The sequence below is a fragment of the Sciurus vulgaris genome (genome assembly GCF_902686455.1).
Source record: "Sciurus vulgaris genome assembly, chromosome: 2".
NCBI classification, from domain to species: domain Eukaryota; kingdom Metazoa; phylum Chordata; class Mammalia; order Rodentia; family Sciuridae; genus Sciurus; species Sciurus vulgaris.
The window spans coordinates 120,306,049-120,407,469 of NC_136462.1; the positions used below are offsets into that span (position 1 = coordinate 120,306,049).

At 47.7% G+C, this 101,421-nt stretch overlaps 3 protein-coding genes across 16 annotated transcripts; 2 read left to right on the top strand and 1 right to left on the bottom strand.

The window, feature by feature from the left end:
- Nucleotides 1-27,296: 27,296 nt before the first annotated feature.
- Nucleotides 27,297-36,057, bottom strand: STOML1 (stomatin like 1). Of its 4 annotated transcripts, none has more exons than XM_079129363.1 (7): nucleotides 35,820-36,057; nucleotides 34,187-34,293; nucleotides 33,013-33,162; nucleotides 32,503-32,706; nucleotides 29,102-29,297; nucleotides 28,467-28,682; nucleotides 27,297-27,851 (listed from the first exon to the last, which is right to left on the bottom strand). In XM_079129363.1, the coding sequence occupies exons 1-7, from the start codon at nucleotides 35,950-35,952 to the stop codon at nucleotides 27,658-27,660; spliced, it is 1,200 nt and encodes a 399-aa protein (XP_078985489.1). In that variant the 5' UTR covers nucleotides 35,953-36,057; the 3' UTR covers nucleotides 27,297-27,657. The 4 variants fall into 4 exon arrangements, with proteins under 4 accessions (XP_078985489.1, XP_078985487.1, XP_078985486.1 ...); XM_079129361.1 differs by having other exon boundaries at nucleotides 35,942-36,054; XM_079129360.1 differs by lacking the exon at nucleotides 35,820-36,057 and adding an exon at nucleotides 34,660-34,680.
- Nucleotides 36,058-37,928: 1,871 nt separating this feature from the next.
- Nucleotides 37,929-79,818, top strand: PML (PML nuclear body scaffold). 9 transcript variants are annotated; one of them, XM_079126616.1, is made up of 9 exons: nucleotides 37,929-38,150; nucleotides 39,878-40,344; nucleotides 58,624-59,204; nucleotides 60,499-60,569; nucleotides 64,339-64,470; nucleotides 64,899-65,157; nucleotides 66,244-66,296; nucleotides 74,576-74,726; nucleotides 75,749-79,818. In XM_079126616.1, the coding sequence occupies exons 1-9, from the start codon at nucleotides 38,022-38,024 to the stop codon at nucleotides 76,531-76,533; spliced, it is 2,628 nt and encodes an 875-aa protein (XP_078982742.1). In that variant the 5' UTR covers nucleotides 37,929-38,021; the 3' UTR covers nucleotides 76,534-79,818. The 9 variants fall into 9 exon arrangements, with proteins under 9 accessions (XP_078982742.1, XP_078982743.1, XP_078982747.1 ...); XM_079126617.1 differs by having other exon boundaries at nucleotides 39,881-40,344; XM_079126621.1 differs by having other exon boundaries at nucleotides 75,754-75,896.
- A 2,115-nt stretch (nucleotides 79,819-81,933) lies between these two features.
- Nucleotides 81,934-95,501, top strand: ISLR2 (immunoglobulin superfamily containing leucine rich repeat 2). Of its 3 annotated transcripts, none has more exons than XM_079126625.1 (3): nucleotides 81,934-89,474; nucleotides 90,612-90,725; nucleotides 92,046-95,501. In XM_079126625.1, exons 1-3 carry the CDS (start codon nucleotides 89,387-89,389, stop codon nucleotides 94,286-94,288), a joined length of 2,445 nt encoding a protein of 814 aa, XP_078982751.1. In that variant the 5' UTR covers nucleotides 81,934-89,386; the 3' UTR covers nucleotides 94,289-95,501. The 3 variants fall into 3 exon arrangements, with proteins under 3 accessions (XP_078982751.1, XP_078982752.1, XP_078982753.1); XM_079126626.1 differs by lacking the exon at nucleotides 81,934-89,474 and adding an exon at nucleotides 89,799-89,918; XM_079126627.1 differs by lacking the exon at nucleotides 81,934-89,474 and adding an exon at nucleotides 90,020-90,039.
- The last annotated feature ends 5,920 nt before the right edge of the window (nucleotides 95,502-101,421 follow it).

Here is a 101,421-nt window from a genome sequence, read left to right on the forward strand (position 1 = left end):
ATGTCACGCCTAGGGAGATGGCACCTGAGGAGGCTGGGGGAGCCATCACATGAAAGGGGGCCTCCTTCCAGGAAGGAGGCAGAGGGTGTTCTTGGTAGAGGGTGTAACATTGAGCAAAGGCAGTGAGGAGGTCCTAGAGTCAAAGGTGGGATTGGGAGATGGAGTCACAGTTACCTCTTCTGCTCCAGCTATGACATCCCAGGGGTCCTGAACACTGGGCTGGGCCAGGAAGAAGCAGAAGGGCAGAAGGAGGTACAGCCCCTCTTCCTTCCTCTCCTGCCAGCCCTCAGAATTCCTCTGCACCCCCTGCCTCCTTCCAGCACCCTCCCTTCCCACCAGAGGAACCCTAGTGAGAAAGGGAAAGAGACTTGATCTAAGAACAAGTCTCTGGAATCCAGACCAATTCTGGCTGTGATTCTGGCCAGATATGCTATACCTCTGGACTTCAGTTTTCCAATCAATAAAATGGGAATGTTCTCCTGTCTGGCTCAAATGCTGCCACGGAGAGCCAATTGCTGCTGCTGAAGGGGACCCTGGGTGAGCTCCGGGTGCTGGCTCCCGCACCTCAGTCAGCCCCTTTGGACTTAGATCCTCTAAGGAGATTCTATTTCTGGCTCTGACACTATCCTTGCCTCAGGGGCCCTGGCAGTAGGTCCTCTGATGGCATGGGAAGGAGGGCTTCCAGAGGGGCTCTGGCCCCAACCCACTGCAGGCATTGGGCCCCTCTCCAGCCCAGGCATTGGCATGGAGAGGGGCATGGCTACAGCCCCTCTTCCCCCCAAACCAAGTCTTGCTAGGATTTGACTCTCCTGGCACAGGATGGTTGCCTGCCACTTTTCCTCTGAGGCCCAGGAGACTGAGCAGGGGCTCGGTTATTCAGTGGCCCCGTGTTTGCTGCTCCTCTGCACTCCCCACCATGTGTGCCTCTGAGGGGCTGTCCTGTTGCAGCCCTGCCCCCTCACCTTTCTAGTTGCACCCAGGGGTGAGCAGGGAAGGGTCAGACAAGGTCACTCAATTGCAGACAGTGAGAAGGCCGCTATGAGGTGGAGTTAATCGTCCTCAATTCCCAGGGCAGAAAACAAACCCAAGTTGGGAACCTATGAGGGGTCCCTGAGTCCTGGGCCAGGGCCAAATGCCAGGCGTATGAAGTTTTCTAGGGGAAGATCTGTAATCTAGCAGGTGCTCAAAGGGGATCAGGCCCAGAAAACAAGACCGAGTGGAAGGGAAGCAGAGCAGGGGCTTTTCCTGAAAGAAGCTCATTACATCCAACCATGGGGAGGTGGGGGACACTCAAACATGGAGACTTCCTGACATGTTGTTCCCATGTGCGTACAAACCCTCCGCCTGGAGGTCAGGCCCTCAGGGGTAGGGACACGTGGGCCAGTCTCCACATGCTGGCAGGACACCCTGAGACAGATCTCTGGGGTGGGGGCTGAAAAGGACAGAGGGAAAGGAAGACAGCCATGATGCACCAGGACCCGGGTGCCCCCTGCCCCTCCAGGACGGTCTGAGTTCCCTTTTGGTGCAGCCTCACAGCCCTGCCTCAGGGCAGGGCTCACGAGGTATTCTGCCTCCCTACAGGATGGAGGGTCCATGCCCTGGGAGTGGGGAGAGAAGGGTTGTAAAGGTGGCAGTGGGCTTGGCAGGTGGGTGGCAGTCAGGAGGCCCACAGCCAAGTGGGAGGCAGGTGTCTCCTTACCTCTGTCACTGCAGAGAGGAACAGCATGCTCTGCTCTGGTCCTGCTTTTTACCTGGTTTTGGCCCCTCCTTAGTGCTCGCTTGGGAAGAAGTGGATCCCCTGGACCCCTCCCCAACCCAGGCCCAGGGAGAGATATCCCACAGGAGGCCAGGAAGCAGGCCTGCCTGCCCGCTTACTCTTCCATCTGTCCTTCAAGGACCAGTTAAAGCCCCAACTCCGGGAAGCCTTCCTTAGCCTCCCGTTCTCCCTTCCTAAGCTGGGGTGCACCATGTAGGCTCACCCAGGGTTTTCCCACCCCCACCACTGTCATGGACACACATGGATTGGGAGGAGGCTTCCAGACTTTCTCAGGCCAGATGCACGAAGTGCACATAACTATGGTCTCCATTTCTGACCCAGCACCTCCCTCTGGCCTTCAGAGACCATCAGCACATCTGGGCACTGGTGTGCAGGACTCGACCTGGGCTGTAAAGGGCCTCGAGTTCATTTGCCCAGAATGACCGGGTTCTCTCCTTACTCTGTCCCAGTGTCAAGGGGCTTGCCACCACTCCTGACACTGCCTGTGGGAAACCCTTGAGGGGCAGTAAGCCTCCTGCGGTGTGAACCACAGAATCCCTTAAGTGATAACCATTACCAAGGACATGCATGGAGATTGGAAAGCACAGAAAGAGAAGAGGAAATGCCAGTGGCAGGGACCTAGCTGTAGCCCTAACTCTCCCTTCCAAGGGGCCTCAGTGTCCCCACCTGCATCCTGAAGGGGCTGAAATCCTTGGCCCCCAGTACTAAGCCTAGTCTGGCAAAGAAGAGGGGACGGGAAAGAATAAGAGAGGCAAGGGGAGAGAAGGAAAGGGAGGGAGAAAAGGAGAGCGAGAGGGAAGGTCCAACCCGGACAGGAGGCAGGCAGAGGGGCTTGCGGGCAGCCAGGCAGAAAGATTGCTGAGGCTGAGGCCTGGTTCCAGCTGGGGCATCACCCAGCTTGTGGGATGCCAAGATTGGGGTCTGAAGCAGGAACATTAGACCTCAAACCAGAAGCTGAGCCTGGAACCTTCAGAAAGGCTCACTGGAGGAGACGGAGACAGACAGTGCCCAGCTGCCCCGGCAGGGTAGGAGGTCTGCAAAACAGCGTGATGGGACGCCTTAGAACCAGATGCTGGCCAGGCCACTGTTTTACCTTCTTGGCTGTCCCATACCCCAGACACAGCTCCAGGCTGTGTACCCTCTACTCAGGGCAGAGGCACCCCTCTTTTAGGGCCCTATCCTGTCTCTTCTTGATCCGCAGATAGTTGGGTCAGTGTTCAGGAGACATCTGTAGCTAAGATGTGAATGGCAGGGATGCTAGACTAAGAGCCTGATAATCCTCAAAATGACTCTGAGGAAAGACTTTCACAGGCTGCTTAGTTCAGGGCGAGGGGCCCACAGATGTTCACAGACTCCATGACAAAAGAGCCTTCAAAGTTTGACTCTGGAGAAACAGGTCCCCAACAGCTCCTTATCCCGAGGCTCTCCTCTGCACTGGAGATCTCTGCTTGATTTCATGACATCCTGTGCTGGCCCAATTTGTGGCCTACTCTGATACCTGGCCCCTGGGCCTGCTGGTGTTAGCTGTGATTCCCTTGGCACCTCCTAAAGGATCTTGGTGACACCCCTCCAGCCTTGGTAGGAGACTACTTCCCAGCTCTGCCAGCAATCTCCTTCCCTTTGGGATCAAAACAAGAGAGATCAAGTTCCTCTTGGACTCTCACATGCAGCCTCCAAGCCCCTGCTGATCACTCTCAGGGATGGACCCTACACAGCGGCTCTCTGTCAGGGCTGCATCCAGGTGCACCACAGCCATAGAGTGTGTTGGAAAGTGGCCACACACCTCCTTACAAACTCCAGACTGAATCATGTAGGCAGTGCTGTGGGCAGACCTGGCCAGGGTTGGCACCAGCTGGCAGAGAGAATGGGAGGCACTGCCTGAATCCCAGGAGGCTCACTGGAGCCTGTGCTTGAGGACCTGGAGAGCAGCCTGATCCTGTACCTAAGGGTGCGCATAACACATGTCACCCTGAAAGTTGCAGCAGGCTCTGAGAAGAATGAGAAAGTCCTGGAAGAATGGTAACAATAAATGCTACACACAGAAAATGGAGAAAGCAGGGATGGACTTGGGTCCCCCTTGACCCTGGCTATAAGAAATAGCTTTTCTTACAAAACTTTTCAAAATCAAATTTAATCTGTTTGGAGCCCCCCTGGATACCAAGTGGGAAATTTAATGTCCTGAGTCATTTTATTCCTACACTTGAGGCCATAACATCAGAGAGTGACCCTATGATCCAGAACATCAGAAGGGGGCTCTGTGGTCCACAGTTCCCCATCACTGTACACAGGCTGGTTGGCTGAATGAACCTCCAAGGGCTGCGTCTCTTCTTCCTGCAAAGCTTGGGAGCAAGGATACACAGAGCTATATTCCTCGAGTCTCATTCCTCCCCAGAGCACTGCCAGGAGCAACACTGTCCTTGCGGCTGGCAGAGCCATGAGGCCACTGCCCGAGTCTGGGGAAGCTCTCCAGCCTCTTTCCTCAGCTTCCACCCCACCCGCTGCCTAATGACTCACTCCTTTCCCCTTCCCTTTTGGGTCACCATTCCATTGTCCCTCATGTGCCTTAGATCACAGAAGTCACCTTGGATTCTGGTCCTTGGGGTGGGGAAGCACAAGGACCTCCTATGGATGGGGAAGAGAAGAAGACACAGCAGAGAAACACTAAGAATCATAATGATGATAGCTAACTTCTCACACACTTGCCACGTGCCAGGCTCTGCTCTAAAAGGTATAAGCAAAGGTTAACCACGTAATCCTCACAGTGACTTTATAAGGGAAGCACTATTTCCCCCCATTTTCAGATAGGGAAAACAAGGAACAGAGAGGTGATGTGACTTGCCCTGGTTCCCTCAACTAGTGAATGGGAGCCAGGATTTGAACACAGGCACATTTCTGGAGAGAAAGGCATGGCTTCCTCAGATCCTCAAAGGAATCTTGGGACCCAAATAAAGACAGATATCTATGCTTGGGAACAGCCAGACTACTGTCCAAATTCTCATCCCCTTCCTCTCAGAAACAGCTGCTTGAGGGCTGGAGTTGTGGTTCAGTGATAGAATTCTTGCCTGGCATGTGTGAGGCCCTGGGTTCGATACTCACCACCACATATAAATAAATAAAATAAAATATCCATTGACAACTAAAAAATATTAAAAAAAAAAGAAAGAAAAAGAAAAAGAAACAGTTGCTCAAAAAGAGGTTGGGCGGTGGCACACACCTGGAATCCCGGCAGCTTGGGAGGCTGAGGCAAGAGTATTGCAAGTTCAAGGCCAGCCTCAGCAATTCAGTGAGGCCCTAAGCAACTTAGTGAGACTCTGCCTAAAAAAAAAAAAAAAAAAAAAAAAAAAGGGGGGGGGTGGCTGGGAATGTGGCTCAGTGGTTAAGCACTCCTGGGTTCAATCCCTAGTACAAAAGGGGGAAAAAAAAGAGGCTGTGTAAGAAGAATAAGCATAATTTCTCCTGGATGTAGTAGAATTAAGATTTAGAATGTTCTCAGTAGATGGGGGAGGGTCAAATTAAATAGTCAACTAGTCATAAATGTGGTAATAATACAAAAAGTGGGATTTGAAAGGAGTGTTAGTACAGTCATGAGATAACTTTTGAAATGCAAGAGAACTCATACCTGCTTGCAAGTTGGAGTGTTTCAACATTAAATAATTCTTTTCTAGGAATATATAAATTGCCAAATTTGACTTGAGGAGTGAACAACACTCAAAAACGAATTGAAGAGAAGAATGTGTAAAAGTTGTCATCTCTAAAAAAGACATCAGACCTAGAAGGTTTTAGCATGAGTTCTTTCAAACCGGAAGAAGAGGTCATTTTTCTGCTCTTTAAACACTTCCAGAGCATATAGGGAAAATAAAGAATTGATTTTCATGCGTCTTCACTGATTTTATGAAGCTAACATAATCCTGACACCAAATTTGACAAAGAAGCCATGCTAGCCCACCCACCCTCATGTTGACAACCACAGACCAATCTTACTTCTGACTGTGGATTTGAAAGTGCTGGATAAGAGGCCAGCAACCTGAGCCCACACCACTGCACTGCCTGGTACAGATGGCATTTGGATCTCCTGTACCTTGGATCTGTGCTAGGGCAACTGGGAGCTGAGATCTGGGTCCAAGTAATTTGGACATCACATCCATTTTGTGTGGTCCTAAGTGCCTAGGACCTAAGTGCCTAAGAAGCAGAGATGGGCTGAGGAGGTAGCTCAAGGCCCTGGGTTCATCCCCAACACCAAAAAAAAAAAAAAAAAAAAAAAAAAAAAAAAGAAAAAGCAAACAGAGAGAGTAAGAAGCAGGCAATCTGCAAAGCTAGCAAAAATACTGTACAAGAAGGCTATCAGGTGGATGACCGCTGCTTGCTGACTACTGTGGTTAGCTGGAATATCCTGTGAGCATGATAATTTGACATTTCTCTTCTTTTGGAGAAGTACTTAAGTGGGGATTTTCCTTGTTCGTTTGTTTGCTTGCTTTTCTTTTTAATAGTTTGCTTTCTTCCTGTGCAGGGCTGGATAACATCTGATTTAGAAAATCAAGTTCTTGGGCTGGAGATATGACTCAGTTGTAGAGTGTTTGTCTAGCATGCACAAGGCTCTGAGTCTCAAAAAAAAAAAAAAAAAAGAATAAATTAAAAAAAAAAAAAAGATCAAGTCTGTTTAGTCAGACATGGTGGTGCCTATAGTCCCAGCTACTCAGGAAGGCTGAAGCAGGAGGATCACTTAAGCCTAGGAGATTGGGATCAGCCTGGGCAATATGGGGAGACCCTGTCCTCACTGCCCCCTCACTGCAAAATAAAATCCTAATAGAAGCCCTCTTTGATGTATCAGTATTCATACCCACGAAAAGCTTGGGGACAGAACCTGCAGTGCCCTGGGCAACCAAACCCTGGGCCCAGAGGACCTGATCAGCTGTCTGTGCACTCATGCCTTACAAGGATGAAGCCCTTGGCCTCTGCCTGGGCCCCAGCAGCCTGGGAGCTTCTCAGCCTGAAGCAGACTGTCGCTGCTCCTGGAAGGCCACCAGGGGGAGCAGGTCTCTGGTTCCCCTGGACTATTTCAGGGATACATGACTATTTCCAGGGTATGTGACTTCAGAGGCCATCTGGCATCTGATTCACAGTAATTGTCCCTTTCACTTTTTCAATATAATTCAGATATATGAAGGAAGAATTTTCATACAGCAAAATTCACCCTTTTAGGTGTACAGTGTGATGTTTTGAGAAATATATACAAAGCTAGAAATATATAAATAGCCCCACAATCAAGATGTAGAGAAAAATCCCACCATCCTGAGAAACCCCTTCATGCCTCTTCATAGAAAATGTCCCACCCACCACCTCTGGCTCTTGGCAACCACAAAGCTATTTTCTGTCCCTGTAGTTTTGCCTTTTCCATAATTTCATATAAATGGAATCACACAGGGTGTAGTCTTTTGTATCTGGCTTCTTTCACTTAACACAACACTTTTTTAAATTTAAACTTTTAATTTTTAAAAAGTAAATTGACAAATTATAGTTGTATATATTTATGGGGTACAAAGTGACGTTATGATGTAGAAGGTGGAACAATTAAACCAAGCTAATTAACATAACCCTGACCTCAAATATTTATCATGTTTTTGTGGTAAGAACTTTTGAAATTTACTCCTTTGGGACTTTGAAATGTACCATACATCATTTATTATATTCATTATGCTGCGCTATCTCGAGAAAAAAACTTAAGAGACATAATGTGTTGTTGTTTGGATTTGAGGTGTCCCCCCAAAACTCCTATGTTATTGCAGGAATGTTCAGGAGTGAAATGATTGGATTTTGAGAGCTGTAACCTGGTGAGTCCATCCTAGTTTGAAAGGACTGTTCGACTGGGTGATAACTGAAGGCAGGTGAGGTGTGACTAGAGGAAATGGGTCACTGATGGCATGCCTTTGGGGTTTACATTTTGTCCTTGGCACTGCGCTTCTTCTCTGCTGCCATGTGCTGAGCAACCTTCCTCTCCCATGCCCTTTTGCCATGATGTTCTGACTCACCTGGGGCCTAGAGCAAAGGAGCCTACTGATCATGGACTGAACCTCAGATACTGTGATCCAAAATGAGCTTTTCCTCCTCTAAGTTGTTGTCACGTATTTTGGTCACAGCAACACAAAGCTAACACATAATGCTTTTGCACACATCTCCTGCCTGACATAATGCTTTCAAGATTCATTCATGTTGCCATATCAGTACTTTGTGACTTTATCCCACTACCTTGGACATACCACAGTTTGTTTTCCTATTTACCAGTAGATGAATATTTGGGTTGTTTCTAGTTTGAGGCCATCATAGAAAAAACAAAACAAAACACTCTAAACATTCACACTCAGGTGTCTGGATGGTGGACATATATGTTTTTATTTTTCCTGAATAAATAGCAGGAATGAGGTCACTGAGTCACACAATATGCATATGTTTAACTGCATAAGAAACTGCCAAACTGCTTTCCAAAGTACTATGACTATGCTCTCCAGCACCACTGTCTCACTTTTTCTAAGTTTTCTAGCTGGTGTGTAGTGGTATCTCATTGTGGTTTTAATTTTTATTTTCTTAGTGAATAATAACATTGAACATCTGTTTGTGTGCTTATTGGCTATCACATCTGTTCTTCAGTAAGGTTTCTGTTCAAAATCTCCCAATCCTTTGCCCATTTTTAATTGGCTTGTCTTATTATTGAATTGGAAGAGTATTCCAATTCTATTCTGTATATGTTCTTTATCAGTTATGTATTTTGCAAATATTTTCTCCCAATCTATGATTTGTTTTTTCATTTTCTAGTACTTACTTTTTGAGCAGAAGTTTTTAATTTTGGTGAGAACTGATTTATCAGTTTTTTTCTTTTGTGAGTTGTGTTTTTCATCTCACCAAAGACATCCTTACCTAAACGAGATCACAAGATTTTCTCTTAGCACTGCTTTAAATTGTGTCCCACTAATTTTGATGCACCGTATTTGTTTTCTAAATACTTGGAGACTTTTCCAGGAAATTTACTGTTACTGATTTACTGTTTAATTTCATTAGGATGATAGAATGTATTTTGTATGATTTCAATTATTTTTAATTTGTCAAGCTTTGATTTATGGAGCAGAATGTGATCTGTCTTGGTGAAGTTCCACGTGTACTTAAAAAGAATGTAGATTCTGCTGTTGTTGGGTGGAACATCCTATAAATGTCAATAGGATTACATTGGTTAATGGTCTTGTACAATTTACCCATATAAGGCCTGATTTTTTCTTTTCTCTTTTCCTCCCCTGTCCCCCACTCTTGAGTCCTGGGGATAGAACCCAAGGCCAAATGCAGGCTAGCAAGCACTCTACCACTGAGTTATATCCCCAATGCTCCTGGTGGATTTTATGTGCTTGTTCTGTGTGACTTTGAGAGAAGAGTGGATTTGTCTCTTTCTTCTGTTTGTTTTATCAGACTTATTTGTGTGTATCCTGAGACTCTGTTCTCCTGAACACACCCATTGAGAGTTGTTATATTCCCCTTGATGAACTAACCCCTTTATGTGTTGTTCTTTACTTCTGGGAATATTCTGTGCTCCTAAGTCTACTTTGGCTGAAATTAATATAGACACTCAAGCTTGCTTGCTTGCTTTTTATTTTTTTCTTTTGGATCAGGGATTGAATCCAGGGGTTGAATCCAGGGGTGCTAACCACCGAGCCACATCCCCAGGCATTTTTAAAAAATATTTTATTAGAGACAGGGTCTCACTGAGTTGCTTAGGGCCTTGCTAAGTTGCCGAGACTGGGTTTGAACTCGCAATCCTCCTGCCTCAGCCTCTGGAATAGCTGGGATTACAGGCCTGTGCCACCATGCCCAGCTTCGAGCATGGCATGTTTTTTCCCCCATCCCTTTTCTTTTAGCCTGCTTAGGTTTTTATATTTAAGATGAGTTTGTCATAAGCCTGGGTTACAGCTCCATCCCTTTTTTAATGCCCAGCCTACCTCTTCTATGGAGGGACCCTCTCTGCGCTCTTGCTCGCCCCCTAGTGGTAAGAGATGCTGCCGATGGAGGCAGTTGGCACTGTGTGTGGGTGGAGTTTGGATTGGTGGGAAGTTGAGGGATTCTCCTGGTTCTAGTTCTGCACAGCTTATGTTCTGGGGTATTCACAGCGTTCCTACCCCTGTTGCTGGTGCCTTCCATCTCTGGTGGATCCAGGACAGGGAGTTTTCTGGCCACTCCCACAGGGCGGTGGTATATACTGTTAATCCAGTTTCTGCCTCTCCCCCTGCAGCCCTGGGGCTAGCCAGGGTGCTGTGTCTCTGCTTGAGAGGACTGTGCTGAGGAAGCTGGTGGGTTGTGGAGCTTGTCCTTCTGCGACCATCACAGGGGCTTGCCTGTCTCCCAGACTTTCTCCTTTACATTCAGTGAAAACCTGTGGAAAAGAGCTCACCAGGGAGGCACACTCCTGCCTCACATGCCCTGCCATGGCAAAACAGCTGGTCCTGCCAGTCTTTCTTGGGAGGGGCTTGTCACTCTGGAGTTGAGTTCTCTAGTTGTCTGGATCTCAGCTCTCTGACAGCTTTAAGAGATCATGGTTCTTTGCAAATTATCTTATTGTTAGAATGGGAGTGACATCCTTCTGTGGCTTTCTACATATTAAGAAGCAGCCAACTCCTCTCTCTCACTTTAAGCATATGCAAATAATCAAAGGGTTTTCCATGCACTAATTGTCCTTTGAGTGACCCCTAACACTCTCCAGGACAATGTCCACAGCTTACAGTGTCTTTGTGGCTTTTCTCATTCTTCCTCGTTGAGTCATATTTGCTTCCTCTGGTGTGGCTGATGTTCCCCAAGTCTTTACTGTTCTCCTGCATGGTTCCAAGTATGTTTGCTCATCTACTGTCGATTCCCTGCCCCCCCCCACTTCTTCTTTTTCCACCCACATCCAATTTTTCAGGTAATCATGTTAGATTCTACCTTTAAAATAGAACCAGTTCGTTTCAAAACAAAAAATGGACTTGCCATAGGACCCAGTCATTGCACTATTGTGCATTTATTCAGGAGAAATGAACACTTATTCTCCTGCAATTTATGAAACACTTATGTTCATAGCAACTTTGTTTGTAACAGCCCCAAATCAGAGAATACTCAGATGCCCTTCAAAGGGTGAATGGTTAAACAATGTGAGGCATACCATAGGCTGCTTCTTGGCAATGAAAACAAGTGAACGGTTGATACAAGCAACAAGGATGCTGTATCCACAAAAGCCAATTTCAAAAGGATGCACGTTGTATGATTCCATTTATGTATCAGTTGTGAGATGATGTAATGATAGAAGAGAGAACAGGTGAGTGGTTTTCAAGGGCAAAGGCTAGGAGGGGAGAGGATGGCTTTAAAGGGGTAGCACAAGGGAGTTTTGTGGTGATGGTTCAGGTGAACATCTGGATTGTGGTGGAGGCATCTCCAGGCTGCATACGTGACAAAGCCCACATAGACCTACTCTGTGCTGTTTGCCTCACATTGCGCAAGTGGTATCATTTCCAACTCCAATCGATTTTCTGCTTCTCAGACCCTAACTGGGCATTGGATGATTCATCTCTATTCTGATACTAGCTACCTAGAGCTAGTGTACGTCCCACAAGACTGCCCCCATTTTTATTTTTTTTTTTTTATTTTTTTTTCCTTTTATTTTATTTTATTTTATTTTTTATTTTTTTTATTGTAAACAAATGGGATACATGTTGTTTCTCTGTTTGTACATGGCACAAAGGCATACCATTTGTGTAATCATAAATTTACATAGAGTAATGTTGTTTGATTCATTCTGTTATTTTTTCCCTTCCCCCCACCCCTCCCACCCCTCTTTACCCTCTATACAGTCCTTCCTTCCTCCATACTTGCCCCCCTCCCTAACCCTAACTCTAACCCTAACACTAACCCTTCCCTCCCCCCCATTATGTGTCATCCTCCACTTATTAGCGATATCATTCGTCCCTTGGCTTTTTGAGATTGGCTTATCTCACTTAGCATGATATTCTCCAATTTCATCCATTTGCCGGCAAATGCCATAATTTTATCATTCTTTATGACTGAGTAATATTCCATTGTATATATATACCACAGTTTCTTTATCCACTCATCAATTGAAGGGCATCTAGGTTGGATCCACAGTCTGGCTATTGTGAATTGAGCAGCTATGAACATTGATGTGGCTGTATCTCTGTAGTATGCTGATTTTAAGTCCTTTGGGTATAGGCCAAGGAGTGGGATAGCTGGGTCAAATGGAGGGTCCATTCCGAGTTTTCTAAGGAATCTCCACACTGCTTTCCAGAGTGGCTGCACTAATTTGCAGCCCCACCAGCAATGTAAGAGTGTACCTTTCTCCCCACATCCTCGCCAACACCTGTTGTTGCTTGTATTCTTGATAATCGCCATTCTAATTGGGGTGAGATGGAATCTTAAGGTAGTTTTGATTTGCATTTCTCTTATTACTAGAGATGTTGAACATTTTTCCATATGTTTGTTGATTGCTTGTAGATCTTCTTCTGTGAAGTGTCTATTCATTTCCTTAGCCCATTTGTTGATTGGGTTATTTGTATTCTTCGTGTAGAGTTTTTTGAGTTCTTTATAGATTCTGGAGATTAGTGCTCTATCTGAAGTATGATTGGCAAAGATATTCTCCCACTCTGTAGGCTCTTTCTTCGCATTGCTGATAGTTTCCTTTGCTGAGAGAAAGCTTTTTAGTTTGAATCTATCCCAGTGGTTGATTCTAGCTTTTATTTCTTGTGCTACGGGAGTCCTGTTAAGGAAGTCTGATCCTAGACCAATAAGGTGAAGATTTGGACCTACTTTTTCTTCTATAAGATGCAGGGTCTCTGGTCTGATTCCGAGGTCCTTAATCCATTTTGAGTTTAGTTTCGTGCATGGTGAGAGATATGGGTTTAGTTTCATTCTGTTGCATATGGATTTCCAATTCTCCCAGCACCATTTGTTGAAGAGGCTATCTTTTCTCCATTGCATATTTTTGGCACCTTTGTCTAGTATGAGAAAATTGTATTTATTTGGGTTTGTGTCCGTGTCCTCTATTCTGTACCATTGATCTACCTTTCTGTTTTGGTACCAATACCATGCCGTTTTGGTTACTATTGCTTTGTAGTAGAGTTGAAGATCTGGTATTGCAATACCCCCTGTTTCACTCTTCCTGCTAAGGATTGCTTTAGCTATTCTGGGTTTCTTATTCTTCCAGATGAATTTCATGATTGCTTGCTCTATTTCTGTAAGGTACGTCATTGGGATTTTAATTGGAATTGCATTGAATTTGTATAGCACTTTAGGTAGTATGGCCATTTTGACAATATTAATTCTTCCTATCCAAGAACATGGAAGATCTTTCCATCTTCTAAGGTGTTCTTTAATTTCTTTCTTTAGTGTTGTATAGTTCTCATTGTAGAGGTCTTTCACTTCTTTTGTGAGATTGATTCCCAAGTATTTTATTTTTTTCGAGGCTATAGTGAATGGGGTAGTTTTCCTAATTTCTCTTTCTGAAGATTCATCACTTATGTATAAAAATGCGTTGGATTTATGGGCATTGATCTTGTAACCTGCTACTTTACTGAATTCACTTATGAGTTCTAAGAGTTCTCTGGTGGAATTTCCAGGTTCCTCTAAATATATAATCATGTCATCAGCGAACAGGGATAGTTTGAGTTCTTCTTTTCCAATTCGTATCCCTTTAATTTCTTTGGTTTGTCTAATTGCTCTGGCCAGAGTCTCAAGAACGATGTTGAATAGAAGTGGTGAAAGAGGGCATCCCTGCCTTGTTCCAGTTTTTAGGGGGAATGCTTTCAGTTTTTCACCATTTAGAATGATATTAGCCATGGGCTTAGCATAAATGGCCTTTACAATGTTAAGGAATGTTCCCACTATCCCTATTTTTTCTAGTGTTTTGAGCATGAAGGGGTGCTGTATTTTATCAAATGCTTTTTCTGCATCTATTGAAATAATCATGTGATTCTTGACTTTAAGTCTATTAATATGGTGAATTACGTTTATTGATTTCCTGATGTTGAACCAACCTTGCATACCTGGGATGAAGCCCACTTGATCATGGTGCACTATCTTTTTAATATGTTTTTGTATGCGATTTGCTAAAATTTTGTTGAGAATTTTTGCGTCGATGTTCATTAAGGATATTGGTCTGAAATTTTCTTTCCTTGATGAGTCTCTGTCTCGTTTAGGTATCAGGGTGATATTGGCTTCATAGAATGAGTTTGGGAGGGTTCCCTCCTCTTCTATTTTATGAAATACTTTGAGAAGTATTGGAATGAGCTCTTCTTTAAAGGTTTTGTAGAACTCGGCTGAGAACCCATCTGGTCCCGGACTTTTCTTTGTTGGAAGGCTTTTGATGACTTCTTCTATTTCAGTACTTGAAATTGGCCTATTTAAATTGTTTATGTCCTCCTCGTTCAGTTTAGGCAATTCATATGTCTCTAGAAACCTGTTGATGTCTTCAAAATTTTCTATTTTGTTGGAGTATAGATTTTCAAAATAGCTTCTAATTATGTTTTGTATTTCAATCCTGTCTGTTGTGATATTTCCTTGTTCATTCCGAATTTTAGTGATTTGGGTTTTCTCTCGTCTTCTCTTTGTTAGTGTGGCTAAAGGTTTATCAATTTTGTTTATTTTTTCGAAGAACCAACTATTTATTTTGTCAATTTTTTGTATTGTTTCTTTTGTTTCAATTTCATTGATTTCGGCTCTGAGTTTAACTATTTCCTGTCTTCTACTACTTTTGGTGTTGGTCTGTTCTTCTTTTTCTAGGGCTTTGAGCTGTAGCGTTAGGTCGTTTATTTGTTGAGTTTTACTTCTTTTATTAAATGCGCTCCATGAAATAAATTTCCCTCTAAGTACTGCTTTAATAGTGTCCCAGAGATTTTGATATGATGTTTCTTTGTTCTCATTTACCTCTAAGAATTTTTTAATTTCCTTCCTAATATCTTCTGTTATCCATTCATCATATAATAGCATATTGTTTAATCTCCAGATGTTGGAATAGTTTCTGTGTTTTACTCTTTCATTTATTTCTAACTTCAATCCATTATGATCTGATAGAATACATGCTAGTGTCTCTATCTTCTTGTATTTGCTAACATTAGCTTTGTGGCATAATATATGGTCTATTTTAGAGAAGGATCCATGTGCTGCTGAGAAGAAAGTGTATTCGCTCTTGGTTGGATGGTATAATCTATAAATGTCCGTTAAGTCTAAATTATTGATTGTGTTATTGAGATCTATGGTTTCTTTGTTCAATTTTTGTCTGGAAGATCTGTCCAGTGGTGAGAGAGGCGTGTTAAAATCACCTAGTATTATTGTGTTATGGTCTATTTGGTTTCTGAAATTGAGAAGGATTTGTTTGACATACATGGATGAGCCACTGTTTGGGGCATAGATGTTTATGATTGTTATATCTTGCTGATTTATGCTTCCCTTAAGCAGTATGAAATGACCTTCTTTATCCTTTCTGACTAACTTTGGCTTGAAGTCCACATTATCGGAAATGAGGATGGATACTCCAGCTTTTTTGCTGAGTCCATGCGCATGGTATGTTTTTCCCCATCCTTTCACCTTTAGTCTATGGGTATCTTTTTCTATGAGGTGAGTCTCTTGCAGGCAACATATTGTTGGATCTTTCTTTTTAATCCAATCTGCCAGTCTATGTCTTTTGATTGATGAATTCAGGCCATTAACATTCAGGGTTATTATAGAGATATGATTTGGTTTCCCGGTCATTTGGTTCATTTTTTAAATTCTATTTATTTATTTCTTTGACACAACTTGTTTCCTCCTTTATTTGACAATTCCTTTAGGATAATTCCTCCCTTTGCTGATTTGCTGCTTTGTTTTTCATCTCTTCCTCATGGAATATTTTGCTGAGAATGTTTTGTAATGCTGGCTTTCTTTTTGTAAATTCTTTTAGCTTTTGTTTATCATGGAAGGATTTTATTTCATCGTCAAATTTGAAGGTAAGTTTTGCTGGGTATAAGATTCTTGGTTGGCATCCATTTTCTTTCAGGGCTTGAAAAATGGTGTTCCAGGCCCTTCTAGCTTTTAGGGTCTGGATTGAAAAGTCTGCTGATATCCGTATTGGTTTCCCCCTGAATGTAATTTGGTTCTTTTCTCTCACAGCTTTTAAAATTCTGTCTTTATTTTGTATGTTAGGTATTTTCATTATAATGTGCCTTGGTGTGGGTCTGTTGTAATTTTGTGTATTTGGAGTCCTATAAGCCTCTTGAACTTGATTTTCCATTTCATTCTTCAGATTTGGGAAATTTTCTGATATTATTTCATTGAATAAATTGTTCATTCCTTTGGCTTGTTTCTCTAGGCCTTCCTCAATCCCAATAATTCTTAAATTTGGCCTTTTCATGATATCCCATAGTTCTTGTAGATTCTGTTCATGATTTCTTACCATCTTCTCTGTTTGTTCAACTTTGTTTTCAAGGTTAAATATTTTGTCTTCAATGTCTGAGGTTCTGTCTTCCAGGTGTTCTATCCTATTGGATATGCTTTCTATGGAGTTCTTAATTTGGTTTATTGTTTCTTTCATGTCAAGGATTTCTGTTTGGTTTTTTTTCAATATCTCTAACTCTTTATTGAAATGATCTTTTGCTTCCTGTATTTGCTCTTTTAACTGTCGATTGGTGCGATCATTCAATGCTTGCATTTGCTCTTTCATCTCATCGTTTGCTTCCCTGATCATTTTAATTATGTACATTCTGAACTCCTTTTCTGTCATTTCTTCTGCCATGCTGTCATTGGGTTTTATTGATGTAACATCTAGATTTGTTTGCAGCATTTTCTTTCCTTGTTTTCTCATATTGTTCAGGTATCAGTTGACCGCTGAGATATTGCAGATTTCCTCTATTGACTTACAATGTCCCTGAAGATTTCTATATATATCCCCCCTTAGCCTTCAGTAGGCTGAAGTCTTGGAGGAAGTTGATAATGCGGAGCTCCACAAGGAAGCTGCCTCTCTAGGAGTGGTGGCCTTCAGGAGGGGTATAATCCCTGCTAGTGGGCAGAGGTGCCTCCACTTGTTGACCAATGGTCATCCAAAGGGGACCTAGGCTGCGGGCTGAGGCAAGGCCTGTTTGGGCCTGAGTCTCTCGTTTTACCGTCCTTGTGGGGAAACCTCACCCGGCAGGGAAGACTCACCCGGTGGGGAGGTCTCGCTGGTCAGTACCCTCCTAGAGGTTCCCCTCAATTACAGCTACCACCTGGGCTGGGCTGCCTTCCTCTGCAAAGTTCTCAGGGGCCCGGCCCTACCTCCTGGGCCTGGGAGCCTCACCCTTCGCAGATGAATCTCCTTAGGCTGCCCCTCCTCAGAGAATATGCCCTCAGGCCTGGAACCTTTGCTCCGCCCTAAGCCTGTCTCTGTGCGGCTCTTCCACCCAGAAGCCTCCTAGATCCTGGGACCCTGCTCTGCCCCTAATTGCCTGGCTATGCGGCCCCTCCTCTGAGCAGCCACCTGGGGCCCCGTACAATCTCTCTGAGTCCCAGAGACCCGCCACACGCCTCTTCCTCCAGACAGCTGCCCAGTATTCCGGTGCGGTCACTAGGAGTCCAAGAAACTCACTGCGTGCCTCCACCTCCCACCAACCACCCGTAACCCTGGGCAATCAATCACTCCGAGTCGAAGTGACCCTCCCCGTTCCTCCTCCTCCTCCAGATAACCCCCCGAGTGTTCAGGAGTGGTCGCTCTGGGTGGCTCTGAATCCACGTGACCCGCTGCACGGGTCCTATGGGCAACCGCCTGGAGCTCTTGGTGCGGCCACTCAAGACCAAGCGACCCACCACGCTTCCTCTCCAGGCAGCCCCCCTGTGTTCAGGCGCTGTCCCTTTAAGTCCAAACAACTCACCACTCGCCTTCTCCTCTGAGCAGCCGCCTGGAGCGCCAATGCAGTCACTGCGAGTCCAAAGGACCCGCCGCGCTTCTCCTCCTCCTCCGAGCAGTCCCCGGGGTTCAGAAGTGGTCCGAGTCCAAACAGCCCGCCACGCAGCCTCTCCTCTGGCAACCGCCTGAAGCTCTGGTGTAGTCACCCCGAATCCAAGCGGCCGCGTTCCTCTTCCTCCTCCTCGTCCTCAGGGCAGGCCCCGGGGTTCAGAAGCGTCGTTCTGAGTCCAAACAGCTCGCCGCAGAGTTTCTCTTCTGGCAACCGCCTGTAGCTCTGGTGCAGTCTCTCCGAATCCAAGTGGCCACGCTCCTCCTCCTCCTCCTCAGGGCAGGCCCCGGTGTCCTGAGTCCACACAGCTCTCCTCGCCACTCCTCCCCCGGGCAGCCGCCGGAGCCCCAGTGGTTGCTCCGAGTCCCAGCGCTGTGCCGAGTGGCCTCCTTTTCGGCGCTCCTAGTTGTCCGAGTTCACTGCTCCAGCGGGGGGAGGGGCGTCTCACTGGCAGCTCTACTTCACTGCCCCCATTTTTAGAAGTCAGTCACAAGTACCATGCCCCCAGATTACCTATGCTTCTGCCTGGCCAACCACATATTTGGATAAGGGATCATATCCATGATCCCTTTTCCTCAGATTTGATTATTGGCCAGAATTGTTCTCAGAACTCAGAAAAACATTAAACTTGTTATCACCAACTTGTTATAAAAGGCACCACTCAGAAGTATCCCATGGCAGAGATACAGAGGGCCTACTCCAACCATGACCCTGCCCAGCATCTCCATGTGCTCACCAATCCAGAAGCACTCCAAAACCCGTCGTTTAGGGTATTATGGAAGTTCCTTTAGGTAGGTTTGATTAATTAAAGCATTAGTCATTGGTTAATGAACTCAGCTCCAGCTCCTCTCTCCTCTCCGGAGGCCACAGAACGGGGCTGAAAGCTCAAGATCTAATCATTAAGACTTGGTCTTCCTAGTGGCCTGCCTGCCTCCTGATGCCATCTAGGGTTCTGCAAATAGCCACCATTAGCATAAACTCAGAGAGTTTGAGAGGGGCCTGTTGTCAAGAACTAAAGACTCTCCTATCACTCAGGAAACTTAAGGAGGGGTTTTGGAGCTTTCTGCCAGGAACCAGAATAAAGACCAACTATATTCAGACACTTCTCCATTAAAAAGAGGTTTCATTCTGATAAGTTAAAAAAAGAGATTAAGTTGAAAATCCTATTATCCCTAATCTATTGAATATCCTAGGTTAAACACAGAGTACACTGTAGGGGATCAGTTGTTGTCCCCTCAGGATGCGGTGGCTGACTGGGCTGCAGTTTGCTGCCATTGTCCAGCATTATAAGACTATCAGGCAGCATATCAATAGCTCAGGAAAAGATCAAAATCCAAAAATCCAAGGTCTGGTTTCTATTGCACGCTTATCACTTTTGCACCACCAGTTGAAAAATCATAAGTCCAGACATCTTGGGGACCATCTGTATTTCCCAGTATAGATACAATTTCAAATTTCCTGGAGTTGCACCCAAACAACACACACAAATGGGTGCACATACAACTGATGAGTCTGAATAAACTCTGTGGATCATGCCAATGTTAATTCCATGATTTTGCTATTGTACCGTGGTTGTATGGAATGTTGGCATGAGCTGGTGCATGGGACTCCTCTGTACATTCCTTTGCAAACTTCATGGAGCTATAATTACTTCAAAGAAAGAAATTTAAAATATGTATAATGAGTCAGGCGCAGCGACACATGCCTGTAATGCCAGCCAATTGGGAGGCTGAGGTGGGAGGATCACAAATTCAAGGCCAGCCTCAGCAACTTAACAAGGCCCTAAGCAACTCAGTGAGACCATCAACAACAACAAAAAAGTGTAACCAGAATACAACTCCTGTCCTGTTATCAGCCTGGCCCAGGACATTATTGTCTCTTGTTTAAATTATTGCAACAGATTCTCAATGGGTCTTTCTGTTTTTACATGCAGTCTGTTCTCAATAGAGCAGCTTTTTAAAATGTAAGACAGAATTTGTCATTTGCAGAAATAACTAAAGACCAATCAAATGAGAAACCCAAAATCTATTTATTCAGAAATTGCCATAACAAGGGAGTTGACCACCAAAGCTTGCATTGTAACAGAGACTCAAAGGCAGACAGAAGGGTGGGAAATCTTACAGTAGGAAAAACAGGAGGGTTTCGAGTGTGAAGGAGACTGTTGGCATTGGGAAGCTGAAGGGGGATAATTGTGAGCAGTACCCTATGGGATAGGGGGTGCAAATTTAGCATTCTCTGGTTGGTCCTAACTTGGAAGTTGGGACAAAAATTAGGGAAACTGACAGTTACTAATCAAGTCCTGACCATTTGGGGCTGCATGCTACAGAAGTTGTTTTGCTCTCTATATCATTACTAGAGACAGCATCTGGCTTCCTATAAGTCTGACTTGTGGCACTCTGGCTTCCTGGGCTGTTTTTGTAGATAAAGGGATTGGTTTCCTGGGCAGGTGGCTGCAGGTTGTGGGTCAGAATTCTGTTTTATGTATTTTCCCTTCATACGTTCAGCCTCTGACATTCCTCTGCTCAGGACCCTGCACAAAGTCCACATAATGGCCTATAAGGCCTCACATGAAGGAGCCCCATTTCCCCTCTGGCCTTACTCTCTACCTCTTGCTGCTCCAGCCACACTGGATTCCCGGCTATTCTGGAACATGCCAGACCCTTTCCCAAGGCACTGATGGCCTCTTAACATACTGTATGAGCTCTCTTATTTTTGATACTTATTGTTTATGTCTAGCTCTCCCAACTAGAATGTAAAGTCCACAAGGACAGGCATTGTCTAGGTTGAACTTGTTCACTGCTATAGAACTACCACCTACATCATTGCCTTGTCTGGCGCATAGTGAGTATCCAATATTTTTATTTTTTTCCAGTGCTGGGGATTGAATCCAAGGTTTTGCACATGCTAGGCAAGTGCTCTGCCACTGAGCTATGTCCCCAGCCTGATAAATTTTTTAAATGTATAAATAAATGAATATGTGAGTATATGTGTTCAGATATGTTTAATAGCATCAACATCTCTTTATTGGATGCTTAGAGTATACCAGGCTCTGTGCCAAGTACTTTTCATCTAGTGTCCCACTTTTATTCTTTATAGTTCTCTGGGCAGGTGTCATTAGGAACACTTATTTTTCAATGGTGATAAGTCTCCAAGGGGCATGGCCAAAGTTCTTGAGTTTTTCAGAGACCTAAATAAATGTTAAAAATCTGAAAAATCTTGGCTCCAAAGTTTAAAAACTGCAGAATAATTAAAATTAATAAATGCTTGATTAAATTTCTATAAAGCATACATTGTCTATAAATTATCTATTGCTAATGTATATCGTTAATTCTATGTCACCTTATTTAATTATTAAGTATATTATTCATGACAATTTCATCATACTTGAAAAGAATTTGTAGAATAAATAGCTTTTAATTCTGTTAGCACATCAAGAATGTGAATGAGTGGTCATGGAGAGCTGAGGAATGGTGGAGAATTGTGCTGTAAGTGAATTACTCCTGGTCAAATAATTCCCAAGGAAAACTTACAAAATCACTTTGCACTTATAATAATGGGTTATATTTAATATAGAAATGCTGTGCTTTTTCATGTTTGAGAAGCTGTGGGAAGGAACTAGTTCAGCACCTCCCATTTTCTCCTAGTCACACCCCCAACTTTCTTCCCTACCCTCACCCCTACCAAGTCCACCTGGGCCCAGGTACAACAGGGATGTTTGTGTTCTTGTGAAAGTAGATAGCAATGTTTAGCAAAGTTCCCCCACTTGGTTCTCACTCCACCACCCCTCAGGACCCTTCTTGACCCCTGAAGCTACTGGAAAGGAAACCAGCTATGTCCTACAGTGCCACAAGATGGCGCCACAAGCTCAGACTGGGCTTCTTGGGCTCTTTAACAGGAGGCTCAGGCCCAAGAGCCTAAGGCTGCCCCTGGAAGCCTCTGGGTGCCTCTCCCAGGGATTCTTCTCTTCAGGGGTGACTCTGGCCCCTCCAGTGTGACCTGCAGGCTTTTTCTTACCCCTGTGGCAGGCCTCATAGTTTGGGTGCCCATGGGATCCAGAAGCCAGTGGGGAGCCTCAGAACCCCTTTTAAAGAGCCAGTTTCTCTCATCCTCAGCTCCAAGGCCAAAGTTGGAATGGAAATTGAATGAACGGGACCAGAGTCCTGTGGCCCCAGAACAACTCAGAGAGCACCTTGCCATCTTTCCCGCCCGCAGGCCAGGCCTTCCTCTCCAGTTCTATCTGGACCCATCTCTACTACAACTTTCTCCTTGTGCAGTCCATGCTTCCTCTCTTCCTCTCCTCTTTCCCTTTTCCCCTCTCTCTCTCTCCTTGTCTTTTGCAGCAAATCTAAGATTTCTTCATCTTATTCAGCAAGTTAATTTTAAAAACCACTTGCCAGTGCCCATTATATGGCAGATGGAAATCTAACAAAAGCATGCTGGAGTCCCAGCTCTCTGCAGAGGTATCAGGGACTGTGATGGGCAAGACTTCAGGGCCTGGAGAGTATCACCTTCAACCTCCCTCTCTTCTCTCTGTCCACTTACCTCTTTTCTGAGTGGGGTAGTATTTGGAGCTGCAGGGGTGGGACCCCACCCCCAGAGTCTTCACCCAGCCCCATTCAATGGAGTCAGACTTGGAGAGCAACTCAAGGATCTTGAGACCCTTTTTATTCTAAGCCAATCCTGCCTCTCCATGGTCATTCCTAGGAGCCATGAGATAGCTCAAGAACCAGCCACAAATCCTTCTGGGAGGATTCTCTCTGGGTCTGCTGGGCCTCAGTCTTCTGATCTGTGAAGTGAGCTATTAGATCAATTCTCTTCTGCTTCTTTCCTGTTCTGTTCTCAAAGGTTCTCCCAGACCGTCACCCACCCCTGCCTCATGGCCTCAATTAGCACCAACTGCCCCCTCACCAGTCTTGATAATGTTGGCCTTTGGTCATTGCTGAAAGATTTGCTGTCCTGGCTGGGTTTCTCTTGGCCCAGGAAAAGAATCAAGAACCACCCACTAGAAAGAGACAGACATTGACTCCTCCCAGCCTCCATACCTCCAATAAATAAATAAATTTCCTCAGCCCCTTCATCTTTCTCACTTTATGAAATTTGGTTGGGAGGATCTGCAGAGAGGCTGACCCAGGTTGGGCCCTGTCAGTGACCAAGATTTTACCATTAGCCCTTCTTTTCCTTGAAATTGTTCCAATTAATAAACATTCCAGAGCTTGGGAAATGGAACTGAACTACCAAGATTTTCCATCTGCACCCAAATATTACCCACCCCCATATTTCCTCCCTTCTTTCTCCAAGACAAGACATCACTTCTTTGTCCCTTTGCTAAGGCTCAGACCCCAGTTCCTTCTCTTCCTCTAGAAAGTCACTCTCTTTCTCTTTCCTTCCCTCCCTCCCTCCCAAGGGCCTGGCTTTTTCCTCTCACTAGGTTATGTCTCACACCCCATCCATCTGAAAAATACCTCCCCCCACTAGCCAATGTGATGAGAAAAGACAAGGCATTTTAAAGATCAGAAAAAGCTGGCAAAGTTTCACCATTTACAGATGATATGACTACACCAAAGATGAAATACTAGAAATAAAATTTTAAAATAGTAAGTTACTAAGATACAAAATTACTTCAGTCAATTGCATTTTGATCAGATAATACAATGGAAGAGAAGATCTAATTCATAGCTGCATCGGAGAAGATAAAGTATCTAGGAATAAACTTAATAAGAAATGTTCAAAACCAATAGAAACAGTATTTTCAATTTTCTAAAGGATACAAAAGAAGAAATAAAAACACATCATGTTCATAAATAGGAAAACTTAATGTCATAAAGATTGCAATTTTCTGAGTTATTCTACACATTTCATGTGATCCAAATAAACATGCCAACATTATTTATTTATTTATTTATTTAACTAGACTGGGGTTATGGCTCAGTGGTAGAGCACTTGCGTAGCACTTTTAAGGCACTGGGTTCAATCCTCAGCACCACAAAAATAAATAAAAATAAAGTGTTGTGTCCATCTACAACTAAAAAACAGAAAAGTAAACTGGGTAATTCTGAATTTCAATTAAAAGAAAAAGAGAGACAGGAAGACCTTCTTTAAAAGCATTAAAAAGAATTAATCCCACAGATATTTTAAAAAGTAGTCCTAGAACATGGATAAACATTAGCCCAATGGAACAGACAGAAAATCCAGCCATAGACCCATAAACAGAAATGCATGGTGCTGAAAAAAAAAATGTAGATCCAGCAGGGCGCATGTATCTTAGTAATCCCAGGGGCTTGGGCAGCTGAGGCAAGAGGATCATAAATTCAAAGCCAGCCTCAGCAACTGAGTAAGGACCTAAGTAACTCAGCGAGATCCTGTCTCTCAATAAAATGCAAAAAAAGGGCTGGGGATGTGGCTCAGTGGTTAAGTGCCCTGGGGTTCAATCCCTGGTACAAAAAATAAATAAATAAATAAATAAAATTTTTAAAATGTAGGCCCATACTTTATACTTTGTGCTTATTTAAATTCTATGTGGGTCAAAAATCAGAAAGAAGTACATATAATTATTTAATGGTCTCAAAATGGAACTGTTTTATTTCCTTCCTCCCCCCCGCCCCTTGGCAGGGCCTCCAGATTGCTAGGCAAGTGTTCTACCAGTGAGCTATACCTCCAGCCCCGTCTTTCTGTTATGTCTCCAAATTCAGAAGTCATTTAATTTCATGGAAATATACCATAAGCAAAGTCAAAATACAAACCAACAATTTTTTTTCTTGAGGTGAGGTCAGTACCAGGCTCGATGGGCACACACCTATAATCCCGATGACTCTCAACTCCCAAGGCTAAGGCAGGAGAATAGCCTAAAGCAATTTAGCATGACCCTGTCTCAAAATAAAAAATAAGACGGGCGTGGTGATGTACACCTGTAATCCCAGAGATCAGGAGGCTGAGACAGGGCCATGGCAGATTCAAAGCCAGTCTCAGAAATTTAGCAATGCCCTAGGTAACTTAGCCAGACCCTGTCTCAAAATTTAAAAAATATAAAAAGGCCTCAGGATGGGGCTCAGTGGCTGAGCACCCCTGGTTTCAATCCCCTGTACACAACACACACACACACACACACACACAACACACACACACATCCCAACCTGAAAGAACAACCAAGAAACTAAACTAACAGCAGGGGAAAACTGTATGGAGAAATTTGTGGGGAAGGGTGTAGTGGAGTCGTGTGTGAGGGACGATTTTCATAGTATGTCCTTTAAGATTCTTTTAATTTTTTAGAAGAATTTCATTTATTTTTATGTGGTACCAAGGATTGAACTCAGTGCCTCACACATGCCAGACAAGCGCTCTGACATAGAGTCACAACCCCAGCCTCCAAAATTCTTTTAATTTTTGAACCATGTGAATGTATTACCTATTCAAAATGAAAATACTTATTTAAAAATTACATCAAACCTGGGCCTGTTAATCCCAGCTATTGGGGAGACTGATGTAGGAGGTCCGAGAGTTCAAGGTCAGCCAAGGCAACTTAGCAAGACGCTGTCTCAAAATAAAAAATAAAAAGGGCTGGGGATGTAGCTTAGTGGTAAAGCATCCCTGGGTCTATCCTTGGATGATAGTAGATCATCATCTAAATTATTTGGATGTCTAGATCAGTACAGGGACAATTCAGCATGCCCTCACCACAGTCCCTGCACAACCCCCCTCGTGCTTTTGGTTTCAGTCCCCCAGAGGTGCCAGCCTGCTTCTTCCATCTGGGCTCTGGCAGGGACTTCCCCTCTGCAGGGTGACTGTCCCATCTATTCTGAAGGCCCATGCAGCAGCAGCCTCAGGCCTGGCTTCCTCAGGGAAGCCTTCTGGGGTTGACCCATGTCCTCCCCTTCACCCAGCCATTCCTGGTGGCCTTTGAACCTAAGGTTGCTCTTCCTACTGGGCTGGCCTTGCCTCCTTTCACAGGGTGGGGACTTAGTGGCCATGTGAGGCCTTACTCTCCACCCAGACATCTAGAAGTTTCAGTTTCCCCTAAAAGTTATGTTCATCTTCCCACACCCATGAAGAAAACCTGAGAAGTTTCGGTTTCTCTCAAGTTGTGATCTCATTTTCCTCACTACTCCCCCTGATCCCCACCAAGAGACAGAGCCAGCTTCCGTGGTGGAGACGCTTGGTACTCCCAGGGCACTTGCCACTTAGCGTGGAGCAGCCACGGAGGGCATCTGCAGGTGAATCGTGCTTGCTTGGAGCTCACACCCCAGCAGGGAGGTGCAGCAGCAGACAGTGGGGAAGAGGCACAGTGACAGCTGCAAGAGGGGAGGTCAGGCAGGGGCAAAGAGGAGCAGCCCTGCTGGGCCTCAGGGGCAGCAGTGTGGCCAGTGGGGACTGATGGGGAGGCTCTGGAACAAAGTCCCAGCTGGAAAGCCCTGAGCAGGCTGAGGAGGGGCCTGTAGGTGAGCAGAGAGGGGCAGCAGCAGGGGTGGCAGGCTGGGGCTGAGGAGGGCCCCACAGTTGACAACCAAGCCCCAAGACTGCAGCAGTGGGGTACATGCTGGGCTTGAAGAAGGCACCCCAGGCCAGGCAGAAGGCTTATCAAGGCAGTGTGGTACCAGCAGGGAGAGAGGGGCAAACTGGAGGGGCCCTGGTGTCAAAGAAGAGAAAAGGGCCCCAGAGGAAAGGCCTAGTACCAGGGGACAAGCTGGAGGCTGTTCCTCAAGGAGGTAGTTCTGGTTTTTGTCATTTGGTTCTGGATTTTCCCCTATAAGTCTGTCCAGGAAGTGAGATTCATTTCTTAGCACTGGAGAGTCAGAGGCCGCTTCCCTGTGAGCTGGAGCATTGGAGCAGAGAGCCTGTTCTGCTCCCCTCAGCAGAGGTGCTGGGACAGCAGTTAGCAGTGCCCCAGCTCCTCTCTTGAATGTGATACGAGACCCTCACCCTGTCCTACATCAAGTTAATGATTGCAGAACCACACCCCTCTTCCTTGGCAACCTGTGCCCCCAACCATAAAGAACAGAAAGCACGCGTGGGCCCTGCATACTGGGGCTTTGAGACCCAGGAAGAACTACAGGTATCCACAGGCTCCAGGTCAGCCTCCAGGGCCTCAGTCCCTCCTGGGCTGGTAGCAGGGGCAGAGGGGGGGTGTTGGGGGATCACCTTGGCCCCTCCTGGCCCACCCTACTTGCCCATAGCCGCGCTTCACTTCTCTGCTCCACGTTGGAAACACCACATTTATTCGTTGGAGGCTTTTAAGCCTCTGATAAGGCGTACAGGAAGAGCAGGGCTTTCCTGCATGCTGCCCTGGCCCAGCTCGTCAGGCATGCAGGACGGAGCTGGCAGATGAGGCAAGGTGTCTTCAGGAGCGGGGCCATAGAAGCAGCAGGCCCTGCTGTCCCATGCCCTCCCCCACTAGCCTGGTCTGAACTGCAATCAGGTGGGTGGGCCCAGCCCAGTCCTGTTGCAGGGGCCTTTTGCTGGGAGCCACCTTCCCTCTCCCTCCCCCACCCTCTTCAATGCCCTCTGAAGCTTGTAGCCCAAGCCATGCACTTTGGTCCTTCACACAAGCCACGCACTTTGGTCTTTCACACAAGCCACACCAGCTGCCATCAGGCTGGTTCTGTGTGTCCTGCCTCTCCATTCAGGTAGTCAGCTGGGCAGGGCAGGCCTGGTCCTCCTGTCCTCACTCTGTGTAGCCAGGTCACAGCTGGGCACTCGGTGGGAGCAAAGGCCTATTCAGTTAATTGCCGCAGGCAGGAACTTCCAGCTACTGCTAGCCCTCAGCCTACATCCGTGGGCTCCTGGCTGGGCCTGGAACTTTTCAGGGTCTCAACTTTCTGCAGTGCAGATCAACACCTCCTCCTTCAAAAAGAAGCCCCCCTGGCTTGGTGCCAGGCTTGAGGCTGGGCAATGGATGGTCAGCCAGGGCTGCTACTTCAGGGCCCTTAGGACTGCCTCCAGCTTCATGGCCACTGCCAGATCACCCTTCACTTTCAGTCTCCCACTCATGTAGGCCCCCAGGGGCCGCAGCTCCCTGCACAACAGAGCTCGCAGGTCTACTTCAGCCATCTCCACCACCACATCGGGGACACCTTCAGGCACACCATGTCCCACCCTGCCTTGCCCTGTGGAAGGAAAGAAAACTGAGCATTAGTAGGGACATGGGACATAGACAGCTATGGAGGGAAGGAGAAGTCAGCATGTCCCACTGGAAGGAGCAGAGAATACTGGTTAGGAGTTTAGGTTCAAGGGCTGGAGCATAGCTCAGTGGAAGAGCACCCGGTTAGCATGCACGAGGCCCTGGGCTCCATTCCCAGCACACACACACACACCATTCAGGTTCTAATACCCTGGGTTCAAGTCCTATAGGCCCCTTGGTGCCTCAGAGTGCAAATCTGTGAAGGGGACCTAAATCAAAGCTCATGGTAAGAAACAGGTGATAGAATGCACAAAAGTGCTCAGCACAGAGCCTGGCATGTGGCAGGCCTGCTATATGTGCAGGGCTCTTGGTATCAGTAGCCTGGCCATCTCAAATGTCCTCCCACAGCAGGGAGAGCAAGGCCCAGATAATTATTGTCTAGAAATGGTGTCAGAGCCCTGGACTGCCATGGGTTCACCCCAAATTATTGGCAGGAGTAGGAAGCCTTGCTCCTACTGGGTATGGGGGCAGTCTAAAAAATAGCCATGGGGGGCAGGTGTACAAGCAACTGCGTGTGAGGGAGAGGCAGGGGCAGCTGCACCTGTGGTGAGATCCAGGAAGTAGATGCTCTGGGTGCCACTGGGAAGGATGACGTTGAACTGGTAGCAGGCCCCAACCTGGCTGACCAGGGCTTCAGACAGGAAGGGCTCCAGAGCAGTCAGCAGCCCCTCGGCCACAGGCTGCTTCAGGCTGTGAGGTGCAGGTGGCTCCACTTCGCTCACCATCTCTAGGGTGTCTGCCGGGGTGGCCAATAATGCTGGGCAGGAAGGCAGAGAGGCAGGCAGGTCAGTGTGTTCCCAGGGACAGGTGGCTTCTGCCCCTTTTTGGCCTCTGTTCAACTTCCTTCTCTGTCAGGAGACTGCCCCTAAGTTTCTACTTTAAACACCTGAATCCTGTTTCTCAGTCGCTCGTGCTGAGATCAGATGTGGAACACTCTTTACAGCTACAGGAAGAGGTACTGCTGTCTCCTCTCACCGTAGCTGCCACATGCCTCTCCATACTCGTACAACCTGGGCTCTTCTCACAGACCTAGCTTAGGTTGTCCCTAGAATCAGCATGGGCCAGACAGACAGGCAGAGAGTGCACTGTGCAGAGGTGCTTGATTAAGGGAGCAAGTAGCGAAGTCAGCTCCAGGCCAAGCCGAGAGCACCTCCCCCTTGTCCCCAAGTTCCTCACCTGGTCCGGCACAAGGGGTACCTCCTGCCACTGAGTTCATGCCCCCTCCCAGCAAGTGCAAGGCCAACTGCTGGAGGGTGCTGTCCAGGCTGGACCCTGCTGGGCTGTCCTGGGGCTGCTGCAGCACGGCCTCCACTGCCAGCTCCACTCGGTCCACCTCCAGCCCCCAGGCCCTGGTCACATCGTTGATCTCCAGCTGGAGGACAGTGTGGGAGAAATGGAATTCATGCAATAAACCTTTCCCGAGCACCTTCTTGAGTGGGCCACTATGGCCACAGGTACACCTGGAGGTCCCATACCTGCCCTTGAGGAGCACAGGCAGGGGACACTGACAGTCCAGCTGTGTGAGTGCTCAAACAAGAGGCAGGGAGACACTGTCAGTCAGGGACTCTCCAGGTGGAGAACCTTTCAGGCAAAGGGAACAGCCTGAGCAAAGCCCAGAGAGGAGAACCTGGAGGTCTGGGCACTTCAAGCAGCCACAGTTCCATTTAGTCAGTCCCTAAAGTGTAGGCTGGGGGACTGAAGATGGCTGAGGTGTCAGAGGTGAACTCTTCGTACTTACTTGGATTTCTTGAGGCAACAAGGGCATCAGAGAGGAGTTTACACAGGTGACAGAGCAGACTTACTTTTTGGAAACACCCTCCTGGCTGCTGTGTGGACACTGGATTGGATAGGGCTGATGATGGAGGCTTGGGGACCAAGTAAGGCACTGTTTCAAATTGCAGGGAGAAAGGAGACAGATTTGGTGGAAGGCAGGAGGGTCCAGTGAAGCAAATACACTGAGGGGGTACAACTCTGCCAACTGCACCAAGCTGCAGCAGGCACAAGAGGAGTGCCACTCAGCTCATGGCTGTCTGGATGTGCCATGGCACAGAGGACAGGGGTGGGGGAGGCAGGCTTCTGGTGTGATTTTTCTGGGCTCAAGAGTATGGTATTCACTTAGAGAATACGCACACAGGATGAGGTAGGGCGGGGGATAACTGGGTTTTCGTTTGTTTGTAAGCTCTGGGTGTCTGTGGGACAGCAAGTGTCCTGCAGGCAGCTGGATAAATGGGAGCAAGATTCAGGAGAGTCAGACTGGAGCAGCGTGCTGTGACAACCAGTACCCAGAGGAAACAAGTCCTGGGTGGCTCAGCTCTCTCAGAGAGGTGACTGATGAGAAGGGGATAGAGTTCAGGAACCTGAACAATGAAAGGCAGGAGAACCAGCAAGGTCAAGGGGAGCAGAGGAGGAGGAGTCACACAGACGAACACTGCCAGCAGGTGAAATAAGGGAAGGCTGAGAAGTGTCTGCTGGGCTGGGAAGAGGGAGGTCACCACAACGTCCACTAGAGCTATCTCAGGAGCTTGGGGGAAGCCTAGGTTGAGGATGGGATGGGAGAAATGGGAGCCTTCCAGAGGGAAGGGGAGAGGGTGGGTAGGGGGTAGAAGGGGAGCAGAGCAAAAGGAGAACATGTTTCTGTGCAGAAAAGAGAGAAGAAAGAATAAAGAGATAGTGAACCTAAATGGAGGGAGAGGGGTAGAGGTAGGGAAAGAGAGGGGAGTGCTGGAAGAGGTAGGGACCAGAGTACTGTCCCATGCAGGGATGAGCTTCAGGAAGAACAAGTGGCAGGAAATGAGTAAGGAAAAGCAGCACAGGTGCAGAGGGTGGGAAGTGAAGGCTGAAGCTGGAAGAAGCTGAAAGATTCCTGTCCTGGAGTTTTGTTGTTGTTGTTGTTTTTGTTTTTGTTTTTTCTCCTGTGTGTAAAGAGGCAGGACCTGTTGCAAAGAGCGATGGGGTGGGCCAGGTTGCAGGAAGGCAGCAGAGGGGCGAAGCTGTCTGGGAGCACTAGTGGGTGAGTCACTGAGCAGGGGCCAGCAAGTGAGGGGGCAGCCTGCAATCCCTTCAGAGGAAAAGTGGGCAAAAGAGGAAGTGAGAATGAAAACACACGCCTTAACCAGGGTGGGGAGATTTGGCTTCAACCTCAGGCACTGCCCATACTCTGCCAGGTGCCCACTCAGTCTGGGCAATGACCCTGAGTGACTTTCACATCACAGGATGGAATGCCCCTTTCACACCAAAGCAATGTGCAACAGGGCGGAGATCCACTTTTCTTTTCCTAAAGGTGAATTATAATGGGGTATAGGGTTTTACGAATAAAAAATTATTGTCTGAGTTGTATTAGATCAAGTACTTTTTTGAGGGTGGGGAACCAAGGGGTCTGGTTCAGGTTCAGTTCTGCCCTTGATCATGACTCTGTGTTTAGGTGAGAGGGGAAGTACTGGGGATTAAGCTACATGTCAGTCTATTGAGATGCAGATTGGTGCTCCCCTACCAAGCTATATCCCAGTTCTTTTTATTTTTTGAACAGTCTTACTAAGTTGCCCAGGCTGGTCTCAAACTTGCCGTCATCCTGCCTCAGCCTCCCTGGCTGCTGGGATTACAGGTGCCATCATGCCCAGCCACCTGTGGCTCTTAGAGGCAAGCTGAGACATTTCTGAGCCTGGGTTTCCACCCTCCAGTAATACTGGCCCTCTTGCTGCAAAAAATGTGAAGCTGAGATACTCTGGGGCGGGCACAGGACTCTGTGAACCATGACAGACAGCATATGTGAGGGCAGTTGTTGCAATCAGGACTAAGGGTCCGAGGAATTTCACCCAGCTGGCTGCTTGCTGACTTTCTTGATGAAGGGACTGGGAAGCTCCAGGACTGGCATTATCCCACTTCTTCCCTGTCCTCTAACCCCATCTCCTCTGGGGTTAGATCAGAGTGGCAGGGAAAGAGGGAAAAGTTCTCTCACCTTCCTCCATGAGGACAAGCAAAAGTGGGGGAGCAGGAGTGGAGCGTAGCTGTGAGGCACATGCCACTGCCCCTGCCTTTACATCGACCCTATCTTTTAGTACAAGGATTTAAGGTGAATTCCATGTAGATCATTTTTCGTACACATGGAGAGAAGCCAGGAAGAAGATTCAAATGTCTTCATATTTCTTTGTTCTGTTCTAAACAAGAAAAACCAACCCACAAAAATCCATGTGCTGCCTCATGAGTACAGAACTCCCTAGGGACCCCCACCTACCACCCACCACACACACTGAGAGTCAGGTCCTGAACCCAACCAGGACTGCAGAGGCCCCTGAGACCTCATGTTGATATCAGAGCAAAGAAAGGCAGAACCTCAGCAGTCTGCCTGCCTACAGAGGTAGGGCCCCAGGAATTCCCACTAGGGTAGTTCCCCTTCTTAGGATCACGTGTGCCCAGCATGGTTATGGTCTAAGCTATCTTCTGTTCCTCAACTCAGATCACTGGCTCAGCAGAGGTGGTTATACTCTCGGCACATAAGATAAACTGAGGTTAGAGCAATCTGTTTGCTCAAAGTGACCAGGTGCCAGCCTCTGAGCTCCACCTTGCAAGGAGCTGCCTACCAGGAGCTGGTCGCTGATCTTGAGCTTCTCCATCTGGATCTCCCGCAGTGGCCTCCTGAGCAGGGCCTTGGTCATGGCATTCTGGGCCGTCAGGCGCGTGGCTGTGTTCAGGTCCTTCACAGTCATCACCGACAGCACCGGGTCCCAGATACGGAACTGGACATCAGCCCCCACAGACAGCACAGCCCCATCCTTAGAGGCCAGCTGTTAGGAGAGGCCATGAAAGAGAAAGGACACTCAGGAGGCCTGGGCTACAAGGTCAGGCCCACTGTGACCACCCAATTTGACCCACCCACTTGACAGCTAGCTCCTTAAAGGCAAAATGGTGTCTCCAAGTACATAGGGTCAGATGTAAAGAGTGAGGATGCCCTCCAAGCTTTTATCCTTGACTTTCTGTTCTCTTCTCCCACTTTCCCAGAAGGTTACTTTTAGGCCAATGCCCTGGCACCCATAGAACACTCTCTACAAGCCCCCATTCTGTCTGTCCAGAGCAGCTGAGAAGACCCTCACCTTGCAAGGAGGGACATTGAAGGCTCGTGTTCTCAGATCCACCCTCTGAAAGGAGTCAATGAAGGGCAGGAGCAGAACCATGCCAGGTCCCTGGGGCGTGCGGATCCGGCCTAGACGGAACACTATCATCCGCTCATAGGTAGGCACAATCTGTTCACAATGGCAAAGGGAAGAGTTGGAAGCGGTTTGCCTAAGCTGACCAATGACATTTCCCCAGATCCCTTCCTCTCCTCCTTCCCCTTTGCCTTGGTCATAATCAGGTATCCTTAGCTGTTTTTAGATAAGAAAACCAAGACGCAGAGAGGTCAAGTTCAGAAAGGTACTCAGAAGTCACACAGCACCTAAGTGAAATGGGCACAATTCTGAATGACTCCAAAGGCCATGTGTCTTAATCACCACATTGTACTAACTTGATTTATAGAGAAACTTCATCTTTCTTTAAAGATAAACATGATTCATACCAGGAAACTGTCTGCCCTTGGATTAGTTGGGGGAAAAGGCTGGGCTGTTCTAACAGCACCCCAAACAAAGGGGTTCCAACTTAAGATCCATGGAGTCCTAAAGAAGTTGAAGAAATTGAGAACTGAAAGCCCAGAAGTGCACAGTAACTTGTCCAAGGTCACACAGTATTTGTTTAGTAGCATTTCAGAATTATGATCTAGAACCATCTAAGAACTCCCTTTCAGATCACAGAAACCTAGAGGCTTTCTAGAGAAGCTAACCGTTTCCTTAGGCCATACAAAGGGGAGGGCTTGACTGAGCTTCCACCTTGATCACAGCATGAAGGTGTGATTTACAACTACAGCTCTATTATTTCATCCTTTTTCCATCTGTACCAAATCTTGTTGAAAATGAAGTCTGACTTCCTATTGCAAATTGCCTGCTGGGCCAAGTTGGGTGTTTTTATTTCTAATTTGGCCTAACCCAATATATCTGACCAGATCCCAGGACTTAGAAGTTTGGGAAGACTTGTTTCTACTTCTTACTGGTTCCCATGATGACAAGTCTGGGCCTCAGTTTCCTCATCTGAAATACGGAAAGAGACAATTCTTGCATTACCCTTTTCTTAGAGGTGTGATAAAGGCAGGAGATATAGAATATGAGGAATTCATTCATCAATGCCAAACCCTTCAATATGACCCACCCACCCTAGAGCTGACCCAGCCAGTCTTACCTTCAGGGCAAACCAGCCCGAAATGGGGAAAGTTACCATCAGCAGCAAGAACCCAAGGAAACTGATGAGGCCATGACAGAGGCAGGAAGGCCAGCTTTGGGGTACATCTGGGGGTGAGAGAGCACAGGTGGTTAAGGAACACCAGATGGCTTGGCAGGACAGCTATTAAGTACAATGAGCTCGGTCAGGTGTACTTTGCCCACCTTCCCCTTCATACACTTTGGTCTCACTGTTCTCAATCATATCTTTGGACACGTGCTCATTAGGTACTGTTCTCTCCCCCTATACATCAAGACTAATCTGTTCTAAGTACAGCCCTCATGAGTCTTTATTCTTTGCTAGGCAAATCACTGAATCTGAGAGTACAACTCATATGATGCTGTCCTTACTGGACTGAACAGGAATCAATCCCTTGTCAATTTATGCCGATTGGTCATGCGATTTATACTGATTAGTCATGGAGCCAGGAGTACCTGGGCATCTGTAAACATGTGCTGGCTTGAGTTGAATGCTGCTGGCATAACACATTCCTCCTCTACCAACAGTCCCAGAAAGTGTGCTTTCAAGGGGTCATTATGGAAACAATGCCTTAGCCTATGGGGATGCAGCATTAATTGCTCATTAATAAGAGAGTGCAGTATTAACTGCTCATTAATAGGAGCATGAGATGCAGACAAAATTTTCTTTTCTACTCCTCACCCCATTCCAATGCCCTAAGAACCAACAAAATTGCATATTTCAATTCAAGCAGCATGGTGGTGGTGGTGGTAGTTGGGGTAGGGAGGAGGTAGGAAGATGAGTTACATCCAAACCAGAGAGCCAGGAGTACAGGATGGAAGTGGAACAGAGAAAGCCCCAGAATCTGGGATGAGCTTATTCTCTGCTCCTCTTTTTCCAATCCTGGACAGGAAGTAGACTGGTGCCTTGCTTCCATCCTTCATGAAGTTCATGTCTGGTGGGCTTTCCAAGGCCCAGGACACCAAGGTTTCACTTCCTGCCTGGCTCTGACCCACTGTGACCTCTGCAGGAAAGAAATTCTTGAACAGGAGCAGCTGTCGGTATAGAAGGGTCAGGGAGGGTCCAAATCCTCCAAGGTACTTCTCCAGGCTGAGAAGTACGGGAGCCAACCTGTGGCCCAAAGGAGCCACAGACAGCTTTGGAGCAAGACAGAGAGAGGACAGACAATGGGTAGCTGAAGGTCTGCCTTTTTGTTCTGTGCATCTTCTCCAGGTACTAAGTAGATGGCAGGTCCCTGCTTTTCTACCCTGGGGTGAATATTCTTCCATTTCTCTTCAGGTACCTGTAGGGTGCTGATGAACTATGCATAATGGGAACCTGACACCTCTGCCTGATAAAAGCCAAGGAGAAATGTGATGTGGTTCATTTCGGTAAGATGGAAGCTACGCTAGCTCTGAGGCTGCAGTGCCATGCCCCTAGGGAGGGCAGATCAGCAAAAGCAGCCCAGCAACGGGCCCAGCCCCCTCTCCACAACGCACGTCGTTCCCCTTCTCGGTCCTTCCTTTTAGGGTGCGAGGCCGCAAGGCCGGTCGACTCCTTAGAGGCAGAGGGTTCCGGCTTGTGGGTACCGTCCAGTCTTCCCCTCCCCCGGTCCGCCTGTTGGGCGACCACTCACCGGCCCCAGTCCCTACGCCGCCCCGCTCCGGGGACAAGCAGCCCTTCTGCGAGCCCAGAAAGCCGAAGCTCGACTGCTGGAAGCGGTCAAAATCCCCCAAAGGCAGGGCCCGGTACCCGGACCTGCCAAGCATGATTCCTAACGGGGACACGCCCCCGCGCTTCGGCCGGCCCCAACCCCTGCCGGCCGCCGCTTCCGGCTTCACCTGCGTCGCCACAGGCGGCGGCCGGGCACAGGAGCTGGAGGCCGACCCGGGTCTGCGCCCGCGGGGACACGGCGCCCCCTGCGCTGGGAGGACCGAACTGCGCGCAGGCGTGGGGGCGTGGCCCGATTTCTTGGCAGCCCGGGGGTCATTGCCACCTTCTCCCAGATCTTTTCTTTTTGTACCGGGAATTGAACTCAGGGGCACTTGACCACTGAGCCACATCCCAGCCCTATTTTGCATTTTATTTAGAGACAGGGTCTCACTGAGTTGCTTAGGGCCTCACTTTCGCTGAGGCCGACTGAGGAACTCAAGATCCTCCTGCCTCAGTCTGCTGAGCTGCTGGGATTACAGGTATGTGCCACAGCGCCCAGCCCTCTCCCAGATCTTACCCGAACTTAGAAATGGAGGAGGGAAGGTGGGCTTCATAAGAGGAGATTCAGGAGCCAAATTTCCAGAATCAAGGAAATGCTGTTTTCAGCCTTCTCAACCCTCTCTATTCAATCTCACAAACGAAGGGAGGCCTTATGTAGATTTAGAGTTTCTCTAGGGCATAGAGTGTAAAATAATTGCTTTGTGTCCCCACAGCTCTGCAAGCAGGGCCTGTCCCAAAGCAGATCTCAGTACATTGTTGAATGATGGTCCAGGTCACTATGGACAGAGCAGAGCGGGAAGGGCTGAACTTTGGCACCAAAAGAACATTTCCATGTGCAGACCTTAGGGAGCACAGCAGAAGGAAAGGACAGCCTAAAGCTAACAGGGCAGGATCACCAGAACATCGCAGCACACCCCTTGATCCAGGCACTAAAGGCACTTGCCTCTTCATGTCTTTAGAAAACCCAAATGCAAATAGCAAATTTATTCTGAAAAATGTTAACTTTCAATAAGATGTTGGGGCAGGCTAGGAGCAGGTTACCTTCCAAAGTTAGCAAATAAAGTTTTCTCAGTTCTGTCTCCTTGGGCTTCTCATCACTCCCTGCCCCCGACACCCAGCACAGCCCACTTCCAAATTCCTTCTACATATGGCTACCCACCGTATTTGACTTCTCCTAATTTGGTGGCCTGATTGTGAAGGCCTGGGGGCACTGACCAGGCTGGAGGGTATGGCACTCTTCTGAAGCCTTTCACAGTTCTTGGTGTTGGATCTCCTTCCAGTCCCTGACTCACACATGTACCTCAGACTCTACTCTTTAGAAGAGCAAGGCCCTGTCACATCCCTTCTACTCTATTCCATGTTGGAACTTAGTACTGGATGTGCGTGCAGGGACTAGTGCAGTGCCTGGGATGGTTTGAAGTTTGAAGCCAGAGCCATTGACCCAGGGAAGCTGCCTGGTGGTCCAGTCTCCTTAGCACATTCCTCATGAGTTCCCTCTTAAATCTGAAAGTGGCCCAAACTACCTCCCAGACAGGCTCTCCTGTTTCAAGTCTCCATACCTTCTGCCCGGCTGTCGTTTAAGGTGCCCCCCTCCCCCTGCCGTCAGTCCCTGTATCTCTGGTGAATTCCCGCTGCTCCCTCAAATCCCAGATGAGTGATCTCCTTTCCTGCCAGTCCCAATACTGCGCGTTTGGAGGCTGGCTCTTCTACTAGATCTGGGGTTCTTTGAAGTACTGGCCGTGTGTGGTTTATGTCTGGTTCCCAGGGCCCCAGGTGCTAGCTAGGGTGGGCACAAAGCTATGTCAGAGGTGAGACCGTGAATGACTCAAAGCCTCCCTGGCGGAGTGCTCAGCCTCGCTCCCCCTCCCGAGCTCAGCCGCGCCTCCGCTGCTCTTCTGGGGCTCCCTCCTCCCAGCTCTGCGCGAGTCTTCAAAACCCACAGCCCGCCTGTCGGCGCCTAGACCCGCCCCAGCTCCGTCTCACTTCCTCTCCGGAGGCGGGCCTTCAACCGGTACCTCCCCTTTGGGGACAGTTCGGGAGACCGCCTTCTGACTGACGCCACGGGTTGGGTTTCTTCTCCCGCCCTCCAAGATCCAAACCGAGAATCGAAACTGCGCTGGGCTCCATGCAGCAGGAGCCTGCATCCGCCCGATCTCCTGGCCTCCAGCAGGACCCTGTCCTGCCTCACACACCCACAATGCCTCCCCCGGACTCTCCCTCCGGAGGCCACCAGCCCAGCCACAGCCCGGCAGAGGTATAAATGGGTTTGGGGATGAAGGGGTTTTAGGCTTTGTTGGTTTGCTGTGGAGGGAGAGTTGGGAAGAGTAATGTAGATCAGGCCAAGTACCTTAAAGAGTGACACGAAGAGCGAAGGCCAGACACCAGAGTCCTGACTCTCTTGGCTGGGGTAGTCGAAAGGCCTGGATAGATAGGAAGGGGAAACAAGATGAGCTGGTGGGACCACTATGAACTGTCGTTCTCCACTGAGCAGTTTGGGAAACATGCGGAGGGCCCGTGGCAGCAGACCGCTTTTCCTCCTTTCCACCCAGCCTGGAGCCTTGGCTTTTCCCAGATGAAGGACCTCAGGTTAGAGACAGTGGAGGTAGTAGCCCTATTGCACTACCTGGGGCTAGCGGGATGTCCCAAGCATGGCAAACCACACACCCAAGTTCCCAGATCAGAAGTGAAGAACTGTGTCCCAGATGGGAGAAATTACCTTGGCCAAGGCCTAGCTGCAGCTCATGTGGTTTCTTCTCAAGGAAGTCCCAGTCCTTCTCTTGGAACACCCTTCCTGGCCACCTCTCACCCACAAGGGAGTTTGTTAAGTCCTCCTCTTGCAAGTTTTGCCTTAGCCTTCTCCTGGGGACCCTTGTCTCCACCCCCAAAACAACTACTTGGCACCTTGTTCTATGTTTTTTCCAGGCCCTTTTGCTCCCTTTCATGAGAACATGTTGCTGTAACTTATATTATTAGCATTTTAAAACTAAGAATAATATTACTTAACAGTACTAGTTAAAATTTATGAGTAGTTCTCATGTGCCAACTACTGTATTGAGCACTTTGGCGGAACATTTTTTTTGTTATGGTGAAATACACATAACATAAAAGTTACCATATTAGCCATTTCTAACTGTATAATTCAGTGGCATTAAGTTCATTCATAATGTTGTATAACCAACACTACCATCGATTTCCAGAACTTTTTCATCACCACGTATACCTGTACCCTTTAAGCAATAACTCCTTGTTCCCTGATAACTTCTAATTTACCTTTTTCTCTATGAACTTGATTATTCTGGATATTTTATATAAGTGGAATCTCTCAGTGTTTCTCCTTTTGTGTCTGGCTTATTTCACTTAATGTAATGCCCTCAAGGTTCATCCATGTTGTTGCAGATATCAGAATTTCATTTCTTTTTAAGGCTGAATAATATTCCATTGTATTGTAGACCACACAGTTTATTCATTCATCTATTAATGAACACTTGGGTTGTTCCCTTTTGGTATTGTGACTAATGCTATTCTGTACATTAGTGTACAAATATGTATTTGAATCTTTGTTTCCAGGTCTTTTTCAGGCATATATCTAGGAGTGGAATTGCTGGGTCATATAATAATTCTGTGATTAACTTTTTGAGCCTCCCCCCAAACTGTGTTAAGTATTTTACAAAGAGGTTGGTGCTTAGTATATTTACCATCTAAACTGAGTTCACTGAAGGCAAGGCAAGGATGTATTCTATGCATTCTTATATGCCAGGGTCTAATACTATGTATGATGGGAAAGTAGATTGTATGATGAGATTTGGAAAGCTTGAGTAAATGGGGGAGTTGGGGTGCTGATAAGCCAGGATTTTGTATCATTAAATGACTGCCTGGTATGGAATGTGAGGTCCCACTCTGACTTCCAACAGAATGGGCTGGTGGCCAGCGGGTGGGGACTCCTGGGACTTCTGGCCTCACCTTCCTTCTTTGGTTCTCCAGCAGTCCATGGAAGAGGAGTTCCAGTTCCTGCACTGCCAGGGATGCCAGACACAAGCCAAGTGCCCCAAGCTGCTGCCTTGCTTGCATACACTGTGCTCAGGATGCTTGGAGGCGCCGGGCCTGCAGTGCCCTATCTGCCAGGCACCCCAGCCCCAGGGCGCTGACTCCCTGGCCCTGGATAACGTATTCTTTGAGAGCTTGCAGCGGCGCCTGTCCATGTACCGGCAGATCCTGGATGCACAGGCGGCTTGCACCCGCTGCAGAGAGCCAGCTGACTTCTGGTGCTTCGAGTGTGAGCAGCTCCTCTGCGCCAAATGCTTTGAGGCACATCAGTGGTTCCTCAAGCACGAGGCTCGACCCCTGGCCGAGCTCCGCAGCCAGTCGGCTCGTGAGTTCCTGGATGGCACGCGCAAGTCCAATAACATCTTCTGCTCCAATCCCAACCACCGCACCCCTGCGCTGACTAGGTGAGTGTACAGCGCTGGGTGGGTGGCCCCGTGGGTAGAGCAAAGATGAAAAGAGTCACACCAAGGCAGACAAGGAGCTTTTAGGGTTTCGCAGTTCAAAATGTGGTCCCAGGACCTGCAGGCTCTGTGGCAATGACACCAGTTTTTACAATAAGTTGCCACGTGGGTGGATAATGTAGTTTCCAACCCCACGCCCAAGCGTCATTGCACCCTTATCCGTCGTTTTTTAGGATAAATATTTAGAAGGACCACTGATAGGTGGAGTATAAAAATTTTACGTTTTTACACTAAAAAATATACTACCAAACTACCCTTTAGAAAGAATTATAATGGAATTTTCCGAAAGTGCCAAAGGGAATCTCAATAAGGCTGGGTTCTAGGATCAGACACAGTTATTTGTTTCTATCTGAAAAGTCCAAATCCTAACGCTGGGCTGTGCTTTCTGTGAATGTATACATGAAAAAAAAAAAAAAAAAAAAAAAAAAAAAACCAAATCCACATATAATTATTTTTATTAAATAGCAGGTGCTCATTTCATTTTTGAAGAGGTAATACATTTATATGGTTCACAAATAATTTGCACCATCTCCATTCTATTCCTGTCTGCCTAATTTCCATCTCTTCTCCCTCCCTCCATCTGTGATCGTTCTTGTTACTAGTTTTGAATGTTTCTTTGCAGTTTCTATGTGAACATATATGCAGGTAGAGTAGTCTTTTTTTTTTTTTTTTTTTTGGTACTAGGGATTGAACCCAGGGCCTTGTGCTTGCGAGGCAAGAACTCTACCAACTGAGCTATATCCCCAGCCCAGGTAGTCTTATAAGGTATTGTTTCCCTCTCTTTTAACCAATAAGATAGCATACATTAAATGAACTTTTGACCACTCAAATAGATAGTTTATATAGGGTTCTTCCTAGTATGTACTGTATTAGTTTTTGGGGAGCACGTGCAATGGGAAGTTATTCTTTGTTCATTCTGACACATTGAAAACTACTGTACTTTGCTGATAATCTGCAATATCGGCTGAATTTATGGCAGAGCCCTACCTGTCCCCCTTTCCTGAACAGCTTATAATATTAATTTGCATTTCTTTGCTGATCGTTTTGGTTGAGTGGTTCCCCCCACCTCTGTTTATTAGCCCTGTGGGTTTCCTCTGTTTATTTCCTAAGTAAGCAACATTGTGAGTTGTTTATTTAGCTCCTTTGCCTGTCCCCACCACCCCTTGGAGGAATTAGTCCCTTTATTTGTGCAAGAGGCTGTTATACTGCAAATATATTTTCCTATCATTCACCTTTGTCATTTCACTTAGTACACAGTATAGTGTTTCAGATAAGCCTTTAGTATTAAGTAGTCAAATTTGTCCATTTCTTTCTTCATGATATCTGGCTTTTATGCATCTCAGGAAAGATCTCCCCCCACCACCATGCCAATGTTAAAAATGTTCTCCTATATTCTATTTCAGTAATTTCATGGTTTAGGTGCTGGGGGGGTGTACTTCAGTGCCCCAGCACCACAAAAATAAATAAATAATAATTTCATGGTTTTGTTTTTATAATTCAGTCTTTAATTTATATGGAATTTATTTTTGTGCATGGTATCATTACTTTGTTTTTCTCTCCAAATGGATTTTTTTCATTCTTTCTTTCTTTTTTTTTTAATCAGGGATTGAACCCAGGGGTGCTTAACCACTGAACCACATCCCTAGCCCCTTTTTATATTTTATTTTGAGATAGGGTCTTGTTAAGTTGCTGAGGCTGACTTTGAACTTGCGATCCTCTACCGTAGTCTCCCAAGCTGCTGGGATTAGAGGCATGCACCACCATGCCCAGCTCCAAATGGAAAACCAGTTCTCCCCACTGCATTTATCAGATAGTCACTGTGCCCATTGATCTCAAATGCCCTTTTAAATCTTATACTAAATGCCCATGTAGTCATGAGTTTGTCTATAAATCTGTCCTGTGCCAATGTGACTATCCATGCTTTTTCTGTGCTTTTTCCCATTCTTCAAAACTTTCAATTGAAATTGCAATAAATCTGGGGATAATTTACCTCGTCTCTGGTTATTTCTTTTGGATTTTATAGTTTTAGTTACATAGGTCTTGAACTTATAATTGTAATACTCAATAGTGAGATCATTTTATATTATAATTTATAACTGATTATGATTAGTCCTAACTAATCCTAACTTATGTATATTAATATTCAGCCATCAATGAGTTCTTTTATTTGCTCTATTAAGTTTTTCAATTGATTTGCTTGGATAGTCTAGATAAACAATGATATCATCTGAAAGTTGTAGGGTTTTTCATTTTCTGGGTACTTATACATGTTGCCACTTTTTATAGCTTTGTTTCATTGTCCAGAACCATCAGAACAATATTGCATAATAGTAATTAGAAAAGGCAACTTAATCTTGTTCCTATCTTTAATGAGAAAGTTTCTAATGTTTTCTTGTTAAGTATGATGTTTATTGTTGATGTCCTTAGATAATTTCTTAAAATCACATTAAGAAATTTATTTTTGGGAGGCTGAGGCAGGAGGATTAAGAGTTCAAAGCTGGCCTTGCAAAAGCAAGGCACTAAGCAACTCAGTGAGACCCTCTCACTAAATAAAATACAAAATAGGGCTAGGGATGTGACTTAGTGGTTGAGTGCCCCTGAGTTTAATTCCCCGATACTCCCCGCCCAAAAAAAAGAAATTTATTTTTTGTTCCTTGTTTATTAAGAATTTTGTTATTACTATTCTTTTGTTTTTGTTATTGTTTTTTGCAGGTTGAGGATCAAACCCAGGCCTGGCTCTTGCTAGGCAAATGTTCTATCACTGAGACACATCCTGAACCCCAGTAGTTTTCATTTTTACCTTAGGAATAGATGTCATTTGGGATTCTGCGAGGGTGTCCTTTCACTTTTTACTATGAAAATTAAAATCGATGTATTTCTTTATGTTGACCATTTTTTAGTTACCAAAAGGAAAAACCCTACTTGATCATGATATTCTATTATTTTAATTCACAGCTAGTTCCTATTTAGTAATATTTTATTTAGGCTATTATCTATATTCATAAATGTAATCATAAAGATTTTTGTGGTATTGGGAATGGAACCTAAGATCTTGCATTTATTAGGCAAGTGCTCTAACAAGACTTTCTTAAATTTTTATTCTGAGACAGGGTCTCATTAAGTTGCCCAGGCTGACCTACTAGCAATCCTCCTGCCTCAGCCCTCAAATAGCTAGAATTACAAGCATGTACCACTGTGCTAGGCTGTAAATGTAATCAATTTTGAATGAAATGTGTGTGATTTGTCAGGTTTTCTTGTACATTTTATACTAATATCTTTTAATGAATTTGTAAGTTTTCATATTTTTGGATATGATAATATGTTTCCTCTTTGGCATTTCAAGGGAAATTGGTCACAGGACTCCTCCGTCCCTGCCCTCACACCCCCAAAGACACTACCTGCCATGTACTTTAAGTCACCTCTAGGTCACTTATACTACCTATATATTCTTATACAGTGTGAGTGTTATTTAAATAGTTGTTATACTATATTATTTAGGGGATATTTTTTTTAAAGTCTGTTTATGTTCAGTGCAGATGTAATTTTTAAAAATATTTTTGATCTGTGGTTGGTTGAATCCACAGATATAAAACCTGTGGATACAGAAGGCTGACTGAATGTGTGCACATGATATGTATGTGTAGAAGTAGGTTTTTTGTGTGTGTGGTACCAGAATTGAACCCAGTGGTGCTTTACCACTGAGCTACATCTTCAGCCCTATTTATTTATTTTTAATTTTAAGACAGGGTCTAGCTAAATTGCTGAAGCTGGTCTTGAACTTGCCATCCTCCTGCCTCAGCCTCCCAAGTTGCTGGGATTACAGGCATGTGTCACTGCACCTGGTTTACAAGTAGATTCTATATATTCACACATATATATTCACATACACATACATGTATAGGTACACACACATTAGAACCTATTTTGTCTATCACTATGAAGAGTAAAATATGACTTTTCTTCCAGCCAAGATAAAACCTTTAGCATACTTTTTCTTTCCCTATCTTTCCCTTCCTACTTTCATACTGAGTTGAAATAATGTTAACTTGTGGTTTCAGATTATTGCCTTTTCTATTTTAAATATCTATTTTAACAATTATTAAGCTTCATAATCACAATACAATTAGTCATAACCTTAGATTTAATTGGTTTCATTGCTCACATTTTTTTCTCTAGTATATCTGTCTCTTTCTCTTTCTTTCCCCGCCCCTTTCTCTCTCTCTCTTTCTTTGTCTTTCCCTTTATTGAAATATTTAATGTGATTGGCTGGAATACTATAACATCAAGTAATTTAGTTATTTTATTTTTGGACCTTAAGTGTCTTAATTTGCATGTCCTTATTTTGCTGTCACACATAAAGGAAATTTTAGTTTGCTGTAAAATTCTGGGGTTGCAATCACAATTCTTACATCTTGGAAAATGTAAACATTTCTTCATAAATTTCTAGCCTCTGGTATTTCAAATGAGTAATTCTAATTATTTTTCCTCTATCAGTAGTCTGGTTTTTTGCTTGCTAAGAATCCTTATATAATTGTTTCTTCTTGGAAATCATTGAAAAGGTGTATTGGGTACAGGTCTTTCTCTTCTTCCAGTAATCCTCCATGACCATTGTTGATTTGAACACTCAAGTCTTCAGCTCAGTAAATTTGTCTTCTACTGTTTTATATATTAATTCCCTATTTGTTTTGATTTTTACTGCTATCATTATATGGATGGATATTACCATACATCATTATATTTGGAACTCCAAATCCATCCTGTATATCATCTTCCTTTTTTCTTCCTATAGATTCTATCACTTTGCCTTTTTCCGCACAGATTCTCAGAGAGCTCCTTGAACTGATTTTCTAATTCATCAACTCCTTTTTTTTCCTGTAGACATTTTTCAGTGTTTTATTACCTGGGTGGGGTTGTTTTTATTCCCCAGCAATCATGTTTTGTTTTGTTTTTTAATTGCCAGAAGAGCTTAGTGTTCTCAGGATGCTTTTCCTTGACAGCCTCTTCTTGTTTGCTCAGTGTACTATGTTCTTAAATATCTCTGGGAAAAAAAAAAAAGTCAGCATGTACCAAAGTTTTGTTTCCTATGTCATCCCTTTCTCACTGGGGGCTGAGAGACTTACTGTCAGGTCTTCCATTTTGACTGCTGATTTCTGTGTAGGTCCTGTGGTTCTGGGTCATGACTATGTACATAAAGATTGACATTCAGATTGTTCAGTATTGGCAGCTGATGTGGGCTGGCAGCAATTGCAAATAGCACAGTTTACTCTTCCTTCTCCTGCAGTGAGGACAGAGCTGTTCCCAGAGCCCCAGATGGACTCGGCTTATAAGTAGTCCCATGTCCACTGGAGGAGTAGGTGTATTTGTCCCCAGTCTTGATCCATTTTAGGTTCTCCTGCTGAGGCCCTGAAATTAGATCAACAAAAGACAGATAATCAAGAAAACGCCAAGTTTATTAGCTTGTATATTGTTCTTATACATGGGAGTATCCAGGAATAAGAGTCGGTTAGAATTCGACTTATATAGCATCTTAACAAAAGAAAAACAAAGTTTTAAAGAAGTGATAAGATGAAAGAAAAGGGCCAGTGCAGTGTAATCCTAGTGGCTCAGGAGTTTGAGGCAGGAGGATCAAAAATTCAAAGCCAGCCTCAGCAATTTAGCGAGGTTCTGAAGCAACTTAGTGAGACCCTGTCTCTAAATAAAATATAAAAAAAGGGCTGGGAATGTGCTGAGTAGTTAAGCACCACGGGGCTCAATCCCTGGTACCAAAAAAACAAAAAACCAAACAACAACAAAAAAAAAGAAAAAATAAGAAAGAAAGAAAAGATTTCCAAGGTGGCAACTGCAGGAAGGTAAACATAGAGGGAAACTAAAGGAGTGCGGGTTGTTTGTGCGGCCCGTCTTGGTGCCAACTTTTTATCTTCGTCATGACCATAAATCTTCCCTGAGAGAGGAGATTTATAGCAGCCTTCATGTCCCAGAAGTTTCTGCTTTTTTCATATAAAGGAAGCTTTGGGAAGGCTGTTTTCTGTATCTGTTGTTTCTCATTTGCCTCCAGCTCAGAATAATAGTGGGCCAAAGTGTCATGTTTTGACCCACTACACTGGGCAAGGCTGGTCCAGCCAGCAAGAAGGCAGGATTCTTGTCCCTTGAGCAAGGAGGATGGTTATAAAAAAACCTGGCCATGTTGTTTACAGACCATACACCTATACTCCCAGCTCACTGTTTGACTATTTACCAGTACTTATAGGGAAAACTCACTATTTCTTTGCAAAACCTCAGTTCCATGAATAACCCACAACTACCTTCTGATCTTAAGTCAGTAATAAACCACCCCATCATTTGCTACTGAGCTGACTTGGGGCTCATACTGGGGAGCAGTTCAAGAGGTGGCTTTAAACCCAGGACTGGTGTGGGTGTGGGGGTACCCTCTGGCTACTGGCATTTGATCAACATGCTTGTGGAGCCTATTCTCTTAGCACATGTTCGTGTCACACCTACTTTGTGGCATGTTGTCTGCTAGGTGATAAATGGGGTATAAATATGAACAGCTAGAGTGAAACTTGGCTCTCTGTGAGGTTACCATGTGGTAGAAGAACCAAATTGGCAATGAATAATCAAGACTTCAGAGTGGCATGAGGAAGCCTGTGTCACTTGCTGTCCGTTGTGCCTGTGTTTTCATAGAGGGGTTATGTGGCAGTAGCCCTTGACCAGCATATGCTGACATCCAGTGTGTGTTCAGGCAACTGTGGGAGCACAGCGGAAGAAGGCAGGCAGGCACAACAGCCAGTGATCCCAGAAAAGACATGTGCCTAGCCTGGATTGGCAGGGGGAGGTCCCTTTCAAGAAGATGTCACACTCAGCATGCTGTGTAAGGATGACAGAGAAGAGGGGCTATGTGTGCAAGGCAGAGGCACTGGTGAGTCTGCATCTCTGGAACTGTGATAATGGGGTTTACATGGGAACAGGGACAAAAACAGTGAGCTGGGATCAGACAGGGCTTGGAAGAAGTTAGGACTCTAACCTGCAATTTCCAGAACACTGGACGTACTCAGCTTACCCCTTTCTCATGCACGTGCCCTTGTCTTACCAGTGGATATCCAGTAGATTACTGTGTGAATCCCACTGATGGGTGTTGAGGAGGGAGTGCATGGTTAAATTCTCTCCCTATACTCTGCTACTTTGACTCAATGGGGCAACTTTAGGAGCAGAGAGATCAGTATTTATTTATTTAATTGCATACTTATTTATATTTCACCCCATTCCACCAAGATTTTGATGGGATTTACACCATATTTTGAATATATTCAGAAACTGAAGCTGAAGAATCTGAACAGGAGAAAAGGAGCCCCATTCGGAGTCTGAGGCCATGCAGTAGGAATGAGGCCTGTAAGATGGCAGAGATGGAAGGGTGGAGGGGAGGTTGGCATCTCGCATTACCAGGGCATGCAGGACCACAGGGAGCCCTGGGAAGCACTGGCTGGGAGTGAGGGGGCTTTCACTCCCTGTGCCTAGGACTGCAGGTGGAGCTGAGGTCCCTATATGTCTAAAACTTGGTCTGTTGGGATAGGGGAATTAATCCAGGGGCATCAAAGCCTAGAACTTGGATTGTATTTCAATGGAGAAAACAAAAGATCTATTAATTGAGTTTAAGAACTGTGCCAGATCATAAGTGGGAGAAAGTTCCCAAGACCAGAAGCTACAGTGATTGGCAACAGGTGATTAAAAAGCATCCAGACAGCCCCAGGCAGGGTCAGGGCAGAGCATTCAGTGACAAAACTGCTGACAGAGCAGGGAAGGGCCAAGCTGCTGGCTGAAGAGGAGTTGGAAGAGACAGATGCTGGCTGGGCGTGGTGATGTGTGCCTGTAAGCCCAGTGTCTTGGGAGGCTGAGGCAGGAGCATTTCTAGTTCAAGGCCAGCATAGGCAACTTAAGGAGACCCTGTCTCAAAATGAAAAGGTCGAGTGTGGAGAAAAAGAAAGGAGAGATGAAAAGGGCTGGGGATGTAGCTCAGTAGCTCCTGAGTTCAATCCCCAGTATGGCAGAGAAAGAAGGAAAGAAAGGACAGATGCCAATGGGGTAGGACTGATGAAGCCAGCCTACTGTTGAAGGTGCGAGCTCTAAGGAGGCCCTCACCTGCCTTGCCCTCATGAACCTACAGTGAGCATTGCCCTAAAGTTTGTACCCTGGGCATCTTGCTGCCCTTCCTCAGTCCCAGCCCTGCCTGATGCCCCACATGCAGTGCTGAGTAAATTTCATCTTACTGGAGATGGTGATACCAGGACTGCTTCTTGATCCATGAGAAACACCACATGGTAGAAGAAGGGCTGCTGGGAGAAGCTGGGCAGCAAGACAGAAGAACAATAAATGACTCTTTTCCAAATTTTTCTGTGAACTTACTTGGGGGACTTGGTTTTAGAGCAAGAGCAACTATTTTCCTTTTCATAAAGGAACCTCAAAGTTCCATTTGGTAGAATAATATGTGGATAAAAGGGGCTCCCTCCACCAGTCCCTTTGGATATTTTAGAGAAAGAAGCAATGAATTTAAGCCAAGATCAGGGTTAGGGCTAGTGGCCCTGTCTCAGTTCTCATGGAGACTGATCTCTCCTTTTCCAGCTGTGGGAATGGGCTCCACTGCTTAGGTGTGGAGGCCTTGGACATTTTAGAAGGGCGTTGAACACAAGATTGAAGTTAGCAGTTGATGCTGAACTGATAAAATTAAGCTAACTGGAATTACATCAGTCCATTTGCCCAGCCAGCCATTAAGCAATCATGTATGAGGTATCTCTCCATGCCTGGTGTTGGGATGGCTGTTGCTGGATGAATGGGAATTGGTGTCCTTGGAGTCTGAATCTACAGAGAGCTTCAGTCGTGGATAAGTTGTATATGCACAGTTCTGTGCCCCATGGCAAGGACCCACAGGTGCAGATAAAGTGCCACAGCAATTTTAAGAAGCAAGACTTTGCATTTAATTAGGTGGAGAATTAGGAAAACCTTGGTAAAAGAGTCAGTATTGAGCTATATGTTGAAGAGGTTTTCTAGTCCTTGAGCTGTATGTTGAAGAGGTTTGTTAGTTTCTGTGAGTTTTGATGATAATAAATCATTTAAATTACTGAGAAACATTTTAAGTTAGTGGCTTAAGCAAAAACATGAATGGTGGATGACATACAAGTGAATAAGGATGAGCTGGTCTCTTACCTGACCCAATTGGATATTCTGATCATGTCCCAGGGTGAAGTTCTCTGAATTTCTTGTGACTTAGCTTTCTGCCAGAAGCTATACACCCTCAATCTCAAATCTAGGGGAAGACAGTGAGAATCTCTCCTTGAATTTCAAGTTTCAATGTGTCTGCAATTGGATCAGGTTCTCTCCTTGAAAGACTGCTCAGGCTGCTGGGGGACACTCAGGTTGGCTTATACCCAAGTCATATGCTCCCAAAATGTTCTTGGACCAAGAATTAGGAGTGTGTGTCTCCCTGAAGGGAAGTCCAATTCCATAATGATGGCAGAATATAGAATGCACCTTTAATATGTCTTAAGAAAATGACTACTGCAAAGGAAAAGTACTCCAGGTATGTAGATTACAGGGGATATATTTGAAGCCAGTCTCAAGCAAAGCACCCTGACTCCTCCTGGGGACCTGGGCAGCCCCTTTCCAGTGGGGCCAGGGAATGGACTGTTCTGGTTGGATTACACCTTCCTTCTTCACACAGTAGAGCAAGATCCTGCCTTTTGAGATGTTTTCCGTGTGCTATCTTAATTTCAGCACCCTCCTACAGGATTGTAGGGGAAGAGAATTATTTCCATTGTACAAAGGAGGTGAGAGGTCAAGGAGCTACCCCACAAGGAGAGCTTGCAGAGAACAGGCTGCAAGGTGCACCTGTTTTGCTCATGCTGGCCTCTACCTTCAGGCTCCTGCAACAAGCAATAGGGGCTGAATTGCAGAAAGAATTCTGCTCCTAATTCTTTAGAACTCAAGACTGTGTTTTCCCTTTAGCTTGTATTATTAAAAGTAAGCTTTCTGTTTAAGCACTGTGAAACTTAATTTTCTTTGAATTTAACAGAAGAAAAAGAACTAACGTAAAATTAGACTTACTCCTGTAACCCAGTGGCCCTGGAAGCTGAGGCAGGAGGATCACAAGTTCAAAGTCAGCCTCAGCAACTTAGTGAGCCTAGGTAACTTAGTGAGACCCCCATCTCAAAATAAAAAATAAAAAGGGCTGAAGATGTGACTCAGTGGTTATATGCCCCTGGGTTCAATCCTCCCCCCAAAAAAAGAAAAGAAAAGAAAAATAGACTTGCCAAGCTTCAAAGATATATCTTCTTAAATATCTTTCTAGGGGCTCAGTGGTAGAGCCCTTGCCTAGCATGTGTGAGTCCCTAGCATCTCAAAACAAATCTTAAAAGATCCCTCTAAGATTAATAACAAAAAATACTAAGACATTAAGTATGTTAGTTTGTTTTCAATGAAATGCTTCCATATTAAACAGTAGTAACTGAATCTTGGCTATGAAAGATCAGGAATATTCAGTTCCCACTCTTCTAGTTTTGGGTCCATGTAAAAAGGGCTATAACGGTTGGCACTGGTTCTTTCACCTTAACCTTGCTTTTTCTAAATTTTGTATATATATTTATTTATTTATTTTATTATTACTATTTTTAAAATTTTTCAGTGCTGGGGATCAAACTCAGGGCCTCACCCATTCTAGGCAGGTAGTCCACAATTGAGCTACATCCCTGACCCCCAAGTTCTGTATTTCAGTTGAGCTCCTCTTTGAATGGATGCTATCAACAAGCAGTTTCTTCAAGAAGGTCTTCTGTGTTTTGAGTTCCTTGAGTCTCTTGGTGCTGAGAATGTCTCTGCTTACTCTTACACTTGAATGGCACCTTGGCTGGGTATAATAGTCGTGGGTCACAGTCTTTTCTTTGTAGACACTGATACACTGTCTTCGATCATCTAATGTTCATGAACAGAGGGCTGAGGCCAAACTGATTTGCTTTTTCTGTCTTGAAATCTAATAAATTCTTGAAATTTATTAATTAACTAAGTTGTCTTGGTGTTAAGCATTTCATATCAAATTATTCTGGAATACAGAATGCTCCTTCAATCTAAAAATTCTGTTCCTTCAATGAAATTTTTTGTTACTCCTCCTCCTCTGACTTTGTTTTCTTCCTTCTCATTGCTTTCTTTTTCTTGGATTATTACCACTAGGATTACAATTGTTTTGTTGATTTAAGTGTTTTCAGATTAGTGAACTAACATTTATATTACTACAATTTGAGGGAACTTATTTATTTAATGACTATTGAATGAGTAACCAATATCAGAACCACCATATACAATCAAAGCTATATAAGAATAATTTTCTACACATTTTTCTAAAAGTACTTGAGAATATCAGAATTATTTATGTCACATACAGTTACTGCCTATTTTCTACATTACTGGATTCAATTAACATTTATGATTAACTTAGTAATCGAATTTTGTAACAAATTCCTGCTATCCAGATTTTACACTAGGGATATGTTCTGCCAAAGCTTTTAGGGTTGGTGAGGTATTTCAAGATTGGCACAACTAAATGGAACTGTTTTTAACCATATGTTACTTGTCTACTGTAGTGTTGTGTTATTGTTACCTTAAACATGAAACATCTTTTTACTTGTGCTTACCTTTAATTGACTGATTATTTTAGCTATTCCCATCTCTTTGGACATTTCACTTACTGAAAGCAAATCAGATTTAAGTAAAAATAACAGTAATCATTGTATTTTCTAGGTAATAAGCTTTGTTTTATTTCTTGCAATGTTTACTGGCCGGCAAATCCATATTATGTTAATGTTTGCCAGCATTTAATACTATATAATTGTGGTATATTGTTAGGAAAGTCAATGAATTTCCCCAGGTGATCTAACTTTCCTCCAAAAATTGAATTTCCTTTCTTAGCATATAACAGATATGACAGACACAATTTTGATTGTAAGGGGTGATATTGCTATCACCTCTACTTCTGATGGTAATAATCATGCTTTTAAAATTCCATGTTGAGCTGGGCACAGTGGTGCATGCCTGTAATCCCAGCGATTTGGGAGGCTTAAGCAGGAGGATCAGGAGTTCAAAGCTAACCTCAGCAAAAGCAAGGTGCTAAGCAACTGAGTGAGACCCTGTCTCTAAATAAAATGCAAAATAGGGCTGGAATGTGGCTCAGAGGTCGAGTACCCTTGACTTCAATCCCTGGTACTCCCCCTGCCAAAAAAAATTCCATGTTGATGACACTAAGGAAAGTAGATTGGGATTGGAGAGACCAAGGCAAAAAGGCCAAGTACAAGATGGTGCCCTGGGAGATGAGCAATAATCAAGGCAAGAACAAAGGCAGCAATAATGGGAACTGATGTGACAGGTTGAGGAGCCAGAATTCTGACTTTACCATCTTTGCACCCCAGGCTCATGCCTTCACGAAGTGGTTATTCATCATTTAAAAAAATTTTTTTCTGGGTAAGGATTGAACCCAGGGCCTTATGCATGCAAGACAAGTGCTGTACACTGTGCTATATTCTCATTCCCATAGTTTTTTAAAGTTTTCACCCAGGACACTGAATGATGAATTATTTTTTGAAGTGATCCAGCATCCATTGGGATGACCCTGTGGTCCCTGGCTTGAGTGGCTGTCAAGTGGCAGTGCCACTCACTGCCCTACTGAAGGGAAGAGGAGCAGGAATGCGTGCAGCAACATACCTGCTACTTACAGAATAAGTGAACTTTCTCTTCCTCATTCTTGTGTGCAGGGCCAGCATAAGATATGCGAAAGAGAAAGTGCTTCCTTCTCTCACTTATTTCCTTGTTGCTTCTCTAACTTCTTGTATTTTCCTCTCTGAGTTCTCAGGCTTTCTTGTCTCTTCCTCACCTTCTCAAAACCAATGAATACCCAACCACACTGGCGCATGCTTGTTAATCCCAGCGACTCTGGAAGTGACACAGGAATATCTCAAGTTCAAGGTCAGCCTTGGCAATTTAGCAAAATCCTGTCTCAAAATTAAAAATAAAAAGGGTTGAGGATGTGGCTCAGAGATTAAGAGCTCCTGGGTTCAATCCCCAGTACCCAAAACAAAAAAACAAAACAACAATAATAAAAAACAATGAGTAGTTGGGGGGAGGTCAGTAGAAACAATGTGTTCACTCTTCTAAAATAATCCAGGTTCTAGAATGACTCTCTCTGGCTTTAGAAATCTTGTTTCCTCATATCTTGGCACCAAAGAGATAGCATGAAATTGTTCTGGTTAAATATTCATACTACTGTTTAAATGACTGATGGTTTCTTTAATTGCTCTGTATTTATCTGAATTTCCAAAAGAGCTGCTCCTTTGCTACTTCACCAAAGTGAAAGCTTAAAGTTGCCGTGTGGAGGTGGAGGACTGGGGGGCCATTCAGGCAAACCAGGGCCTTCCCTGGCGTCCTGCTCTGGTGCCAGCTCCACCAGTTCTATTTTCATAGCGCTTTTTCTTCCTGTATTCTAGTTACCTTGTTTTCTAAAACAGCAGAGATGACCTGTTCCTTTGTCTCCAGCAGGAAGTGTGACTGGACCAGAATGACATGTGTATGCTGGGAAGGAGACAGCCCAGGGAACACATTCAGTGGTGCTGTCTCTTTACTGTCTGAGCTGGAGAGGTTCACCCTTCAGCATCAGGGCTACCTCCACCATGTATGTGTGTGGCTACTGCCCCCTATTCCTTGATAGCTCCAGAATGCCCAGTGTGTACTGGCATTGTGCTGGGCACATCATATATACCAGCCTGACCTTGTCCTCATGATAGTCTATGAGGGAAGCATTATCATTCTTGTTTTGCAGGTGGAGAAATTAGGATTCAGAGAGACTTTGCTCAAAGAGTCAGCTAGGGACTAGGAGAGCTCAGATTCAGTCCCAGCTGTCTCCTCCGGAATTCATACCTTTTCTGCTGTTCTGTGGCCCTGGTGTGGCAGTTTAGACATGGGAACTTTAGGATGGGGAAGCTGAGAACCCAGAAAACTTGTCAAGGCTTCTATTAAAATATTAAAAAGGTTGGAAATTCACTGAACAGTCATAAAGGAATAAGCAAAACTATATTCCAGGGAAAGAGAGAAAGCTTTGTTGTAATGCCTACATGGGGTATTCTTTGAGGGTTCTTTATTGCCTCCTATTTAAAGTCCAAATTCCTTGGCTTAGAATTGGTTATAGAAACTTTTGGAAGATCTAAATTGATGAGAAGGAGTGGAGGGAGAAGAGATCACTCCCACTGTATTACCATAGACTTTTCCCTTCTTGCAGTCTCCTGTCATCATCTAAAACAAAATGAACAACACTTAATGTAATATAACTTGCCTTCTTATGGCATTACATAAATCATGAATGTCTTTGCAAAAAAAAGTATAGTTTTGAATTTTTAGGCAGTAGCATCTGTGGGTTGTATGATTCTTCCATTTCTTGGGCAATTTTAAGTTCTTTACCATCATGAGATAAAGAGTTGACTACAATTTCTCTTTCACGTGTCGTTTTTCTCGTTTTAACTCCAAAATCCATTGGAAATATATCTGTATGTGAAGAAAGAAGCAAGTCTGTCATTTGGTTCCTGCCCCCACTCCCCCAGTGCCAGCCAGTTTTCCTGGTTCCCATTCTTGAAAATCCCTTTAATTTGGGATGCTGTTTGAGTACCGTGTTCTTTTTTGTTGTTGTTTTTGTTTGCTTGTTTTTGAGATGAGGTCTTGCCATGTTGTCCAGTCTGATCTTAAACTCATGGGCTACACTGATCCTCCTGCCTTAGCCTCCCAAGTAGGTGGGACTACAAGCATGTGCCACTACACCAAGCAACACTCTTTTAATAATGGCAGTTATGAAAAGTGTCTTTTAACTAAGAAAAGTCCCATTCCTTATTCTGATTTTTCAGAAAATTTTTAGCTATTTGCTGTTTATCCATTCATTTGACTCAGTATCAAAATCTAATTCGCAATTGGATTAAAATTCCTTTAATTCTTTGTATTAACTTGAGAGTTAATCTTATACTATTTGGTATCTCTAATTGGGACCTTGTTATACTTTTCTGGATTTTTTTAGTCTTTCAGTGTTTTTTTTTTTGTCATTTTCTTCATATCATGTTAGGATTATGTCTAGGTATTTTGTAGCTTTTTGTGGAGGGGTATTGCTGTTGTGAATGGGACCATGCACCTTCCCCCATTCTTTTCTTTTCTTTCTCTTTTTCAGTGCTGGGGTTGAGCCCAGGACCTTGCACATGCCAGGCAGGCACTTTACCCCTGAGCTGCACTCCCAGCCCCTATATTTTTTTCCATTTGCTTTACTGGGATAGAATTAAGCACCGCCCCCAAACCTGCCCCCGCAACCCTCTGTTAATTCTATTACAATCTAGCCACTTTGCTGAGCAATTTCTTATGATTAACTCAACGGCATTTAGTTTATTCTTTTAAATATTCCAGGAACAGGAACAAGTAAGTTATTTGCCTTTCCAAAGAGACCTTTCCCTATGTGTGTGTTGGGTTTGGGTTCTTGCTGAGGTGCTCCCTGTGGGCAGGTGCCCACCTCACTTGTGGTCTCCCCCATTTTGCCAAGCATACAGTATTGACTCGGTGAGTGTCCCTTGGATGACTAAGGTCAGTTAACTAAGAAGGTCGTTCCTGTCCTGAGGAGAGCCCCTGGATGGGTCACTCCAGTTCAAAGTCTGCACCTCAGTCTTATCAGAGGGCTGGGGGCTCTAGGGGGTGGGTGGCCAAGGGCATAGAGTTAACATCAGACCCACATCTACCCAGTCCTGTCTCTGCTCCAGGTGCTGCTTACCTTAGTCACAGACCCTGTCTCTGAGTGACGATCTGTCTTACTTAGATCAGATTTCCTAAGGCTGGAAGAGCTGAACACTTGTGATCCATTGACAACACCTATTCCTCTCTCCCACACTCTGTTCTCCAGAAGCCTCTGCTGGCCTGGAATAAGTCTCCAGTGTTTGGTCAGGAGGATCAAGCCCTAAGACTTGACCACCTAGGGTGGCTTGGGAACTTTGAGAGCTGGTGAAGCTGAGAACCAGTGCCTGGTGCCATGAGTCAGGAGTCAAGCTTGTCAGCCGGCTGTTAGTAGTTCCAGAAAAATTTGATCTTGGTAATTTAAGCCAAAGTAGCCCCAGCTAAGACCCTTTTCCTGGTCTCAGGTGGGCTGACTTTTTCTTACCATTGTTGGTGTGAGCAAATTACAACAATATTTCTGGGAAATTAGCTAACAATATTTTTCCTGGTAATATCTGAAGAAGCAACATTGCAGTTGTTAAAGGCATGAACTTAGCCTTCCTGCCTGGGATTTTATATTAATTTCATATGGCTTCTATAACAAAATTCATTTTGCCACAAATTTTGGGACTTAAAAATGTATTATCTTAAAGATGTATTATCTTGTCCATCTGGAGATCAGAATGAATCAAATGAGTCTGAGATTAAAGGGCCAGCAGGGCTTTGTTCCTTTTAGGCGACTCTTGGGGAGAATTATTTTCCTTGCCTTTCCCAGCTTCTAGAAGGTGCTTGAATTGCTTGGTACATGACCCCTTCCATCCTCAGAGCCAGCAGCGTAGCATCCCTCCAGCCTCTGCTCCCATCACATCTCCTCTCACTCTCCTGCCTCCCTCCTCTTTCCTTTATAATGACTCTTGGGATTACATTGGATCCACCCAGATAATCTATCTCAGAATTCCTAATTCAGTCACACCTTCAAAGTCCCTACCACATGTAAAGTAACATTCACAGGTTTGATAGGAGGATTAATTAATATGGTAAAAACCTACGAAAGTGTCTGCTAGCTAAAAAAATACATATATATTAAATGGATAAAAAAATGTATATATTTATGGTGTAAACAATGATGTTTTGAAATATGTATACATTGTGAAATGGCTAAATCCTCCTAATTAACATAGCCATTATCTCACAAACTAAATATTAATTAAATATATAAAGTACATAGAATATTACAAATATTGCTACACTCTGATGTAGCAATCCTCTTATTTGTACTTTATTTCATAGAAACAGAAGAGTGTAAAACATTTAATAACATGGATATTATTAAATCATTGTTCATATTGGAAAAAGAAAAAGGAAGGAAAGAGAAAATTCACAAACAGGAAATCACAGGAATGTCTGTCAAAAGGAGAATGACTGAACCCATTGTCTATCTGGAAAATGATGGATCTATTAAAGAGAATACGAGCTGGGTGTGGTAACATGTACCTGTAATCCCAGAGACTTGGGAGGCTGAGGCAGGAGGATTGCAAGTTCAGAGGCCACCTCTTCAATTTAGTGACACCCTGTCCCCAAATTAAAAATAAAAAGGACTCGGGATATAGCTCAGTGGTCAAACACGCCTGCATTCAATCACCAGTACTGAAAGAGGGAGAGAAAGAGAGAGAGAATATGAGAGTATATTAGATCAACTCCTATAGAACTAGAGAAATGTCCTAAATGGAAAACTAGAGGAAAAAGTTACAAAGTGATGATGTAGCATAATCTTGTTTTTGTTTTGAGACAGAATCTTGCAATATTGCCAGGCCTGGCCTCCAACTCCTAGGCCCAAGTGACCCATCCACCTGCCTCAGCCTCTCCAGTGGTTGGGATTACAGATGTGTGCCACTGGACCTAGCCTGGCTTCATTTTTTAAAAGAACAAACAGCAACTCTCCAAATTGTTTAGATATCTGTTTTGGTTTTTTCTTCTGTGTAACAAGGATAATGATAATTCTCACCTGGAGGGCTCTTGCATAGGTTAAATGGGATGATTTCTGTCCAGTCCTTAAAATTCTACAAGCAGCAGCAGCCAGGGCATTTGTGTAAGGTGAGTTGAGTGGAGAAAGGAGGGAAGGATGCATCCTACCATGCTTACCTGGTGCTTCAGAGGTGGGGAAGTTTAGAAATGGTGGAAGGAGATTATTACTTTATTTTTGTATAATTTTGCATCTTTGCATGAATGGAGAAATTGTTACTGTAGTAACTTTTAAAAGACTGTTGTTTTATTGGTAGTTTAGGTTCTGTTAACCTAACTATTAACACTGAATTGGGAAAAGGACGAATCTAAAAACATGTCATGTTTCAAAGTTTGGTAATTTTGGAATAGGAATTTAATAATGAAAATATAATTTAATAATGAAAATATAAAGGGAAAATGGCAGGAGCGCCTTAACCCGGGGATGGCCTTGTGTGTCCACAGTATTTACTGCCGAGGCTGCTCCAAGCCGCTGTGCTGCTCCTGCGCGCTCCTGGACAGAGACCACAGTGACCTCAAGTGCGACATCAGTGCGGAGATCCAGCAGCGGCAGGAGGAGTTGGACGCTATGACACAGGCACTGCAGGAGCAGGACAGTACCTTCAGCGCCGCGCACGCACAGATGCGCTCAGCCATTGGCCAGCTGGGTCGCGCGCGTGCAGATACAGAGGAGCTGATCAGCACTCGAGTGCGCCAAGTGGTAGCCCACGTGCTGGCACAGGAGCGCGAGCTGTTGGAGGCAGTGAATGAACGGTACCAGCGAGATTACGAAGAGATGGCCTGCCAGCTTGGTCGCCTGGATGCTGTGCTGCAGCGCATCCGCACTGGCGGTGCACTGGTACAGAGGATGAAGCGCTACGCCTCCGACCAGGAGGTTCTGGACATGCACGACTTCGTGCACAAGGCGCTCAGCCGCCTGCGCCAGGAGGAGCCCCAGAGCCCGCAAGCTACCCTGCGCACCGACTGCTTCGAGGAGTTCAAGGTGCGCGTACAGGACCTCATCTCTTGCATCACCCATGGAACAGGTAAGCTCTGGTCATTTGAGGATTTATGCCTTTGCTGCTGCCTCCTGGGGAAGTCGAGGCAGAAAAGAACATCTCCATTTGACAGAAAAGGAAACTGAATTTCGATTAAGTCCTTTGGATTTCCGCAGGTATTAAGTTCCAGGGTGCAGAATAAAGGGGAGAGGAGTCCATGACCATGGGTTGCAGGTACCCCAAGAGGGCACATTTTGCTAATATATAGGACCCTATGAAATAGCTGTGACTCTCAAGGAACATGTGGAAGTTGACAAACTGCACACCCGAGAACCCAGCCTGGTATCATTTTGGCCCTCTCCAGGAGGTTCTCTTCAGCCCCCTGTTCCCAGCAATAGAGAAGACAGCTGGAACCTGGGGGCTAAGAAAACCTCTGGAGAGTGATTGGATGCTTGCTCAAAACCTTGCCCCTGGGATGGCCTGCCACCTAGACCAGCTGCCAACCTCTATGGACTCTGCCTAGTACTGGGCCCTTGGGAGCTGGAGAATGACACAGTGCTTGGCCTTGCATCAAACTCCAGGAAGTGAAGCAGCTCTGTGCCAGTCTTTCAAAATGAGTAGGGGGAGGAGGGGAGGGCACAAGATTGCCTTCAGGGCTTTTTGACTAAATCTCTAAGCTGGAATCAGAGCTCTGAGCAAGTGGTATAGGGTGCCCTTCCTGGAAAGGGGAGGGAGAATCCAACGTTATCTGGGCAGGTGTCAGTAATGGAGAGCTCACTCACTCCTCCTGGAGCTGATGAACTTTGGCTCATAAAGGTACGATCTAGAGTGAGCAAGGACTTGTGCCTTCTCTACCTAAGCAGTGAGTATTTCCCCATATCTGGGAAATAACCCTGGAGTTTAAGCAGGTTGCTTTGGATAACATAACTGGTCGGTGACGGAAGGAAGAGTTATTTTAGTCTGAAGCATGAGAAATTTTTACACTAGATTTAATAAAAGCCAGGCAGTAGGTCAGGAAGAGTATCATGGAGCTCTCACCTTATAGGAATCAGTGAGCAGAAATGGTTGTCTGCATTTTGCCTTGCTGTTGGCTCAGAGATGGAGAAATGTACACCTGGGGTTTGGAGTCAAAGGCAGTTACTCCTTCATGCTACCCCTTTCTCCCTTTTGGCGAGTTCAGGCCTACTGCAGCCAAGGGAGCGTTCCTTCCAACTGCCAGCCCCAGCCCTGGAGAATGGGGGTCCAGAGAAAACCACAGGAACTCCTCTCTGTCACTGTTCCTGGCCAGGATGCCCCTCACTGGGATGTCTCTGACCTACTGTCCATTCTCTGTGTTCTCCAGATGCAGCTGTACCCAGGAGAGCCAGCCCAGAGACTTCCAGAACTCCCAAGGAACCTTTTGATGTTGACTTGGTGAGAGGGGCTTGAGGTGTGAGGGGAGGTGGTACAGTGGTATCCCTGTGTCTGCTGGAAGAGTGCCTGAGAGGGACATCAAGTGGCTGGACTGGAACTTTTAGTGGGAGGGAGTGGAGGAAGGCATTAAGGAGGGGTTGGCTAGCTGGCTCTGGCCAAAAGTAGCTTTGGCTCTGCCAAAGTAGCTCTTAATGGGCCATGAGCTGGGTTCAAAGAGGTTAGATCTTGAGGTGGTGAGTGGTGAAGGAAATGGTTACTGGCAGCAGCCTTGTTGGATATGACAGATGACCTTCCTCTTCCCTGTGAGTCATTTTCTGGGGTCAACTTAGGTGGACTTTATCCTCATCTTTCCCTCACACATGGTTGTTGGTTGAGAGAATGGGGCCAGGAGTCTGATCTCCATCCCAGCAGCCAAGCTTCCACTGTATGACTCCAGGGACATCATATACCTAAGAGCCACAGCTTCTCAGAGTTGGAAGGCACCCGTATGCCATCTCATGTTGGCTTTTCCTTGGCAGCACCGCTGACCTGTGGGTGTCCAGCTTTCACCTGCACACCTCCAGAGACAGGAAGGTTGTTCATTCTGGAGGCAGCCACTTCCATCTCTGACTGCTTTGACTTAGAAAGTTCTTTCCTGGGTGGTGGCATCCTTCAGCACTCACAGGCATGACTCCCCTCCCCAGGATAAGCCTTCTCAGTTCCTTCCTAGGCCTGGAATGTGGTCTCTTCCCCAGCCTAGTCACTGGTTTGTGTGTGCTTGTCAAGAGTCTAGGCTCAGCACTAGATAGTCCTCCCTGGAAATCAGGTCCTCTGGTGAGGGACAGGGACAGTAAGCTTGGCTATGGTGTGATCCATAGACAGAGAGATTGCTGTGGGTTGAGGCAGATGGAGGAGGCTTCCTGAAGGAGGTAGCACTTAAAGTCTGAGAGGTTTAGAGGTAAAAGAGAGTATGGAGTCTAAGCCCCTCTTACTTCGGATGAAGCTGAGCCCAGAGAGGGTCTGTGACTTACCCAAAGCCATACACAGCAAGCTAGGGACAGGATTAAAAGCCAACTCTTAAAATTGCCTTGGGTACTACATCCCTGTATACATAGTTTCAAAAATAAAAAGAAGGCAATTTAATTTAATTTTCAATAGGTCATATAATCACACTGTCAGAAATTAAAACATAGAAAGTGACAAGTAGCATGTCTCACTCTTCTCTCATCTGCCATTTGTCCAATTCTTTGGCTCAGATACTTATCTTTTTTCATTTCTTATATATCCTTTATATAATTTCTTCATGTAATTATAAGAAAATATGATTATAGATACTTGCTTTTTCTACTTCATTTTTGTACAAAGATAGCATAACACCACATACATATGGTATTGTATTCTGGACTTTTTTGCTCAATGATATATTCCAAAATTCTTACCTGTCAGTACTAGGAAGCTTCCTCCAATACTTTAGTGGCTTTTTTTTTTTTTTTTTTTTTTTGGTACTGGAATTGAACCCAGGAGCACTTAACCACTGAGTCACACACCCAACCCTTTTTAATATTTTATTTAGAGACAGGGTCTCATTCAGTTGCTTAGGGCCTCCCTAAGTTGCTGAGGCTGGCTTTGAACTAGTGATCCTCCTGCCTCATCCTCTCCAGCTGCTGGGATTACAGGTGTGTGCCACCGTGCCCAGCTCCTGGCACCTTTTTGCCAGGAAGTCAGTATTAGGAAGCTTCCTTATATCTTTCTGCCACCTTTTTGTGGTCTTTTAAATGGATGGAGTGTGCTTTGTGTAGCCAGTTCCCTGTTGTAGGTAGTTTTACTATCACAAACAGTGCTAACATGGCTAATGTCTGCAAAGAAACAATATGAAATAATAATGGGAAAGTGCCCTGGGCCCACAGTCTCAGCTGTCTTCCAGGTGCCATCACTGGCTCTTGAACAGTAAGTGAGCCCGTACAGTCTTGTGTACAGATCTAGGCATTTTGTCCCATCTTTGTCTCAATAATGCCAGAAAAGAAGAAGCCTCACTGTTAGCTATGACAGTTTGAACTTGAACTTGGAGCATGTATGCAGTGTTCTTTTTGCAAAGCCTCTTGCTTGTTACTTTGGTCATTACCTGGGGCTGGGAGTGGAGTTGAGGGAAAGAAGTGTTTAACAGTGTGTGTGTGTATGTGTGTGTGTGTGTGTGTGTGTGTGTGTGTGTGTGTATGCACGTGCACATGCAAAGGTCAGGTGACGCAGGCACAGGCAGGCTGCCCCAGGGAAGTGTGGCTCCATCTGCCCTGCCAGGAGAGAGGCAGCCCATTTTGTTGCCTTAGGAGATGGGAATTGGCCTCCTGGCTCTAACATTCATCCCTCTTGAAGCCGCTGGTTTGTTTGCCTCTTTGCAACTCTGTGCCTAGAAGAGAGGAAGAGAAAGCACACCCACAGGCTTAGCTAGGAGTGTATGAGGGGAGCCGTGGCTCCCTTATCTTCCCTCCTCTATTTCTTCCAGGCTTATTTCATAGTGATGTTATAATGCTTTTGTGGAAAAAAGTCCATTTGTTATTTTAAAACTCTGAGACAACCATAAAGCAGTTGACATTTTTTTTTCTTACTGAGTGCCTCTGTGTCACCCCTTCTTTCTTAACATTAGTGGTGGGTGGGGTGTCAGGAAGGGTGGGAAGCAGGCCCAATTAGTTCATGGCCTAAGTGGGAAAAGGGCCTCTTACATACCAGCAGTTTGCAGAGCCAGACAGGGAAGGATAGAGCAGGACCAGTGGTAGGATGGAGCCCAGGGACTCCAAAATACTTGGCAAGCATTCTCACCACCAAGTCACACCCCGATCTCAGTGTTCAGGTATTTGTTTGAACATGTTTTCAGTTCTTTGGGGCATATACTTTGGAGTAGGATCACTGGGTCTTTGTGGCAATTCTTTGTTTCACTTTTTTCTCTAAATATCTGCTTTCATTTTTTCTTTGCTTAGCTTCTTCAAAAGGCATAAAATTATGTGATAATTACAACAATTATTATTGAAGTGGTAATGCTTACAGATGTAGTCTATATAAAAATATTACCCAAAAATGGAGTATCATGAAATATTTAGAGATAGTTTGAGCAATGACTTTATCTTGAGATAGGTACACAAAGCACTTGGCCCTGAGCCTGGCATGGAGTAGTAATAAAAACAGTATTAATCATCATCATTATCATCATCATCACGATTATTAATGGTACTTTTTAAGTGCCAGGTGCTCTTCTAAACATTTTGCTTGAATTTAATACATTTCTTCCACACTATCATTTGAGGTAAGTGTTATTATTCCCATTTTACAGAAGGAACTGAGGCTAAGTGAGTTTTAAGTAATTTGTCCAACTTATGTAGTAGCCAACCAGGTAGAAGAAAGGTCCAGGGGGCAGAGTCACGTTCATAAGAGGCCAGGTTCTGCTCAGTGGGAGGATTTCTCACTGCTAGAAATTTGCAGTCTTGACAGCAAACAGTTAATCCCTGGATATGTGGAAGCCGGGCTGGCTTGTGGCCATGTCTTGAGGAAGAGTTGGGCAGTATAGTCCCTGAGGTATCTTTCAGTCTGGTTAGGATACCCAGGAATCAAATTGGTGCCTGGACACGAGCAAACCAAGGTCGGGAGAAGGTGAAGTCATGGAAGGGGAGGACTCCTTGTCCCCAGTGGGCTCAGAGCTTGAGAGTAGAGAGTCTAACTGAGGCCGGCTACAGGCCTGGGGTCACTGGCCTGGGACCTGCTGCTTGATCATTTCTGATTTTCTTGTTTCCTGACTTCACAGCCGGACGAGGCAGAGAGGGTGCAGGCCCAGGCCTTGGCTGAGGCGCAATCTGTGGCTGTGGTACAGTCGGTGCCCGGAGCACACCCTGTGCCACTGTATGCCTTCTCCATCAAAGGCTCCTCCTGTAGAGAGGTAAGCCTCTACCCAGCCCCTGCCTCTCTCAGAAGGCCCACATTCTACCAAGACAGTGAACTGAAGCCAGGGTGAAATCCCAGCCTTCAGAATCTCTTCAGGAGGAAGTGTTTGCTTGACACTTGCTCTGTGCCCTCCCTTGCTCTTGGATGCACTATTGGGAAGCTCCTTCTAAGCATGAGCCACTCCCAGTCCAGCTGGGGTGCTGGGACACCCAGGGCTGTCAAAGACCAGTAGAGGTTGGTGGTGAGCAGCTAGGAGCAGCGTGCTTGGCAGTGTGGGAGGGCTTCCTGTCTGAAGAGGGGCATCTTGAATGGCAGAGGGAACAGCAGGAGGAAAAGCATGACCGTTGGACTCCAGCAACCAGATGGGATCTCTGCTTCTAACCCTAGAGTCACCTAACCCAGCCTGTGACTCCCCCTGCACAGGAGGTCTCCAACACAACCACCCCCCAGAAGAGGAAGTCCTGCCACACCCAGTGCTCCAGGAAGGTCATTAAGTTGGAGTCTGAGGAGGAGAATGAGGCGAGATTGGCCCCAAGCTCCCCGGAGCAGCCCAGACCCAGTACCTCCAAGGCAGTCTCACCTCCCCACCTGGATGGGCCCCCCAGCCCTGAAAGTCCCATCATAGGAAAAGAGGTCCTCCTGCCCAACAACAACCACGTGACTGGCGGCACTGGGGAGGCAGGTAGGGAGGTGGGTAGGGCAGCAGCAGCTGAGGCCTGCGTGCTGTCCTTCAGGGTCTGGGTGGGCCCCTTCGGCATTCTGACCCTACCTTGGATCCCAAAATCAACAAGATTCCCTTGTGTGTTGTTCTTTGAGCTGCCACTGAATAGGTCAGGGACAGTATATGATTTTCCCAGGGATGAGGGTCTATACAGTTTGTCATGTTCTTTGCTGTGATGCAGTGCTGGACGCCTGAGGGGCTAGCATGCATAGTCCTATGAATCCTTTGCCCAGAACATTCTTCCAGTGCCTGTTCCTGTGCACAGGGCGGGTATCCCCAAGAAATGTTTGGTGAGTGACTAGCACAGTCCCAAAGAGGACCTGGGTAAAGTTCATATCCATCACTTCCCCCAATTTTTCTACCTAAGTATTTCATTTGTCTTCATGAGATATCTGTTATGGACTCCACCAGACAGTGAGTCCTTGGGCAGGAATTGAGGTCAACACTATGGATCCTGGAATAAGAGATTTTTTTTCCTGGATCTGCCTGACCCAGAGTTCAGCTTTGTTCTTCATTGTAGGTCCCAGACTGAGCTCTGACTGCTATTCCTTACTCACAAATGCTATTGGTTGTAAAAGGGTTTTGATTAACTAGATGAAGAACTTTTAACTCTAGACATCTGAGCTCATAGGGCTGAGAGTGGAACAAACCATCACCCCCACAGCCCACTGGCCCCGAGGTCCCTTCTGGCCCTCATTCTGAGGTTCTGTGTTAGAAAGTACATGGAGCCACTAGAGTTCAGGGCCAGCCTGGTCAACAGCAAGACCCTGTCTCTGGGGCAAAAGAAAAATCACAAAAGGTTCTAAACCAGGTGGTAGTTGTCAGGCTTCCTGTACAGAGAACAAATTCTGAATTCAGGGCCAGTAGCTGCATTAAATATTCACAGATGAGGCACATGGTGAATGTCCACATCACCCCACAATGCTTCCATCACCCTGCAGCCCACTGGCCTGCAAGGACCCCACCCACCCCAGTGATCATCACCCCCTACCCTAGCCAGCGTGCATCCCAGACGGGACCTAATGTTACCTCCCCTCATTGTTTCAGAGGAGCGCATCGTTGTGATCAGCAGCTCAGAAGACTCAGATGCTGAGAACTCGGTGAGTGGCCCAGAAGTTTGGCCCTGGACTCCAGCCACCCCTTATTCCAGGTCCCAGGGGCCACAGCCACAGCAGGTGACTCTCAGACTTGCCTTGCGCCTAGGGAATTTTCCAGCAAGGCAGTAAGGCCTAAATTGCCCCAACGACAGTCTCCAATCCAGCTGTATGCTTCTCACCACACCAGGGCAGAAGCCTTCAGTTGGCATATGTACTCTTGAAAGGCTTGCTAGAGCACTTCCTTCTAGAGCCCTGGTTCCTCTCTGGAATGTCCAAGGCTTTTGTCTGGAGCTTCCTTACATATTTTCTGGCCTCTAAGTCCTCTGTGAGGAGTACTGGATGAGAACCCCTTCTCTGGTTAATTGTAGTCAGCGAGGGCCAACGGAGGGAGGGAAGGGGCGTGAGGCCCCCCCGGGCAGCACTGTGCTGGGGCCAGACAAGCAAGTTTGACTCCATGTAAGAAAGAACTTCTTTAAAGCCATCCTGCAACGAAACCAGTGGCCTCACAGGTAGAGGCCTGTCCCTAGAGGTATGTTAGAGGCTGGGCTGTCACCTTTCCAGGGAAAGGGAGATCTGAATCGAGTGGAAGGTTGGACTGGGTGGCCCTGAGGTCCCTTCCGGCTCTCAGTCTGAGGTTCTGTGTTGGAAAGTGCATGGAGCCACCGGAGACCGCTGAGCCACCCTCCTCACCAGCCCACTCCCTGCTGAGAGCGCCAGGAGCCACCCACCCCCATCCGGCCTCCCAGCAGCCCCATGGCACAGGCCGCCCCCCAGCCTGGCCTCCCCACCAGTCTGCAGCCGTCCCTGATGCTGAGTCTCCCAGCCAGCCTTCCGATCACCAGGAGCATGCTGCCATCCACCGTGGGATCAGCGTCCACCCGTGCAGGGCACAGAGAGCCACCTGCCTTCACCGCATCTTCCGCTTGCCCCCCCGACTATATCGTGCCCCCATGTGGACTTGCTCTTCCCCCATAGCCCAGGCTACCACCTCCACCACTGCAGGGCCTCCTGGCCATCCTGCCAATGCCCAGGAGTGTCCTCCCCGTCTGCAGAGGGCCATCAGCCCACCCCGCCAGGTGTGCAGGGCCCTGCGATCCCGCTGCCGCTCCTTCAGGGGCTCACGCCATTTAGCTCAGTGTCTCAACAATATTTTTGCCCTCCCTCGCTCCTACATGGATTCCATAAGGGGCACACGGGGAGGCCAGGCACCCCAGGCTCTTGGGACAAGAGTTCCCCCCAGGAATTCTGACAGAGCTCCCAGGGAGGATCCCCAAGTCCAAGTCCCACTGGAAGTTTCTCCAATTGTATTCCCAACATCCCACCTTCACAAGAGGTCCCCCACCAACCCAGGCCTGGATCCTCCTAAGACAGGCCTCTGAGAGCCTTGAGTGCCTCCTTCTGCAGCTGCTCACCACCCCATCCCAGCTTTGCAGCCAGACCCCCCTCCCTGCCTCTGCCAGCCCACTACCTAAAAGCCTGCAAAGTAGGCATGGGTTAACTCCCAGTCAGGGAAGGGCCCAAGGAATGAATGGACCTCTGGGTAGGGAGATGAGGCCCCTGACTGAAGGGAAACTGAAGGCATTGCTGAGATTTGGCCCACCCTTCCTCACAGGCCTCTTTGCCCAAGAGGGGAGCTTCTCTTGCCCTTTGTACCCCCACCCCCATCCCCCACCCAAGCCTGTCCCCTGAGCCTCTGCCAGGATCTGAGCCCTTTGTGCAGGGACTGTGTCCATTCCAAGACCTGGCAGATGTGGCTGCTTAATAAATTCTTGCTAAATGATCACCCTTGCGAACCCTTATTCCATGACCATCAGATTCCCTGATGGAGCTCTTCCCGGATTGAGCTCTTCCCTGCAGGTGGTTTTGTCTCCTTCCTGCAGAAAACTTGCTTCTCAGAACTCCAGGGATACCACATCCCTCTTCCTCCAACACTTCTCAGCATCAGAGGTGGGAGGTGGGGCAAGGCCCTTTGCGCCCCCTGGACTGGCCCAGCCCCACCATGTGGTAGGACCCCCTGTGCCTTCGAGGTACAATTCATGGGGTGTACCCCACTCTCCCTGCCTCAGACGTCCGCCCCCCGCCCTCCACGAGGGAAGATGTGAACATCTGCCGCCTAGATTTCTTCTCCCGCTCAGGTCCTGCCTTCTTACTGTTTTCAGCATCCCTCACCCTGACCTCTGCTCTCACCTCTCAAGGGTCTTCATCTCACTCCACTTCTGCCAGCACACCTGTGGTCATACCCTGCACCTTCCACTGCCAAGGAACTACCATCCTCTAACCTGGTTCACTCAGAGTGCAGTCCTGGGTTCCTTGAGCCCTTGGTCCTATCTGCCAGCACTGTCCCTTTTTCAGTCATTCTTTATCAAGATCTCAGATCCCAGTTCACAGGACCTCCGGTTAGGCCTGCCCTTCAGAAAGAGCCCTGGCAGGGTGCAGGAGCTTGCTGCCTCTCTGCTGCCCCCTGAAGGCGAGATTTGTTGGAGAAAAGCCACACCGAGAGGAAAACTTGCAGAGGATGGTGTCCAGCCTCTGAGGGCCCCTTGGTGCCCCTCCATGTCACACCCTCCTGCTCTCCACACCACAGCTCCCTACCACCACTTCTCTGGTCTTCATCCTGACCCTCACTTTCAGCTGGTGACTGTCTCCTGCTCTGGAGAGAAAAGGGAAGCTCTCTGATGGCCTAGGAATGGTGGACATCTTGCTACCTAATTACAGGTTTACCTGACCCTGCATATCGCTTCACCTGTCCCTTTTGTTAGGGTGGAGGGGATGTTGACCTGCCTCTAGGATTTACCTTGTGTCCTGACCCAGCTCCCTGGAGCCTTACTCCATCTCCTCATCCTCATCCTCACCTCTCCTGCATCTTCTAACGCTTTCACTTCCTTCTGAACTTCACACCCTGGGAGATGTCTTGTCCATCTCCACCAACCCTTCCCCTTGTTGGGGTTTTATGCCGCTCCTTCCTCACCCCACTTCCCTGCACCTCCCTGCCATGCCGATGAACCCTACCCACTGGCCCAAGGAAATCCCCTGCCTCTGAGTGCAGTGGTCCCTTCAGTCCTGGGTGTCCTTGACCAGTGTAGGCTGCTTGCACCTGCTGCTGTGGGCACTCCATTCTCGGGTCTCTGTTCTTGTAATGTTGGCATTCTTCCAGCTTTGGTTTGAGACCCCCTTTATTTAGTTCTCACATTCTCATGATGATCTCAGCTGCACCCTGATTCCAGTTCCTGCCCAGGGGTATCTGATGCCCATGCTCACTCCTGCTGCTGCATTAGCATGTCCAGTGGCCTCTGACAGCTCCACTGGGATGCAGTATAGGTACCCCAGATTCATCCCCTCTCCTGTCCTCTCCAAGGATTGCCCTGCCAGCTGTCCAGAGCCAAGGTGCTGTTTTCACCCACGACCCCTCCTTTTTTAGGATTCCTCACATCCAGCTAACGGCCCATGTCTTTCCCCGGGCCATATTCTTGATACCTGCGAGCTTTTTTCCATCCTGTGATCTTGGTAAGGTTAAAGTGATCACTGACCTCAGGTGGAAGTAGAAACCTAGGAAGGAAAGGTGGAGTAGAGGATGGGGATGCCAGTAGTCTCACCACGTATCCTGAAGAGTTGAGCTGAGGAACTGAAACCAGTAATATGTGGGGGCAGAGAGGGGAGAAGGGAATCCATCCAACCCCCAGCTATCCACAAGGAGTCAGTAGGGATGTAGGGTTAATCAGGTTGGAGGGATAAGCATATTCTGGGTTATGAAGAAAAAAGCCAGAAGCCTGCTTGGTTTAGAGCTGGACCTGAGGTGTGGGAGAGAGCCAGATGCCCACTGCTTTTGCATGTATATTCTTTAGAAGAGCATGTAAAAAAAATTAATCACTACAGGAGCCCCAAACTTTTTAAAAATATGTAGTATTTACACCGAAAATTAGGTCCCCTTCCTGCATTTCTCACCCATTTTCACAATCCCTTCCAGAGTCCTGGTGTCCCTAGGGTACCTGCAATATCTCCAATGCAAATTCCCACTCCCCAGCTTAGAGGGAGGCGTTAGGGTGCTCTAGGTGGCCCCCTCCCATATCCTCCCCATCTGCAGCCTTTATCCAGCTTTACAGTGAATGAGAGTTGTAGAATACCAGCCTGCTGCAGCTGCACATTTTCCAAGTGTCCCTGGGATGAAGAGGGGACTCTGCATGGACTTCGGCTGTGTTTGTTGCTGGACTCTGCCCTTCTGGGACTTGGGTGAGAGACTTTGAGCAAAGACAAGTATGCCAAAATAGCTCTCCCCTGCTGGAGGAGGGAGTAGGGCTGTGGTCATGGGGTGGAGGGCAAGTCCCAGGCCTGCTGTGGGATGAGGACTATTTAAACACTGAAGAGGTGGGTCAGCAAGGCCTCTATCAGGGGCCCTGTTTTAGGATCCAAAGCAACACAAGATAGATACTTTGATTCACATTCGTGACAGATGACTGGCTCCAGTGCCTCAGTGGCAGCAGCAGAACCAGTGGAAACAAGAGGGACCTGGCAGAGGGGTGGCCTGTATTAGCCATGGCAGTGTGACCACAGGGAGGCCTGTGGGGAGCCCCTGGTCTAGGGGAGGGCCGTGGTGCTGGTGAGTGCATAGCAGAAAGAGACATGAGTGCTTGGCTGAGAAGGTGAGAGCCACATTTGCTGAGGGGCAGTGCTGCCTGCAGAGGAGCCGGAGCAGCAGGTGGAAGGGCTGTAGAGGCCACAGGCTAGCCAATGGGATGATCCACGTTCACTGGCACATGTGCTGTGTCTCCAGAGCCTTCAAGACTGTAAGAGCCGGGGTTTATGTCTGCAAAAACCAGAAATGCTGCCAAAATGATCCCAGCTATAGCTGAAGCTTGGGTGCTTAGAAAGTCGGGAGCTCAGGGACTGTTGCTGAGCATTAATGTCAGACACTAGATCCTGTTAGGAGGCTGGATGCTGACTATCAAAGAGTTTGGCTTATATTTGGCTGATGACTAAACATGAACTGAATCTGAAGTTAGGACAGTGGTTCTCAAGCCTGGAAGTTTTAGCAACTATAGATTGCTGGATCCCCACCTCCAGATGTTCTAATTCCATTAGTCTGGGGTGCAGCATGGGCTTCCAGAGTTTTTCAATGCAAATAATGCCAAGCCAAAGTCAAGGGCCACTGAATGGGGGATTCAATTGCACACGTGTCCGAAGAATACTCTCATTTGTCTGTGTATAAGTCCTGAATGGAGGTGTGACGCTTTCATACTGGATATGATACATCAGGCATCTTCCTGGATAAACCTTGACTTTTGGAAACTAGCTCCAATGTCAACCCAGCACTTCCAATGAGCACCCTTGGTATAGCGGTCAGACCTGCTGTGTTGAATTGGATCACAGCTGACCTGCCGCAGCTCGAGATCTATGATGAGGAAGAGTGAGGTAGACACAGCTGGAAAGCTAGATTGCAGGTGTATCCTAGTTGTTTTTATATCCTGAAAAGTCCTGGATCCCATGTGGCTCTATCTGAAACAGAGTTTGGCTTTCAGAGAAACAGTTCACTAACCAGTATAATAAAGAAATGCCTTTCAGTATTTATTTTTCTTTCAGAGAATAGTAAAGGGAATCCAACTTATAACCCTTGCCAGCATTTCTTAAAGTCCTTTTCCCCTTTCTCCCACTCCAGAGTTCATCCCTTTTCCTTTTCTGTTCCTCATCCACGGACAGGCATCTCTTTTCTCTGCCCCACTGCCTTCTTCCCTTTCCTTCCAAGCAAACTTTTTCCAAAGACTGTTCGGCTCTGTGCACCCCTGCCCCTTACACCCAGCTTTGTGATTTGTGGGACCCGCAAGGTGGGACAGGAGATTGTCCCTTAGTGAGCAGGGAGGGAAAGATGTCTGATGCCAGACTTTCTATGTGCCGATTGCCTTTCTGGTGGACCAGAGATTTTAGAAAAGCCTTGTTTAAATATTCTAGCACACCCCAGCTGTGTTGCTGGGAATGAAGGGGAGGAGGGGAGATTGCAAATTTATAGCTGGATGGATTAAATACAAGGCATGCCTGTGTGATCAGCCCCAGGGGTTGGTCATACTCTATGGCAATCCCTAAAGAGGAACAGTGGAGGAGCAAGTGTCAGGGCTGAAATATCCTGCCTTTCCTCTAACGACAAGCTCAGGGAAGGGAGTGTCCTGTTAGTGAGGAAGCCCCTCAGTGAGTGCTCCCTTAGAGAAGGTGGCTTCAGTTCATTCAGGACAAAGCACAGTTCCATGTCTACAACAATGGGAGGGTGTAAGTGAGATTCTGATGGCATCCATAAATGACCTGCTGTGAAGATGGGGGAGGGGTCCAAAGGTTCTGCTGTGTGACTGTATACTCTGGGAACCCTGCTCTTGTAAGACAGATCTGAAGGCAAGGAGCCTGACTCGGAGACCTGAAGGGACATTGCTGGAAAGAATGAACCAGATGGAAGTGCTCGGGGCCACCAAGGGGCATTTGCAGCTATGTTTGGAGCAAAAGAAAGAATGGAGAAGAGAAAACCCCTTGTGCCACATCAGGGGGTGGCAGAACAGGCGCAGCCAAAGAAAGAGCTCTTCAGCCGGTGGCAAGAGGGAGCTGAGTCCTGGGGAGGATCTGGTGAGAGCAGCCCAGATCCTTCCACCAGCCCAAGCAGGACAGCACCACCCCTCAGGGCCCTGGAGATGGAAAACAACTTGATTTCTCCAAGAAAAACAAGAAGGCAGAGTCAGGTCTCCCAGCTAGCAACCAGGAGGACTCCTCAAAGAAGGGTTCCCACAAATGGAGGAAGCAGTGTAAGGTCACTCAGCAGGATGTCAAATCAACTTTTGACCACGTGGCCAAGCAAGGAAGCAGAGATGCAAGGCATTTGGCCAGTTTTCCTCAGATTCTTAGCTGTAAAGAGGCAAACCCAGCTCTAGATGGATCCATAGTGATGTATTTCTGTCAGTGACTGGAAAGAAGTTGGAGATCCTGGTGTGAGGCCACGAAATGCCACTCCGAGGAAAATCCACCCCATTTTAACTTGCTTATGGGCAGTAAGGACTTTTCTCTTGGCTGAAGTTTTGTGGAAAACAAATGTTTCACCTGGACAGTGGAGGGGGCCCCCAGAATGTGCTAGTTGACTCCCAGGCCAGGGGTGTTAGCCAGAACCCAAAGTAAATAGAGCTTATGCCCCAAGTGACACCAACTCCATTGACAAGCCAGAGATAGTACATAAGAGGTCAGACCTGAGGACTTCCGGGGGCTCTGTTCCAGGAGTGCCCTCAGGTGATGCTGAGACACTGGCCATGCCACTTCCTCTTGGTCTCTGGCTAATGTCCACAGGTGGCATTCACAGGACATTCACCAAAGACGAGACATCTGGGTTTGGCAGTTGTGCACTTGACAAGCAATTAACTTTTTATTATCACCAGAGGCTTCATCCCCTCTGTAGCCCCAGCTCCTTAGAAAAATCTCTGGAGCCCTTTCTGTCTCCTCAGGATCCCCACCCTGGGGCCTTTCAGACAGTGTTCCAGCCAGGACTAACATTGGTGCTGGAGAACAGAATCTCAAGTGCCAAGCCAGGGGGACACCAGGCTCCTCTGTGCAGCTGGGGCTTAGATGCTGAAAGATAAGCAGTCTACAAGCTCCAAGACTCTGACCTCCTTCCACTGCCCTCTCACTGCCTGGAATCTGTGTGTCCACCTAAATGTGGTATTCAGGAGGCTGAGCACTTAGTTCTCTTTCCTTGTGTAGGACACTGGGCCCTACAGCTGGCTTTGGGGACAAGGAAAATCAGGCTTCTGGCCCCTTTCCCAAAATCTCCTGGGGTTCCATTTGAGGCTCCTTCTTCCTGTCCCAAGTTTGTGATGTTTCTTCTGAGTCTGTGCAGGAAGATGAAATTAGCAGCTATCTCAGACTTTGCGCACCAGGGCAAGTCACCCTTTCCCTGAGTCTCCACAAACAGCACAACTTGCCCACACACACTTGAATTTTCTCACATTTGCTTGTGTCCACACAGGTCCACAGATTCACACTGATGCTTGGCACTTGAATTCATTTCCATACATCCATAGCTTGCATGCTTGATTAACTGCATGAGCTCACCCCCTACACATACTCTTTTCCTAAGGCAGGTGCCCTAGTTCACACTCATGGCCCTCACATGTGACACACCCAGTTCTTGCCTGTTCTCACACACACACACACACACACACACACACACACACACACACACACTTGCTCCTGGGCACATGCTCACCTTGCCATTTCCCTCCTTCAGGCCTCTGAACCCCTGACCTGTTGGTTTTTCTGTGTTGCAGTCCTCCCGAGAGCTGGATGACAGCAGCAGCGAGTCCAGTGACCTCCAGCTGGAGGGCCCCAGCTCCCTCAGGGTCCTGGATGAGAGCCTCGCCGACCCCCGAGCAGAAGACAGGCCCCTGGTTTTCTTTGACCTCAAGATTGACAATGAAAGTGGGTTCTTCTGAAGCCACCCCCACCCCTTTCTAGCTTAGCCTCTGAGTCCCCAAAAGAAGTGTACACAGAGCTCTCAGTGAGGCCCAGGCCAGCCCTGAGCTCAGCCTATGATGGCAGCCACAGGGGACAGAGCTTTTGGGCTCACCTGTGCTCCCAGATGCATGCATGACTTGGAGGTCTGAACAGGTCACTGCCTGGAGGAGTCTTGCACTTGGGAAGGAGGCAAGTTCCTCCATGAGTTCACCTCTGACCAGACCTTCTCTTAGAGAGCTTGGGACACACTTGTAAACAGTGTGTCTCATTGCTGAGATCAGTAATCCTGTGAGACCTTGGCTGTGGCTGCACATTTCTGAGTACCAGTCCCAACCCACAGGTGGATGCACAGGCCAACAGAGTCAAGGTCACAGATCATTTGAACCCTTCTCCCAGAAGCCCCTTGTTTTCCCTCCCTGTCATGCTTTCCCTGGTTCTGTAATGCCCCTCCTGAAGCCAGAAGCCCTGGGCCCTGCCCTGCAACATGAACTTGACATTGGGGCTAGAGAAGCAGCAGGTGTTTTCATGGAGCAGGAAAGTCATTTGCAGACAGCAGGTGGCTCTGGTCCATGGTCCCAGGGGAATGCACTGGGCATTCTGCTCTCTGTGCCCTAGTGAGCCTCAGCTAAGTGACTGATGGGATTGGAGGCAGGAGTGTGGAGTAGAGGGCTGGGAAGAAACAGTCTGGGGTCACAGAGGCTGATAGAAGACAGGAGGGATCTCGGTCCTGGGGATTTGGCAAACTGCAGTGGGTGGAGTGGGGAAGAGCTAGATCTCCAGGTGAACAAGCTAGGCAACCTACCTCCCCTTCTGACCTCTGTCCCATCAGAGCCAGGTGAGAACTGCATCTGGAGGCTGATGTTTGGTTCCTGCCAGCTGGCCCCAAAGTGTTATCTGTAGATGGTGGGTTGGTAGCCCCATGAGGTCCCCCTGCACCAGCCCTCCAGTGCTCCTGGGGCCTCACCCTGCCCTTCTCTCCTGCCCAGCCCAGAAGATTAGCCAGCTGGCAGCTGTGAACCGGGAAAGCAAGTTCCGTGTGCTCATCCAGCCAGAAGCCTTCAGCATCTACTCCAAGGCCGTCTCCCTGGAGGTGGGGCTGCAGCACTTCCTCAGTTTCCTCAGCTCTATGCGCCGCCCCATCTTGGCCTGCTATAAGCTATGGGGGCCCGGACTTCCCAATTTCTTCCAGGCCCTGGAGGACATTAACAAGCTGTGGGAATTCCAGGAGGCCATCTCGGGCTTCCTGGCTGCTCTGCCCCTCATCCGGGAGCGTGTGCCGGGGGCCAGGAGCTTCAAACTCAAGAATCTGGCTAAGACCTACCTAGCGAGAAACATGAGTGAGCGTAGTGCCCTGGCTGCTGTGCTGGCCATGCGTGACCTGTGCCGCCTCCTTGAGGTCTCTCCGGGCCCACAGCTGGCCCAGCACGTCTACCCTTTCAACAGCCTGCAATGCTTCGCCTCCCTGCAACCTCTGGTTCAGGCATCCGTCCTGCCCCGGGCTGAAGCCCGCCTCCTGGCCCTGCACAATGTGAGCTTCCTAGAGCTGCTGACCGCATACCGCAGTAACCCTCAGGGGGGCTTGAAGAGGTACAGCCGCTACCTGAGCCTGCAGACCACCTCATCACCCCCTGCCCAGCCTGCTGTCTACCTGCAGGCTCTGAGCACCTACTTGGAAGGTCTGTTGGACGGCCCGGCCTTGGCACGGGCAGAAGGCAGCTCTACCACTCTCACTGGCCGCAGCTTGGCAGAAAAGGCCCCCCAGCAGAACTGAGAGGAGGGGATGACTGGCATAGGGTCTCTGGTAGGCAGAGAGGGAGGGGGTCCCTGAGCCAGGCCCCGCCCATCACAGCATTCCCAGGTCCTAGTACCTAGTATTCAGTTATCATTTGGTCCAGAATCAGTTCCCTTTCTCGGGGACCAAATTTCTCCTCTCTAAAACCCTGCAGAGGAGGCAAAGCACTCAGCCCCTACCGCCAGGCCCCAACCCCCAGGAACCCCAGTCCCTGGGCCTCTCTCTCCAGGAGCCAGAACCAGGAAGTTCCTCAGTGAAGAAGCCATGACTTCTGGGCTCTCTAAGTGGCCCATACTGCCCCAACCACCCCACCTTCCTGACCCCCAGCCACTGCCCCAGCCACTGCTGATAGTTCCCACAGAGAGCCATCTGTGGTGAGACCGACAGCAACAACAGTAGCCCTGTGGGTACCAAAGTGCCTTTCAAACTAAACCCTTCCTGAATCTGGGTTCTCCCAGCCTCTGTCTGCCCGGAGGTCAGCTCTCCGTTCACTTCCTTTTGGAAGCATTTTCATCCCAAGGGTGCCTCAGATCAGCAGAGAAAGCTAGAAGCCATTGCTCACCTGCTTGCAGTCTGACACTTCGAAACGTGCTTCCTTTCTCCCAGCCATGAAAATGCCTTCCTTCCATTGTGATTACACTCTTTGGTCCTCAGACCACCAGACCCCCTCCTCAACATGGTCCTTCACCTTCCCTGTGCTGCCCCCAGCAGTGTCCCAAGGGATGTCCCCATCTTGACCCGAGGCATTGGCCTCCCCTGAGAACGTCTTAGAAATGTGGATCCATGGGCTCTATTTCAGGCTTCCAGAATCAGGATTTCTGGATGTGGGCCCAGCAATCTGTCTAAGCAGGTGATCCTGGTCCATGCTCAAGTTTGAGAACCACTGCTCTGATAGACACCTCCCCAAGGGGAAGCAGTGTAGAATGGCTGAGAAAGTCCTTTCCCTGCCCCTGACCCTGTGCATTGAATGTGACTAAGAAGAGGTCTCTTCTGGAGCTCCAGTGTCCCCATCTGTGAAATGGGCTAGGTGGCCTGCATGGCCTCAGAGTTCCCATCCTGCTCTGCCATCCTGAGTTTTTAGGCATGGACAGGAGGTCTCTGAGGCAGTGGATAAGAAGTGTTCTCATTCTTGAGCCCTAGCTTCCATCCTAAGCCTTTGGCTGCCAACCTCATGGTCACACCAGAGGTCAGCAGTAGAATAGGGAAGTCAGGACCATCCCCACTGATTAGCAGAACTCTTGTGCCTTCCCTAGCCTCCCCCTGTCCCATTCCTCCTCTGTGGCTCCTGGCTCCTAGCATGCTTTCCAGACAGCCCAGGCCTCTAGTCTCCATGAACTGATGGACTTTCACACTGGTGGAGTATGTGTGCCCACTGGGTGGGCTTGAAGACCCACTAAGGCATTCCGTAGGAACTTGCTCCCATTATGCTGGCTCTTAACAGTGAAAAATGCATCTAAAATAAGATCACAATATTAGCCCATTAAAGCTTTTTCTGAACAGGCCAGTGGATGAAGGAGAAGGGAAGCAGGGGCCCCAGCCTGGCCGTTCTGACCCTCTTGGAAAATGGCAAGGCAGTGCTGGGGCCACTTCTCATATTTTGCCCTTAGCCTAGTCCTGGGCTGAGCAGTGCTTACTGAGGCCCAGTCCCACCATGTCTGCTGTCTTCAATGTGACTGATGATAGGCTTTATAATAAAGGGGCACTCTGTCACAACCTTTAATAAGGATATGAATCTTGAAAGCCCAGTTGCTCCAATCACAAACTGCTAAGTCCATCCCAGAGGAGCCATTGAGATACCTCTTCCCTGGGAAGGAGGGGCTCTCCCAGGCATGGACGAGCAGACATTAGCTCAGCACAGCCATGCCATGAGGGGGGTCTTTCAGGGATTGACAGAATGTGAACCCCCATTGCAAGTAGGAAATCCAGGTTAAGCTTGCCTCAGGATCATTTCCAAAGGGAAGGGCCATGTGGAAGGAAAGAGACATCAATTTCAAGAATTACCTCCTTGCCCAGTGAGATGGCACCCACCTTTAATCCCAGTGATTCAGGAAGCTGAGGCAGGAGGATCAAGAGTTCAAAACCAGCCTCAGCAAATTAGCCAGGCCTTAAGCAACTTAGCAAGATCCTGTGTCAAAAAGGGTTGGGGATGAAGCTCAGTAGTTAAGCATCCCTGGCTTCAATCCCTAGTAACACACACACACACAAATGAGGTTTGGGACAGAGCGGACAACTGTGGGGCCTTGGGGTCTGAGGGAGCCAAGAAGAGCAGGGGGCCTACCTTGGAGGATCAGTGTCAGTGTGTTCCTGACACACCAAATGGGAGAAAACCAGGGACAGAGAAGCCCTGTGGCAGCTCAGCCCAGTTTTGCCCCAGGGCCTCCTCTGGAGACTAACAGCTCACTCACAATTCAGTGAAGTTCACTTAAAAATCTACTTAAATCCTAGCCCCATCCTTGCTCATCCTTCCACCTGTACGACACCTAGATTTTGCCCTGGCCCCTGGTCTCACTGTTCTCCCATCCTACCCACCCTGCCCTGACCACTCTGTCCACCTCGAAGTCTGACCTTCACTCCACTCCTCCCAGCAGACCCCTAGCTCCTAGATCCTAGCTCCTTCTTTGGCCTCAGACTGTCTCCGCCCCACACTCCCACGTGCATCTCGCCTTGCTTCACTTCACACAATTATGGAACACCTTAGCTAGTCAGCGTGGAACCAGAGAGGGTAGGGTACTGTGGACCTATCCAGCAGAAAAGGAGCAGAATTAGGACTGCTCGCAGGCTCTGCCAGCAGAGGGCGCTGCAGCCCACTGGTTTGGTAGGAGGCTGCCACCAGGCAGGGGCGTGAGTGGGATGCACTGGCGTCCTCAGGCTAAGCTGAAATAGCTCAGTCTTTCTAGAGTGCCATGCACACTTACAGGGCAATGGTAGAAAACTTTAGGTAGTGGGTGCATGGAAAGCAGTGTCAAAATGTTAAACATTTTATATTTTAACATCTTTTTGAAACACTGTAACCAACCTATCAAAACCATGATTTCTGAGATATAGTTGCTCAGACGCTAATGTGGGATTCTTTCAGGATCCACTTAGGACAAATACTAAGTAACTACAAGCTCAGAAGGGCACAAGGACAGCAACACTTGTGACAGTGGAAGTGAATGACCTAAGTTTGGGAAATTCTGAGTTACCAGTGGAATTAAGATGAGGGCTATGGGAGAGAGTTAGAGCTAAGGTCAGGGCCAAGTTAGATCAGGGTGGGTGGGTTAGAAACCTGGATAAGGGCTGAAGGGCCCATCTGGGGGCACTGGGATAGGATTTGGGATTAGATCAGATTTGGGTGACTAAGGTTAGGAATAGAGCTAGGAACGGATTGAGTCTCTCTTCAGACTACAGGTCTTTGTGACTTTGGCAACTGAGAAGTCCATGGAACCGTAGACACGTGGGCAGGAGCTTCTGCAGAGGACTGCTAAGGTGGCTCCCCGAGTGCATTCTGCTTCCCTCCCTAGAACCTATTCTAGAAGCATTGGCAGGGCCTCTGCCTCAGCTCAAGAACCCCAGTGGGGCCCAGGCAACCATTGGGATCAGAGGGACAAACGTGGCCAGGAGTGAGGGTCCCTGGTACAACCAGGTGAATAAAGTTCACAGTTAGACAACAGGAAGATACTAAGTGCCAGACTCTATTAAACCATTTAGCACAAGTAATCTCATTCAATCCCCCCAGCCACCCTACAGCTGACATCCTCCTCATCCTGCTGATGAACATAGGTGAAGCAAGCTGAATATCTTGTTCAAGGTCAGTACATTTGTCTGTGGCATAGCTGGGGTTTGCCTACAGGGAGCCTGTGTCTAGACTGGTACCATCTGTAGTACACGCTACAGAGGACCCAGCCGCCAGCCCCTGAGTGGGGGCAGGTTTCCTGGTCTCTCCTTCCTATTCCCTTCTGGCCTGCCAATCACAGGTGAGGAGAAAGACAGTTGCCCAAATGCTACCTTGTCAGCCTTCTGGTCCTCCTGTTTGAACTTACCCTAGTTCTTTTTTTTTTTTTTTTTCTTTTAGGGTAGTGTTTCTCAACCTCTTTTTTTTTCCCCCCCATTATTAGCCACATATGGAGGCTTTTTAGATTTTTTTCCCCCTAATTTCATTGAAATTTTAATGCTGGAGGTATACTGAGGGTTGGGGGTGTAGTTTAGTGGTAGAGCACTTGCTTAGCATGCATGAAGCCTGGGTTTAAGAAAAAAAAAAAAAGATCATGTATGAAAATGAGATCATTTTATTTTGTGCACAACATACTTATGAAGTGTGGTCCTTTGGAGGATTAGAAACCGTTACAATACCTGAGGTTGTTAGCTGCCCACCCACCAGGATGAATTTCTTCCCCTTATGGGGGTGATACTGTCCCCATTGAGGATGAGTAATGTCTGGGAAGTCCCCATCTCCAGCTACAATGCAAATAAGTGGTTGTGGGGGTGCTAGCTCCTCCATGAGGGTGGGGACAGGGTGAGGACATTCTGAGGGAGATGAAATAGAATATAGGCAGGAGACTCAGGAAACATGCTTCCCTAGCATGACCTGGGTCCTGGTCCAAGGTACAAGCCCAGGCTAAGCCTGGGCTGAGGGAAGGATGGAGACAGTACCACTAGTTGTCTTTGTCTCTGAATCCAGGTTCAACTCCATTGGACCTGAATAAAACAGCTGTGAGTGCAGAGTCTGGTAAAGAACCTCCCCTGACTCCTCCCATGCTAAAGAAATGAATAAATAAGAAAACCAAAACACAACAACAGGAAGTTTGGAACTCTCTAGCCACCCTTATAAAATATATTTGTGTCAAATGAGGAGGAAATTCCTTCATTCTTGGCTCTAGGAACTTCCTTAAACTCAGCCCAAAGGAATTCTCTAAAATACCAGTTGCCTGGATTATGCTTAAGTCAGCTTATAAATATTATAAATATCCCAAACTTGATAGCCAAGTAGACTACAAAAGCTAGCAAGCTAACCACAGTAATTTTCCAAAAAGTAAGCCAGTCAGACAAGTGTGATAGGAGACGTTGTGGAATCTAGAGTGGCTTGTCTGATTGTCTTAATCGGCCTTCATCACGCAGACAGAAGGCAGAGGACTGACTCCCCTACAGTTCTACAGCTAGAAAGTCAAAGTTGGGGCTCACCCCAGGCTGGACCATTCTGCAACAAATCAGAAGAGGGCGGAGGAGGGGTGAGGTCTGTACCCTGGAGGCACCCTCTGAAGGGTGCATGTTATATAGAATTTGACTTTGGAGGGATGTGGGTTCAAATACCACCTCTGCTGTGTGATCCTGGAGAAATTACTTAACCTCTGAGATCTCATATGCAAATTGGGGGAGATAATACATAGTTACTTGTGAGGATTAAGTGGGATAACATATATAAAGTACTTAACAAGTTGACAACACAATAAAAACCACTAGAATCCAACACATACCAAAGGCCTGTGCTGACTTCCCGAACATTCCAGAGAGCACTGCCTATTTTCCCCCCTCATCCCTCTGCTCCTTTCTCCTTTCCCTGGTCTCCACCATTTCCCTCCCTGCCTTTCCCTCCCTTCCTTCTCTTACTCTTCTCTCTTCTGATTCTAGTCCATTTAGGATCTAGGTGACTATCCCCAGTCACTTCTCCTGGTTCCTCTATCCCCACCCCCTCCAAGCCTCCTGCATCCTCTGCCCCAACAGGGTCACCTCTGGGTTGCAGGCTAGAGGGATTTATAGCAGCCCCCTCCTCTGCACCCCCACCTGGTTACCAGACGGCCATCTGCACGAAGGTCACTTTCTCACAGTACTGGCAGACTTGCAGGTTGGCTAGAGGAGGCCCTGGGAGGAGCAAATAAATACATCAAGTTTCCAGCTGGGTCTGGAGATAAGAATGCAGGGAAATGAAGCTGAGGCGAGGGGAGGCGTTCACAGCCCTTCCAGCCTGTTTCCACTGACTTGCCAGCAAAGACTATTTGGGACACTTCAAAGAGGACATCAAAGGGGCCCATGCCAGCCGGTGTGGTGGTACATGCCTGTAATCCCAGCGACTCAGGGAGGATCACAAGTTCAAAGCCAGCCTTAGCGATTTAGCAAGGCCTAAGCAACTCAGGAATACCCTGTCTCAAAATAAAAAGTTAAAAAAAAAAAAAAAAAAAGACTGGGGATGTTGCTCAGTGGGTAAGCACCCTGGGCTCAATCCCTGGTACCAAAAACAAAAACAAAAACCATGCCTTGAGGTTGTGCCTGGGAGGCACTGAACTGAACCACCCTCCTCAGTTTGGATTGGTCTAAGGAGTGAGAATGTGATCAACCTGAGCCCAAGATGAGGCAGGCAGGAGGAACGGTTAGCCCAGCAGCACAGGAGGGAAAACTGAGACCCAGAAGGAAGAGAGATTTTTCCAGGGTCTCACAGGAAGTCAATAAAAGAATAAATTCAGCTTGCTAGCCCCTGGTCTCCTGCTCTGGAGCCCCGTACACTGAATCATGCCTCTTAGATAGAATTATACCTTGCTGGATTCTGCTAGGTCATTTCCTTAATTGACTACTTTCACACAAAAGATTGTTTCAGTTCTGCTTCTGGGAGGCCATTTCCAAAACCAAAAACAACAACAACAACAACAAAAAACAAGCTCATTAACAGTCAGAGACCAAAGACACCTGAGAAGAAATTAAGTTTTATTCCATCCCTCCATGCACCCACCCTGAGCTATTTTGATGGGGACAGTGGATGAGAAGGCCTGGAGCAGTCCTCCAGGAACTTTGAAGCTGGGGGATGGAAAAGAAGACCTCCAGGATCTGCCCACAGGGCATCTGCTGGGTGCAGGAAACTCTAAGTATGCATTTCGTGTGATCCCTCTCCCATCCCATAGACAATGGAGCAATGACTATGGCAGAGCAGAGAGGAGTGGTGACCTTGGTCTTCCTTGCTCAGTCATTACCTCAGGTGCCTGAACTATTCAGGGATCAGATTTTAATCTCTAGGAATGGTACCCCACCGCCTGAGTCCTCCTGAGGGAAGGGTCTTAGGGAACTACTCAGAAACAGAAGGACTCTCTTTGCCCATTAAGCAGTAAACAGCAAGTTGGTGGGGGTGGGGGTTAGCTCCTGGGGTCCAAGTGTGGAGATGACCTCAAGAGATGAGGCAGGCTGCAGTGTGATGGGAGGGAGAACAGACACTGTCAAGAGCATGGGGAGGAAGGAAGCAGTGTTCCAGGATTCACAGAGGACATCTTCTTGAGGAAGCCCCTCCAATGACAACCTATCCCTTGAAGTGCAACTCAACCTGCAAACTGGCTGCTCCTAAGTCACAGCACCCCCAGAACCAAGGCTTCAAAAAGGGCAGCACTGGAAGGATCTCAGGGCACATCTGGTCCATTCTCTAGCATGGCAAGAATGGAAACTTAGAAGGAGAGAGAAGGAGAAATGGCTCAAGATCACACTGCAGGCCTGTAGTTAGAGGGAGTTTTCAGACCATCAGTGCCAAGCCCAGAGTGGCCTGCACTGCTTTATGCTACCTCCACATTCTTCCTAAGACCAAAGTAACCTTCCCCCTGTTTCCCACCTGACAATTCAGGGCCTCTCTTGTTGTAGGGCTGGTGCTGTGCTCTGGGTGTGAAGCCACGTGGGAGCGTCTCTGAGTTCATAAACATCCTGTTCATAAATCTCCAACTAACGACTGAAGCTTCTGCTGCTCCCAAAATAGCTTTAGATCCCAGCACAGGCATTTCTAAGAACAGATTTTCATCCTTTCAAGAATTCTGTGAAAGCAGAGGATCCCCTGGTTTTTATGCCCAGCAAAGAGAGTTCCCTGGACCTGGCCACACATGCTGCCCTGACCCTGATCTCAACCTGAGTCCTGACCCTGGATACAGAGTGTGGACATAGACTGGCCTCATCTCCACAAAAGAACCCAGATATTATAATCTGGTTCATTATAATCATGGTCATTCTCATTTCATTTTGTCACACTATCTTGTTTACTCTGAACATGCAACCCCCAATCCTGCTACTTAAAGGAAGCCTTGCTTGTAGGGAATTTTTATTATTATTATTATTATTATTTATTTTTTTTTTGGTGGTGCTGGGGATTGAACCCAGGGCCTTGTGCTTGCAAGGCAAGCACTCTACCAACTGAGCTATAGTCCCAACTCTTGTAGGGAATCTTGAGATAGACTCCTTGCTATTCATTTCAGTACTAGTGATTACCGTAAGTCAGTCAGTTTCGATCCCTCGGCCAGTGATTTGTTCAAAGATGGGGTGTCCTAAGCCAATATGTGTCAACAGGACCCAATAAGGGACTATGGTTTCAGAAAAGAAAATCCAGTCTCCCCATCCCACTAGCTTGTTAATAAGTATGTTATTCCTGCTGCTGTGACATCAATGATACAATCCTTGGGTTGGAGTCTTGTTAAGTGTGTGAGAGAGAGAAAGTGAATCTGGGACTGCTCTTGTCATTAAGCCATAGAATCAACCTGTCCAGAAGCCTCCTGCTTTGTGAGATGGTCCACTTACCAGCCTCTACCCGTGGAAGTGGAAACTCTGTTATTAGCAGATGGACGTATAATGCGCCATCCCCACCTCCCCTACACTGTGTCATCCCACCACCTCTTTACTAGTAAGACCAGCCATGGAGGAGCTGGCCACCTCAGGGGCTCTCCCGCTCTGAGTGAGCCAGTCCTGCCCAGTTGGGGTGCAACAGCTCCCCATGTTGCCCCTCACATGCAGGAATGTCACCTCTTCCAGGAAGGAGTTCCCCAGCATCAGTGAGACAAGCACAGACTCACGTAATTACATGAGCTGCCACTGGAAGAGCTGTCGTTAATTTTGATGGCAATAAATGGCCTTGCCAGCATGTTAAGCTAATTTCATGAAAGCACTGGGAGTAAGGTCATAGGCTGGATCCTGGATTATTAATAATGTCAAGCTTCATTTGAACCATTCAGGAAATTCCTCCCAGTTGCCTCCAGCAAACTGCCACAGGTTGCTACTTTCCTCTGAAATCAACAGCCTTCCCATCGGCCAATGTGGACGTTTTTGTTTTTCCCTAGAAAATAATTAAAGTCACACAGCCCAATAAATACTTAAACAGAATTTGGTTTTAATTAAAAACCTCCACCAAGTCTGCAGTTGTAGGTCTCTCTTTCCAAGCAGGCTTGCTGGTGACAGCCATGGGCATCAGTATCAGTGTGTATGTATGTGAGACTAGAAACCTTCATAAAAAAAATAGCAATAATTTTGATTGCTGCTTATGCTGATAGGGTATGTGTCAAATGGGTGGTGATGACAAGAGGTGTCTAGGGCAGAGCCAAGGTCCTCTCCCTGTAGACGAGGCAGGTCACAAGCATGTAGGTGTTGTGTGTGGCCGCACATCTCTTCATACCTGTATCCAACTCTGCACAGCAATCACAGTGGCTAATTCTATTCAGCTATTGGTGAAAAAAAACATAATAGCTTCTTTAATGAGCACTAAGTGCCATGTGCTAAGTGCTTTGCATATTTTGACTCATTTAATCCTCACAAGAACCCCCAAACATAGGTACTCTTATTTATGCCCTATTTTCCTGAGGCACAGAGAGATTAAGGAACTTGGTCAGGATTGCACTGCTAGTACACAATGAATGTGATGCTAGCCTGTCCTAGCCACTACATAGAGTGTATATGAAAAGAAGCTAAGGGTGGGAGGCGGTGGCAGTGGTGTAGAAATGGCCATTTTCCCTGAGAAGTGATCTTTCTAATGGAAATTAGGAAAGGGAATCAGTTTGGGGAGAAGGGTGACTGGGGGGACGTGTGTGCGCGCGAGCGTGTGTGTTTTCAGCTTTAGAAGCTGAAAAGTGGGAGGCAATGAGTGAGTGTTAGGGAGCTTCTGGCTGGAGGGCAGCTGTGGGGAAGGTCTCCAGAGCAGGCTGCTGTACTGAGGATGTTTGATGTCCATCTGGGCCCTGGCTTTCTTATTCTCAGAATTCCTTCCTGCATCCCCAGGCAAGTCCATTAAATCACCCATGTGTCACATTAAAACGCAGGGCATATAGGATTTTGAACCCAGTTGCCGCCAAATCCTTTGCACATTACCTGTCTTAAACGTTTAATCAAACATCAATTGCTTCTGATTTTGCAGTTTTCTTTTTCCCTCTTACGGTCAATAGATTTTCTTTGGTTAGCTCTCCTACATTTTATGGGCCCTTCAAAAAGTCATGAATCTTAGGGTTAGGACGGGAAGAAAACGTGCTCCCGCCACAGGGAGGACAGTGGGGAAGGCGAGCAAAATTAAGCTCATTGATTGGCTTGTGCCAGGGACTAGCGGCTTTGGAAGAATTCAGCGGGCGCCTGTTGTGCCCTGGGCGCTGAAAATACTATGGGGTGCAAAACTGCAGTGCCTGTGTTAATGAGGGTAGAAGTTGCAAATTCCTGGGGCGTGCGTAGCCTGGGTGGGTAGCGAGGGAAGCCTCTGGGCTTTGGTTGAGCGCTCTGGTTGCCTATTCCCCCGACTTCCCGGCCCGCCATTGCCCCACCTCTGTACCCTTCAGAAGGTGTCCAGCAGGGGGCGCGCGAGGACCAGGACTGGGCCCGGGGAGCACCGCCCCCTGGAGCAAGTCCTGGGATCCTGTGGATTTCAGCCCAACACCCTTCCGACACTCCCCTGTCCTCCAGGTTAAAATTGGAGGTCAATCCGCAGAAGGGGGCCCTGGGCTCCAAGTTTCCGCCCCTGAATCTGTCTGGAGTCAGGACTCCATTCTGGTAAAAAGCTCAAGCTCGGATTTGACAGACACTGAAGCTGAAGCCCTCTGCTTCCTCGCCTTGGAACTTTGTATTCCTCCTTTCTCCCGGTTCCTGCTTCCACGCACCTGATTAGGTGCCTGTTTCTTTAATGATCAAAGACGTAGGAGGCGGCGAGGGTGGTGTCTTCGCTCTCGGTTCCCTGGCCTTTCAGTAACTGTATAGTTATTAACATTACAAGCATTAGATCTGCTTCTGCGCGCAGAGCGGCGCAGAGCGAGATGCGCGTGATCTTCTAGCTGAACTCAGAGGTTGAACCCGGAGCTGTGGCTCCCATCCCAGGCCCAAGTGGACTCTAACCAAGGGCGACTCGGGTTCCAGCCCTGCCGGAACAGGCACTGGGCTCTCCAGATAAAAGGCAGGGGTAAGGGGTGTCTTCTGCCCAGAAAGGATCCGGGAACAAAAGCTCTTGCTGGAGAGTTGGCGGAAGCCGCCCAGGCTGCGGGAATTAGCACCCTTGCCGCGGGTAGCTGCTGCACACGAAGTGCCGTCTCCCCACAGAACGCCCCGACTTCTGCCTCCCTGGCAAGAGAGCAAGGAAACGGGGATCCTTCCAAGCCCACGGGCCCCGAGGTTTCCGGGACCCTGAAGGGGTTGGTCCCAGCGATCCAGGGACCTTTGGGTAGCGAGCTGTGGAGTTCCCACCTACTCCCTATAGTCGATCTTCCTATGTCTAGCTCCGTCTAAGTTGTCCCTTGGCCCGCTTGCTTCTCCACCGAAAGCAAAAAGAACCAGAATAGAGGTGAAAGCTGGTGTGGTGGTGGGCAGTGTACTAGCCATGAACCTCCACCCCAGTGCCTCCCTCTCTACCTCCACTCCTTGCCCCCTTCCCTCTGTCCCAAAAATTCCCCAGGACCGGCCATCTAGCACCAGACCCTTAGTCCCGCTGCTGGGCCCCAGTCCCCTCGGATCCCTCTTCTCTGGATGATGCTCCCAGGAACGTTCCCCCAAGGTTCCCAAGACGCCGGCAACGCAATCAGGACGCCCACCTTGCGCTGCAGACAAAGAAATCTGCCAGACCCGCCGGCCGTGCCACGTGTCACTTTCGGGCTCAGTCCGGCCCAGACCTCAGGGACTTACTCCTGCTTTAGGGACCCATTCCTGGCTGACCCATTGCAGGGTCCCGGGTGGGGACGGGTCACAGTGGTCTCACCCTCAGCCTTTCTCCAAGATGCCTTCCCTCGAAGGGCGACCTCCTCTTCCTCCTGGGTCGCCTGTGGGGACCCCCGGTCTGGCCAGGTGTCATGAAGTTCTGGGTTCCGAACTTGATTGAGCGACATGTACTGTGGCTCTAGCTCGCTGGGCCGCCTCTGGCGACCACAGGAGTAGGAGAGAGGGAGGGGACTCGGAGTGTGCGTGCACCAGTCTGTTCATATTTAATTTACAAAGAAGCCTCAGAACCCAGGCCGGGTGGTCTCTTTAGATGCAGCACTCTTTGCCTGTCTCTCTCCCCAACCTCCTCCCCAGCTCATTAAAATGCTTAACTCAAATCGGGGTATTGATCTTCGCGGAGGCCCCAAACACGCGCCATCGACCCATAAAGACAGACCGCTACCCTGGGTGAAGGCTGGGGAACCAAATGCGCCCAAAGAGCTCAGTGTCAACAGAAAGGACTGGGGACTGGGACTCTGCATGTCTCCCGGGGCCTGTACCCCCTTTTCGGGTTGGGACCAGCAGCTCGGTCTCCTAGGCTGCTGTAGGCAACACGGGATGGAAACGAATTTTAGCCAAATGCCTCGACATCCCTGCGCCTCCGCCTCCTTGTCGCTAAAAGAAATGTCGGGGTTTCGCCAGAGATAGAGTAGGGAACAGCGAGTCCGCGAGTCTGCTGAGGCCAGCTGTTGTGTGAGGGTGTGAGACGGCTTTGGGGCATAGCGTGTGGAGAGCGGGGGTTGACTGTATGTTTGCTTGAAAAACTGTGAAGATACCGGGGGTGGAGGGACGTTCGGGTCTTAAGTCCCCAGCCCCCAGTGCTCAAGAGGAGCAGACGTTTTGTAACCATTCCTGTTGCTGCCACAGACCGCTACAACCCCGGTGCCACATTTGTCTGGAGCTGGCAATGCCTGTGAGCAAGGCACTTGGGTGCACTCAAGCAAGCCTCCAGAGAGAAAGCAGGCTGATACCTGCGCGCCCCACCCCACCCGGCGGTGAGCACAGGCTAGCACGCTGGGCGGTGGGCTACAAGCGCTGGTTTTGCTACAAAAGACCAGACGTAAAGAGTTCTGGCTTAATAGGATAGTGGCGGCAGAGGGTTGGGGAGGTGGGTGTCTCTTCCCCATGCTCCCTGCACCGCTGCGCGTTCTCGTCTGGCGGGGTAAACTGGCAGGGGGCGGGGGAGACTAGGGCTTGAATCTGCCCAGATCCAGGCAAAAACGGCAGGGAGGGTGAGGCGCTCTGCTAACACTATCAATTATGCATCGTGTTGAACGTGGCTTCGGGGAGGAGGCGGCTTACAGGGGGGTGCGGGAGAGAAGGGTCCGCGCCAGCCAGGCTGAGCGCAGCTCTGTCGGTCCCGCTGGAGGTCTTTCTGCGCCACTGCCTGCATTTGCAAAAAGTGTTTAAAGGCAAAGACACGCCCCCACTACAGTCGGGTGCGTTTCCTTCCCCCAAATTCCTCAAAGATGGTTTGTCTCACGTGTTGCGGGGCGTAAAAACGACTCGCATTCAATTATCAGCAAAGCTCACGGGCGCTGGCGGGACGGGCGCGCAAGGGTGAGTGCGCGTGAATGTGTGCATGTGCGAAATAGGAAGAACCGTGAGTGTCCGGGGTGAAGGTGTGCTTGCGAAAATATGTGTGAACATAGCGACAGCTCAACACGTTGACGCGATTATTACATGATGATGGACAATTCTAACGTGAAGGTCCATTGTGTGGAGAGAGTGGGGGGGAGGGAGAGAGAATGTGTGTTTTGGGGGCAGTGAGACGAGGGGCAGGGACAATGTCAACGGCGCAGTAAATGTAGGGGAATAGGGGGAAGGGGTGCGGAGGGCTGGGAAGGGCCAAGCTTAGGGCGGCGGGCATACGGTGCCCTTTGTGACCGACGTATCTCTGCCTCGGGGAGGGTCTTTATGGCTTTAACAAATGCAGAGGATGCAGAAGGTGGGAGAGGCTATGCGCGTTCCCGCCGAGTCCGGGGCGCGCGCGAGTACTCTCTCCAACCTGCAGCCAGAGAGAAGTGGGGCCAACAGACACGAAAGGAAAAACTGAAGTGGGACTTCAGGGGCAGGGGAATCCTCAAACTTACCTGTCCCTTTCTCTGCTCCTCTCTCGTTTTGTCCATAAGCTGCAGCAACAGATGCGGGAAGCTCCCTTGGGCAGTCACCCCAGCTCTGCCATACCGAGTCTGGAGAAGGGTTTGCAGTCCGAAGGCTGCATACTGGGAGTCAGCCAGCAGCGGGTAAGCAGTGGGGACCGCCCCCGCAACCTTAACACAGGTGGGGGTGGATCCAGCCTAGAGTACTGAACCCTAGCATCACCTTCTGGGAGGGTTGGGAAGGGAGGGGCTCCCCCGTAGGAGCACTAAGATGCCGGATTCCAAAGACAGTGTGGGAGGGGCTCTGCCAAACCTGACAGGTGTCCCAAGGAGGGGGCAGCCTATGTAAATGTGTTTGTGAGACTGGAGATGAGCTTTTCTGGGGGTCCCAGGGGCATCTTAGGGCAATGAAGAGAAAGGCACAGAATTTTAAACCTCCAGCTTCATTTGCTAGGAGAGGCTGCTTCCTTGACCTGTGGACAGGGGACTCCTCTCTCCCTGGAAGCACCTGGGGTCTGTAAGACCCAAGGGGGAAGCTTTGGTGACTGTTCCCACTATGCATCTGGTTCAGACATGGTGGAGGGTTTCCCTTCCCAGACTTAAGGTGGACCAACCACCCTGGCTGGGGATGGGGATGCTATAGCCCAGGGGAGGCTGACATCTCCTAGGATGGAGAAGGGTATACATGCCATCAGGGACTTCCCCAGATCCCATGCCTCAAGTCAGCCTGCAGCAAGTTCTGGGGTATTGCCTGCTCAGGTTTCAGAGGAGGTGTGAATGCACATGAAAGTATGGGCCTGGGTCCCTGTGGGTCAGTTTGTATAAGGACGAGTGTCCTTGTGTCTGTCAGTTCTCAAGACAAACAGAAAAGCACTTTGCATGGTAGTGAAAATACTGTACAAATGCTGGGTTCAGTTGACAGAACAATGAGGTCTCTGGGGTACATCGTGTAGGTGTCCAGGTGTCTATGTGTTTGTGTCTATAAAATGCATTGTGGTGGCCGGATGATGATACCTGAACTTCTGTTTGTATTGTTGTGTGCCTGTATGGGCGTGTGTGACAATGCTGTGTGTGGGACAAAGGGTTCCTGAAAGGACAGCCAGTCATGGGCAAAAATATCCTTTCTGTGTATTCATTTCACGGGTTAAATGAAGACTTAAAAACACACAGAGGGGTCAGTGCAGAGCTCACTGCAGATGGCAAGCAGCAGAGCCTATGGAGGGCTAGTTCCAGGATGAGGGTAGGGAAGACAAGAGCATGGTCCATGCCCTCAGGAACAGGAAGTCAGGGTCCGGTCCAGAGGGTGAGCTCTGCTTATGCCCAAGAGAAGTTCCTGGATGTAGAGGAGGTCGTGGAGCTGTGGAGTCTGTGCTAGATGGGTTTGCGGAGACACAGCTTGTTAGGGGAGAGAAGCTGGAGTTTGATAAGTCATTTTCTCCCTTTTTGCCTGCCTTCCATTTGCAGGAACCGTGATGGCACCGCTTCGAGCCCTCTGGTTGGCCTGGGCACTGATAGGAGTAGCTGGAGCGTGCCCAGAGCCGTGTGCCTGTGTAGACAAGTACGCTCACCAGTTTGCTGACTGTGCCTACAAAGAGCTGCGTGAGGTGCCTGAAGGACTGCCAGCCAATGTGACCACGCTGAGTCTCTCGGCCAACAAGATCACTGTGTTAAGGCGCGGGGCCTTTGCCAATGTCACGCAAGTCACGTCGCTGTGGCTGGCGCACAATGAGGTGCGCACTGTGGAGCAGGGGGCACTGGCTGTGCTAAGCCAGCTCAAGAACCTCGACCTGAGCCACAACCTCATATCCAGCTTCCCTTGGAGCGACCTGCGTAACCTGAGCGCGCTGCAACTGCTCAAAATGAACCACAATCGCCTGGGCTCTCTGCCCCGGGAAGCACTCGGAGCACTGCCCGACCTGCGCTCCTTGCGAATAAACAACAACCGGCTGCGTACACTGGAGCCTGGCACCTTCGACGCACTAAGCGCTCTGTCACACTTGCAACTGTATCACAATCCCTTTCACTGTGGCTGCGGCCTTGTGTGGCTGCAGGCCTGGGCCGCGAGCACTCGGGTCTCCTTGCCAGAGCCCGACTCCATTGCCTGTGCCACGCCTCCGGCGCTGCAGGGGGTGCCGGTGCACCGTCTGCCCGCCCTGCCCTGTGCACCACCTACCGTGCGTTTGAGTGCAGAGTCTCTGTCTGAGGCGCCCGGCACTCCGCTGCGCCCCGGCACAGTGTTCCTGTTACACTGCGTGGCTGAAGGCCACCCCACGCCCCGCCTGCAATGGCAACTTCAGATCCCCGGTGGCACAGTCCTCTTAGAGCCGCCTGTCCTGAGCAGGGAGGACAACGGGGACGTGGGAGAGGAAGGGCAAGGGGAAGAAGATGGGGACGTGCCCACGCAGACCGAAGCCCCAACCTCATCTCCGGCACCCGCTTGGCCTGCGCCCCCAGCCACCCCGCGCTTCCTGGCCCTCGCAAACGGTTCCCTGTTGGTGCCTGTCTTGAGCGCCAAGGAGGCAGGCGTCTACACATGCCGTGCACACAATGAGCTGGGTGTCAATTCGACATCAGTACGCGTGGCTGTAGCTGCAGCAGGGCCCCCTAAGCACGCTCCTGGCGTCGGGGGAGAGCCCGATGGGCAAGGCCCGACTTCTGAGCGCAAGTCCACAACCAAAGGCCGGGGCAACAGCGTCCTGCCCTCAAAGCCTGAGGGCAAAACCAAAGGCCAAGGCCTGGCTCGGGTCAGCGTCCTTAGTGAGACAGAGGCACAGCTGGAGGAGATAGGTGAAGGAGAGGAAGCAGAAGACCAGATTCCTGTGGACCCAGGCGAAGAGCAGCACTGCGGCCACGGGGATCCCTCTCGGTACGTGTCTAATCATGCGTTCAACCAAAGCTCAGAACTCAAATCGCACGTCTTCGAGCTGGGCGTCATCGCGCTGGATGTGTCGGAGCGTGAAGCGAGGGTGCAGCTGACGCCGCTGGCGGCGCGCTGGGGTCCTGGGCCCGGCGGAGCTACCGGAAGCGGGCGGCCTGGGCGGCGGCCCCTGCGCCTACTCTATTTGTGTCCAGCGGGGGGCGGCGCGGCAGTGCAGTGGTCCCGCGTGGAGGAAGGCGTTAATGCTTACTGGTTCCGTGGCCTGAGGCCAGGCACCAACTACTCAGTGTGTCTGGCACTGGCAGGCGAGGCCTGCCACGTGCAAGTGGTATTCGCCACCAAAAAGGAGCTACCCTCGCTACTGGTCATCGTGGCGGTGAGTGTATTCCTCCTGGTGCTGGCCACCGTGCCCCTGCTGGGCGCCGCCTGCTGCCATCTGCTGGCCAAACACCCCGGCAAGCCCTACCGTCTAATCCTGAGGCCTCAGGTCCCAGACCCGATGGAGAAGCGCATCGCTGCCGACTTCGACCCGCGGGCCTCCTACCTTGAGTCCGAGAAAAGCTATCCAGCAGGAGGCGAGGCCGGGGGCGAGGAGCCTGAGGAGGCGCCAGGGGAGGGCCTTGATGAAGACGCGGAGCAGGGAGACCCAAGTGGGGACCTGCAAAGGGAAGAGAGCCTGGCGGCATGCTCACTGGTGGAGTCCCAGTCTAAGGCTAACCAAGAGGAGTTCGAGGCGGGCTCCGAGTACAGCGACCGGCTGCCGCTGGGCGCGGAGGCAGTCAATATCGCCCAGGAGATTAACGGCAACTACAGGCAGACGGCGGGCTGAGCCCCCAGCCCGCCTGGCCAGCCCATTCCGCCCCCGCTTTGGGTGCCCGGGAGCAGAAACCTAGGACTGGCAGATTTTATCATTTATCCCCTCCGCCCCACCGCCTTCAGACTTCACTTACTTCGCACCCTGGTTCCTCCCCAACCTGGACTACTAGGAACTTCTAGTAGGAATTGGGCCGAATTCACTAGTCCCTGGTCACTCGTGGCCGTCTTTATCCCGGTAGGCTCTGCCCACTCCCCAGGTCCCACTCTTATTTCCCCATATAAGACACAACCCGCCGACAGCGAGGCGAGATCTATATCCCTTCACTTCTATCACGATTATCTGCGAATTCCTCCCCGCAGCCCGTCCCACCCGTGGGCCCTGGAGCCGGAGGAAACACGCGAAGACACTGGAAACATTTGGAGGCATCGCTGTTTCTGGCCCCGGACCTCTAGTAGATGACCCCATAGTGGAGCGTTGTCTCACCTCGACCCTGCACCGCCTTTTCAGGGCTGCCCGTCCCAGAAGCCGGCTAGTTTTAGTCTCAAAGCCCGACAGAGAACCAAATCCTTCTGTCCCCCCGCTCCACCCCAACCCTACTTCTGTCCAGCTGGAGCCAAGCCCGGTGCCTGGGGCGCCTTTCAGCTCCACGTTCTGGTTTTCACATTTTCGTTGTTTTCAAAGACAGCGACATTCTGGGTCTGGTGCTAACACTCCCTTCCAACCTCTGGGAAAACTGGGTGTACGTGTGTCAGGGAGTGTGGGAGGGAATCCGTTTTCTCCCGCCTGTCTTCTAACTTAGAGCGCCGCAGGACCACGCGCCCCTTTTCGGCAGAGGGGTCAGCTTGGTTCGGGGCCAATTTCGTTGTCCATGTGTTGCGGTTTCCGGAAAGCGGCATGCACTACAGCTTCTTCCGCGGCTCCACCGGGCCCAGACTCCAGCCGGAAAGCGCCGGGGGCGTAGGAAGCCAACTGTGGCTCCCTGGGGCCGAGTTTCTCCGGAGGGCTGGCGCCCTGGTGCGCACAAAGCCTGCGCGTGACTGCAGCGGGATCCGGACCGGGAGAAGCCCCCGGGTCCTCGCATCTCCTCGCCCCGCCCCGCCCCGCCCCGCCCAGCCCCTCCTTCCGCGAGAATAGTGTTTGCCCGGCGTGTAGTCCTAGTCGAGCGTGGTGTGTAGGAGAAATCTGTGTCCTGTAAAGTGTGACCGTGTAGGGTAGCGGGGCGGGCGGGCAGGCAGGTGGGCGGGGAGGGAGGGAGGGAGGGAGAGGGTGGGCATGGCGCGGGGGTCGGTTTTTCGTTCTTAAAGGAAAGTGTCGGGGTCGGGTTTTCAGGCCTAGGGACCAACCCTCTCCGCAAAGCGCAGCACAAGCGTGGCCCCGGGCGGAGTAGCCCCCCGGAAGCTCGCATCTTTTTCTAAGCTTGTCTGTATGTAAACAGTCAATAAAACAATCGATTTGAACTGGGCTTGGAGACTTTTTGTCGAGGGTTGAGAGGAGGGTGACGGAGGAGGCCTGCGGGATGATGGAGGCAACCACGAAAAGAAGGAATCCCTGGGAGCCTCGCGTTGGGGTCTTTTGTGCGATTTCGTGTTTGTCTGAACGTCTTGTGATCTTGCCAGGTGTTTGCATCTGGCCCTACTCTTGATGCCTCCAACTCTTGGGTGGAGGGGTGAAACCACTTGGAATGGGAAGTGGGTAGACATGAATGGGAAGGGCTCGCAGGGAAGAAGGGGCCAGTGTGTTCAGGGTCAAGACTGCTGTGGCTTGCACAAGAGAAATAGCACAAATATCAGAGCAGGCAAATGATGTCAAACGGCGAAGGGGAAACCAGGCAGGTTGATTCCACAGAACAAACTGGCACTTTAACCTGTCTCCAAGTGTGTGTGTGTGTTGTAGTTGCAAATGGGGAGTGAATAATGCATGGATGGGATGCAAGGGGAGGGTTACACACATGAAATCAGACTTGAAAGTACACTGACTTAATAGTCTTAGAAATGGCAAGCCAGAGAGATGGAAGATCAAGAGTGGATTCTGGGCGGGGGGGGCACTGGTAAGGGAAGAATGGAGGACCCTTGTGTAGAGGGAAATGAGAGGAGGGGAGGGGTGGGGGGAGGAAGATGGTGAAATGAGACAAACATCATTATCCCTATGTACGTGTATGATTACAGGAATGGTGTGACTTTACATGGTGTACAGCCAGAGAAATGAAAAGTTGTACTCCCATTTGTGTACAACGAATCAAAATGTATTCTGCTGTAATGTATAACTAAATAGAACAAACGGGGGGGGGGGCGGGGTGGAGTGGATGCTGTGCTCCTCAGCAGCCTAAAACTCTGGGGGTGTGCTGCCTACATATTTCAGCCGAATCCCCTCAAGGGATAGGAAGTAGCCAGGAAGGAAGGTGGAAGAAGAAAGGAAAAGAAATGAGGGGAATAAGTAAAGATTCCATCCTTTTCCTCCCTCTTCCTGCTTCAGATCTCTTCATCCATGCCCTCTTTGTGAGTTTCAGGTCTTCCTAATTCTGTTAGTCAGGCACTAAAGGGACCCAGGTCAGACAGGCCCTGATTGAGGTCTGACCCAGGTCCCCTTCCTAGACCAGCAAAGCTGTTTCAGAAGGAAAAATTCTTTCTAAGGGCCACAACCTCAACCCTGCCCAGGTTCCAGACCAAGTCCTACCATTGCAGCCCACCCATTGGAATATTACCTTTTAGAAAGGAACTGCTTTGTTCTACCTGCCAGTCAATTCCTAGGACTGGTTCAGGGATCCACCCATAGGATTGCTGCTGGGTACAGGCCTGACTGGGCCAGAAAGTGCTTGGTGGTTTGAGTCTAACCAAATCCTCTGGTCATGGATCTCCTGTGTGGAGAAGGATTCCTTCCTGTCTCTCCCTATCCTCAGGATTGGGGCCCTCTCGAGCCTCCCAAGGATCCTGGGTGCCCACTGGGGAAGGTGTAGAGGTGCTAAGGGTTCAGCCTCTTCTCTGTCTGGCAACAAGCTTCCTAACAGACAACAAGCCCTACTCAGCTAGGCCTTGAGCTCCTTGGGAGAGGGCAGGCCCAAAGACTCTGTTCACAGGACAGGAATGGGTAGGGTTGGAGTCCAGGGGCCAGGATGTAATGCCAACCTTCTCAGGAACTCTCCAGCTTCTGACCAAATGTTTGGCATGTGCACAGAATGGTCCCTAGACTCTGACTTTCCTTCCTATTTCCTTTTAAATTTTATTTTTTCTTTTCCTTTCCATCTTTCCCCTCTTTTCTCTTTTCAGTTGTTCTAATTCAACTATCCCTTTGAAATTTATTTCTTTTTTACAGTCTCCATGTCAGGTGGTTGGGCAACCTTGGCTTGTACTTAACCAGAGGTGGGGAACTCACTTTTTATTCTCTCCCTTCAAGGAACCACATGTTGAATAGTTTCAAAAATGTTTGTTCCTGCTGCCACCCCTCAGGCCTGACTGCCACTGGCATGTGCCCTGTGAGAAACTGCAGAATTTTAGAGATGTAATCCCCACCTCCGCCTCTAACTCCAAGGCCCCACAATTTTTCTTTCAATGCACCTTCTTTGAGTGTCTACTGTATGCTTCAGGTGCTGTGCTGGCTTAGCTTCCCACAGTGTGTTTAGAGAACTTATTTGGATGCCACATGATAATGAAATCTAATGGGTAAAAGAGTATAACCGTGTGTGTGTGTGTGTGTGTGTGTGTGTGTGTGTGTGTGTGTGTCTAAATGTGTATTGGGGAACCTGGAAATGGTCAGAAAATGCAATATGACAGCAGTAGCCTCGGAATTCAGAGAAGTTTATTAGGATCAGTAATTCTTTGAGCTATAGAAACCACATGCCCCGGATGTGGCCTTGAATCTGATCAGAAACCTGTCTGCCCAAGTAATTTGAAAGAAGAGCTGCCCCTCCCCCACAGTCTTCCTGAAGATCAGCTGGAATGAGAACCATCTAGAAGATCATCAGAGAAGGTCCATTAATATAAAGGAACAAAGGAGAGGAGGGCTCCTCTGAGAAAAAGCAGCTGGTGTAGATCCTCTGCTTCCGGATCTTGTCTGGAATGCAGTCCTCTCCCCACCCATGACAGCCCAGTAACATCCACAATTAAAGCTTACATCTCCAAATATCAGGCATAGCAATAAATGTTTGGACTGTTGCTCTCTGTGATGATGTGAATATCAGTTTTCTTTCCTGGCTTTCAGGGTGATGCAGGAATCTTGCTAAGATTGTTCCTTTCTGGATTTGTTAACCCTAGAACACAGCCTGCTATCTGCACAAAAGAGGTGTCACCTGCAGAGAAAGGACCATGACTGTATGGGCACTGATGGAGGGAAACTGTCCTTTCAGGTACACACCTGGTGGAAAGCCAACTCCAGGTACCAAGACATTAAAAGGCTCTATGTGGAAGCCATAAATTGCCAAGTGTGACCTAACAAATACCTTTATCCTAAACATCTGCAACATACAGCTATTGATGAGAAATTCTGCTAGAAAAACCGGGATGAAACAAGCAGAGCCATTTCAGTTGTAATGTGTCAATCAATTGATTGCATTTGAAACACACCCACCTACACCTATATGTTCAATGACGAATTTTTCCTTAGGGCTCAACAGGGAATAGCATTATATTGAAAAAGAAAGATCTGCTGTAACTGGAAGAGATTGAATTACAAAATGTCTTGCAATGTTAGCTTTTAGTTTAAAATATAACCAGTGTTGGGCTGAGAATGTAGCTCAGTGGCTTGCCTAGCATGCAAAAGACCCTGGATTCAATCCCCAGTACCAGGGGTAGAGGGGAGTAGCCAAATATGATCAATGTTCCTAAGGAGACTTGATATGGATTTAAAAAAAAAATGATTAAAAGTTCCCAGGCTGGGTAAAAAAAAAAAAAAACTAAATTGTTGGATTAAATTATTTGCCAAGACTTTGTATCATCTCTTGGTTGAATAAGTAATTTGAAGATGATAGGATTTCTAAAATTGTGCTAATTGTGTGTGCTTTGTTTGGACATGCGGATGTAAGTTTAATAATGAAATTTAAGTCCACATGGAACAAGAAGAATAAGTGTTTATATTTTTATCAACTGCCTACTGCTTAAGTATACCCCCTTGTGTATTAGGAGTTAATTTGGTTTTGGCATATTAGATGCGTTTTCTCTTAGCAACACTCAAGCAAACTGGTCCTTAAATTGAGTCTAAAAGCCATTCGAGGCATCCAACCATTTGAAAGAAAAACTGCCATGATCACAGACATTAGAGAAGAACTTCATAAGAATTGATCAGTGTTGGAATAGGGAAGGAATAGGAATGGGGAATTAATTATCGAATGCTTTTTAATAGGAGTGGTTTATTAAACATCTAAACTGACTAAGTATTCTCAAGGTCATCACCTAATTTTAATACCATAATACCAATGTAACCAACATTTATTAACTCTCACCATATTCTAGGCACGTATTATGGACTTTGCAAGCATCATTTTATTAATCATTATGATAATCCTGTGAGGTGATAATATTATTTTTGCAATTTGCAAGCAAAGAAATAAAAGAGCAGAGATGGTTAGTACTTGCTGAAGGCCACACAGCTTTGTGACTTGCTGGGTTGAGATTTGTCTAGTTCTCTGAATCCATTGTCAGAACTCTTAGCCATCAGTCCAACTCTCTTCTTGATACCTTTATAAATCAAGATTCTGTGGAGGATATTTAAATATTATTAAATTTGCTGCTAATTATGGAACTTGTCTAGAAAAAGGATTTCTCTTGCTGTCTCTCTTATAGCACCCCCAATTATAAAAGTAACATGTGCTTCAACAATTAAAAATATAGTGTCTCAATCTCACCAACCACATTTCAAGTGCTCAACAGCCACGTGGGGCCAGTGGCTCTATGTACTATACAGCAGGGATACAGAACATTCCATCATCAGAGAAAGTTCTATTGCTGGTGCTGTTATAGCAAATAGAAAAGTACTTGTAAAAGTAGTTTATTACTTATAATTCCCCTGTCTAGTGAAAATCATGGTTAACAATTTACTTTTCTTTGGATCTCTTTCAAAAATAGTTTTTATTACATTGCATGAGTAGCATATGAATGCATTCTTATCTTAAAATAATAAACTGATAAACTGAGCAGGGTGTGGTGGCACACACCTGTAATCCCAGCAACTCAGGAAGCTCAGGCTTGAGGTCAGCCTTAGCTGATTGTAGATTGTAGATGTGGCTCAATGGTAAAGTACCCTGGGTTTAATCAAAATAAAATTTTGATAAACAAACTCCCCTTGACCACCTTCTGCAATTCCAGAGCTCTGCCTAGTGGTAACCACTCTTACTAAAGAAGTATATGTCTTTTCAGACCATTGTTGGCATGCACTTATGCACACGAGTATATTCACATGGAAATATGTAGTGGTGTCATTAATGTAATCCCAACTCAGGGAGCTTCCACCTGATTCAGTTCAGTCTCCCCAATACACACGAAGGCTATTAACCCCACCATCCAGAAGTCTGGGACTCTTCCCCTTCATCTTGAGTTACTGTGGTCCTGGGATATTGTGAGAGGGATATCACCTGGAGCAGGCCAGGTGGGGACCAAACACAGAACTAAGTTGCTATTCCTGTGGGGTGTTCTTAGAGCAAGATGCTAAGTCAAGAGGAGTCCTTACTCCACTAGGACACTGTGGGGAGCTAATCCGTGGTCCAGGGCCTGCCTGAAGGTGGAGGCGGAGTCTATGAGGTCTGCAGGCCCTATCTGGCGCCCAGTGGGTCGGCTCAGAGGTCCTTTGCTGCTTTCATACACCACCCTGGAGCATGGACTCTCCTGAGGCTGCCCTGGATCCCACTGCACTCATTTAATAGTTTTCTGCCTGGTTGCCATTGCAGGGATGCAAAGCAGAGACTGCCTGACCCAGACCAATGTATCTCTCCATGTTTACCTTTTGAGTTCAGTTCTTAATTCATGAATTTTAAATCTGTCTTCTTTTAATATATGCATTTATAGTGGTTAATGTTCCCTTAAGTCCTGCTTTAACAGATTCCCCCAAGTTTTGATAGGTGATGGTTTGCATTGTCATTCCACAAGATTTGTTCTTGGGCTCATGAATAATTTAAACACATGCTTTTAAACTGTCAGTTTTATGTGTGTTTTCTTCTTGCT

Bases quoted from the DNA above. Each gene is read 5' to 3' on its own strand.
- STOML1 (XM_079129363.1), bottom strand. From the start codon at position 35,952: ATGCTTGGCAGGTCCGGGTACCGGGCCCTGCCTTTGGGGGATTTTGAC. The intron at 34,294-35,819 runs GTGAGTGGTCGC...TCTCACCCCCAG, and splicing joins CGGCGTAGGGACTGGGGCCG to ATGTACCCCAAAGCTGGCCT. The intron at 29,298-32,502 runs GTAGGCAGCTCC...ACTGTCCTCCAG, and splicing joins AGATCAGCGACCAGCTCCTG to CTGGAGATCAACGATGTGAC.
- PML (XM_079126624.1), top strand. From the start codon at position 38,022: ATGCAGCAGGAGCCTGCATCCGCCCGATCTCCTGGCCTCCAGCAGGAC. The intron at 40,345-58,623 runs GTGAGTGTACAG...GTGTGTCCACAG, and splicing joins CGCACCCCTGCGCTGACTAG to TATTTACTGCCGAGGCTGCT. The intron at 74,727-75,748 runs GTGGGTTCTTCT...TCTCCTGCCCAG, and splicing joins CCTCAAGATTGACAATGAAA to CCCAGAAGATTAGCCAGCTG.
- ISLR2 (XM_079126625.1), top strand. From the start codon at position 89,387: ATGCCTGTGAGCAAGGCACTTGGGTGCACTCAAGCAAGCCTCCAGAGA. The intron at 89,475-90,611 runs GTGAGCACAGGC...TTTGTCCATAAG, and splicing joins GCGCCCCACCCCACCCGGCG to CTGCAGCAACAGATGCGGGA. The intron at 90,726-92,045 runs GTAAGCAGTGGG...TTCCATTTGCAG, and splicing joins TGGGAGTCAGCCAGCAGCGG to GAACCGTGATGGCACCGCTT.